This window comes from Mastigoproctus giganteus, chromosome 6 (assembly GCF_048544385.1).
Source record: "Mastigoproctus giganteus isolate SK-2022 chromosome 6, ASM4854438v1, whole genome shotgun sequence".
In the NCBI taxonomy this organism is placed as follows: Eukaryota; Metazoa; Arthropoda; class Arachnida; order Uropygi; family Thelyphonidae; genus Mastigoproctus; species Mastigoproctus giganteus.
The window spans coordinates 85342441-85486619 of record NC_143580.1 but is presented as its reverse complement, the minus strand read 5'-3'; the positions used below and the strand labels follow the sequence as shown (position 1 = coordinate 85486619).

The 144179-nt window shown below is 37.0% G+C and overlaps 1 protein-coding gene across 2 annotated transcripts; it reads left to right on the top strand.

The window, feature by feature from the left end:
• Window positions 1–25313: 25313 nt before the first annotated feature.
• LOC150084451 (14-3-3 protein zeta) lies at window positions 25314–136637 on the top strand. 2 transcript variants are annotated; one of them, XM_090376085.1, is made up of 6 exons: window positions 25314–25444; window positions 25722–26036; window positions 77201–77324; window positions 94790–94953; window positions 105909–106004; window positions 135514–136637. In XM_090376085.1, the coding sequence occupies exons 2-6, from the start codon at window positions 25743–25745 to the stop codon at window positions 135571–135573; spliced, it is 738 nt and encodes a 245-aa protein (XP_090232211.1). In that variant the 5' UTR covers window positions 25314–25444; window positions 25722–25742; the 3' UTR covers window positions 135574–136637. The 2 variants fall into 2 exon arrangements, with proteins under 2 accessions (XP_090232211.1, XP_090232210.1); XM_090376084.1 differs by lacking the exon at window positions 94790–94953 and adding an exon at window positions 94581–94744.
• Window positions 136638–144179: the final 7542 nt, after the last annotated feature.

Sequence of the window (144179 nt, the reverse complement as noted above, 5' to 3'; positions counted from 1 at the left end):
AGAAGTTTCAGTCCTGTCGTGGTCAAATATTCGGTGCAGGCTTTGGCGCGGTGAGCTGCAGCATTATCGTGATGGAGGTACCAGGTGTCCATTCTTGACTTTGGCCGCAGGTTCTTCATAGATCCAATGACTTTAGGCAGGCATTGTTCAGTATACCACTTAGCTGTGACTGTCTTCTGCGTGTCCAAAACGACACGTTCCACAATTCCACTCGATTTGAAAAATACAGCTATCATTTTCTTCTTTACAGATCGGGATTTTCTGACAATTACGGGTGTGTCGTCATCATCAAAGACTCAAACTTTGTTTTGAGCCTTGGTCGGCAGATCGTAATAGTACAGCCAAGTCTCGTCACCTGTCACGATGTTGTTCACATACCGAGATTGTCCCTTATCAAACTTTTTTTAACATCTCCCGGCACCAAGTCACACGTCGTGTCATCTGCTCTTCAGTCACTTGATGCGGCACCCAGAGAGAACAAAGTTTCTTCACGTGCAAATGATCTTGCAGAATCGAACGAATTGCTGGTGCATTTAGGCCCAAAGTATCCTCTATCTGTTGGTAGGTCACTCGCCTGTTTTCGTCAAGCATTTTCCTCACAGCAGTAACGTTTTCCTCCGTAACTGACGTTCGTGGCCTTCCCGGCCTCTCAGAATCCTCCAGAGTGAAATTTCCCCTTTGGAATTCTCTATACCACCTGAATATCGTTGTACGATGTGGACAATCATCATCTAGTGCAAGAGTCATTTCTTCTGAGCACTGGTCTATGGTTAAACCACGCACGAAATTATACCGCAAAACTGTCCTTATCTCATTTCGTGACCACGATGCCATCGCAAGCACTTTACACTCTCACTACTAATGAATAACTGAGCCCATCGACTTGGTGCGGCGGCTACTATGCACGTATGAACATGTCTCAACATGCAGCAACAAGCAGCTTCCTGTGATTCATTGTTGCGTCATATTGCAAAACTTTCCTAGTACCGTTTGTATGTATAAAGAAGCACGCATATGAAGCGATATGCAATAACATACATCCGACTCAAAATCAACGGCGATACTGAACAACACTCAAGACAATGTAACTTGTGGTCCATGTCTGTCTGCGCAGTCAGAGTGACTCATCTGCCTTCTTTGTACATATAGAAAGTAAATCTTTATATATATATATACACTGTGCTGCCACTTTATTAGGTACACCCCTGCTGTGCACACAAATGGTTTGTCCCACAACGTTGCAAGTCACATGATCACAGTTGTGGATATAAATGCAGCAGAACAACCTTTCTAGTATCAGTTAAGCGTACAAACCGTACCAAGAATGGGGAAAAGGAGTGATCTAATGGACTTCGAACGTGGCATGGTAGTAGGTGCAAGATGTGCTGGACAAAGCATCTCTGAAACGGCAGTTCTCCTGAACTTTCCACAAACCACAGTTTCAAGGGTGTATTGAGAATGGTGCAACGAACAGAAAACATCCTTTCAACGGCACTCCTGTGAAAGAAAATCGCTTGTTGATGAGAAAAAGTGTAAAGTTTAAAGTGTATTTAGTATCTAACGGCACCAAGGGTTTCCCCCATCTTCGCGTTGCTTTCATTGTGAGTGTAGCAGCTCGCTGGGAATTCCAGAGATTTAAAAGTGAGTGTATAATGGATATGTGTAGTGTTATGTTCTGTTGTTCATCTGGCCGTTTGGCCGCTGAACCCATACTGAGGCCCAACGTTGCCCACACTTTGCCCCGTGGAGGCAGACCAGATACACCAGTATTTTTAGTATTCTGGCAGGTCCTGCCACCTAATTTCCTGAGATTTCAGTGGCCAGGACCTACTTATATATATATAAAACGGGGTGGGGAGATAAACGCTAGAATCTAGTTAGGCCGAAAGAGGTTGCAAGTGTGTCCAGTTTGGCATTTTAAATTCGCTGGCGATAGAGGTAGAGCGGAAAGCTGGGGGAAAAGACAGAAATATGGGATCAATAGGGAAGGCGACTTTAGGTATATCAGTGGGGCATGCCCATGCCCACCAGAGGGAAAAGACGGGGTGGTGAAGAGGGTAGGGGCAGACAGACCATCCCCTCACCTCACCAGGAATGGGGAACGAAAGTGGGCCGGGCAAGGGAGCCCCGCCCAGTTCGCCATAGCGGCAATTTGCAGTGCCCGCCAGCAAGTGCAGTCCGATGCTGACTCATTGGTGAGGCCTAGTCCTCTTCTAGCTGCGTGTGTCCTATCTGGTGTAGGTTCATCCTGGGAGTGGCCACATCCTGGCTGGTGCCACTCCCATTGGTTCCTAGGTCGATGCTGTTTCAGTAATAGTATTGGTGCTCCATTTATTCTGCTGCATATTACGCCATTTGTCCTTAGTATTTTGCCGTCATTTCCTCTGTGTTGATGTTCATTATCAGTTTGCCTTTATTTATCATTTGTGGTTATCTATTCGTTGTGGATGGCTATTTCTGTTCGTCGTCTATTGACTTCAAATGCAAATCGGCTGAGGGCTTTGTATTCATCTTCTGAATCCAATAGATGGTGCTCTTGATTTTTCGGCAAGTATTGAATCTTAGTTATAAGTCTACTTCTGTGTTCTTCGTGGCATTCACAGTGCATAATATTCTGCCAGGTTTCAGGTTCTCCACAGGTGCATGTGGACTCTTCTATTATTCCGAGTGCGTTCAGTTTCGCTTTAAATGGGCCGTGGCTCGTCAGGACCACGGTCCATTTAATTGCAGTGTATGCCGCCAAATTCCTTTGGCGGCATACACTGCAATTAATCTACTGGCAACAACCTTCTCTAGAGAAGATTGTTGCCAGTAGATTAAGTAGATCAACAACCTTTCTCAGAACCGGGAGAAGGGTTATAGGCCTATATGATGATGGATCCTAGGCAGTTTTATGGGATTCTTAAGCAAGATTTCGAGCACAGCTCTTTTTCGCACTCTAGGGAATTCACTACTTCGTAGGCATGAATTAAACAAAATTAATATTGAAGCTGCTACAATTTCCAGACTTTTTTTGCAACATCTACTTCAATTCTATCATACCCAGGGGACTTACCTAAGCGCATGGATTTTATAGCGCACTGGACCTCTTCCAGAGAGAACGGAGGTTCTTCAATCAATCCTGTGAAATTAGAATTTAAATGTACAATGTCAATTTGTTCCGGCGACATATTAGTATCAGAGTCTTGATGCATAATTACATCTAATATTCTGTCTATAGTAGAAGATCAAGATAGGGTACTTTGATCTCCTGCAGTTGTGACAAGAGAAAATCTCCCTTGGTGGAATCTTTTTGGTCACAAGCTTGTAAACAAGTCCCCTGGGATCACTATTTCCCTGGGTGCTAATGAAACTCTCCCAAGAAGCCATTTTTTGTTTGCGAATCTCATTATGATAATTCGTTTGGCTTGTTTGTATCTACTTTGTAAAACCATCAATTCATTTACCGTACGTGATGGTTTCTCTTCGCCCTCTGAAATTTTTGTCTAGCTCTATCAGTTAATGTAGAAGACCACCATGGAACGTCTTATGGTTTGCGCTTTCTAAATTTAATTGAGACTTGCATAATAGTGTTCTGTATAAATTCAACTTGATTATCCAAAGGAAGAGATTCCATGATACCCATTTCTTCAGGAGTAAACATTTCTTTTATTACCTTGTAAAAGACCTGCCATTTTGTAGGCTTAGTGTGAAAACGAGACACATCAAAAGGATCCGATCTTCTAGAACGAGAAACGACATCTGTCATAGTAAACTTGACAACGTTATGGTCACTTGTTACGCAATCAGTTTTAACCTGACAGTCGGAGATCCTTTGGGCCAAGGTTAGTGTTGCCAAGGTGACATCTGTAAATGATTGTCCACGTGTGGTAACAAAAGTCTGTGGATGTTCATGAGTACTAAGAATTTTTAGACGATGTGACATGAATACTTCCTCCAAAAGTTACCCTTTTTCATTTGTTTGTTGAGCATTCTACAATGTGCACACATTCTACAATGTGCACACACATCACTGCACACATATGCAGTGAGTTACTGAATTATGTGCTCCTAAAAATACTCAAATACCTAAGTTAACCTGAAAGGATCATAAATGAACTGCATATTGACAGAGAGCTTATGAGAAGTGGAATCTGGATATAGTGTCTACTAATGGAATCCTGAACAGGTAATATGTCTAATCTTGATTTTAAGCATTCATACTTCGCGTAATAGTTGAAAGGAACGGTTGGTTTATAGCGATTCAGTGCAGCGGAACATAGCAATATCTGCTTAAGGCAATACGGCACTTAAGCTCTGAACAAGGTCAAGCGGTGACAAAGTTAGGGATTATCCCCTCCCCCACTCCCACCTGCATATTTCATAGGCTAGTCATCGAACGATAGAAGTGCCCTATCTTGTTGTACTCAAGACTACCTGCCTCGAAATTACTGAAATTCCAGCCCCCATTTGCATTTCAGAATGACAGATTTCAGCGCATCAGCCGTGCCGCTTACTTGCTGCATATGTCTGACCAATGATGACTTCATAATTAAATGCGTTACTTGTCACAAAAACTATTGCAATAAGCCTGATTGTACTTCTGTAGATATTAAGAAATTAAACAAAACTAGAAAACGCAAGTTTGAATGTAACGCCTGTAGGCAACAAACAGGAAAAAATAATGAAGAATTACCTAATGAAGTCATTTGTGAAGATTCTTGCACAGAACAGATTAATGACCTTGAACAAGCAACAAGAGAAATCCTCTCGCAGACTGACCTTGGAAATGGCATCTTGGGCCATCCTGAAGGATCAATTTTTGAAACCTTGGGATGCGATATTTGCCCGGAAGACTGCGAGCACTCTGAAGGGGGTTTCGCTAGACAGAGGAGCAATCATAGCCCGGATGAAAGGCAGGAAGAGAACCGTAAAGAATATGTCTCGCGTACGGAATTAAAGGATATCCTTGCAGACTGCATCAGCCCCTTTTCGATGCAGGCTGTGGAATACGCTGAAAACCTCGCGAGCAATTTCATCCCTGTACATAAAATGCTACAGGAACTGCAGGAAGAGAATTTTCTTCTCAAAGAACAAAACAGTAAAATATTGCACACCCTTAAACGACTGGAGGAAAAGCTAGGATGCTTTGAATCCGTCCTCGTTGCACAAGGTGGCTCAACGGCTCCCGTAACCGACGAAACTTGCTATGCGAGGCAGAGCTACCCAAAGAAAAGTAGAAGTGATATGCATGGATTGTACAGGAGGACAGAAAGCATTGAAAATCACAAACAGAAGACAAGAAAAGAATTGAATTCGGGGGAAAACATATCAGAAAGAATTGCAAAACTACAAGACAGCCAAATAATATGTGAATCTCAAGCCCAGCCGCGAACTGTCTGTTTGCAGCAGGACCTCGCAAGCAATAGCACCAAACCCAGTGAAACTTTAGGGGCAGCACAAGGAAATGGCTCCGCACATTCCACTAGGAAAAGTCGAAACCAAAATAAAGAAGCCTCAGAAATATTAGGACAACAGGAATCAACTGAAATGATTGGAGCATGCATGTATTCCAAGAGTACGAACTCCAGAGTTACATCTTCCCCCTCAAATCATGTTCCTGCAAACCCACTCACTTATGCGCACATCACTATGCTACCTAAAAAGCATAACACTTTTGAGGGTAGAAAAACCAGCCCATCCCAAAATTTCATGCCTACTCTCGCCGAGGACAGCCGACGACGTAATCCAGTTCACAGAGAAAGTATTAACGTGTCTTCCTGTAACACACCTGAAACAAACAAACGGTTTTCTGAAATGTACAACATTACTTCCGTTGCAACCAGAGAGCAAATTTTTGTATCAAGGCTGGGACCCACAACACAGCCCAGAAACATTAAAGCCATGTGTGAGGGCGAACATGGGATAACTGTGGAAGTCAAGCAAGTGAAAACACGACACCCAGCTTACTCCTCCTTTATAATCTCTTGTCCACCAGATAAAGCAACTCGCCTACAAGACGTAAGCGCCTGGCCAGTAGGTACCTTAGTCAAGCCCTACAGAGACAGATGGGCCAGACCACTGGTTAAAAATGATGCAAGGAATCGGGCTCAATAGCAATCAAGAAAACTACCCCCAGCTGGGAATGCAGAACATCACATCCACCTGTTTGTACAAAACGTGAGGAGCATCTCAAATAAGCTCCACACCCTACAAACGATGATGATGTACGAGGACCTGGATTTCATTTGCCTAATCGAAACCTGGTTGGGAAATGGAAAACAGTTAGATCGGCTAACTGCGGCAGCAAACTGCAAATGTGTGGGAACCGGAAGAACAGATAGGCGAGGAGGGGGAGTTATAATTTGCTATCAAAATAAATACCAGCCTATAAGAGAACGAAAAACCAATTCAAATAATTTTGAAGGGATTTGCGTTACCTTTTCAAAAGAGCACGTGAAAATACAGTTATGCATCATATACCTCCCACCTGAGCACACAACGGAGACAAGAAACGAACTCTATGCTTGGCTTGCTGCAAATCTAAAGCCATCAGTCGACACAATAATAGCGGGAGATTTTAATTTGCCTTTTCCGAAACACAGGGAGGCCAAGAAAGAGCTGGATGCGACATTGGGTGCATTGCACTTAACGCAGCTTCCGACACCAGTGACAAGGGGAATGCAGCAACTTGACCTGTTGTATCATAGTTCCTTAGACATAAGGCTAGCGCAAAACTGCATAAAATTTAAGTCGGACCACAATCCCATTGAAATAGAAGCAGCACTGAAGATACACAAATACATGCAGGGTAACCACACGAACTGGGAAAAGCAAAGTAAGTATCTTTTCTCCGTGAAGTATATTAATGCAGAGGTCATTCTCAGTCACCTGACTAGTTACAACTGGAATGACCTGCAAGAAAAGCCAGTAGACGAAGCTTTAGAAATGATCACTAAAAAGCTATACCAAACAGCATTGGAAGGAGCGGCAAAAGAAATCAAAATATCTGAGAGAACAAAAGAATGGTTCAACCCACAACTGAAAGCAAGTTTCCTCAGGAAGCAAAAACTGTATAGAAAATGGCAAAGAACGGGTCATCCTGCCGATCACATTCGTTATAAGAAAGAAAGAGCACATTTCATCAAAGCAAAACGACAGGCACACTGCAGTGTTGTTCATAATAAACTAAAAAGAGCAAAAAGAATTACTAGCAATAGAAATAGCACAGAGAATATGACCGAATGCATTTTCAAGGAATGGGCTAATAACACTTTTAGTAACCTGCATGGACGGAATCAAATTGAGAACACTGATAATGGTAACAAAATGTTTGAATTCCTGAAAGATTTAACCAAGCGAAACCATTCGGCAATAGAGGAACCAACAAGACCTCCTTTGAGTGAAATACAAATCACCAAAGAGAGCGTAATGAAAGCAATCAACGATCTGCCCAATAAGGCCACTGTTGGACCAGACAAATTTCCAATGTTCATCCTTAAAATAAGTAGCCCATTTATAATAGATCTATTACTGCACATCTATCAGGAAATCATCAGGTCAGGAGCTTTCCCGCAAGCTTGGAAAAATTACATTGTAACCCCAATACCAAAGATTAAACACCCAAAATTGGCTAAGGATTACAGACCAATTTCTGTCAGTTGCACCCTACAGAAGGTATTCGAAAAAGCACTGCTTCCCACCATCAATCAACACTGCTTCAGCCATAGACCACCGCATTTGCACTCAGTTATTTCGGGTAGATCAACAATAACAAACTTACTGGAAACCCTTTTTCGCGTGCAGAGAGCACTAAATGAGAAGGAGCAAATTGATATTATTTTTTTGGATATCTCCGCAGCCTACGACAACGTCTCAATTCCAGCGCTCATTGCGATTTTAAAGAATTATTTTAATGTAAGAGGAAATTTGTTAACTATAATAACCAGCCTGCTAGAACATAGAAAACTTATTGTTAAGCACCAAAAGCTACAATCTTGCTTTACCATCTCGCGAGGAGTGCCACAAGGGGGAGTTCTTTCGGCTACTCTCTTCGCGGCCGCCCTGGAGCCGTTTCTTGCACGGTACTACAATTTTATAACATATGCTGACGATGTAAAATTCTTCATCACTTCCAAAGACCATGAATCAGCAGAAGGTATTTGTCAGATGGCAAATAGCACAATCAGAGAATTTGAGAGCTACCTGGATTGCATCGGGCTCCGTATTAATGCGCAGAAGTCTGCCCAAATGACCATAACTTGCAAGCAGAATAAAAATGACATCTCGATCTCCGTGAACGGGTCTAATGTGGTAAAAGTGCACTCTCACCTGGACCTGGGTCTTAAGTGGGATGACAGACTCACCTTTGCTCAACACTTCGCCCATATGAAGACAAAAATATTCGCCGCTTTATGGGCTACCAGACAGGAACTGGTAGGAATTAGGGATCCTCAGCTAGCGACCAAGTACATTTTAATGTGTGTCCTGCCAATTGCAATGTATGCCTCGCAAATCTGGTCTTCAGCTCCAGATTCACATTATAAGTCCGTCCTTGGGATCGAGTACTGGTTCTTGCGATGGCTTAACAGAGTTGCTGGCCACCCTTTTACTATCTCAAGGGCCATTCTCTACTCAAACCTTAACATCACACCCTGGATGCAGCGGACAATTAACAAGAACATACACACTCTCGCACAAATGCTCACAGGCAGAGTGGATGCTCCAGTCCTGGATAATATTCTAGTCAAACCGCGTGCCACTGCTAGACGTTGCGGAGAAGTAAATAATCCACTGCGTTCAGTCCTGAACAATCTTAGTAGCCTGCAAAGATTCTTCCCATCAAATGCAGCGAAAATATTTAACTCACTACACATAGATGCCGAAAAACTGTGTGAGGATGCGACATACCAGAAAGAGATCTTCCAGGATTCGTATAGACTTACCAAAATATGAATCGGCTGCAAAGTACCAAAGAATTTAGAGTAAAAGAGAAACTTTCTGCTTTAAGAACAATAATAATTTGTTGACTGTAAAAATATACCTTCTGTAACAGTTATGTTAATATGTAATTTATAGATGGAATTATTAGTGAATTGTAAATATATCAGTTGTATAATGTATGTACAGAATCATCAATGTGTAAATACTGTATATATTAAACATAAAATGTGTATATAATATTTCGGGACGAGACTACGTGTTCAGTATATGTAACCCACTGCACGTAGTATCTTGTACCCTGATATGTACTTAGCACCCTCCTGGCACTTTGCCGTCCCGGGGTGGTTTCCTTATGGAAATAAACGGATAATAATAATAATAATAATAAACAGTTTTTTTTCGTAGCCTTATTTCCTATAGCATGTTAAACTTAGATTTTTTTATTATTATTTTTTAAGGTTACCCAAAATATGGCGGCCACAACTAGCTATTTGACTCCAGGACCAATGCAGCTAAAGGCTTGTTTTACTAAAAATATCATAATTATCCTACCACATTTAAATTATCCCACAAAAAAGTCACTGGACATTTGTTATCGACAAACAATGTAAGAGTATTTATTCAAAGTCTTTAGTCCACCCTTGGAAGTAGTGACTGCTCATAGTAGAAAGCTGGGAGTATTGTGCTCCGCTACTCTTTTAATGCATTCGTGAGCTCCACTAACGAACAGGGCCGGCTGTCTTGGCCTGGTCATAAATTGCGTTACACTTCATCCCAACGATATTGTATTCAGTTGATGCTCTGTGCTGCCACTGTTTCAATGCTATTCTCTTCAAACAACGCATTCAGAAACCTTGCTTTGACAGGGAGAGTTGTCATTTTCCAAAATGACAACTCTCCTTAACGGCAACTTCCCCATAATTGCGACACTGTGAGACATGCACAGTTGTGCATACATCAAAAAATATATATCTATATTATATTAGGGTTACCCGTAATTTAATATATAAAGCCGTATTTTTGTCTGTAAATTGCGTGTATTCTCTGGTCGATTTTCCAGGTTTGCTGAATGAAAAAACCCTAGTTTCTGGGGAAAACATCCTTGCTATCTACGCCTGAGACCGACTAACTCACCACAGAGTGAAAAAACCCGCCAAAGTTCCTCGCATCAAGTCATGTATACATCAGTATAGTATGCGCCATTCATAGGTCCATGAACTTCGACGAGTAGACTTAAGTCTATAGCATGAGAATCACCCCAGTCTAGGTCACTGCCCTTTCCCAAGTTCCCAGCTGGGATGGCACACTTACATAGTAAGCGTTTTCGAGGTAGCTTCCATACACAAACATGTTGATCAGACTACAAAAGCATGTAACGTGACTCGTCGCTTCATAGGACCGAGCGCCATTCTCAGTCTGGGTTCAGCATGCCTTACACAATGGCCACGAACAATGATTGTTATTAGTCTTGTGGGACACAACGGTTTTAATAAAAATTTATGTCACTGAAGCACTTAGAGTTACAATTAATTAAAAGTGTGCCTCTGGCCGTTCACAGCACAAAACTCAGATTCGATAGGTTCTGATCGCGACGTGGGGTAACCAGTTACATCGGCGTCTATCACTCAATATTTTACTCGTCATTTTTTGGACTCAGTGTCACTTCTTAAATAAATAAATTTTCTGATTATATTTCAAGGCGATCACATGGTCAGAAAAGTTCACAGGGTTGAGAGAGAGAGAGAGAATATAAGAAATAACATCATATTTAGCAGTTATCACGAGGGTCTTGAACCACGGTCACTCAAAGCGCGCCTACTGTATCCTTGCTCCTGCGATTCGGCTACAATGGCCGTGATTTTAATCTCTTACAACCTGATCCAATGAAGCCTGATCCAACATTCAACCACCTGCTGGCAGAAGGCAAATTTACGCACATCTATCCGTCCTTCTTCAGCTTAAATTTATGCCCCCTCATGGGTATAGTCTCAGCAAGAGGAACAATGCAGTTCACCATCAGCTTACTCAATCTATTCGAGACCTAAAACACCTCAACCCGATCACCTCACAGGTATTTGGGCTCCAGAATTTGCAATTTCAAAATTGAAGCCTTTCTAGTAGCTTTTCTAAAAGCACCCTTTAAGACTTTCTAGGAGCACCCTTTTCCACTGTTGTTGTCGAGGTAATGAGGTATTATTTTCCGATTAAGGTGGTCTGTGACTCTTCACAGGATTATATTGTGTCTCTGTCTCGGTATCACGTGGGTATTTGTGGTGTCCATTCTCTCAAATTCTGTTAGGGCCTTCTTCCACTCATCTTCTATTGTGGTTATGATGACCTGGTCTGTTTTCACTTGAGATGTTCTGGATTGCATTTCTTCTTGCTCTTCCTTCTCTGGTTCCATGTTGTCCATATTATTTGTTCTTTGTAGTTGATCGCTCACGTCCTGCGTGATTTTTTTACAAGATTGCAGGAACTATCAGGTTCTTAGTGACGATGTTCCTTCTCTGGTCCGCGCTTCGCTGTTTGGTGACTTGAATATAAAGGAATCGTTTCGACTATTTGTTTTTGTAGTCTAGACCTGAACATTGCCATATCTGTCTCAAGCTTGGTTATTTCATAGCATGTTCTCGTGATAAACGTATTCATTTCGATTTAATTTCCGATTCATGCTTTGGCGTTTTCTTCCTTCCTGGGTGAACTCGTGAGTAGCACGTGAGTGGAAAAGACCTGGGTCCGAGTCCCGTCCATGACGGAAGGAATTTTTATGAGTTTTATTCACAACGTGGCTGAGTTTGTCGGTCTCAGGCCAGGGTATCACGTTTTTTCTCTCAGAAACTCGAGTTTTTCGTTCAGCAAACAGAAAATCGATCTCATAAGACACGCTATTTACATACACGGAGCAATATGACCTTAGTCGCCGATGCTCCTAAAACTCTACTACAGCAGCAGCCATCCAGGGTAGTCTCTAGCACAGTCGTGCAGGAAGCACTTCCAGTGCTTTGGACTGCATAGTTTTTCCCTTCCCTAGTGAGAGCCATATGGGGGACAGTACTACTTGCTCCACTCTCTTCCTTGGCAGACTGCCTCCCACTTTTCGAAACGACTTGTCTATCTTCTAAGGCCTGAACGCAAGTGACTTTATTATGTGCCACACTCGATGCATCATAATTATTACTTCTCTTGATATCACGTCCCTCTATGTCTTCTCCCACTTAACCATCCTTTTATCCATTGTAGCAACTTGCCCTTAATGCCATATACTGCTCCAATTTGTACAGTAGTCTTCCATGTGGAACAGGATCAAAAGCTTTCCAGAAATCCCAGTATATGATAAAGCAAAATTATTTTTTGCATCCAGTTCTTTTGTGACCACATCACAATATCCTATCTAATTTGTCAGACAAGACTTTCCCTTAACATACCCATGCTGTGTCTGAATTATTGCTGCAGTCTTGTCTAGATGATCCTGCAATGCATCTTTAACTAGTGACTCCATTGTTTTACCCGGAACAGAAGTTAAACTAACTGGTCTATAATTACTTGTGATCCTCCTTTGTGAATTGGGGTCACATTTGCACATCTCCAGTCTATGGGTACCTCCCCTGAGTCCAAGGAAGCTCTCATAATTATGGCCTAAAGGTTTTCTTACTTCCTTTGCCACCTCCTTTAATATAACTGGATAGATCCCATCCACTCCAAGTGCTTTTCTTATGTTTAACTTCAACAGTTTCTCTACTTTTCTCTCAGTTATAACAAAATCATTTAACTCCCTGTTAGAGTTTGATAAATATCTGGCTCTCTTCTCCTTGGATAACTCCTCATGTGTGAATGTAGATGCAAAATACTCATTTAGTTTGGCAGCTATCTGCGAATGGTCATCTACAGTTAACCATTGATATCAAGTGGACCAATCTGATTCATCCTTCCTTTTAGGATTTATATAAATAAAGAAGTCTTTGCTGTTTTTCTTTGCATTCATTGCCAAAGATTTTTCATAAACTGCCTTCACTTGCCTAACCTACTTTGTGACTTGATTACAGAGTAGCTTATATATACCGTAGGCGTCTGTGTCGCCTGATAATTTATATGCATCCCATGCATTTTTCTTCTCTGCCACGATTCTCATTAGTTCATCTGACATCCATTTGGGCCTAAACCTAGAAAAGTATTTCTTAGTTGGAAAAAAAAGCCAGTAGCTTCCACGATTACTTCCTTGAATGCTTCCCATTTCGGATTTGTTGTTTGTAACATCATCAGTTGGTACTACTGTAGAGAATTTAAAAAATCTCTGAGACCACTGTAGTCACCTTGATGACAACACTGTAGTCGCAAGATAGTAATTACATCTTTAAGTAAATCCCATATCGTTACACTGTGATCGCAACCACCTAGTGATTCCTTTATCTGTAAATTCTTAATGCATGAATAAACACTTCTGATAATCAGATCAAGAGCGTTACTCCCTCTGGTTGCCTCTCTAGCATGCTGCTGTAGAAAACAATCATGCAATAAATCCACGTATGCCTTGCTAGTGTGCGAGTCACCAATCCCCCAGTTCCAGTCAATATCTGGATAGTTAAAATCCCCCATTATAAGACACTGATTTCCTGGCCCACTCTATTTCTCTGTATAATTAGTCATTGTACTGATCAGAGTCATTAGGCTTATAACAAACTCCTATCCTCAATTTTGCTTTCCCAGTGCTTATTGTGACTGGAAAATTTCCTATTTAACTGCATTTATTGTATTGTGCATTGGCTTACTTCATCCGCCCTTGCATTCCCTGTCCTTTTCTGAATATACAGGTGGACATTTTAGCAGATCCCAGGAAGGAAAGGATAAGAATCTGGGATGCTTTGGTAAAAGTCTGGCAAGCGCGTTGGAGTGTTTGTGATAAAGGGCAGATTACACAAAAATTTTCCCAGATTTAAGAAATGCAGCCTCGATAAAATACAAATGGTTTGCCCCAAACTTACAAGCTATGTTCTTATTAACAGGTCATGGTTCGATTAATGCAAAGTTGCATGATTTAGGATTTAAGGAATGATCTAGTTGCCATTTTGGCGAAAGAGAATCATGGGAACATATTATGTACAACTCCGAGGAGTACGGCGATCTACGAATTGAATTGGTATCTCGGGTTAGTAATCTCAATCTTATGGTAGAAGGCTGCGAGACAATTCTAGTTGATAAACTGGAGAACTTCTTGGCTTTCCAAGCCTTTGCAACTGCAATATTTCTTAGGCAGAAGACTCTTCTGCATCTGGAAGCCTCGGATTTGTAATGCGGTATGGTGTATGCCGAATTACCTAGAATTCAGTGAAATCGTGAAGGCTTGAGTCTGCTATATCCACTGCAACTCCAGCTCCTTGTGGTGGCATTTCTGTTCTCGGCAGCTCCTTGGGCTGCAATTTCTGCTCTCGGCAGCTCCTGGTGCTGCTGGCTTTCCAACAGACTGTGACCAGATGCAGATCTTTCCAATGAAGTTTGGACTTTGTCTGAAATTTAATTATATGTATATTTATTTTTTATGTAATATGATTATTTTTAATTTGTTCATATCAATCTTTTTTGGTCATGGCAGGTTTTATCCCTCCTCGTACTTGGGCAAACAGGAGAGGGCGTATATAAGAGTACTGCTAAATTATATGTAACTGACAGCGGGGTTGCCATTAGCTGGCTGGGACCGCTTTAAGTAATAAATATCAATCAATATCAATCCCAGTGCTAATGTCACACCAAACTGACTCAACATGGCACTATCCATGTATGTCAACTGGATGTGGATGCACTTCCTTAGATTTTATGTTTCTTAAATAACTGCATAACCACCTCCTCCCTTCCTATCCTAATTTTTTTCAGGTTGACTGTGGTGTCAGACAGTTTTAAAATTTTAAGCAGTAAAAAAAATTTAAGAAAGTAATTGTATAAGCTACTAGTTGTTTTCTACCAAATAAAAAACTGTTCAAGACAGCCCTAAATAGATATTAGATAAACTAATGAGACTTATGGCAGAGAAGAAAAATGCATGGAATGCATAAATAATCAGGTAATACTGAAGCCTAAGGTAAATATAAATTAGCCTGTAATCAAGCCACAAAGGAGGTTAGTCTAGCAAGGCAGATTACTAGACGTCTCTGGAAAAGGATGCGAAAAAACACAGCAAAGATTTCTTTAGAGAAGTTCCTCTTGACTTTACTAGTATTAACAATAGAAGGAAGGGGTTGAATAATTGATCCTCTTGATTTCGATGATTTAATCGTTGATCGTTCTGCTCAGGTTGCTGAAAGGCTGAATACTGTACGTATTTTGGATCTACATTTGTACACGAGGAACTCTTTAGAGAAGGAATGCCAGACGTTTATTAAGTTTTAACAAGGCGCTAAGCGATTTTGTGAAAACTGAGAGGAAAATGGAAGAGAAATTGAAGCTAAACATAAAAAAAGACGCTTAAGGTGGATGGTCTCAATCTAATTATATTAAAGAAAGTAGATAAATACAGTGCCCAGGGTTTCCCAATCGTGGGCCATAGCCCACTGGCCGGCCACAGCACGTTTTCCAGGTGGGCTACAGAGACTGCCCAATTCTTGTCTTTTTTTCTTGACAGGCATATGGCCAAACCATTTTCGAGTTGTACCTGACAAAGTTGGCAGTTGCTGGCAGCTTATTCACTAGTGTTTTGTGGTGCGCTTGAGTAAGACGCGCGTGTCATCACATGTTTATCACGTTCCAAGACACTGTTTTTAGGTATGTTATTTTGTTCATACATTTCATGGTAACAACTTCTATAGTGGACAACATATATAGGTTATAATACACATAAAAATGATATTTATATATATGGTGGAAAGATACATGAACGGTGTCGTCCCTCAAGTATCATCGATTCATTGCATGCTGATAAAATATGCTACTCAAACTATTCCTGGATCTGAAATCCGATATAATGTCTATAATCATATGTCGGTTTTTTTTTAGCCTTGTTTTTTTTTACATTATTTTTTATTTGCTGATTCTTAGGTATTTCAAAGTTTTACTCCACAAACCCTTCTAAAATGACAAAACGAGGATATGATGAGCAATACATGAAATTTTGATTCACATCCTTCCATGATCGTGGAGAGAATTAAAGGGATAATGCGTCCTATGCCAGGAAGTCCTTGGAAATCACTCTTTGCACCCATCGAAGTTGAAGCTACATTTAGAGAAGATGCATCCACAACATGAACATAAGGATGTGGACTACTTCAAGCGAATGGAAGAGAACGTGAAACATGAGCGGTTATATCAAAGTGGAGCATTGTTTCAGCAAGACAAGCGTCTTGCGGAGGCTTCTTATACCGTCAGCTTCCTCACTGTGCGCAACAGAAGAAACCTCACACAATCGGAGATACTCTGATCAAGCCATGTGCTCAGAAGATCGCTCGTATTCTGCTTGGAGAAGAAGCTGAAAAAAGTTCAACAAAATTTATTTATCTCATAATACGGTTCAAAGGAAGATTGCTGACTTGTCTAGCGAGATAAAAGAACAGGTGATTGCTGAAATCTAATACACTGCATTTGGACTGTTCTTAATTCAGTTGGATGAATCCACAGATGTTTCATCCTGTTCCCAGCTTCTTGTTTTCGTTCGGTATGTGAAGGGTGATTCCATCAAGGAAGAATTCTTATTCTGCCGTTCTCTCGAAAGAAATATCAGAGCTGTGGATATGATTGAAATAGAATCAGAGTTCTTTGACCATGAGGGACTGAACTGGTACAATCTATGTGGAGTATGCACCGATGACGGACCAGCTATGCTAGGAGCAAAAAGTGGCTTCCAAATGCTTGTTCGAGATCGATCTCCAGGCATCATTGGTGTTCACTGTCTGATTCATCGGCAAGCTCTTGCTTCAAAAACTCTTCCATCTCATATTCAGGATGTTATTGAACAAATAATCAAAACTGTGAACTACGTGAAAAGCAGTGCTTTGAATTCCCGACTGTTCAAGTAATTGTTCTCAGAAATTGATTCAGAGCATAAGAACCTACAGCAAAGTGCGTTGGCTATCAAATGGCAATGTTGTGGCACGAGTGCTTGAACTCTGGGAAGAGTTGCAGAGTTTCCTATGGATACAAGAAAAGCACAAGCTTGAAGCTTCCTTCCATGAAAAGCTTTGGGTATTTTGCTGCACATACCTTGTGGATATTTTTGATCAACTGAACAGACTGAATCTAAAGCTGCAAGGAAAGGGAACAACTATCATTCAGTTCACTGACACCCTCAGTGCATTTATACAGAAGCTTGAAAACTGGAAATGAACGTCTGAGGAAGAGAACTTTGCCATGTTTGAATCTCTTTCAGTAGTCACTATTAATGATCCGTTGGATTCTGGCATTGCAAAGGATGTTTTGACACCCCCCCCCCCCTCAGCTGTCTACGAGAAGAATTTCTGCAGTATTTTCCAGAAATTGGGAGAGAAGAACTGGCGCTCATGAGGAATTCCTCTATCTATGAGTTTTGGCCAAAAATTATGGGAAGCTACGACAACATTGCCAATGGAAGCTCCTGCTCTTTGCAACTACTTATCTTTGTGAATTAGGCTTCTCAACGTTGGTGCAGCTGAAGACAAAGGCTTAAGACAAAGAACCTAGGATTCGGAAGCTGGTCCAGAAAATTCAGGAGAATATCTCTCATTAAAGTAGCTTCATCTTAAACTGGTTTGAGTTTTTTTTTTCTTTCAGCAGATGCTGAAATGTCTTGTTTTCACATAGAAATTGTTCAAATGAGAAAAATTGTTCCATTAAATACTTTTAACTTGAACTAAGTTGTGGTTGTTATTGACATTTCTTTAGTTTAAAAAAATTGCTCAGCCATGATCCCCACTAGGCCATGACATGTCAGGCCAAAAGCAGTTTGGCCACATAGCGAAAAAAGTTGGGAAACGCTGACATAGCCAATTATTAGAGCACCTTCCTATTCATGGGAGGTTCTTATGGACTGGAGGCATATGTATGTATCCCCAGTTAACAAAGGGAGATCGAAAGGTGATATATGTAATTACGGAGCTGTTAGTTTAACTTTTGTTCAAGGGGAAATTATGGAATCACTGATTAAAAAAGCAATGAAGGAGCACCCAGACAGGTATGCAATTATACTGCAGTCCCAACATGTATTTGATAAGGAGCGCTTTTGTCTGTCCTATCTGATTAGATAGTATTGTGTATTAACTAACTAACTATATTAGGGTCACCTAGTAATTTCTTGCATATACCCATATATGTATATATGTATTATGTCTGTAAATTATGCGTGTTCTCTGGTCGATTTGCCTGTTTTGTTGGACGAAAAAAATCCCAGTTTCTGGGGGGTAAAACCTTGCTATCTACGCCTGAGACCGACTAAACTACGGTTCACTATCAAAGGAACTGGAAAAAAATATATAATTTTGGCATCTTATACTTGGACTTCATAAAATCTTTCAATTTTGTTACACGTAAAAATCTGCTGTACAAATTGGAGTTGTATGACATTACTGAAAGGTTACTACTGTGGATAAAGGGATGGATGAGTGGGTGAAGGCAGAGAGTGGCTATTAACGGACACTGCTCTTCATGGACTAATGTTATAAGTCGAGTCCCACAAGGCTCGGTGCTATGTAGTAGTAGTGACATGTGATGCAAGAAAGCAAGTGTATGAGCTTATGCAGCATCAGCCAAGAAAAAAAAAAAAAAAAAAAAAACACACCATTCCCTCTAAATGCCTGTCCAGTTCCTCCTTAAATATATTCAACCTATCAACTTCCACAACGACAGATGGAAATTTGTTCCAGTAATTAAACACCCGCTGGCTAAAGGCAAATTTCCGCACATCTATTCTACATCTGTCTTTTCTTAATTTGAATTTATGTCCCCTTAGGTTCGTAATCTGAACAAGTGGATGGATCCCATCAGAATTCAGTGTGCTCAACCCATTCAAGGCCTTATACACCTCAATCAAATCACGCGCAGGTGCCTAGTCTCCAGCCACTGCAATTTGCAGAACTTAAGCCTCTCTTGGTAAGAGGATCCCTTCATTCCCCTCACCAATCTTGTTGCCCTTCTCTGTACACGCTCAAGTAAATCTACATCCTTCCATCGTTGTTTTTGCATTTATTAATAATACTGATAGGAGCATGTTAGATTTAATGTTAGGTTGTTAATGAGAGTAATCACAGTATGCTACTGCAACAGGATCTAGAAAAGTTAGGCAGATGGCATGAGAAATGGCAACTGAAGTTTAACATTGACAAATGTTAAACTCCGAAAAAGCGATAATTGTTTGCCTTTTTATTTACCTAATTGTTATTTTATATTGTACATTTTAACTAAATAAATATAGCGACATAGTTTTTACGAACGTAACATCATAAATTAATATATATAAGTTGACAGGGGATAAGAAAGCCATACAATGTAACTCGGAGATAATATTCTATGTACTTTATAAGTAGTCTTATAGTTATTGTTACGCTGGTTATTTTTCTTTTTAATTTAGATAAAGAGTTTTTGTAGATTACTACTTAATATACGTAAAACCGTTACTTCGTTCGAATCTTGCTGTCATTGTTTTTGTATAGAGTAGTAGGGAATTCAAATTTTTAATTGTGGTAACTAGGCAGCTCTAACGTATAATTATATAGCGTAATACGCATCACTGCATTTAGGATTCTATTAGATAGCGAAATATTGACAATTAATTAATTAAATTTATTGATCTTATTAATTTAAAATATCATTCCCCAGATTAGAGCAGCAAAGCAACGGGCACAAAGTGGCAGGAGTGCTGTGACTCGGTGGAGAACTGAGGGAGGCAATTCTCCAACGCATCACAGCCTAAAAAAATGTGCAACTTGTGAAATGTTTGCTGAACTCTCTGGAAGAAAACATGATCTAGCCAAGGAGGATGACTTTGTGTGTGCCAGGTGCAGAGAGTGTCTAGAAATTAAGCATAAACTCAGCGTTCTACTGGGCGTCTATGAGAGCTTGAGGTGTAGGGTAGATGCCCTCGAAGAAATTAATATGAGGGCCCGTCAAGCTCTCAGCTGCCCAACTCAATGCCAGAGCTCTCTCCTGGGCATCAGGCAACACAGCGGCAATCTCCAAGGCAGAATGCGCTGGTCCCAAAGGAACTAATTATTGTTGGTGACTCTATTGTCAAGGAAACGGGGAATATATTGTGTAAAACGGATAGTTAGACCAGGACCAGGGTATGTCTGCCAGGGGAAAAAGTTGATGACGTTGTAAAGAATATATCATCTTTTAAGAGCACAAAAGGTGGTATTGTTGTACACGTTGGCACCAATGACATTAAGAGTAGGAGATCTGCAGATTTTCTTAACAAGTACAGGTCAATGTTGCAAAAAAGTCGTGAATTAGGGTTAAATTTGAAAGTGTCTGCAATTCTGGCCAGACACGATAGGAGGGAGTATATGATGAGAGCCTTGTCAATCAATTCGGCCCTAGAGGGAATGTGCCAAGCTCAAGGGGTACAATTTATTTCAGCGTGATCTGTGGTTGTTAACAGGAGAGGCTGCTTCTACAGGGATGGGACACATATAAATTGAGAGGGTGCAAGAATATTTGCTGATGCTATCGAGGCAGAATTAGGTGGTTCGGAAAACATCTGGGGGGGGGATTCACAGACTAAAAGGCTAAAAGTAGCCCTGTGGCTACTTTTAACCTTAGCAGAGGTGAAAGCGATTCTTGCACAACTTCTATTAGAATAAGTAGCGACCTGGAGCGAGGGGTGTTGAGGGTTTCAGGGACTGATGGCGGTCATCGTGAAACAGGTGGGTATATGGGATATGTTAGGATAACTAATAATAAGGATAGGTACATATATACTTGCACGGCTAAAAGACCAGATGAACAAGGGTACGAAACATTATACGCCACAATATCCACACACTTTTAAACCTCTGGCCTCTACAGTGTTCTGTATAACACCACAATGTATATTACGCGGAGATGGGGGAAACCCCGGGTGCCGTTAGACCCTAAACACACTATACACTATACTATATACTAGAAGTATAGTAAATAAATTTGAAGTGTTGGTAAAGACATCAAAGGCGGATATTGTTGGGATAGCACAGACGTAGTATCACAGAGGTATAAGGAATGCAGAACTGGAATTTGGTGAGTACAATATGTACAGAAAGGATAGACATGATAGGAAGGGAGGAGGTGTTATGCTGTTAATTAAGAAAAACATAAAATCAAAATAAGTGCATCCAGTTGATATAGATGAACGACTCAGAAGCCTCAACAGTGCACTGTTGAGTTAGTTTGGTGTGACATAAGCACTGCGAAAGCAAAAATAAGAGTAGGAGTGTGTTATAGGCCTAATGACTCGAATGAGTAAAATGAACAATCGTACAGAGAAACAGAGTGGGCTAGTAAATCAGAATGTCTTATAATGGAGGATTTTAACTTCCCAGATATTGACTGGAACTTGTGGGTTGGTCACTCACACACTAGTAATTCTTTTGTGGATTTATTGGATGATTATTTCCTGCAGCAGCATGTTCCAGAGGCAACCAGAGAGGGTAATACTCTTGATCTGGTTATCAGCAGTGATCATTCGTGTATTAAGAATTTGCAGATAAAGAAACCACTAGATGGCAGTGATCACAGTGTACTGATGTGGGATTTACTTAAAGATATAATTACCATCAGGAGTAAAGGAAAGGGTATTTGCTTCCGTAAAGGTGAGTACAGCGGTCTCAGACAGTTTTTAAATTCTGTGCAGTGGGATCAACTGACAATGTTACCAACAGTAAATTCTAAGTGGGAAGCAGTCATGGAATTAATCGTGGATGCTACTAAAAGTTTCATACCTATTAAGAAATATTGTTCAAGGTTTAGGCCTAAATGGTTATCAAATGAACTAATGAGACTCGTGACAGAGAAGAAAAATGCATGGGATGCATATAAATTATCAAGCGACTCAGAAGCCCATGGCAGATATAAGCTAGTCTGTAATCAGATCACAGAGGAGGTAAGGCAGGCGAAGGCAGATTAAGAGAATTCTTTGGCAAAAGACGCTAAGAAAAACAGCAAGGATTTCTTACTTATATAAACTCTAAAAGGAAGAGGATGAATCTGATTGGTCCACTTGATATCGATGGTTCGACTGTTGATGATCCTGCTAAGATAGCAAACAAACTGAATGAGTATTTCGCATCTACATTCACACATGAGGAGTTATTAAGGATTGAAAATGGCAGACGTTTACTTAATTGTGGCAGGGTGCTTAATGATTTTGTTATAACTGAGAGCAAAGTGGAAGAGAAATTATTTGAAGTTAAACGTAAGAAAGGCACCTGGGGTGGATAGGATCTATCCAGTTATATTAAAAGAAGCGGCAAAGCAAACCCTTAGCCATAATTATGAGAGCATCCTTGGACTCAGGGGAGGACCCCACAGACCGGAGATATACAAATGTATCCCCACTTCACAAAGGGGGGATCGAAGGGTGACAACAGTAATTACAGACCAGTTAGTTTAACTTCTCTTCCGGGTAAAATAATGGAGTCACTGGTTAAAGATGCATTGCAGGATCATCTAGACAAGACTACAGCAATAATACAGACACAGCATGGGTTTGTTAAGGGAAAGTCTTGTCTAACAAATTTGATAGTATATTATGATGTGGTTACAGAGGAACAGGATGCAAAAAATAATTTTGATATCATATATTTGGATTTCAGGAAAGCTTTTGACACTGTTGCACATGGAAGACTATTGTAGAAATTGGAGCAGAAAGGTATTAAGGGTAAGTTGCTACAATGGATAAAAGGATGGTTGTGTGGGAGAAGAAAGAGGGTGGTAATTTATGGGTGTTGCTCTTCGTGGACTAATGTTATTACTGGAGTCCCACAGGGTTCGGTGTTGGGTCCTCTGTTGTTTTGTATATTTATCAATGATATTGATGAAGGTATATCAGGCTTAGTGTCGAAGTTTGTAGATGATACAAAGGTTGGCAGGGTTGTTAATGACAGTAATGGCAGTGTGCTACTGCAACAGGATCTAGATAATCTGGGCAAATGGGCTAAGAAGTGGCAACTGAAGTTTAACCCTGACAAATGCAAATTACTGCATGTGGGTAGAAGTAACCCCAGAGAAACGTACCAACTGTGTGCTACTACACTTAAGGTGGTAGAAAATGAAAAAGATGTGGGAGTAATTGTGCAGTCAGATATGAAGTTTTCAGAGCAATGCAGCCAGGCTGCCAAGACAGGTCATGGGGTTTTGTCAATGATATACAGGAATTTTGCTAGAAGGGAAAAGGAAGTGATTGTCCCTCTGTATAAGGCAATGGTCAGGCCACGACTTTAATACTGCGTACAGGTCTGGAGGCCTCATTTTAGGAAGGATGTCGGTTTGCTTGAGCGTGTACAGTGAAGTGCAACAAGATTGGTGAGGGGAATGAAGGGGGTACTCTTACCAAGAGAGGCTTAAGTTCTGCAAATTGCAGTGGCTGGAGACTAGGCACCTGCGCGGTGATCTGATTGAGGTGTATAAGGCCTTGAATGGATTGAGTACGCTGAATTCTGATGGGTTCCTTCCCCTTGTTCAGATTACGAACCTAAGGGGGCATAAATTCAAATTAAGAAAAGGCAGATGTAGAATAGATGTGCGGAAATTTACCTTTAGCCAACGGGTGGTTAATTGCTGGAACAAACTTTCATCTGTTGTTGTGGAAGCTGATAGGTTAAATAAATTTAAGCAGGAACTGGACAAACATTTAGAGGGAATGGTTGTGTGAATTTTTTTTTTTTTTTTTTTGGCTGATGCTGCATAAGCTCATACACTTGCTTTCTTGCATCACATGCCAGTACTACTACTACTACTAAATGCAAGATACTGCATATGGGTAGGAGTAACCCCAGAGGAAGGATCCAACTGTGTGGTACTACAGTCAGGGTAGTGGAAAATGAAAAAAATAACTGGGGGAAAGTGTGCGGTCCAGAGCCGTGCCAAAGGTGAGGCGAACGAGGCTTTTGCCTCGGATTGAAAGCTGAAAGGGGCGCCAAAAGAAAGATTAAATAATTGCCAACATTGCCATGATTAACAGTAGGGCACACAATTTTTTTTTCTTGCCTCAGGTACTAAAATGACTTTGCACGGCCCTGTGGCAGTTATTGTGAAGTTCTCTGCGCAGTGAAGACAGGCTTCTTGGAGAGCTCATGGAGTTATTTCAATGATATACCCGAATTTTGCTAGCAGGGACAAGAAGTGATTATCCTTTTGTTTAAGGTAACGGTAAGGGCACACCTCGAATACTGCATATTGGTCTGGAGGCCTCATTTTAGGAAGGATGTAGAGCTACTAGAATGATTGGTGTGTGGAACAAACGCGATTGGTGAGGGGAACAAAGGGATGCTCTTACCAAGAAAGACTTCAGTACTGCAAATTGCATTGTCTAGAGATTAGGCATCTGCAAGGTGATCTGATTGAGGTGTTTAAGGTTTTGAATGGCTTGAGCAAGCTTAGTGCTGCTGTCATTCTTTCTCTTGCTCAGACTACACACATGAGGGGAATAAACTCTAACTGAAGAAGGATGGTTGCAGCATAGATGTGCAGAAGTTTGCCTTCAGCCAGCGGGTGGTCTATTGTTTTTAACAAACTCCGATCTGTTTTTATGGAAGTTGATAGCTTGAATGAATTTAATGAAGTAGATAAATTACGGGGTGGACAGGTAATGTGAGGTTTTTTTTTTTTTTTTTTTTGGCTGATGAATTTATTTTCCTGAATCACATGCTACCACGCCTACTAATGTTAAATGCGTAAATAATGCGGTGTTAAGGTGAATCATTAACTTCTAATCATCATGTTTTAGTAAAAAAAAAATCGACATTATTTAGTCGTAAGAAGGTTGTAGCTCCTTTAGCTGGGACAGTTGATTAAATTATCCCCCTCTTAACCATGGTCTAGAAAAGAATATTTTGTGTAAACGTAGACAAGCTGTGCCATAGCTTAATCGGATTTATAACCTATAAGGTTTCTAGGAATCTTATTTTTCATGAAATAATAGATGATTCTTCTCTGATTTTTTTATTTAATACAAGTCAAAAGATACTAATGTTTAAGCAGCTCTTAAATTGAAATAGTGAAGCTACGTATAAAAAGATATCAATTTCCAAATTTGTGAACGACGCCAAATACTGCGATATGATGTCAGTTTTATTAAGGCTTTGTGTATTATTTCTCAGTGTATTTGAATAAGACGTTTCAGGTGGTCACAAATCAATTCCTACTTCTGTTTAATAAGAAATATTCTGAAAAAATATCGGCATTCAGAAATATTCTGAAAAAATGTCTTTATTGGTCTGGTAATATTATGGTATAATATGTGAATATTTAAACCGCGTACTAGTGTCACTAAGCAACTAGTGACGTCATCCGCTCTCTTTCTAGTTTTGTGTCCCCGTATATAGGAAGAACTCGCTGCAACCGCATTACTTCTGCGTAGAGAAGAAACCTCCGCCCAACGGTAATTTTGTTTTTTTAATAATGGATAGTTTCATTTTAACAAAATTATAATTTTCAGCATTTTTTTATATCTTTACGTGGTCAGTTTATATTCAATCCATTACTTAATAATGAGTAAATAATAGCAGATTACATCTGTATAGTTTCTTCTTGCACTCTCATCCGCCATCTTGGTGTACATATCTAGGCATCCGGCGTTGTCTGCTAATAGGCTTAGGCTTAAAGTGACTCCTGCATCAAAATTTAATCCTAGCTGGTTTTTTTTTCTCTCTCTCTAGTTCGCACACTTTTGAACCACAATGGATAAAGACGAATTGGTGCAGCGTGCTAAATTGGCCGAACAAGCGGAACGCTATGATGATATGGCTGCTGCAATGAAACAAGTAACAGAAACGGGCGTTGAATTAAGCAATGAAGAGAGAAACTTGCTATCTGTTGCCTATAAGAATGTTGTAGGAGCGCGTCGGAGTTCCTGGAGGGTTATTTCAAGTATAGAGCAAAAAACCGAAGGTAGCGAAAGGAAGCAGCAGATGGCCAAAGAATATCGTGAAAAGGTCGAAAAAGAATTACGTGAGATCTGTTATGATGTTTTGGTAAGTTGGAGTGCATTATATTATTTTATTACTAAATGGAATTTGTTTTAGCAGCCCATCAAGTTTTGGTACAATGTATTGGAGTTTCAATAACTTGTTTATTGTTGGGCAGTATCTGTTTATATATATATTATTAACCTCCATATCACAATGATCGTGGAAATATTTATATTTAAACATTATTAATATTTTCCCTTTTTAGTTTAAAATTAATTATATCAGTGGTTATAAATATATTTGTGGATATTTAGTGTTAATTTTAGCATTTCCTTTTTATTTCATTTTGCGTATTTAAAGATAATATTAATTTTATTAAATAATAACCTTTTGATTTTGTATTATGCATTAGTTACCATCTTCATTAAATTGAGGCAAGGGTAGTAGGGTGGAATTACCAGAATACACATGGTTCACTGACCTTTTAGTAGATTGGCGACAATCAGACTGTAACTTGGTGTTTTAGTCCATTTTCTCAAAAAGCTAATGTGGTGTTTTAAAATCAGTTCTAATATTGGTTGGTAGATATGACCCTGTGCACTATTATTTTTGAATATTACATATTTTGAAAATATCTTGTAATATAAAAAAGTAACTGAAGGAATTGCAGATAGTCTTGTGTTCATAACAACTATCACTTTTCTATGAACTGATTAGTGGTGTTCTGTTGATGCTAGATAGAATGCTGCAGGGGTCGGCCATCCCAGGTGTGCCCGGGTTTGCACCCAGGTGGAAACATTCAAGGGGATGCCTGCAAACTTGAAACTTACATACACATGAAGAAAATTTTAAAGGGGGTGCCAAATTGTGATTTGCACCTGGGTGCCACATCCCATAGGAACTCCCCTGGAATGCTGTTGTTATCGTTTTACAGTAGCTGCTGTGTTTTGCTTGTCGAAACAGTGGCAGCTGTCAAAGTACGTTTTTGAGTGAGTTTTTAAAAATCAAGTCAGTTGTGGACTTTTGGGTAACATCCACAGATGTAAATACACATATTGCAAGATCGAGAATACCACTCCCCACACTATTAAAACTATTATCCATTTGAGATGAATTATTTGGAATATGATGTAATTCAAATAGTTCACCCACTGTCCCAAAGGCCAAAAAATGCCAGTCCACTACTTGCATTGAGATGTAGTATATATGATATGTTAGAGCCTATGATACATATCCTGCTAATACAACAAGCTTGGATTTGATTCATAGAAGCTTTGTGCAGACAATGCATATAGGAAACACTGGCAGAAATAATGCAAATGTTAAAATCTAGAACTGGTGTTCCTCTTTGGGCATTAGCACCTGTAGTTAACTGCCAACTCAGATGGTCTGACCTGCCTAATAGGAACTGGGTAAAGATTTAGTTTATGGTACACCCTTCAAAATGGCGCCGAGGATAAGAGGAGGAAAGCAGTGATTAACGGATTGTGACTCCGCCCACTCACTGCATTCCCGCTATTCTCCTCGGCCGACGGATGGCACATGATGCAGTAACAAATACGGTGGCTGAAAACAGGATAAATCCGATAATTTTAAAAATTCAAGTTACAAAAATAAACGTTTTTTGTGGATCACAAAATGTCACGTGACATTTGAATAAGTTGGATAGAGCCAAAAAGAAGAAAGGTGGGGGGGGAGGTAATTTTTGCGAAAGAAAAGAAACGGGAAATGAACAATTATTAAAAATAAAACAAACAAAAATGCACGTTTTTCTAAGCTATATTTTACAAGCATTAACAATGAGATTGGCTGAAAAGGGAAAAAAAACACAGTAATTTTTAAGGAAATATCACAATATAAATGGAAAAGCAAATCAATTTTTATTGTAGATCCAACAATGTGGCAAATCAAAAATAAAAATCGAATGAACGGGAAATGGCAATCTTTTAAAAAGAAAGTAACAAAAATGCACGTTATTCAGGGACTGCAATATGTCACGAGACATCACAAAAGCGGAACTGAAATGAAGAAGAAAACGAAAAACAGCAATTTTTAAAAAAAACAAGTAACAAAAATTCGCGCGACATGCAACCACTGCTTCTTCTCGCCCGTACATTATTAGACTGTTTCGCAAGCATTAACAATGAGAATTGCTGATGCGAGTGAACAAATGCCTTTTTTTTTTTTTTTTTAATTTTTGGTGGGGGCTGCCGCCCCCTAATCCCCACTTTCCCCTCCACAAAATCGGAGCTGAAATAAAGAAAAGGCTATACGGCGAACGTGCAACCCCTGATTCTTCTGGCCCGTACATTACTAGATAGGGGATCCCGATCCCCTGCTTTTCTGCCCGAACATGAAAAAAAAGTAATTAGCATATTATTTGTAACAAATTAAACACCACGTGCAACACTGAAAATTGCTGATGCCCGTCAACAGAAATGCTAAAAGGACATAGGTGCACTATAGCCATAGCAGCTAATGCACCAATAAACAACCATACCACACACACACACACTAAAAGGACAGAAATCACTCACCTTATCAATCGAATTATGTTTTCTAAACTATCCAACACTTTCGCACTAATATTTTTCAGGAATAAATCATCCAGTTGAAGAGCAAGAAGGCAAAGCAAAAAGTAAATCACAAGCAATCGAATAATTACTGATAACTACGTGATTTCACGCTGAAAATTGCCGATGTCCATCAACAGAAATGCTAAAACGACAGAAAACCCCTCACCTCATCAATCGAATTATATTTTCTAAGCAACCCAACATTTTCGAACAAATATTTCGCAGGGAAAAATCACCCAATACAACAGACACCTGTCTCAACCAAGGGAAACCAAAAAGTAAGTCGCTAACAATTGAATACGCAAATAGGGGGATTATTTTATTTTTTCTGTGGGCTCTGCCCCCACACCCCCGATATACGTATCATTCAGCCTTTTTGTTTGTAATTATGCATCGATAAAATTAAATAATTGGCTAATCAAATATTAACACCATGTAACATTTCTAACAGCGAAGTTTATAACATGAACATACGGAAACATGACAGGGGTGACATGCACGGCATGGCATTCATGCCAGATGTTTCCATATGTTCAGGAGATCACGTGACACTGGCCGGAGTCGGCACCCATCAATCAGTGCCGTGTTGGCGAGTATAGAGAGGGTGCACCATATACTAAATCTTAGCTAGGAACTGTTGTGTGATTTGGAATTAAAAGTAGTCATATTGTAATTTTCTCTTTAACTTGTGCTGTTTTGTAATAAGCCACTTGTGAGCTGTCCTCTAACCATCTGGATGTTTGTGTGAAACAATCATTGGCTAAACTGATGGTTGATCATCTGATTGGTTAAAACCAATCAGATGATCAATGCGACTTCATCATTTCCCAGTATTGAACACTGGCAGGCAAATATTTCTATTGAAATAAATACAGTACATGAAATTGCAGACAAGTTAATTTGCTTATCTGGATCTGTGTTTCATGTTTATATTTTGCTGTTGCAAAATCTTATTTTTTTTTTTTCCCTCCCCAAGTTCTCTGCCCTCAGGCAGGTCCCCGTTGACGCTATGTTTCTCTATCTTGTGATATTCTTTTAATTCCTGCATAATTTCCTCTCCAATCGATCATTCCAATTCTCCTCCTAATAGTTCTCTTCCCATTCATCTACCCCTCAATCCCTTTCCTCTACATGCTTTCTCTTCACAATACATGTCCTATAAATTTATTTTGTCTCCTCTAATTCTTTACTAATGTTCTCTCTTCTACTTTCCTCATTACTCACTCTGTCCACCCATTTTACCTTTTCTGTTCTCCTCCACACTCACATCCCGAAAGCTTCTAGCCGTGTAATCTCTTTCCCAGTGTTCATGTCTTGGAGCCATATAGTACAACAGTCCATATTAATGTTTTCACCATTTGCTTTCTTAATTCCTTCTTGAAATTTCTTCCCAATAGTTCTTTTCTATTACTAAATGCCTGTTTGCCCATTGCAATTCTTGTTTTTATTTTTTCGAGGCTTTTTCCATTTTCTGTCATTATGCTTCCCAAGTATCTGTATCTGTTGAACTGTTCCAATATTATTCCATATAATATTATATTGATTCTTCTTCCTGGCCTCTTTGAGATTAACATTACCTTGGTTTTATTGCTGTTTAGCTTCATATTGTACTCCTTTATTGTGCTGTTCAAGGTGTCCAAGGAGCTCTGTAATTCTTCATTATTGGAAAATCACAGAATATTTTAAAGAAAAGAGAACAGAGGAAGCATTCCAAAAATTTCCCAATTCCGCTACTGATATGGCTACTATCATTGGCATTGACGCTTCGTTTCCAGAAGTAAACACTGTAAGGAAAAGATTGAAAAGACGTCATTTCAATTATGAAAGTAGAGAGGAAGCTATTCAGGATCTGCAACAAAATTTCAAAATAAATTTTTTCTTTCAAATTATGGACACAATTTTCTCGTTAACCGAAAGGTTTAGAAATATGAAAGGACATGTAGAAATATTGAAAATATTTCTGAATTTAAAAAATGGTCATATGAAGATTTATTAAATCATTGCAAAGATTTATATGTTAAATTAAGTGATATTGATTGTAATGAGTCTAATACTCATGGTTTAGCCTTATTTGAAGAACCTAGAGTACTTCAAGACAATATTGCTCCATTTGAAGTGTTACAATATATTTTTAAAAACGATTTTACAGTTATTTTTCCAAATGTAGCAGTCGCATTAAGAATTTATGCAAATGAGGATAACAAAGGGGTGGTCTTATCAAGAAAGGCTTAAGTGCCGCAAATTTCAGTCTTGAGACTAGACTCCTGTGAGGTGATCTGATTGAGATGTATAAGGCCTTGAATGGGTTGAGTAGGCTCAATTCTGAGGGGATTCTTCCTCTTGCCTAGATTAATCGCCTGATTAATCTGGACATACATTCAAATTGAGGAAAGACTTGCAGAACACATGTTTGGAAGTTTGCATTTAGCTAGCGAGTTGCTGTATGCTGGAACAAACTTCCATCTGTCGTGGAAGTTGACAGCTTAAATAAATTCAAGGAAGAACTGGACAAACTTTTGGACAGGATGGGCTGATGCTGTATAACCTGGCTTTCTTGCATCATATGCCGCTGCTAATGTAATACCAATTTTTCTAACTTTATCAGTTTGTTGCCTCAGGTGAACAGTTTTACAAAATTAAAAATAATCAAATTATTGACAATGACTCTAATTTGGCAATAATTTCAATAGAACATTATCATTTCAAACAAATAAACAAAATAATTAACAAATTCGCATCACAAAGAAAGGTAATATAAATTTGTATAATTTTTTTATTGAGATAGAGTACAATTACTGTGATTTAGAATTTGAAGTTTATTTTCAGAATGATTTTGTTATTTTTATTTGTGTTTTATTACATTATATGTGAGATATATTGTAATTCTTCCCTTTTTCAATAAATTAATAATTATTTTTAGTGTTATTTTAGTTTTCAATCGAAATATTTTGGGGCAGCAAATTTGATTTTGCTTACTGTGACCCTATGTGCGCAACACATAGGGTCTCAGTGGCCCTGACATGGGTAAACGTTTTTGAGTTCAATTTTGGGTAGAATAGAAAGCTCTTATTATTAAAAGTTGCCTCCATCAAAGATGTCTTTAGAAAATAGCACCAGCATAGAATGAAATTCTAAGTTTCAGGCAAATTGAAGGCTCTAAAGACTTGCAACAGTGTTTTCCAATAAATTGTCACTGGTTGTTTGAAAATGGTATTATGAATGGATGGATCTGAATACGAAGTAGAAGAGTAAATTAAATCCAGGGCCAAAAATTTCTCATGCAGCCTCCAAACACCTTAGATACAACTTTACATTACATACAACAGCCCGATTTAAATTTTTTTTTTTTTTTTAATACTATGAATTCAACTGTTGTTCTATTTTTAAAAGTAAAGGGAGTATGCTGCAAAATGTTGAATTTCATTATCTAAACAGATTAAAATTACTGATTTGTGTGTAAATAGATGTATGTTTTAAGTAGTGATAGATATATTTGGGAGGGTCATAATTGGTTTCTGATTACTCGTGTCATTTGAATGATTTGTAGTAAGTAACTAATAATCATTTGATTATGCTCATCACTGAAATTAAAGTGATTAAGTGAAAATAAAATTCTTAAGGTACAAATATATACCTTTTTATGATTCCCCACTTTAACCATCCAACTATTAGCATTATTTGTGTCAGATAAGAGGACTTCTGCTATAATTACACGCTTCTGACCCTAGTAGTCAAGACTTAGTATAAAGAAAACTTATTTAAGTGATACTCCATTCTAGTGTATTAGTTCCGCAGTCTAATGATCTGGTTAATATTCCCAATGTGCTGAATTTGCATGTAGAATTTATTCCTTGAATTTGTTCAAACTACCAACTTCTAAAACAGATGGAAGTTTGTTAGAACAGTCAACCACATGCTGTGTGCAGGCGAACTTCTGCACGTTTGCCCTGCAACAACTCTTTTGCAATTTGTATTTATGCCTCTCAGTATATTCTAAGAATTATAATGCCATCAGCATTGAACTTGCTCGGTAGATTCAAAGCCTTAAACACCTCAGTCAGATCACCTTGCCGGTGCCTAGTCTCCAGGTGCTGCAACTTGCAGATTTGAAGCCTATCATGACCATGCTTTTGTGCCCTTTACCAATCTTGTTGCCTTTCTCTGCACCCACTCCAGTAGATCCTCATCTTTCTAAAAATGAGGCTTCCTGACCTGTGTGCAGTATTCAAGATGTTGCCTAACCATTGACTTGTACAGTGGGATAATCACATCCTTATCCCTGCTACCAAAGTTCCTGTATGTCATTGACAAACCCTGTGAGCTGTCCTGGGTCCTCTGCAATGCTCAGACAACTTCATATCTGACTACACAATTCTTCTTCCCCCCCCCATTTCTTTTCATTCCTTATTACCCTGGATGCAATGCCACACACGGTATATCAATATGGGATTACTGCTACCCATATGCAGTACCTTGAATCTGTCAGTATTAAACTCAACTGTCATTTCTGAGCTAATCTTTCTAGATCTTGTTACAGCAGTTTATCTTGATTACCATCATTATCTTTTCTGTTGTCTGCAAACTTAGTCATTAAACTTGATGTACATTCAACAGTATCATTAAAAAATATAGAAAACAATATTAGGTGCAACACAGATTACTTAGGAACTTCACTTATAACATGAATCCATGAAGAGCAGTGTCCGTTATTAACTACTCTGTCATCTGGCACTCAACCATCCCTTTATCTATAGCAATAATTACTTTTAATGTCACATTGCTCCAGTTTGTATAGCTGTCTTTTATTTTTAATATTATTAAATGCTTTCCTGAAATCCTACCATAACGTTTCAAAATTATTTTTTTGCATCTAGTTCCTTTGTAACTGCATCATACTATCCAATCACATTGGTCAGCTAAGATCATCCCTTAAAAATCAATGCTATGAATACAGTATAATTACATTGCTGTCTAGATGGTTCTGCATTACTTCGGTAACCATTGATTCCATTAACTTGCCAGGAATAGAAGTGAAGGTCTAATTACTCGTGTCACCTTTTGTGAAATGGGGATACATTTGCAATTTCCATCCCAAAGGGACCTTCCCTGATTCCAAGGATGTGTTCATAATTATGGCTAAAGGTTTGCTTACCTTCTTCGCTGTCTCCCTTAATATTACTGGATAGCCTCCATTCATCCTGGGTGCCTTTTTGGTTGTTCAGCTTCAACAATTTCACTTTCTTTTCAGGCATCACAAAATCAATTAGCTTCTGATTAGTTAGATAAACTTCTGGCATCCCCTACCCTAAAGAATTCCTCATGTGTGAATGTGCAGTAGAACCCCATTAATCTGGACTTTATGGGACTGCACCCAGTCCGGATTAGTGAAATTCCAGATTAACTGGAAGCTATCTTTTAACGTAGCAGTTTTTATTTAAAGTTACTAAATAACTAAATTGGTTTTTATATTAAATTAATAAAACAATATTTTAAAGTAAAAATTATAAAAAGTAAAATAATATGAAAAAAAAAAAAAAAAGAATAAGTAAACAAAATACTGTAGAAAGCAATAAAGTTTTTTAATGTTTAAATCTAGAGCAATCAACCGCTACATGAAAGACACTTGACAGGGGAAAACTACCTCATTGCACACATAAAAGTGACACAAATCAGGGGCTTGACAAAGAAGCGTGGATGGACCACATCAGCAGATTCTCCAGCATATATCATGAGTCAAGTCAGAGAGTTTGAGTGGGATCAAATGGTTGACAATGAGATGGAGTCTGTTCTTATCACTAAAGAAGCACTAATACAGAGTATTAGCTCCCTCAGGGCAACTAAGATAGCTGGAGTTGGTTTCCCCCATTTCATGATAAAGTGTCTCGGCCCTTACCTAATTGATCCACTCCAAGCAATTTATAGCTCTATCCTTGCTTGCCGAGTTTTCCCTGAGAACTGGAATAAGTACGCTGTAATTCCAATGCCGAAAATTACAAAGCCTAACCTTGTGGAGCACTATAGGCCAATATCTACTGCATCTACCCTGTTAAAAGTACTGGAGAAAGCTCTATTGCCAAAGTTGTAGAATCAGATACTGGCTGGGCAACCTCAACAAATTCATTATTCAATAACTGTAAGATCAACAATTACTAACCTCCTCACAGTTCAAGCTGCAATACTAAATGCTTTCCAAGCCAGAAAGGAAATTGCAATTTATGCCGATATAAAAGTAGCCTTCGCTAGTCTGGATGTATGTGCATGCCTTACTTCATCTGCTCCAACACACCTTCCAAATAAAAGGAAATTTGCTGAAGTTCCTACAGGCCCTACTTACCAGACATCATTGCCTGGAAATGATTAATAACCACAATCAAGATGACTGGCACGATATCATCACCATGCTTCTGGCAGCTTTGTGAGTGACACATCCCGTCATCTGCATTAAGAGGCACAAAATCCTTGAGAATGAAGACCAACAGACTAAAGATGGCAGACAGGTTTATACCCGCCAATGCGTTAGAATCATTAGCATTAGTAGAGGCGTATGATACAAGAAAGAAAACTTATGCAGCATCAGCCAGGGAAAAAGAAAAAAAAAAAAAAAAAAATTCCACTTCACCCCTCTGTTCATTTGAAATACCTGTCCAGCTGAGCCTTAAATTTATTTAGACTATCAACTTCCACAACAAGGGATGGAAGTCTATTCCACCAACCAACTACCTGCTGGCTAAAGACAAATTTCCGGATATCTATCCTACATCTGTCTTTCCTCAATTTGAATTTATGCCCTCTCAGGTGATTATTCTGAGCAAGGGGCAGAATCCCATCAGCATTGAGCATGCTCAAACCGTTCAAGGCTTTATACACCTCTATCAGATCACCTTGCCGGTGCCTAGTCTCCAGACACTATAATTTGCAAAACTTAAGCTCTTTCTTCGTAAAAGCAACCCTTTGTTCCATTCACTAACCTTGTTGCCCTTCTCTGTACTCGTTCCAGCAGCTCTACATCCTTCTTGAAATTAGGCCTCCAGACCTGTATACAGTACTCAAGGTGTGGCCTGACCATTGCCTTATACAAGGGAATAATCACCTCCTTATCCCTGCTAGAAAAATTCCTGTACAGTAAACCCCCGCTATTCGCGGGAGTTACGTTACGTTCCTGAGAAATGCCGCGAATACCGAAAACGCAAATACTGTTATGGCTCCCATAGTAATAAAGAGGTTCCGTTCCAAAGTATGAAATATATAAGAAAAACTAGTCTATAATTTTGTCTATGTATGTATTATATGTACCTTCATAATATGACTATGTACATGGACAGTACATAGTGAAATGTAAGCATATGGCATCGAAATGAAAATAAGAAACAATTTTTAATATTAAATGTAATATTTATTAGAAGTCTCAAACAAATCTTTCAAACCAGCGCCTTTGCTAGCTAAAAAACTTATCCCGCCAGTGTTATCACCAGTTTCGCTAAAGTGTTGATAAAGGAGTTTTGCCTTTTCACGAATGATGAGTGAACTTAATCGAATTTTATTTTGAGTTCGGTCTTCTATCCACAGATTTAAAGCTTTTTCCATTTTTTTCTAATTTAACATCACGAGTTACAGAGCAAATTTTTGAAGCAATTAGTGCTTTTTCACGGACACTACGTCGGATTTTTTCCTCCGATTTCTTGATTGATCGTGTCGTTGACTCATTGATTTTATAATGTTTTGCCACTGAGGAGACACTTTCACCATTAGAAATTTTATCTAATAACTCAATTTTATTCGCTAATGTCATCACCTTCGATCTTTTCACATTTCCTTTGTTATTCGTATCCTTGTTATTTGTTTTGTACGGGTTGGAAAGAACATGTCCACAATAAAGTCACTTTCTTCCATTAACACACTCGAAAAAGTCTGTTTTACACCGCAAAACGGTACATTTATCACTTTTGTAGCATATAAATTGATAAATTAATTCAATTTATAAGCATATGAATTAAAAACAAACGACAAAACCTTCCATGAAAAGAGCATAACACATATTGAACAAGGATAAGCAAGAAACATCCACGCTCGCGATTTTGACCCCTCTCACCCCACCCACCGAGCGATTTTTTTGACCGTTGAAGATAATTTTAGCCGTGCCCATGTTTTTTTATGGCTGAAAATGTTCATGGCACTTTAAAATTCACATTTTTTTTTTAGGTTTCATTTTATATCAAATCAGCAATCGCGAATACAAATACCACGAATAGCGGGGGTTTACTGTATATCATTGATAAGACACCGTGAACTACTCTTGCAGCCCATCTGCACTGCTCAGAGAACTTCATATCTGCCTGCACAATTACTCCCAGGTCCTTTTCATTCTCTACCACTGTCAGTGTAGTACCACAGAGTTGATACGTTGCTCTGGGGTTGCTGTTTCCCATATGTAGTACTTTACATTTGTCAATGTTAAACTTCATTTGCCACCTCTCAGCCCATCTGCTCAACCTTTCCAGATCCTGTTGCAGCAGCTTAGTGTCAGTAGTGTCCTTAACAACCCTGCCAACTTTTGTATCGTCTGCAAACTTGACCATTAAGCTTGATATACCATCATCAATATTATTTATAAATACAGAAAACAATAATGGACCCAACACTGAACCCTGAGGGGGCGGGTTCGATTCCCGCCTCGGGCTTGGATCAAAGTACTGCAAAAACCTTGGGAGGTGCATTATGGTCACAGAAGCCTATGCGCCAACAACTACCATAAAAAAAAAAAAAAAAAAAAAAAAAAACCCTGAGGGACTCCACTAATAACATTAGTGGAGTCCCTCAGGCAGTGTTCATTGATTACCACTCTGTCTTCTCCCCCTCAACCACCCATTTGCCTCCAGTGCCACACTGCTCCAATTTGTGCAGCAGTCTTCCATGTGCAACAGTATCAAAAGCCTTTCTAAGATCCAAGTATATAATATCAAAGTTATTCTCTGCATCCAGTTCTTTTGTGACTGCATCATAGTATCCAGTCAAATTGGTCAGGCAAGATTTCCCCTTAACAAAACCATGCTATGTCCGAGCTATAACTGAAGTCTTGTCTAGATGATCCTGCGGTGCTTCTTTAACCACTGCCTCCATTAATTTTCCTGAAACAGAAGTTAAACTCACAGTTCTATAATTACTTGTCAGCCTTTGATCCTGCTTTGTGAATTGGGGTCACATTTGCACATCTCCAGTCTATGGGTACCTCCCCTAAGTACAAGGAAGCTCTCATAATTATGGCTAAAGGTTTGCTTACTTCCTTTGCTGCCTCCGTTAATATAACTGGATAGATCCCATCCACCCCAGGTGCCTTTCTTGTGTTTATCTTCAACAATTTCTCCTCCACTTTACTCTCAGTTATTACAAGGTTATCTAGCTTACTTCCAGAGTTGAATACACCTCTGGCATTCCCCTCGCTGAATAACTCCTCATGTGTGAATGTCGATGCAAAATATTCATTTAGTTTGTTAGCTACCTGAGCAGGATCATCAACAGTTGAACCATCGACATCAAGTGGACCAATCTGATTCATCCCTTCCTTCTGGAGTTTACATAAGAAAAGAATTCTTTACTGGTTTTCTTTGCATCCTTTGCCAAAGATTTCTCATAATCTGCCTTCGCCTGCCTAACCTCCTTTGTAACATATCTATCATAGGCTTCTGTGTCACGTGTTAATTTATATGTATCCCAAGCATTTTTCTTCTCTGTCATATGTCTCATTAGTTCATCTGACATCCATTTAGGCCTACACCTTGAACAATATTTCTTAGTAGGTATGTAAAGTCTGGTGAGCTTCCAAGAGAAGTTCTTTGAATGCTTCCCATTTTGAATTTGCTGTTGGTAACATCATCAGTTGGTCCCACTGTATATAATTTAAATACTGTCTCAGACCATCGTAGTCACCTTTACGAAAGCAATAACCCTTCCCTTTACCCCTGATGGTAGTTACCTCTTTGAGTAAATCCCACTTCAGCACACTGATCACTGCCACCTACTGGTTCCTCTGTCTGCAGATTCTTAACGCATGAAGAATCACTACTGATAATCAAATCAAGAGTATTACTCCCTCTGGTTGCCTCCCGAACATGCTGATGTAGAAAACAATCATCCAATAAATCCACAAAAGTCTTGCTAGTGTGTGAGTGACCAACTCACAAATTCCAGTCAATATTTGGGAAATTAAAATCCCCCATTATAAGACTCTGATTTACTGGCCCACTATTTCCCTGTACAGTTTGTTGTTATACTCATCAGAGTCATTAGGCCTATAGCACACCCCTACGCTCACTTTTGATCTCCCAGTGCTTATGTCACACCAAACTGACTCGACACTGCACTGTCCAGTGATGTCGACTGGCTTCACTTCCTTGGATTTTATGTTTCTTAACTAATAGCATAACCCCTTCTCCCTTCCTATCCTGTCTATCCTTTCTGTAGACGTTGTACTCCCAAAATTCCAGTTCTGCATTCCTTATATCTGTGTGACACCACGTCTCTGATATCCCAACAATATCCGCCTTTGATGCTCTTAGCAATACCTCAAATTCATCAAATTTATTTACCAAACTCCTAGCATTGGTGTACACGCAAGTATACATGCACCTGTTCTTTTTCTTAGTTACCCTAACACAACCATGTGTCTACTTGTACCACAATGACTCCCAGCAGTCTCTGAAATATCCTGAATCTTGTTTTCCAGGCTTCTGCTCATTCCAATAGAAGCAGTGCAAGAATCACTTTCACCTCTGCCAGTGGCTACTATTAATCTATTAGTCCTTGTATCCCCCCCCCCAAGCTAGCAGTTTTCCGACCCACCTAACACTGCCTCGATAGCATCAGCAAATATTCTTGCACCCTTTCTATTTAAGTGTATCCCATCCCTGTAGAAGCAGTCCCTTCTGTTAACAAGTACAGACCAGGCTGAAGAAACTTCTACCCCTTGAGCCTTGCACTATCTTTCCAGGGCCGAATTGATCAACAAGGATCGATATGTGTTAGGAACTGAATCAATTCAGTTCCTAACACATATTGGAATTGACCTACTAAGGCTCGTAGAAAATCTAAAATATAGGAAACAAACCGCAGTGTGGTTCGCTGAGGCTACTGTTGCCTAGTAGTTGTTTGAATTTCTGTCAAGAACTCTGTGTACGCAATTGAATAGGGTATATCTCGCAAAAGTTGATTCAGTGGATGTGATGTTAAGATGAACTTTTGTATTACAGTTGCCAGGACTCTGGACAGAAATGTAGTGATGAGTAATGCAGTTTATATTTCATTTTTTTGTGTATAGTTAACCTTTCTTGTATATTTTAGGCATTCTTTTATTCACATTTTATGGTAATCTCCTGGCATTTTCTGCCGTGAAGGGAATTTGTCACTTACCAATGTACACCTATATTTTAAATTTGGTAGGACAAATAAAGATTTATTATGTAGAACATCATATTAGAGAAAATTAAGCACAAAAACATTATAACGTTAAACAAATAACTATTTTCGAGAAGTTTACTTGAAATAATCCTCAGGGTTTTTTTTTTTTTTTTTTTTTTTTTGCTCTGATTTCGAAACTTGATTTTGGGCTGCATGATCTCGCAGATGCTTCAAGGTCAGAAGCTCACCAGCTGATTTGTCATCCTGTCTCTCTCTCTCTCAAAATAAATCTGTAGCTTCTCCAGCATTAGTGTTGCTTCGGTGTGACTCGCTCTAGTTGTTTCCTCACACGCTTCATCATCAGAGTTGTCATCTTCATTAGCTTGCAACAATGATGATGAGCATTCCTGCGCGATGTCTTCCTCAGCGATTATCTAATGTCCTGGATCATTATCACACATCCGTGGGGCAATGTCTTCATTTGTTGTCTGAACAACCCCCTAAATGTTGAAATAACTGAACAAAATCATTATCATCCATGATGACCATCAGGATCCGAAGAAATATCTATTTCCTCCTCAAATCTTTCCATTGGACCATCAGGCCCAAGTTTTTTCCATTTGATAAGGGTAGTCTTGTCAGTTTTTGTTCCAAGCTGCAGCAGAACAATAAACGACTGTCTTTATGATGACATTTTTAAGAAGGTTCATAAAGCTTGGTTTTTCTTCAAGTGCCTCTTGTTGTTATAACAGTGAGATTATCAACTTCTTTCTGTACCTTTTGCTTCACAGCCCTATAACTCCTTGACCCATTGGCTGTAATAATGCAGTAATGTTGGGTGGCAAAAATTTTATAAGGATGTTGCAAGATCTCCGTTGTTCTTCTACTGAGTGGATCGGAGCATTATCAATGAATAAAACTACTTTTTCTTCCAGTCCTTGATCCCTTAAATCGCTTAAATATTTTTTTTAACTAAGGGAACAAATGATACCAATGAAAAACCAATCTTTAAAAAGATCTGAGCTCATCCAAGCTGATTTTTGTGATGTGTACATAGCTGGAAGGGCATTTAAGTCAACATTTTTAAGAGCGTGGGGCTTAGAAGATTTTCCTATGACTAACAGTGGCAACTTTAAATTCCCCTGATATGTTACTGCACAAAAGCAATGTCACTCTTTCATTACTCGATTTATGTCCTTTAGCTGAAGAGTCAGGTTTTGAGACAAGTGTTTTTTTGAGTAACATTTTGAAATATAAACCAGTCTAGTCAGCATTAAAAATTTGGGATGGAACTAAACTTTCTTCACTAATAAACTTGAGAAACTGTACTTTAAATTCTTTACTTGCAACACAATCACCAGAAAGACTTTCACCTGTAATTCCGAGCTGTCAGATTCCATGACACTCCTTCCACTTTGGTAACCACCCCAAACTAGCAGTAAAAGACGGATCACCTAACTTTTCGTTAAGGCTAAGAGCCTTTGAACCCCTTGCTCTTGTTGATAAAATCAAATGTATAAGGCCTTGTCCAAATTGATTTTTTGCCTGCTTAATAGTAGCTCTATTTCCTCAGCTGTCTTTGGCCACCATTTTCACAAGTTTTCGATTGCATTCCCATTTTTTTTTCCCGATCTGAAACAGTTTGTTTTGCCACTCCTATATCGAGAGCGATCTTTTTTTAAACTTTCCCTCTTATCAATGCAAAAAAGCACATTCAGTTTTTGTTCCATCGACACGGTAACACTCATTTTGTTGCCATCTTCTGTTAACTCAAAACCACAAAAATAAAATAAAAGCACAGTAAAAACAAAGCAATACAGTAGGTAAAGAACTGAAGTAAGGTGTATGCGTGGACAATGCTAGCGGCAGCTGTCAACTGAATACAATAGCTGAGCAACTGATTTGTGAGTCATTTCCAAGAATGCATGATTCATCACCTTATGTTATCTGCTCTTATCCAGTGCAACGGGCAGTTACTGCTTAGTATACAAGGCCTCCGTAGCCCAGTGGTCAGGAGCGGGAGTGCAGTAGCACGCGCTCTTTGAGTAGACCGGGGTTCAAGCCCCTGACTGCTGAATACGGTTGATCTGCCAACCCACACTGGACCAGCGTGGCAGATATGGTCCATTTCCCTCAGCATAAATTTTTTTTTTTTATATACTTGGACTAGTTGTCCCATTATCCCTGTTCTTCTTGTTTACAGTGACGTTAATATAAACTCACACTTGTAAATATATTGTACAATTTGCAGAAAAACCACTCATAATTCAGGTATTTTTATAATTCCTTCCATATACAGTGTTTTATTTATTTTTATTTTTCCCCCCAATAGTTAATTTTTCCCCTGGGAAAAAATCCAATCCGGATCATCGGGTTCTACTGTATATGCAAAATACCTATTCATTTGTCAGCAGTATGGGCAGGGTCATTAACAATTAACCAATTGACATCAAGTGGTCCAGTGTGATTCAATCCCTTCCTTTTACTGCTAACATAAACATAGAAGTCTTTGCTGCCAGAGACTTCTCATAATCTGCCCTAGCTTGCCTAACCTCCTTTATGACTTGATTACAGACTAATTTATGTATACCATGGGCTTCAGTATTACCTGATAATTAGGCGCCTCCGTAGCCAGGTGGGAAGGAGCAGCAGTGCGCAGCACATGCTTCTTGATTAGACCGGGGTTCGAGCCCATCACCACCAAATACAAAGAATGCGGAAAGGTCAGGGAATGAACACTGCATATTCACGGAGCAATATGGCCTTAGTTGCTAATGCTCCTAAAAACCAAATAACAAACAAACCTGATAATTTAGGTGCATCCCATGCACTTTTCTTCTCTGCCATGTCTCAATAGTTCATCTGACATCCGTTTAGGTCTAAGCCTGGAATGGTATTTCTGTTGGTATGAAAAGCCTATCATAGCTTCTATGATAACTTCCCATTTAGAATTTTTTTTTGGTAACATCATCAGTTGGTCTCACTGCATTGAATTTTAAAATCTGTCTGTCTCAGAAAGGTGTTTTTTTTTTTTTTTTTTTTTAAATTAGACTCACATCGGTACACTTTGATCACTACCACTATGGGTCTTTTACCTGCAGGATATTAATGCAAGTGTCTTGTTGCTTCTCTAACATGCTGCTGTAGAAAACCAGTCATCAAATAAATACACAAGTCTTGGTAGTGTGTGAGCGATCAACCTAAGAGTTCCAGTCAGTATCTGGAAAGTTAAAATCCAGCATTATAAGACATTCTGATTTACTGGCCTGCTCTATTTCTCTGGATAATTCATTATTCCTGCAACACTTCTATTTTCATCTTCCCAGTGCTTATTTTACTCCAAATTTACTCGGCATTGCAACAGCCACCCGTGTTAACTGGCTGCACTGCCTTAGATTTTATGCTTCTTAATTATTCTGCATCTTTTATGCTTGAGTGATATCACATCTCTGATATCCCCACAATGTCTACATTTGATGACTTTATCAGTACTTCAAATTTGTGAAATTTATTTACCATTCTCCTAGCATTATTGTACAAGCAGGTATGCTGTGGCTATTAAATGAGTGTACATGTGCAACCACTACACACCAATCACTACCTATGAAAGAAACGCACAGTAGTTCACCTTGACCCTTTTTTTAGTTGTCTACCATGTCACGTTCCAACGTGCTCATTTGCTTTGCAGTGAGACTGGTTTTTATTATCTTGTGTTCCTGCACATTTTCCTGAAAAATGCAGGCAAAAGAATTGAGTTGTTACATAAAGTTTGTGGAGAAAATGCTATGTCAATAGCTTCTGTGTTTGAATGGCATAAAAGATTTTTTAGAAGGAAGAGAGAATGTGGAAGACAGTGAATGACCAGGCCATCCAGTATCCATGAAAAGTGATGAAAATGCGGACTGGGTAAGGACATTTGATTAGAAGTGCTTGTTGTTTAAGCATTAGAATGGTTGCATCAGAATTTGGTAATGGCAAAGAAATAGACTTATTTTAACTGAAAATTTAATCATGAAAAAAGTGTGCCAAGATGATGCAAAAATTTTTTTTATGAAGATCAAAGAATGTGAAACTCCAAGTTTGTTAAATGTTTTGGAAAGAGAAACTATTGACGATCCAGACTTTCTGAGTACAGTCAGTTCTACTATAACGCAGTACATGTGTTCCTAAAAATCTCTGCGTTGGGGTATTTCGTGCATTAAAAACAACCGGGCTTTGGGAAAAATAGGGATGGGGCAGAGCACTCAATTTTTTTTTTAGTCTGGTAAGTAAAAAACTAAAAGTTAGAAACCCAATAAAATTGCTAACACAGGTTTAAACATTTTAAATTTCTAATAAATAAATATAAATATTACAAGTAAATATAGCACTTTACCTTGAAATATTGCCTTGATGAAGTTTGCTTGACTGATATTTCTGTTCACTGGCTTTTTTTTTTTTTATTGTAAAATTTAAAACAATAAAAAAAGATAAGATAAGTAATCAGTAACGACAAACACGAGATGCACAGATTGCACAAGTTTATGGAGCTTAAAAAATAGGAATGAAGAGAAGATTCTGAAAATTTATTTCTCTTTTTTATATGATTGAAGATTTTATGGAAGTGGAAACATTTCACCATAATAACATAAAAACCCACAGAATTCCAGCTTTCGGTATTATTGCAAATTCAGTAAGATTGGGTTTACTACCAGTTTATAATTAGACTGCACTAACTGAAAAAGGGCAATAAACCGGGAACTGCAAATTGTTTTTTATGGTAGTGACCTCCAGAAATCTGCTCAACCTATCACACCTCACAAAATTTCTGTTCAAACAGAAAAATGTGAGTTCCTGAAAACACGAGTCGGCCTACAATATAATGTGTTATCTTGTGAATACTGCAAATGACGACAGTGTGTCTCTGACCAATACAACTACAATAAATGGAAAATATAGCTCTCACACATTTGACGTTTGACACGTTTTAAGCATCGTAAACTTGTATGTATTGCTGCACAGATCATCACGTTCAGCTTGGTGCCAGGTGAACCTGGACATATCAAAGGATAGTCATGCTGCATAGAGATTTATAGCAAAACTCAACAATAATCCTACAATCTTGAAGCGACATGTGAACATAATGGTTAATCAAATTGCGCATGAACTTTTCATGAATGGAAAGACGAAGAAGAAAATTCGGAGCACCAGGAATGATAGAAGCCTTCCTCCTGAAACTAAGGGCGGAAACACACTACTATCACTTCACGAGACTTCACTTGTATACATGTGTAACGTCAAATGTGGAGGAGCTATATTTACCAATGAGTTTATTGCTCGGAGACACACTGTTGTCATTGGCTGTATTCACAAGATAACACATCAGGCTTCAAGGCCGAATGACATTGTCAAGAGCTCAGATTTTTCTATTCGAACAGAAATTTTGTTAGGCATCACAAGAGGAAAATGGAGGAAATGCTAATAGAAAATTAAATTAGAAGTAAATAATTGTTTTGAGTGCACAAATAAGAATATCCAAAAACAAATAACAATAACATCAAGGACGTTGCTCCTGTGCCTATTCCAAAGCACCCTCCACTTAGACCAGCTACTTGGCATACTCACTGCAAATGCACAGTCATGGTTACGCTCAAAAATGGCCACGGGAGGAAAATAGACCAGCAGAATTATAATTAACAAATTGAAAGGACGAATAAGTCAATCATTTCAATTTGCACAACTCAAATTTCTTACAAGTTCAATTTTTAGGGTTGAGAAGTAGTTTTTTGTTGTAATTAAATTTCATTAAAAATGTTTGTTTTGTATTTTGACAGAATAAATCCTTATTCAAAATTAAACTTGCAGTATTTCAACTTTCCTTAAACATACAACTAATTTTTCCTTAGTGCTGATTGAATTTCGAAATTGTGTATTTTGCCCTTGAATGTCATCCTTAATTAGATTATATAGAAAATTAAATTCTTCTTTATTCATCCATAAGTACATCTTGAAACTATATTCATCTTCTAAGTCCTGCAGTAAATGATGGAATTTGCCTTTTTCTGTTCTCTTTCAGTTTGTTGTGTATCCATTGCTTACTCTCTTTTGTTTTCTCTGCTATAAGAAAAGTGCATGCATTTTCTGAATCTTCTTCAGAATCTGAAGAGGAGGATGAACTGTGGCAATTCATTTCGCTTCAGCTTTCCTCAAAGAGAATGACCCATGTATAACGTTACAGGTTGCCAGACGACTCCTTTTGGAATTATAATAAAAATTTCAAGACACCCCTTTTTTAACATTTGAAATGGGGAATTTGAAAAAGGCAGAAATCATAAAACAACCTGTTGAGATGATTATTTAGGAAGAATTAACTGATGATAAAGTTGTTGAAATGCACCCTTAATTAAAGACTCAAAAAAACTACATTTTATCCTATTTACAAAGATGGTTATAGAATATTTATATTATGCTTACTTTGTAATGTTTTACATTCTACTTGGTTTTTTTATTTCGTTGTAATGATTTAAGGCTCAGACAACAAACTTTTTTTTTTTTTCTTTTTTTTTATTTAAAATTCCCAATATCAATATTGATTTGCTGTATGAAGAATATGTTCTGTTGAAATCATTCCATAAAAATATTGCGACAAAAGACCTCAAAAATACCACAGGTGTTTGGATAAAAATTAAATGCGTATGAAGTATGTAATACAGAAAAAAATAATTTTGTTTTTGCTTTACCTCACTCAAATGCAGTGGGTGAGAGAGTATTTAGCTCAATGTTTAATGCGTGGAAAAGGGATAGAAATAAGAACTGTTGCCGAAAACTGAAGGAGAACTGTTGCCGAAAACCAATCACAGTATATCATGCAAAGAATTTTACTCAAATGCACTAAAAAATGAAAAACTGTTAAAAGTCACTCAAATGAAAAAAAGTATTGCTAGGTAAATATTTTCTTTTTGATAAAATAAATCAGATTTATTGAATGTGTATTGTAAACAATTATGTAAAACATTTGATGTTAATATTTATAAAAAGTTTCCTTTAGTGTTTATAACGCTTGCAATAAAATTTTCCGAATTAAAGTACAGGCTATAATTCAGTTAATTTTATTAAAATTTGACTAATTTTGCATTCCACGAACTTGTCAAAATCAACAAAATATAGAAATAAAATGGTGGTCATTAAAATTTTTCGGTTTTCAGATATAATGCAAGTACCCCACCTAAACGAGGAATGAATACCCCAAACATAAGCACAAGTACCATGAGATCAAATTTTTAATCTGGTCACCCTACATTACTGTGACGCTTCTTCTCCGACCGACTTCACAGTTTACACTAAACAGCGACATGAGGAGAGTCCCGTGACATGATAAAAGTGTGTTTCTGCCTTAATGAACTTGGTGAACCCTTTACTCTCTCGGAACTTGAATCTGCCATCCGTGAGTTAAAAACGGGGAAGGCTGCAAGATTAGATGACATCTGAAATGAACAAATTACACACTTTGGAGTCAGAACCAGGAAGTGGGTTGTTGACCTATTTAACATCTGTCTCCAAAAATGTCAGAATCCCAAGATATGGCAAAATCTAAAGCTTTGGCTATATAACCAGGGAAGGACAAAAACAACCCAAAAAAATATAAATTATTGCCTTGCCCTGTCATTTTATATAAACTCTTTAACATATTCTTTTGAACTGCCTTACGCCCTTTGTGGACCCAAAACTTATCCAAGAACAGGCAGGATTTAAACCGGAATGTCCTGCACCAGCCAAATCCTTAATCTAACCCGCCATATTGAGGATGGCTTCCAACAGCAGAAAATTATGGGTATTGTTTTTGTGGGTCTTACTGCTGTGTATGATGCAGTCAGCCACAAATTACTACTGACTAAGATTCAACAAATGACAAGCACAACAACATCACTAAAGCGATTGTTACCCTATTATAAAACTGCCGTTTCTTTGTGGAGTTCCAGGGTAAACAAAGCAGATGGAAGATCCAACCTGATGGTCTACCTCAAGGTAGCATCCTGTCACCAATCCTTTTCAACATATATATACAAATGACTAACCATTAACTACACAAACTAGATCTTTCATTTATGCAGATGGCAAAGCTTTGGCTGCACAGGGAAACTCATTTGAAGAGATTGAAGGTAAACTTCGCTACACGTAACAGTCTTCCAAAAAAAAATTGACAGAATCTAAATGGGACGCACAGCCTAATACCTTTAAAACAACTGCCTTGACATTATGCTACTCAGCTGCTGAATATGCCAGCCCAGTCTGGTAACACTCCACACATGCAAAGAAGGTAAATGCACCACTAAATGTCTGTTACCGTCTAATAACAGGCTGCTTAAAGGCTACTCCAGTCGAGAGGCTGTACACCCTTGCTGGTATTGCCCCCACCGGATGTGAGAAGGGAAATACGGGCAAACACCAAACTACAAAAGGTGATGGAGAATCCATAACTTTTTGGTTGTTCGACCTTCTGTTCAAAGACTGAAATCAAAAAGAGAATTTCTTGCGACAACAGATGAACTGCTTACTACACCATCTTTGGCCTGCATTGTCAAATGGAGAGCCAGAAGTGAACAAACTCAAGATTGGATGGCCCACAAGAAAAATTACCCCCTAACATCTGTACGGATGGAAAATTTGGCAGTCACTCAACCTGTCTTAGAACTGGCGTCGGTAGATCTGGGGACAAACTGAAGAAATGGGATATCCAACCTCAAATTTCAACTCTGTATGAATGCAGAGATGAACAAAACACAGAACATCTTATCAGCTGCCCCCTTGCATCTACAACTTGCAACATGCTTGACCTCTTGGAGGTAACAGAGAATACTATTGAAGTGGCCTGTTTTGTGGCAGAAATTGTGTAAAGAACTTATTCCAGACATTTTATTTTACATGTTGCTATTGTATGTTTTTGATATTTAGCAATTTGTTCAGTGGCCTTTTTGTTTTTTAGCTTTGATTATTGAATTAGAACATTTGAATTAGTTACCTAATTCAAATGTTACCTAACATTTCAATATTTGTATTTTTGCTTTCTTGTACATTCTGATATGAAATAAATAAATAAATTGGCAAATGACAAAGCAAGTTTATAAAGCATCAGCTAAAAAAAAAAAAAAAAAAAAAAAAGCCATTTCTAGTGTGGAGAGAAAGAAATAGTAAATACTATTTGCCACAAAGGCAATTTTGTGAAGTGATTAATAATATACAGTTGAAAGGAAGGTAAAATATAGAAAAACCTTTATATTACGGGTTCATTTTTTTTTTTTTTTTTTTTTTTTTTTTTCCTAAATCATCTTTTGTGAAACTGTAGCACTAAGTATTATGCTACTGTGAATTCCCAGATTCCTTTGAGGTACAGCTTACGTGAGTTCTATGTATACTCAGTTCTTTTATTTTGCTGAGTTATCTCCATTTATTGAAAGTGAAATTAGAACTAAATATTCTGAAGCTAAGCTGCCAAATTCAGTATTAGTAGTAGCAAATGATGCGAGAAAGGAAGTATATATAGCATCAGCCAAAAAACCCCTCTCATATCACCTGTACATTTCCTCCAGCAGATTTTGTAATTTTTTCTTGAATTTATTCAAACTACTGACATTCAGAACAATAGATAGGACATTAGTTTGGACAATCAACTGGCCAAAGGCAAACTTCCACACATCTATCCTGCAACTATCATTCCTCAGTTTTCATTTATGCATCTTCATGTATTTTGAGCTTGTTCAATCCATTCAAACCCTTAAGCACCTCAATCAGTTCACCTTGTGATGCCTAGTATCCATAAGTTTCAGTTTTCAGAACCAAAGCCTTTCTTGGTATGAGCAACCTTTTTGTTCTTGTTGTCCTTCTCTGCATTCATTCCAGCAGATCTACATCCTTCCTAAAAGAGACCTCCAGACTTGTATGCAGTACTTAATATGCAGCCTAACCATTTCTTTATACAATGGATAATCACCTCTTTATACCTACTAGCAAAGTTCCTGGTTCATCATTGACAATACCCCATAAGCTGTCTTGGCAGTCTGTCTTCATTGCTCAAAAAACTTTATCTGTTTACCAATCACCCCTGGATCTTTTTCATTTTTCATCACCTGAGTATAGTACCACATAGTTGGTATGTTAATCCTGGGTTACAATTATCCGTATGCAGTACCTGGCATTTGTCAAATGCTAAACTTCAATTGCTATTTCTCAGCCATTCTAGACAGACTAGACATTGTTGTTATAGCATACCTTTATTGAACACCCTGCCAACCTTTTTATCACCTGAAAACAGACATTAAGCCTGGTATACCTTGATCAATATTATTAATAAATATAGGAAATAATCGGCCCAGTACTAAATATTGTGGGGTAGCCCACTCACTTGATAACCACTGTCTTCTCCCATTCAACATCTCTTTATCCATAGCAGTTACTCTCCCTTAATGCACATTGATCCAATTTGTAATGTAGTCTTTTGTGCAAAGGCTTTCCTGAATCCAAATGTATGATATCAGAATTGCTTTTTTGTATCCAGTTCTTTTTATTACTGCACCATAGTATAGTAGGGCCCATTCATACAGCAGGTTAGGTTCCAGACCCCCACCAAAAAGTGGAACATAGTGTTTTGTTTTTTTTTTTTTCCACTTGCAAATGCATATAAAAGCCTAATAACATGTTTACACTATCATATGCTGTAAACAGACTGATTGTCGACAATAAAATGGTGCCTAACACCCTTCTTGGACTCTGTTGCTGAGCACATTATGCCAGAAAGTAGGCCCTACTGCATTCCAGTCAGATTGTTCAGACAAGTTTGCCATTTAACAAATCAGTGCTGTGAATACAATATAATTGCATTCCTGTATAGATGGTTCTGCATTGCTTTTTTAACCAGTGACTTCATTATTTTCCCAGTAACACAAGTTAAGCTAACAACTCGAATTATTTTTTCACCTTTTGATCCCCTTCTGTGAATTGGAGATACATTTGCACATCTCCAGTCCACAGGGTACTCCCCTAAATTGAAAGATGTTCTCGTAATTATGGCTAAGAGTTTGATTACCTCATTTGCTGCCTTTCATAACATAATTCAATAAATCCCATCTACCCATGGCGCACTATGGCCATAGTTGCCGATGCGCCTAATAAATCCCTAAACCAACAACAACCCCATTCATCCAATTTTTTTTTTTTCCCCTGTTAAGCTTCAACAATTTCTCTTCCACTTTCTGTCAGTTATTCCAAAATCATTTATCTCCCTATTAGAATTTGATAAATGTCTGGCCTTCCCTAATGAATTTCTCATGTGTGAATGTAGATGCACCTGGTTCAGTTTGCTCAGCAACCTGAGCAGGATCATCAACAGTTAAACCATTAATATCAAGTGGGCCAGTGTGATTCATCCCTTTCCTTCTAGGTTGCATAAGAAGATAAACAGCAAAGAAGTCTTTGCTGTTTAACTTTGCATCCTTTGCCAAAGGCTTTCATAATCTGTCTTATCTTGCCTAACCTTCTTTAACTTGATTGCAGACTAGTTTATATCTACTGTAGCTACTAACTTCCTGACAGTTTGTGTATCCAATGCATTTTTCTTATCTGCCATGTCTGTTTAATTTATTTTTATATTCATTTAGGTGTTATATTCATTAAATGTCAGTTGGTCCAACTATATAGAATTTATAGTGAGACTAGTGTAGTCACTTTTATGAAAGCCAAATCCCATTTACATTTAATTCTACTAACTCTTCGAGTAAATCCCACCTTGTGGGATTTACTTAAAAAGAATTAATATATTGTGATCACTGCTGATAATTGGACCAAGAGTATTGCTTTCCTTTGTTGCCTCTAATATACTGATGTGGGAAGTCATCCAGTAAATGTACAAAAGTCCTGCTGCTGTGGGTGACTAATCTGCAAATTCCAGTCAATATCTGAAAAGTTTAAAATCTGCCATTGTAAGACATTCTGGTTTACTGGACCAGTCTGTATAGCTGTGTATTATATTCATTAGGATTATAATTTACTCCCCCTTTTTTTGTTTTGTGTTCCCAGTGCTTAAGTCACACCAGACTGATTTAATGTTGCACTTACCATGCATATCAACTAAGTACACTTCTTTAGGTTGTATATGATTCTTAACTATGAGAATAATCCTTCCCCTCTTCTATCCCATCTGTGTTTTCTCTACACATTGTACTCCCTGTACTGAAATTCTGCATCCTTTATAGCTATGTGACACGTTGTCTCCAGTATCCTTACTATGTTTTGCATTTGACAACTTAACTAGTATTTGTCATATTTATTCACTTATCTTCCTATCATTAGTGTATGTGCAAGTATACACGTATACCTGTTCTTGCTCTCAGTTATCCTAACACAGCCCATGTAATTCCTCATTCCATGAGGACTCCAAGCAGTGCATGAATCACTTTCCTCTGCCTGCAGCTGTATTAAATCTGTTATTCTTTGTATTCTTGCCCCCCCCCCCCCCCCCCAAAAAAAAGCCAGCAGTTCCTAACACCTATCTCAGTTCAGAGCCATCTAGCACTAACTTGGTAGCATCGGCAAATATTCTTGCAATGCTTCTATTTAATTGTATCCCATCCTTTATTTTGCGCTTCACAGACTTACCCTCATCCTATTCCACATGTACAACATATATCCTGTTTCTCCTTACAGTATTGTCACAAACAATAACTATCCCCTGTGAGACAAGTTGGTTTTTTTTTTTTTTTTTTTTTTTAGGTTGCTGCTGATGCATGAGTATAAGCTCTGTCTTTGAGGTGGGTAGGCAGCCATGTAAATGGGGGGGGGGGGGCACTTTAATTACTTCAAGGTCATCATGCAATTTCTTTAAACTTTCATTAACATCCATGAGAATGCTGAATTCATTCTTAATTTGCTCACTCTTTCCACCGAAAATACAGACATCCTCTTAGAATACATCATTTCCTCTTTCCTGATGTGCCTACAAAAAAAAAAAACAGCCTTTTGTAAGGCTGTGATTTGTAGAACTACCCACACACACATCCTTTCCTTATGAAGCTTGGTAAAGTAGTTAATGATAGGAATCTAGACTGCAGCAAGCCATAGAAAATTTGGACAGATGAGCTTAGAAGTGGTATTTGAGGTTTAACCCTGATAAATGCAAAGTACTATAAATGGGCAGCAGTAATCCCAAAATAACATGCCAGCTGGGTGGTAACACACTCGTGGTATAGGGGTAATTGTGCAGTCTGACACAAAGTACTTTGAACAGTGCAGACAGGTTACTAGGGTAGATCATAGTGTTTTTGTCAATGATTTACAAAGTTTTCACATCAAGTGTACAAGGAAGTGATTACACTGGTCAACGTGTAGTGTTACGAAAACAAAAAAATACCCAATGTTGACTAATTTTATGCTGCTGTACACGAAAATCATTAAAAATTGTCAGTTGGCTCTTGTTTTCAAATTACAGTTCGGGTCCATTATCATTGAGTTAATTCTACATTATCAACTACGGTTCTCAACAGGCGCCTCCGTAGCCAGGTGGGAAGGAGCAGCAGTGCGTAGCACATGTTTCTTGATTAGACCGGGGTTCGAGCCCGTCACCACCAAATACGGAGGATGCGGAAAGGTCAGGAAATGACCACCGCATATCCCGGAGCAATATGGTCTTAGTTGCTAATGCTCCTAAAAACCAAATAATAACAATAATAACGGTTCTCAACAAAACACGTGGCAACACTGCAGTTTTAGTACCACCACACTCTTATGTTATCACCTTGCTCTGCATCACGTGATAAGTTGTCACCTCAAGTGCGTCTTAACATTAGCAACGGCACATGATGCAAGAAAGCAAGCTTATATAGCATCAGCCAAAAACACACACACACCCTTCTCGTTTCACCCATCCACTCGATCCAAATGTTTGTCTAGTTCTGCTTTGAATCTTGTTTAAGCTATCAACTTCTACGATGACAGATGGAAGTTTGTCCCAGCAATCAACCACTCGCTGGCTAAAGGCAAACTTCCGCACATCTGTCCTACAACTGTCTTTCCTCGATTTGAATTTACTCAGGTGATTATTCTGAGCAAGAGGAAGAATCCCATCAGCATTGAGCATGCTCAAGCCATTCAAGACTTTATACATCTCAATCAGATCACCTCTGAGGTGCCTAGTCCACGTTGATTTGCGAAATTTAAGCCTTTCTTTGTAAGAGCAACCCTTTGTTCCATTCACTAATCTTGTTGCCCTTCTCTGTACTCCTTCAAACAGCTCTACATTATTTCTTAAAATAAGGCCTCCAGATCTGTATACAGTACTTAAGGTGTGACCTGACCATTGCCTTATATAAGGGGATAATCACCTCCTTATCCTTGCTAGAAAAATTCCTGTATATCATTGACAAGACACCATGAGCTACTCTTGCAGACAGTCTGCACTGCTCAGTAAACTTCATATCCGCCATCACAATTACCCCCATGTCCTTTTCATTCTCTACCACACAGTTGATACGTTACTCTGAGGTTACTGCTTCCCATATGCAGTACTTTATATTTGTCAATATTAAACTTCAGTAGCCACCTCTCAGCCCATCTGCTCAACTTTTCTAGATCCTGTTGCAACAGAGTACTGTCATTAATAACCCTGCCGACCTTCGTATCATCTGCAAACTTGGACATTACGCCTGATATACCATCATCAGTGTCATTAATGAATACAGAAAACAACAATGGACCCAACACTGAACCCTGGGGGACTCCACTAATAACATTACTCCACGAAGAGCGGTGTCCATTGATTTCTGCTCTGTTTTCTCCTACTCAACCATCCCTTTATCCATAGCAGTAATTTGCCTCCAATGCCACACTGCTCCAATTTGTGCAGCAGCCTTCCATGTGCAATGGTATCAAAAGCCTTTCTAAGATCCAAATATATGATATCAGAATTATTCTTTACATCCAGTTACTTTGACTACACCATAGAATCCAATCAGATTGGTCAGACAAGACTTCCTCTTAACAAACCCGTGCTGTGTCCAAGCTGTAACTGAAGTTATGTCTAGATGTTCCTGCAATGCTTCTTTAACCAGTGCCTCCATTAATTTCCCTGGAACAGAAATTAAACTTACAGGTCTGTAATTACCCGTGTCTCCCTTTGATCCTCCTTTGTGGATTGGGGTCACATTTGCACATCTCCAGTCCATGGGTACCTCCCCCGAGTCCAAGGAAGTTCCCATAATTGTGGCTAAGGGTTTGCTTACTTCCTTTGATGCCTCCTTTAATATAACTGGATAGATTCCATCCACCCCAGGTGTCTTTCTTATGTTTATCTTCAACAATTTCTCCTCAACTTTACTCTCAGTTATTACAAGATTATCTAGCTTACTGCCAGAGGAATGTAGATGCATAATATTCATTTAGTTTGTTAGCTACCTGAGCAGGATCATTATCAACAGTTGAACCATCGATATCAAGTGGACCAATCTGATTCATCCCCTTCCTTCTAGACTTTACATAAGTAAAGAACTCTTTGTTGTTTTTCTTTGCATCCTTTGCCGAAGATTTCTCATAATCTGCCTTTGCCTGCCTAACCTTTTTTGTGACTTGGTTACTGACCAGCTTATATCTATCATAGGCTTCTGTGTCACCTGTTAATTTATATGTATTCCATGCATTTTTCTTCTCGGTGCCTCTGTAGCCAGGTGGGCTGGTGCAACCGTGTGTAACACATGCGTCTTGATTAGACCGGGGTTCGAGCCTGTGACCTCCAAATACGGAGGATGCGGAAAGGTCAGGGAATGACGACTGCATATCCCCGGAGAAATATGGCATTAGTTGCTAATGCTCCTAAAAATCAAATAACATAGCAAAAACAGCATTTTTCTTCTTTGCCACATGTGTAATTAGTTCATCTGAAATCTATTTAAGCCTAAACCTTGAACAATATCTCTTAGTTGGTATGAAAAGCCTAGTAGCTTCCAAGATTAATTCTTTGAGTGCTTCCCATTTTGAATTTGCTGTTGGTAATGTCATCAGTTGGTCCCACCATATAGAATTTAAATACTGTCTCAGACGACCCTAGTCACCTTTACATAAGCAAAAATCCTTCCCTTTACCTTTGATGGTAGCTACCTCTTTGAGTAAATCCCACTTCAGCACACTGCGATCACTACTGATAATCAGATCAAGAGTATAACTCCCTCTAGTTGCCTCCCGAACATGCTGCTGTAGAAAACAATCATCCAATAAATCCACAAAAGCCTTGCTAGTGTGTGAGTGACCAACCCACAAATTCCAGTCAATATCTGGGAAAATAAAATCCCCCATTATAAGACACTAATTTACTGGCCCACTCTATTTCTCTGCACAATTGCTCATTATACTCATCAGATTCATTAGGCCTATAACACACACCTACTCTCATTTTCCCTTTCCCAGTGCTTATGTCACACCAGACTCAATGTTGCATTGTCCCCCAACATTAATTGGTTGCATTTCCTTAGATTTTGTTTCTTAACTAACAGCATAACCCCTCCTCCCTTCCAGTCCTGTCTATCCTTTCTGTACACATTGTACTCCCCCAAATTCCAATTCTGCACTGCTTATGTCTGTGTGACACCACGTCTCTGATATCACAACAATATCTGCCCTTGATGTCTTGACCAGCATTTCAAGCTCATCAAATTTATTAACTACATTCCTAGCATTGGCATACATGCAAGTATATGTGCACCTGTTTCTACTCTTAGTTATCCTAACACAGCCCATGTATTTACTTGTTTCACTATGACTGCCAGCAGTTTTGGAAATCCCCATTGCCTTGCTTTCCAGGCTGCTGCTCAATTGCGTTTCAATCGAAGCAGTGCAAGAGTCAGTGTATCCCCCCCCCCCAAGCTAGCAGTTTTCCCGACCCGCTTAACCCTGCCTCGATAGCATCAGCAAATATTCTTGCACCCTTTCTATTTAAGTGTATCCCATCCCTGTAGAAGCAGTCTCTCCCTACTATCGTGTCTGGGCAGAATTGCAGACACTTTCAAATTCAACCCTAACTCATGGCTTTTTTTTTTTTTTTTTGTTTTTTGCAACATTGACCTATACTTTTCAAGTAATTTCACCGGTCTCGTACTCTTAATATCATTAGTGCCAACGTGTACAACAATATCACCCTTTGTGCCCTTAAAAGATGATATCTGCTCTACAACATCATCCTTTTCCCCTGGCAGACATACCCTGGTCCTGTTTCATCTATCCTTTTTGCACAATATATTCCCCGTTTCCCTGACAATGGAGTCACCGACAACAACTAGTTCCTTTGGGACCAGTGCATTCTGCCTTGGGGGGTTGCGGCCGTGTTGCGTGATGTTCAAGTGTAAGCTCTGGCATTGATATGGGCAGCTGAGAGCTTGATGGGGCCCTCAATTTACATCCTTCAAGTGCATTAACCCTGTCCTTCAAGCTCTCATATAGGCCCATAACAACGCTGAGTTGACGCCTGATTTCGTCACACTCCTTACATCGTGCACACAGACATTCCCATTGACAATATCATATCCTGTTCCTGATTGCTCCACAAACTTCAAACAAGCAGTGCATTTTAAAAGGCTGTTATTCAGAGGACAACCATCCACCCCTGAGTCACAGCACTTCCATTAGTTTGAGCCTTTTGCTTTGCTGCTTTGGTCTGAGTCATGATTTCTATTCAATTTCAAATAAAAATTCCAATACAAAATATAACCCTAAACTTATATCCAAATGCAGTTATAACACTATATATGTGTCTTTCAATATCAAATATTATATCTGAGTTATGTTATATGACTTATCTCCTGTCAAGTTATATGTATTAATTTTATAATGTTACGTTTGTAAAAACTAGGTCGTTATATGTATTTAGTTTAAAAAAGTACAATTTAATTGACAATGAAATTTAATAAGATTAGTAAATTTTACTGATTAATTGATACTACTATATTCGCTATCTAGTTTGGGGTATGCGTTGTATCGTATAATGATGGCTGCATTTATGAAGGGTAAATCTGCGACACTGTTGCAGTAATCCTCGCATACAGCTAGGTACTGGGTGATTTGTTCTCAGTTAACGGTTCTCTGTGAGAGTCTGACTTTCTGTGCAGTATTTGTGCTGTGTAACATTAATATGCCCCATAATTGTGTGAATAGGCTGGATGACTTCTGTTATGTATGTGGAGAAGTCACTTTAGCTTCAAGAAAGCATCCCTAACTCAAGCCATAAAAAAGGCTTACTTGTAAGTGACCAGGACAAGAACTGGGCTCCACACATATGCTGCGCTACATGTTTATCAGAACTCAGTGAGTGGGCGAGTTGGAATTGACACTTTATGCCTTTCACAGTGCGCGTGATATGGATGGAGGCAACAAATCACATCACAGACTGTTACTTATGTATGGTACCTTCTCTTAGAAAAGGGATGACCCTGAAGAAAGTGGACAGTGGCATACCCAAAATATCATCTGCAATTTGTTCCTTGCTTCACAGTGAAGTACTACCTATTCTTGAACCACCCGACCCTTTTACTGTAAGCTCTGGCGAAGAAGATGAACACACTGATGAACATCAACTTGGTATACACGAAGAAGTACATCAGCCGTCTACATCAAGGGATCCATCATTTTGTCCTTCTGAACCACATAAGTTCACAGTAAGTGAGCTTAATGACCTTGCCAGGAATCTCGAACTGCTGAAGAATAAGGCAGAGCTTTTGGCCTCAAGGCTAAAACAGTGGAATCTTCTAGACCATTCTGTGAAAGTGACAACATTTTGTATTCAAAATAAAGACTGATAAATTCTATCAAGCAGAAGGTGAACTCACTCTTTACAAGTATTTTGATGGTCTAACGACAGCAATGAACATGAGGCATGTTCCTGAAGAATGGTGACTATTAATAGACTTCTAAGGTTGGCCTTGGCTGTGTTATTACACAATGGAAATATGCTGCCTTCAATACCTCTCGTGTATTCCGCCCACAAAAAAGAAACATACTAAAACACTGAGAACATCCCCTTAGGCGTACTTGGCAGATATGTGATGATTTAAAGGCAATCTCCATTTTATTAGGACTACAAAAGAGTTACACTAAGTATTGTTGCTTTCTCTGCGAGTGGGACAGTTGTGCCAAGGATACACTCTGAGAAGAGGAGTTGGCCTCAAAGAAAATCAGTAACGCCTGGAATGAAGAGCATAGTTTTTTAACCTCTGGTAGATCTAAATCAAGTTTTGCTTCCATCACTTCACGTCAAACTGGGGCTCATAAAAAAAATTTCATGAAGGCTTTGGAAGAGAACAATCCTGCATTCACAAGAGAAATTCCCAAAACTTAGTACAGAAAAGATTACAGGCATTTTCATTGGTCTCCACAAATAAGGCAACTTTTCAAAGACTAACAGTTTGAATGTGTCCTTAGTGATGATAGTGAGAAATCTGCATGGAAAGCGTTTTGACTGGTTTTCTAGGAAATTTTAAAGCCAGCAACTACACACAGCTTGTGGAAGATCTCGTTACTACTTACGAAAAACTGGGGTGCAACATGTCATTGAAGATGTATTTCTTGCACTCGCACCTGGATTTTTTACTGCCAAACTGTGGTGCTGTCAGCGATGAATATGGTGAGCACTTCCATCAAGACATCGCAGTGATGGAACAAAGATACAAAAGCAAATGGAGTGCTGCCATGCTAGGCAGTTATTGTTGGATGATGAAAAGGGATGCTCCCAAAGCTGAATACAAGTGAAAGGCAAAATGGCCCAGTGTTTGATATAGGTATGTTTGTGGCTACATCTTACTGCCATATAAATAAAAAATACATTGTATAAATATTAAAAAACTACTTTTTTGAAAACAAGCACCACTGCCATTTTACGCACTATTTCTGTGTTTAGCACCCCAAAATCTATCAAGTAAACTTATTTTCATTACTGTAACAAGGTATAACTCAAAAATTGTTGTTCAGTGTTATTTAATTGTATAAAGCAGTAGTTAGTTTACATCTTGAGTACTGCATAAAGGTTTAGAAGCCTCTCTTTGAGAATTGTGCGGCCTGTTGGAATGGATATGGAGAAGAGCAATATAATTAGTAAAGTATGCAGAAGGGGATTTCTATCATTTTAAACTTGTATCCCCTTTATGTGTGTTGCTTAAGAAAGAGTAAGGATGCCATCAACATTTAGTTTAGTTTATTTGGCCCATTCAGAGCTTTAAACACTTCAGTCAAGCACTCTTTGCAAGTGCCTAGTTCTCAAGCATTTTGCTTGAGAACTAGGCACTTGCAAATCCAGTTTGCAGAACTGAAGTCTTTCTTGTTGAGCATACTTTTTTGTGTCTTTGATAATCTTGTTGCTTATCCCTTCACAAAATCAAACACTTCCATATTTGTCTTAAATTGAGACTTCAGACCTGTATGCAGTACTCAAGACATCCTAACCATTGCTTTATATTGTAGAGTAATTGACACCTTGTTGCTGTAGGCAGAATTCCTGTATATCATTGACCAAACCTGATGAGCTATCCTAGCAGTCCATCTTCTTCCATTTTCAGAACTTTTGTCAGACCATACAGTTACCACAGTATCTATTTATTCTCCATGAAAGTGTGGTACTGTTCTTTGTCAACCTGTATGCACAATTTTCTGTTATGTCATTACTACCCTATCAACCTTTGTATCATCTGCAAATAGTTAAGGGGGCTAGCACTGAGCATTGTGGAACACCACTAATAATATTAGTCCAAAAGGAGTAGTGCCCATTTATAAACCATCCTCTGTGTTCTACCACTCAAATATTGTTTTATCCATAGCAGTAACTTGTCCCTAATGCCACACTGTCCCAATTTGCACAGCAGTCTTCCATGTGGAATGGTGTTTTTTTTTTTTTTTAAATCTAGTTCATTTTGTTATAGTATCCTAATGCTTTGTAGACTGATCAGCTACTATAATGCAGTTGATCTCCCCCAAACAGATCCATACCGTGAGTTCCCTATAACTGGCTCCATTATTTTCTGTGGTGGTGGGGGGGGGGGGGAATTGGCTTTTAGGTCTATAATTGCTCATGTCACCCTTTATCTCTCATTGTGAATAAGTGGCACTGCCCATCTCCAATCTATTCATAGTTCCTCTGAATCCAAGTATGCTGTCATAATTATTGTTGGTTGTCTCTTTTGCTCTTATTAATTGGTTAGATTCCATCAGCCCTAGCTGCCTTTACTTTTAGCTTCAACAAATTTTTTTCCACTTTCTTTTCAGTCATCACAAAATAATTTAGCTCCCATTTATAACTTGATATACTTTGTTGATTTTTTCCCATCCTTAAAAACTTTGTATGTGGACTTAGATATTTCTTCAGTTAAGAAAATGAATAGGATCAGTAGTATTAATACTATTCATATGAAGTGGGTCCATGTATTTGTCGATTTCCTTCTAGTGTTAACATAAGCAAAGAATTCTTTGCATTTTTAGCCTAAGACCTCATAGTCTGCCTTAGGTTGCCTAATCCCATTAGTGACTTGATTGCAGACTAGTTTGTACTTATTGTAGATTTGTGTATCCTCTGATAATTTATAATCATTCTTGCATTTTTGTTCTGCCACTAGTCCCATCCGACATCCATTTATGTTGTTTATACTCCAACACAAGCACCAGGTCAGAGAAGTTTACAGTAAATCATGAATTTAATCGTGTTTAACAGATATGAGCTTGAACCACGGTCCATACAAGCAGCATGTGCTGCTGCACTGTCGCTCCTTGCCACTTGGCTACCTTGAACATATCTCTTAATTGGCACAAAATGCATAGTAACTTTACTTCTCTGATTGCCTCCCATTTAGAATTGCAGTTGGTGACATCATCAGATGGCCCCACTGAAAAGAATTTAAACTGCCTAAGACCATGTAGCCATCTTTTTAATATAAGCAAAATCCCACATCAGTATATTACTACCAATAAGTGGTTAGTTTATCTTGATATTTTTAATGCATGAAATGTCACTGTTGATAATCAGATCAAGATTTCTCATTACTTTCTCTCATAGTCTCTCTTAACATGCTGGTACAAAAAGTTAATCATCCAGTAAAACTGTGCTACAGTGTGAGTGAGTGACCAACCCACAAATCAATTATTCAATATCCATAAACTTAAAATACCTTGTTATGAAACATTTTGATTTCTTGGCCATTCTTGTTATCTCAGTAGCTGTTAATAATAACAATTTTCCATATAACATACTTCTACTCTCATTTTGTTTCCCCAGTGCTTATGTAATGTCATGTCATGTCAAACTGACAACATCACACTGGCCACGCAATTTGATAAGTACAGGTGACCCCCGCTTAACGCTGATCATTCGTTCCGGAAAAACAGAGCGCTAAGTGAATCCGCACTAAGCGAGCGCCACTTTCCCATAAGGTAACATGTATTTGTGAGCTGCGGTCGGTGCCATAGGATATTTCCTAATCAACAATAAACGGTAATGAAAAGATGCACAAATGTCGGTCAAAATATTTAATATTCAAATATTTGCACATATAAAATATTCTGCATTATATACGTATAATTATGTGGTAACTACTTGCGTATCAAAAGTAAACTTAAAATTCCAGTTAAAATAATGAATTTAATTGATTTAATTTAATGGATGAATTTAATAATGGAAAATGTGTGGATTTTGAGTTGAACTTTGGCCCTCTTCCAAATAAACTAAAAGGGGTATTAATTTTAAATGGCCCGCAGCATTACCACCCAACAATAAAGTCAACTGATCCTTCGCCGCTTTGAAATTTGGCATATTTTTTGTTCTTTCAATATGAAACTTCTTTTAGGCATTCGTTTCCACAAAAGTCCCGCTTCATCTATGTTAAAAACTTGTTGAGAAATATAACACATAATACCCCTCTTCAATAATTTTAACAAGTTCTTTTTTGAAAGTTTCGGCTCCTTGATCTGCACTAGCGGCTTCTCCCTGGGTTTTAAATGTATTCTACCAGCCCTTACCAGTTTTAAATGGTTCCACATTTTTTTTTTTTTTTTTTGACGAGTTTTCTTCAGATCATCATATTGGCTAATCTCTTTCTCTCTCTCTGTTTTTTTTTTTTTTTTTTTTTTTTAAATATTTAACTTAACTGACTTCTGCGTTGGAATATTATCTTCAATAAAATTAGTCTTTCCATTTCAATCCTAATAGCTGTCCTAGTTTCTTGCAGTGGAACAGCTATCTTTGCCGCTGATAAAATTAATTTTTTATAATTGTTCTTACAGTTAAACTTGCAAGTCCTAAATTATGGCACACATCCGCTTGTCGTTGACCGGAATCGATTCGCTTCAAAACGTCTAATTTAATTTTCAAATTCAGTCTTTTTCTTACATTTATAGTCTTCGTACTGCGCCCAGACGTTGTTGCTTTTTCATTCCTGTCGGTCATTATTAGCTCTTCGAAAATATAACTGCGTTGGTTGAATTAATTATGATACAATGTTCAAGTAAACTTTCCGTTACGCACGATGTCTAATACTGTACTGAGTGATGACTAGACTTCGGATAAATGCATATAACCCAAATATTACAAGCAATATATTCGATCATTTTTTAAAATGTTGATCTCTGAACTACGTAACAAGTCACTGTACTGCAATTAAATTAGCGTGCGAGAAAATTTCACTGAGCGTGGGAAAATTCCTCAAGTCGGCGTGGGAAACGTTTTAATGCTGTTTTGCTATTCATTTTCAAGCTATCGACTCCATCAAATGAAACGATTTCGTTAAATTTGTCAAAAATGTAATCTGTAAAAGAGCGTTATAGTGATCTGTGACAGCGTTATAGTCAGATACGGGTTATAATATAAGAACAGCGTTATAGCGAATTAGCGTAAAGCAAACCGTGTTATAACGGGGGCCTGCTGTAGTGTGTTTAGTGTCAAACGGCACCAGGGGGGTCCCCATATCTGCGTAGTGTGCATTGTGGGTGTGAAACAGAACACTGTCAATGGCAGAGGTTTAAAGGTGTATGGATTTTGTATATGTGTGGCGTCATGTACAGTTCCTCTTGTCATTTAGTTGCTGGGGCCCCTAATGGGACCCAACGTTGCTCACACCCTGCCCCATGATGGCAGACCAGGTACACCATTATCTATATATTTAATGTACAAGCCGTTTTCTTTCGACAGTCAGTGTGAACGATAGGCTTAACCAGTCGGGCTGGAAGTGATCCCAAATTGAAGGTACTTCTTCCTAGGTGTGCACAACGTTGTTAAAATATAAAAATTTTGAATATATAATTTTTTTTTTTTTTTTTTTTAGTACAAACTAGAATAGTTCAACATTTTACTTCAAATATAGAACCACAGGAAGATGCTAACTGTTATACAGTTGTCTAAGTTGATAAGTCATTTTTTTCTGATTTAACAATTTTTTATTATTATTAGCTATACGGTGCAAGGAAGCCTGGTGCTTGTGCTGCACCAGCCAAAAAAAAAAAAAAAAAAAATTCCCGAGTTACCATGAGAGAGAGAGAAAAGAGTCCTAGGATGCCCACATAATTATGGTTAAGTGTTTGTGGTACTTCCTTTGCTGCTTCCTTTAATATACCTGGATAAATCTCATCCACCCAAGGTGCATTTCTTATGTTTAACTTCAACAATTTATTCTCCGCTTTGCTCTCAGTTATTACAAAATCATTTGGCTACCTGTTAAGAGTTTGGAAAGCTGCTGTCCTTCACTTCCGTACAGAATTCCTCATGTGTGAATGTAGATAAAAATACCCATTCAGTTTGTCAACAACCTGAGCAGGATCATCAGAAGTCGAACCATCTGTATCTAGGGGACTAATCTGAGTCATCCCCTTCCTTCTAGAGTTTACATAAGTAAAGAAGTCTTTGCTGTTTTTCTTTGCCTCATTTACCAAAGATTTGTCTTAATCTGCCTTTGCTTGCCTAATCTCCTTTGTGACTTGATTACAGACTAGCTTATATCTGCCATAAGCTTCTGTGTCACTTGATAATTTATATGCATCCCATGCATTTTTCTTCTCTACCACATGTTTTAGTAGTTCATCTGACATCCATTTAGGCCTTGTGTCCAAGCACTGGGAAATTTTTCCCAGTGCTTGGACACAAGCACTGGGAAAGCAAACCAAACTTACTCAACATTACATCGTCTACCCATGTCAACTGGATGCACTGCCTTAGATTTTGTTTCTTAATTAACAGCATAACCCTTCCTCCCTTCCTATCCTGTGTATCCTTTCTGTACAGTTTGTACTCTTTATATTCTGCATTCCATATATCTGTGAGGTACCATTTCTCTAATATCTCAACAATATCCACCCTTGTTGCCTTGACCAGCACTTCAGATTTATTTGCTATACTTCTAGCATTGGTGTACATCTAAGTATACATCATTGCTAGGAGTATGTTCTTCATTGTCATTGATAAATGCACTTTCCTTATTCACTGATGCAAGATTTCACTAGCAGATATACCCTATTTTGTGGTTACACCTTTATTTCTCATGTTCATAGATCATTTTCTAAATTTAATCTATGCTGAGAAACTAAACAGTTTCTACTGTAGTTAAATATAATTACCATTTGGCACACTTTTCTCAACAGGTTTGGGTAAAAATGAAAACCCATACCTCTGAAAACATTTTTTGAATAGTTCTCGGTATTTTACTTATAGTGAAGAATAGTATATCCGAACAATTATTCTTGTGGATTTGCAGATTTTAAAATTCTGACCTAATATTTCATTGATGTCCATTTGGCTCAAAATATACTAAATTGTTTCCTTCTAAAATTTTATTACATTGCTTAAATACAGTAGACTTTCGGAATAATGGCACATTCGGGGATTGATTTCAGTTTTTCCATTATCTAGAAAGTTTTTTATTTTTAATATATTTAATGTTAAAAATAATGAGACTAAATAAGAAATATAGATTAAGAATGCAACTTTATTATTTGCACATAAAAAAATATATATATATATATCCTGTAATATGTAAACAAAAAAGCATAAACATGCTTTAGTATATAAACATAAAGGGAGAAAAAAAATTTTCTGTTCTAGCTGATCCCTTTCAAATATCTCTGCTTTAGATGTAGGTGGTGCCATTTCTTCTAATGCTGCCACTGTAATAGAGGATACATTTCTTGATGGCTTTTTTTTAGCAATAGTTAACTGCTTTTTTCAAAAATTTTCTTAATATCACTTTGTTTCATTGATTTTTTTTTATTATTATTATTATTTTTTTTTTTATTTGTGTCAATGTCCTCTTCTACATCTGAACAAAGTGCAACATCTAGTTTCTCAGGAGTAACAGCACTATCAATTTCTTGATCTGCGAATGATCGTGATAATTCGACCTCATTATCAACAGCTAACCATGCATCAATGTCTCCAACTTTAAGGCTATGTAAAGGATTTTTCTGTTGTGGTGGATTGGACTGTTTGCATTATTTCTTCAATACTGCTTTGCCTTGACCTTACATTAAATCCATCAGATGACAGATGTGACACTTGGCCATAATTTCCTCTATGCTCTCACAAGAGTGATTCACAGTATTCCAAGCAATTGCTATAAATATATCACATCTTTAATGTGAAGCCTTGTTGAGAATGAAGATACATTTGCTAATCATTTGTTTCATGAAATAATTTCTGTAAGGGCATTTAAAATTTTGGATAACTCCTTGATCTATGGACTCAATGAGAGACGTGGCAATTGGATGGTAAATAACAGGAAAAAATATTTCTGCAATCAGAAACTAATTTGGATTCATGAGGATAGGGCCCTACAGTTATTAAGAAGTAAGACATTTAGAATTTGCACCCTTCCCCATATCACGTAAATTCTTTCGAACTGCTGGAATGAATTCATGAGTAAATCTTGAAAAATTTCCTTAAAGCACTTTGGGGGAGAGGGGTCTTATAAGTAACCTACAAATTTGTAATTCCCTTCAAGACTCGTGGATGATGGTATTTACCAATTACTAAAGGCTTAATTCTATGTTGACCCGATGTGTTTGCACACATAAGAACTGTTGTTCTTTCTTATTTCGCTTAAAACCACTTGCATTTTTTTCTTTGCAACCTACCAATGTTTTGTTTTTTTTGGCAAAGATTTCCAATAGAGACCAGTTTCGCAGCATTGTATATTTGGTTAGCTGTGAGATTGTCATTAACAAGCTTGTTAAATGTAATTCTTTAGCCACCTCTGTGTCAGCAGATTGTTTTCCTCCCGCAATATCTAATTTTTTAATTCAGTATTTTATCTTAAATTTAGTTAATCACCCATCAGTAAAAGCAATTGTATCAATTCCCATTTTCTCTTTAAAATCTTTTGCTTTGGCAGTAATCATTAATCCTGAGATAGTTTCTTTACCTTAACTTCAAGTCGTTTTAATAAAAACCACTTGTGCAGCACATTTTTTAAGTTTTCTAATTTTGGCTTGTGTAAATTCTTCCTATCAGGTATCTTATTATTAGGTCCTGAAAATGCAGCAAATTCTAAAGGTTTTTTGTGCTTTTTTTTTTTTTTTTTTTTTGAATGTTTAATATCATACCATACAATGTTGATGATCCAATTTTATATTCTGCCATTAATACACTCCACTCCCACTTATGCTTCGTTCCATTTTCTTTATTATATCAAGTTTGTCACTAAGCTTTAATGTTTTACTTCTTTTCTCTCTGTATGAGCTTTTTTTAATTTAAAATAATTGTGTATGATCCATGATATGAATAAGAAATTCACTTCCAGAATGGCGAAAATAAACAAATACAATAATCGTGTGACTTGCGGTTTACTTTTTCCAGCACTGCAAGCCATCTGCACTGTATGTAAACGTCCAATCTCAATGTGCCGATAGTTCAAATGTTCCATTATTTGGGATGTCGTTATTTTGACAGTTTACTGTAGTTGTCAAGTACATAGTTTTAGCATGCTTTAATGTGATACTTAAATTATGGTATGATCAAGAAAAAAAAAACTTATTCAACCAGATAAATAGGTTCAAAGCCTATTATTATTACTGTAAAATATGCCAGTCAACTAAATAGATCCTTAAAACATTTCAGAAAAAGTGTGAAATTATATCTGCTGGCAACAAACATCCTTGCTTAATATAAGTGAGATTTGCTTTTTGTGGGAGACTTGAATACCTTTCATACTGTTTACATTAGATAAGTTGTTGCTTAATAGGGTGATTGTGCTTATTTAAACTAGTGATGATCATAATATATTAAGAACAAACTTTAAAAAAAAAAAAAAAAAAAGTGGAGGGATTTGAACTGATGTTATCAAAACTAAAGCTTAAATCGTGCATTATCTTATGCAATAGCATTTATTAAAATTCGCTAAAACCAGTAGTCTATTATACAAAAACTGAAAAATGAATACTGAAAGCAATGAATGAATCAATCAATACAGTGATAAATAAAATATGTAAAGTAGCTTTTGAAGCAGTGTGCCCCTTTATCAACTTAATAAGATACACAACACCAAGTCATGTTTTGCAGAGGCAAAGCCTTACGCATGTGATAACATCAACCAGAAACTAATCATGGATGGCAAAAGAGGGAAATGGAAAAGAAAGAAAGAGGACATTTAACTGTCAGACTCTGTGGAAATGGTGCTGTGCACATTAGCCACATGTTATTAGCAAAAGATGCTCAAGGCCTTTTTTCTAATCTTATGCTCACTTGCACACATATCAAAATATGAAATACTACATTAAGTAAATTCAGCTCCCTCACAATGGAACTACATTTTTGGAAACATTTGGTTTCCATGTTCAATCATGTCATCAGAAAAGCACTAATTGCACTGGGTAGTGAAGACCATTTTAAACATTAAGTAGTTCTATTATTATATTACTTTACTTTATGTGCACTAAAATTCACTTCAACAATCACATGGTCTCTAATTCAGTGATGAGCCAAATGCAAGCCATTCACTGCCTACAATCTGATTTTGGGAACAAGAAACAAAAAAAAATTATTGGTCTACAAATAATTTTTATATTCCTCTAAAATGCTACCAAACAATTTTGATGTATTACTAATAATACAGTTAATCTTGAAATGCGAAGATGGTAATCAAATAGAAGATTCAACTCTCAGAATTAACACTATTATAGTATCTTTCTTAGGTTCTGGACGACAACAAAACAGTGACATAAATGTAAGGCACTTCCAACCAACATTTTCATAATTTTATATAAAATATAGTGACCACCATAATATAGGCATTTGCTTATTTCCATGGAATTGCTCAGTTTTTAATGATAAATAACAATCAAAAGTATAATTTCATTTATGGCTTAGACAAAACAAACATTTGGAATAGAATTTGTAGAGATTATTAATCAAATTTTATTACAAAATATCAGACTTAATTTTGAGTTACAGTGGAACCTCTATATTCGTCATTAATCCTTTCCTGAGGGACGGATGAAATAGAATCTATTTTTTTCCATAGGAATTAAATAAAATTGGAATAATCCATTCCCAGCCCCGAATCTGATACCTAAATAAATAAAAATTTAACCAGAGGTAAAGTAAAGGGACAAAAAAAAAAAAAAAAAAAATTTTTTTTTTTTTTTTTTTTTTTTTTTGTCCCTTTACTTAACAGGTTTTCCGTAGCCGAGTGGTTAGGAGTGGGAATACAGTAGCACACGCTCTTTGAGTAGACCGGGGTTCAAACCCCTGACTGCTCAATACGATCGATCTGCCAACCCACACTGGACCAGCGTGGCATATTATGGTCCATTTCCCTCAGCATGAATTGTTGAGGAGGCTTCCATCCTGCAGTGGGTTGATAATGGCTGCAATTTACTTTACTTACTTTTTACCTTTACTGAGGAGCAATGATGGCAGAAGCTGAAGAGGAGGAAAGGAATTATTGCTTAGAAGGGGAGTCACCTTCCATTAAAACATCAGGTAACTCCAATTCTTGTGATCAATGGTTTTTTTTTTTTTTTTTTTTTGTCCCTTTCCCGATGATTCACTAGCACTTAATTTAGCAAAGAACTTGTCCGATGTTGTCTGGTTTTTTTTAAAATTTTCTGAAAGTAGCTAATCACATTATCATTGAATGAATTTATATTTTAATTAACTACGGCAATGTTCGGGTGCCACTTCTCGGCCATACTCTGCGTTTTGGCCCAGTTGGACAGCATTTCCTTAATGTCAGCAGTTGGGATGCTGCCTTTACTTAACCCTTCCTCCTCTGGTGAAATTTCCTCTAATGCTTCTGCTTCCTGTTTTTTATGAAGGTCCATCAGTTCTTCTGTGCAATTTCCCTTGGACAATTGCACGAGGCTAGGATGACTTTTCGTGATGAATATAGAGGTTTCACTGTATTAATTTTCGGTTAAAAATCAGCTTTTCTTATTGAAGGTTTACTAATTAACAATCACAGACAAATGTCATATGTTTTATATTTTGTAGTTAAAAAAAAATATCCAGGATCAAATCTGTGTACTATGTCACAGTGGGTGGAGATGACTCTAATTTTTACTGTTCAAGTTCAAAGTAGGTACTTTTGTGGGTTTCTGTAACACTCTAGCAGAGTTAGTTGGTCTTGAGAAAGGATTGCACGACTTATTTTTGTGGAAGGGGTGGTTTTTCATCCCCCAAAATTGGCCATTGAATGCACGTCATTTACTCTATCAATACTATGATTTTTAGTGTTTTCCACCAACCATGGAATAAAACGAAAGACGAAAAAACCCAAATTTTTAAAAATTAATATTTACAATAAATTATTTACAAACCAAATATTACTGATAGTAATTTTAAAATAAAACAACTGTGATATACAAAATAATAATAGAATGCCGAATTTAAAATGCAATAAAATATACTGGTTAAAAGCGCTAAAATACTAACTGAAGCTTTCAAAGGCTTCTGCCTTTTTTCTCAACAGTGTAATTTCTGTTTTGCGGTGCATCATTAAATACCAGCAGGTTCACGGTGCATCTCACGTGAACGTGTACTGTTCCCGTCAGAACCGGAAGTGGCTCGGGAGCGTTTCAGGCAAAAACGTTCATCCCCTCCAAGGATTACCGCCTCAAAGAGGGGATGAATACGTGTGCCCCTATCTCTATTTATATTTTTCTCAGTAGCACTAATTCGCAAGCTCTCGAGCCACTTGCGGTCCCAAAATCTATGCGCCCGATCAGTGATGACCGCTTCATCTGGGGAGATTTGATGTTGCTTCTTCCAGAAAGCAAGTGGCTCGAGAGCTTGCGAATTAGTGCTACTGAGAAAAATATAAATAGAGATAGGGGCACACGTATTCATCCCCTCTTTGAGGCGGTAATCCTTGGAGGGGATGAACGTTTTTGCCTGAAACGCTCCCGAGCCACTTCTGGTTCTGACGGGAACAGTACACGTTCACGTGAGATGCACCGTGAACCTGCTGGTATTTAATGATGCACCGCAAAACAGAAATTACACTGTTGAGAAAGAAGGCAGAAGCCTTTGAAAGCTTCAGTTAGTATTTTAGCGCTTTTAACCAGTATATTTTATTGCATTTTAAATTCGGCATTCTATTATTATTCTGTATATCACAGTTGTTTTATTTTAAAATTACTATCAGTAATATTTGGTTTGTAAATATTAAAATTTTTAAAAATTTGGGTTTTTTCGTCTTTCGTTTTATTCCATGGTTGGTGGAAAACACTAAAAATCATAGTATGAGTATACCCAACCCCAGAGGCCTATTTGAAGTACTCTATCAATATACTGATGGCTCATGCCATCAATATACTGATAGTTGCCTCTGCATAAATTCAAGACTACCAAAGAGTAACTTGGACCTGTGAAGAGGAGGTTGGATATGGACATTGTTTGAATTCAGCTTTGGGCTCAACAAAAGCTGAATTCAAACATTTTGGATAAATAAACAGTCATGAAACCAAATAGGGAAGAAATTAAGACAATGCTTCTCCCCCTCCCCCACCTTTTTTTTTTTTTAAGGCACATTACAAATTCATAGTGTCTGTTTGCTTGTAACAACTCTTTTCCCATTAGACTGATAGTGAAATTCTGGGTCTTTCAGAAAGATTTGCTATATTTTCAATTATCTCCATTGCTAAAAAGGAAGTAAGAGGTGCAAGCCATATATATATTTGAATAATGACATAGTTAGGAAAATTATGAAAATAAAATAAGAAAATAAATATAAAGCTATCATTACAGGCAGCAAAATACACAATCCTCCACATGATGCCCAATGCATAACCGATATTAAGAATAAAATTAAAACATAATGCTAGTAGTATGGCAAAACTGTTGAGTGAAAATTTAAACATGGTTAAATTAACATTACCCCAGAGGCTTGCATCTGGTGAGTATGGGCTTGGCACACCTAGTGTCCTGAGCTGGATATCATCATTCTTCCCCCCCCCCCCTTTTTTTTTTTTTTTTTAGTATTGTCTCTCTGTCTCTCTCTCTCTCTTAGGTAACACAAATGTTTTTTTGGGCTGGTGCTGCATAAGCCTCAGGCTTCCTTGCACCATATGGCTATTAATAATAAAAGTTGAATCAACAGGGAGGGGAAAGCAAAAGTAACAAGACGAAAATTGTAGCTGAAAGTCTCTGAATAATTTAGAAATTCAGTTAAAAATAATTCCATTCAAATTTAAAATTTAGCACCCCCCCCTTCCATAAGATGCCAGTTCCAAAATACATGAAATATCACCAATAGACTAAACAAACTATGAAAATAAAAAGTAACAAAAAAAAAAAAAAAAATACTGATCATTATGCCCCATATTGACATAGGACCACGGGCCCAATAATGGTCATGGCATCGCTGCATTTCAGTCGATAGACAAATCGTTGCAAAGGTGAACCAATCGAACCACCAATGCAGAGGATTTGAATACCTGTGGTCCTTGTGCAACGAAAAATAAACTATAGAACAGACTAGCACTCCAGAGCAGAGCCACACCACTGACATATTGTAAGCTTAATCAGCTTATATGGACAGATTAATTAAAATTTTAAATGGAATTATTTTTAATTGAATTTCTAAATTATTTGGAGACTTTCGGCTACAATTTTAGTCTTGTTACTTTTGCTTTCCCCTTCCTGTTGATTTAACTTTTATGCTAATTTAACTATTATGTTTAAATTTTTGCTCAACAGTTTTGCCATGCTACTGGCATATGTTTTAATTTTATACTTAATATTGGTTATATATATAATCTAAATTAAAATAGGATATTTGCCAGAAGCATGGCAAACCAGTAGAGTGAAAAAGAACTTAGCCAAATAACATAACAATAATAACCTATTTTAATTTAGATTATTATAAGCAACATGTAGTGGATTGTGCTTTTCTGCTGCCACTGATGTTAGCTTTCCTACTATTTTTTATTATTTATATTTTAAAAAAATATATATTTTTCTATTATTTAAGATGTTAGTTATAGTGGTAGAGTCTAATGGTGTATTTATAATCAAAATTTAGCAGGTTATAGTGTATACCGAGAAACCAACCGGTACAATATAACGGCCCAAGAAACAAAGAACCTGTGGCAACCTGGAAAAAATATACAAATGCAATATAATATAAGGCAAAACCTTACATATCAAAATTATATTATGAAATAAAATTATGTTAATTATAGGTATATAGACACATTGAAAGGGACTTTTTCGAGGGCTAACCCTCTCAATGTATCAACCATAATTAACAGGCTATCCGTTTCTGTAGTCATCGTCCAGCTTAACGGTGTCCAGAATATAGCTATGTAGTATGAGATAGCAATACCAAATGAAGGTAATGTAGTATTAGATCATGAAACCAAAGTATATTATGGTTAACTAAAATTAATATATCCCAATTTAGTAGTTAGCTGGCTAGATGACTGTTAGCCCGACGGATAGCTAATTTACAAAAAGATAATAATACGTAGCTAATGTGGAAAGAGATCCATCCTTTGTTAAACATGTACATATGTGGTATATTATATATTGTATAGGTAGCATAAGCTAAAGAAGGCGAACGGAAGTAGAGTAAAGTATAGATGTAGTACCTCAATCCCCCTCGAATTACTCTAATACTCTACTACTTTTCATACCTCATGAACTATTAGAGTAATTCGAGGGGGATTGAGGTACTATATCTATACTTTATTCTGCTTCCGTTTGCCTTCTTTAGCTTATGCTACTATTGTTTCGTGTTACTTTTAGCGTATGCTACTAATACTTATGCTACCTATACGATATATAATATACTACATATGTATATGTTTAACAAAGGATGGATCTCTTTCTACATTAGCTACGTATTATTATCTTTTTGTAAATTAGCTATCCGTTGGGCTAACATTCATCTAGCCAGCTAACTACTAAATTGGGATATATTAATTTTAGTTAACCGTAATATATTTTGGTTTTGTGATCTAATACTACATTACCTTCATTTGGTATTGCTGGACGATGACTACAGAAATGGATAGCCTGTTAATTATGGTTGATACATTGAGAGGGTTAGCCCTCGAAAAAGTCCCTTTCAATGTATCTATATACCTATCAAAATTATATTATAAAATAAAATTATATGTAAGGTTTCGCCTTATTATATTGCATATATATATATATACAGTGAACCCCCGCTATTCGCGGGGGTTACGTTCCTGAGAAATGCCGTGAATACTGAGTTATGGCTCCCATAGTAATAAAGGGGTTCCGTTCCAAAGTATGAAATATATAAGAAAAACTAGTCTAAAATTTTGTCTACGTATGTATTATACGTATCTTCATAATATGACTAAGTACATAGTGAAATGCAAGCATATGGCATTGAAATGAAAATAAGAAACAATTTAATATTAAATAATATTTATTAGAAATTTCAAACAAATCTTTCAAACCAGCTTCTTTGTTAGCTAAAAAACTTATCCCACCAGTGCTATCACCAGTTTCGCTAAAGTGTTGATAAAGGAGTTTTGCCTTTTCACGAATGATGAGTGAACTTAACGGAATTTTATTTTTAGTTCGGTCTTCTATCCACAGATTTAAAGCCTTTTCCATTTTTTATAATTTAACATCACGAGTTACAGAGCAAATTTTTGAAGCAATTAGCGCGTTTCACAGACACTACAGCGGATTTTTTCTTCCGATTTTTTGATCGATCGTACCATTGACTCATTGATTTTATAATGTTTTGCCACTGAGGAGACACTTTCACCATTAGAAATTTTGTCTAATAACTCAGTTTTATTCGCTAATGTCATCACCTTCTTGGATCTTTTCACATTTCCCTTGTTATTCGTAGCCATATTTTTGTACGGGTTAGAAAGAACTTGTCCACAATAAAGTCACTTTCTTCCGTTAACACTCGAAAAAAGTCTGTTTTACACTGCAAAACGGTAGATTTATCACTTCTGTAAGCATATAAATTAAAAGAAAACGACGAAACCTCTATGCTCGCGATTTTTTCACCCCTCTCCCCCCCACCCACTGAGCGCTGTTTTGTCCGTGAAAGATAATTTTAGCCACGCCCATGTTTTTTTATGGCGGAAAATGTTCGTGGTGCTTTAAAATTCACATTTTTTTAGGTTTCATTTTATATTAAATCAGCGACCGTGAATAGCGGGGGTTCACTGTATATGTATATTTTTTCCAGGTTGCCATGGGTGCATGCATAGGTACTTGTTTCTTGGGCCGTTATATCGTACCGGTTGGTTTCTCGGTATACACTATAACCTGCTAAATTTTGATTATAAATACACCATTAGACTCTACCACTATAACTAACATCTTAAGTAATAAAATAATATACAGATGGATGTAGTGTTAAATCATATAAAATGGCATTAATCGGATTTGTGTTGGTTTATTTAGTTTATTGATTATGCATTTTACATACTTTGGAGATATGTCCGAAGCAACTCGTATGGTGAGATTGGGAAGAGGGCAACCAGGCACCTCACATATTCAACTATGCAAGTAGTTGAATAAATTTATTTAAATTTTTTCAGCTACTTGCAAAGGAAACCTGTTCCAGCAATTGTTGACTCACTGGCTAAATGAAAACTTCCTACAATCTAGGATAAGCCTCTTCCCCTGTAATTTGAATTAATGCCCCCAACTTCTGGAATTCTCTATAACAGCGAAAATTCTGCCTTCATTCATTTTACTAACCCCTCTGAGGTGCCTGGTTGCCATGCTCTGTAGTCAACATAATCTGAGTCTTTCCTCATGTGGTTGCCCTTTTGCTGCTCTCACCATGTGAGTTGCCCATCTTTGGACCCGTTCAGGTTTATTCTTTTTTCAGATGGTCCGCATACTTGGACACAGTAATCCAGGTGTGTTTTTATAATTGCCTTACACGTTGTGATTATGACCTTCGTATCTCTCTCTCTCTCTCTCTCTCTCACACACACAAACTGCTTCGAATGCATGCCGCAACCAGTCTGCATCCTTTCACTGTCCAACTTTTTATCTTCCTTTAAATAATTCTGTTTGCTGGGACAATCTCCCTTCATACATATTTCTTGAGAATTACAGTCTACAGAAATTCAAGTCTAATGTTAACAAATATATATTCTTTCACCTTCTCAACTCTTCAGTGCACAAATGGTATTGACTACTATAGGTCTCTAATGCCTTTCTTGCTTGGGGATTTCATTAAAAAAGAAAAATGAATAATGTTAGGGGTGTGAAATTTTATATTTATGGAGAACATATGCAAAATAATAAGAAAAATTTTTAAAATATTCATATACATGCATAGTTTGAATTCTGGGTCATTATTTTTAACCCATGCTTCATTTGGGTTAGAAAGAGCAACTTTTTGTTTTAGTTACTCTGCTTGAAAAAGTAATAAATTTATATTTACAGTATTAAGATGTTATCAGCCAGAATACTAATCAGAACTTCTATTAGAAGTTGCAACATCATCTAAAATTTGGATATGCAATCAGGTTTAAGAATACAGTTTATTTACAGAGAACATAAATGAAATAACAATGGGAAAAATATTTACAAAAAAAAAAAAATCTTGAATGACCATGCTTGTTGTTTTTTGTTTTTTTTTTTTCCACTTATAAAACCTTAAGTTATGAATCCTGGCATGACTGCCTGAAGGGTTAAAATGTTCTTGCCAAACATCTTGGATTAATTACAGTCACAGTTGACATTAAATGTGTGCTAAAAAAGAACTTTCTAGTATCTTAAAACTGTTGTTTTAATTATTAACTATATGGAATGAAAGTGACAGTTATTTTCCTTATTAGGGTTTATTGGACAAATACTTGATTCCCAAAGCAAGTAATGCAGAAAGCAAAGTCTTCTACTTGAAGATGAAAGGCGATTATTACAGGTATTTAGCAGAAGTTGCAACAGGAGATCAAAAAAATAGTAAGTAAACTTCTATTTTTTACAAAAAAAAAAAAAGAAAAAAAAAAGTTTCTGGAAAATAGTTAATGCTTTGCATTAATTGTCTTAGTCGCTTTTCCCCGATAGAGAGAATGAGAGAATGAATATGCTTGCCCTACCCAAGAGTGAAATAGAATGAACTGTAAATGAAAGTTAGCATTAGTAAAGACATATGCAAGAAAGCAAGCTTATATAGCAAAAGTAGGCCAAAAAAAACCCTTCCCATTTGCTTCAAAATTTTGTACAGTTCTTCCTTGAATTTATATAAGCTATCAACTTCCACAACGACTATGCTGGACTGATGGAAGTTTGTTTCAGCAATCAACCACCCTCTGGCCAAAGGCAAATTTCTGCACATCTATTCTACAACTGTCTTTCCTCATCTTCAATTTATGCCCTTTCAGGTGTACAATCTGAGCAAGAGAAAGAATTCCATCAGCATTGAGCTTGCCATCCATTCAAGGCCTTATACACCTCAGTCAGATCACCCCTAAGGTGCCTATTCTCCAGACGTTGCAATTTGCAGAATTTAAGTCATTCTTGGTAAGAGCAACCTTTGTTCCCCTCACCAATCTCTTTGTTCTTCTCTGTACTCGTTCCAGTAGCTCTACATCCCTCCTAAGATGAGGCCTCCAGACCTCTATGCAGTACTCAATGGTGTGGCCTTACCATTGCTTTATACAAGGGGATAATCACCTCCTTATCCCTGCTAGAAAAATTCCTGTATATCATTAACAAGACACCGTGAGCTGCTTTGGCAGCCTGTCTTCATTGCTCAGAAAACTTCATTTCTGACTGCACAAGGTCCTTTTCATTTCCCCCTACCCATAGTTGGTAGGTTACTCTAGGGTTTCTGCTTTCCATATGTGATACTTTGACAAATGCAATGTTAAATCTCAGTTGCCACTTCTCAGTCCATCTTTACAACTTTTCAAGATCCTGTTATAATAGCATATTGTCATTAACAAACCTGCTCACCTTTGTATCTGCAAACTTGAACATTAAGCCTGATATACCTTCATGAATATCATAGATAAATATACAAAACAGCAATGGACCCAACACCGAATCCTGGGGGACTCCACCAATAACATTAGTCCACAATGATCAGCGTCCATTGATTACCACTCTGTCTTCTCCCACTAAACCATCCCTTTATCCATAGCAGCAACTTGCCCTTAATGCCACACTGTTCCAATTTGTACAGAAGTCTTTTATCCGCAACAGTATCAAAAGCTTTTCTGAAATCCAAGCATATGGATATCAAAATTATTTTTTCCTTTCAGTTCCTTTGTAGTATCCAATCAAATTGGTCAGAAAAGACTTCCCCTTAGCAAACCAATGCTGTGTCCGAACTATAAATGCAGTCTTGTCTAGATTATCCTGCAATTGTTCTTTAACCAGTGACTCCATAATTTTTCCCGGAACAGAAGTTAAACTAACTTCTGTTCACACATGAGGAGTTATTCAGCGAGGGGAATGCCAGAGGTGTATTCAACTCTAGCAGTAAGCTAGAGAATCTTGTAATAACTGAGAGCAAAGTGGAGGAGAAATTGTTGAAGATAAACACAAGAAAGGCACCTGGGGTGGATGGGATCTATCCAGTTATATTAAAGGAGGCAGCAAAGGAGGTAAGCAAACCCTTAGCCATAATTATGAGAGCTTCCTTGGACTCAGGGGAGGTACCCATTGACTGGAGATGTGCAAATGTGACCCCAATTCACAAAGGGGGATCAAAGGCTGACACAAGTAATTATAGACCTGTGAGTTTAACTTCTGTTCCCGGAAAATTAATGGAGGCACTGGTGAAAGAAGCACTGCAGGATCATCTAGACAAGACTTCAGTTATAGCTAGGACACAGCATGGTTTTGTTAAGGGGAAGTCTTGCCTGACCAATTTGATTGGATACTATGATGCAGTCACAAAAGAACTGGATGCAGGGAATAACTTTGATATTATATACTTGGATCTTAGAAAGGCTTTTGATACTGTTGCACATGGAAGACTGCTGCACAAATTGGAGCAGTGTGGCATTGGAGGCAAGTTGCTGCTATGGATAAAGGGGTGGTTGAGGGGGAGAAGACAGAGAGTGGTAATCAATGGACACTGCTCATCGTGGACTAATGTTATTAGTGGAGTCCCTCAGGGTTCAGTATTGGGGCCTTTATTGTTTTCTGTATTTATAAATGATATTGATGATGGTATATCAGGCTTAATGTCCAAGTTTGCAGACGATACAAAGGTTGGCAGGGTTGTCAAGGACACTACTGACACTATGCTGCTGCAACAGGATTTGGAAAGGTTGAGCAGATGGGCTTCGAGGTGGCAAATGAAGTTTAACATTGACAAATGTAAAGTACTACATATGGGAAACAGCAACCCCAGAGCAACGTATCAACTCTGTGGTACTACACTGACAGTGGTAGAGAATGAAAGGGACCTGGGGGTGGTGGTGCAGGCAGATATGAAGTTCTCTGAGCAGTGCAGACGAGCTGCAAGAGTAGCTCATGGTGTATTGTCAATGATATATAGAAATTTTTCTAGCAGGGATAAGGAGGTGATTATTCCCTTGTATAAGGCAATGGTCAGGCCACACCTAGAGTACTGTATACAGGCCTGGAGGCCTCATTTCAGGAAGGATGTAGAGCTGCTGGAACGAGTACAGAGAAGGGCAACTAGATTGGTGAATGGGACAAAGGGGTTCTCTTACGAAGAAAGGCTTAAGTTTTGCAAATTACAGTGTCTGGAAACTAGGCACCAGCGGGGTGATCTGATAGAGGTGTACAAAGCCTTGAATGGTTTGAGCATGCTCAATGCTGATGGGATTCTTCCTCTAGCTCAGAAAAATCACCTGAGAGGGCATAAATTCAAATTGAGGAAAGACAGATGTAGGATAGATGTGCGGAAATTTGCCTTTAGCCAGCGGGTGGTTGGTGGGTGGAACAGACTTCCATCCCTTGTCGTGGAAGTTGATAGCCTAAATAAGTTTAAGGCTCAGCTGGACAGGTATTTCGAACGAACAGAGGGGTGAAGTGGAAGTGGTTATTTTTATTTATTTATGTTACTTTTTTTTTTTTTTTTCTTTTTTTTTGGCTGATGCTGCATAAGCTTGCTTTCTTGCATCAAATGCCTCTACTAATGCTAATGCTAACAGGTCTGTAATTACTTGTCACTCTTTATGAATTGGGGATACATTTGCACATCTCCAGTCCGTGGGGACTTTCCCTGAGTCCAAGATGCCCTTATAATTATGGCTAAGGGTTTGCTTAGTTACTCTCCTGCTTCCTTTAATATAACTGGATAGATGCCCCCCCCCCCCCCCCCCCGGTTGCCTTTTTTATGTTAACTTCAATTTCTCCTCCGATTTGCTCTCCATTATTAGAAGTTAATTTAGCTCCCTGTTAAGAGTTTAGTAAACTTCTGTCCTTACCTTCCTTATAGAATTCCTCATGTGTTAATGTGGGTGCAAAATACTCATTCAGTTTGTCAGCTATCTGAGCAGTATCATCAATAGTCGAACCACCAATATCAAGTGGACCAATCTGATTCATCCCCTTCCTTTTAGAGTTTATATAAGTTAAAAAATCTGCTCTTTTTCTTTGTATCCTTTGCCAAAGATTTCTTGTAGACTGCCTTTGCTTGGCTTAAACTAGTCTGTATAAAAAGTATTTTTACAGACTAGTTTATATCTACCATAAGTTTCTGTGTCACTTGATACTTTATATACATCCCATACATACATGTTTCTTCTCTGCCACATGTCTCATTAGTTAATCTCGCATCCATTTAGGCCTAGACTTTGAACAGTATTTCTTAGTTGGTATGAAAAGTCTAGTGGCATTCCAAGATTCCTTGAATGCTTCCCATTGAGAATTTGCTGTTTTATGAACTGAATGTCGTAAAGCCAGTGTTAACAATTAATTCTCCATGAATTCATTGTTAATTGTGGAGGAATTATCTATAACTGGTTCCAACAGACAGGCCTTGAGCCTGTCTGTTGGAATGTTGCCAATTTTAGTTTCCAGCTTAGATCTGCTGTAGAAATTTGGAATCTCTATATACCAAATGCTTTAAATAACAAAGCTGCTGTATTTTGGAAACTGTTGAATATTTGCCATTTGTACTCTGACTGGTTTTATTCTTATATATATAATTGCACCACACACACACAGTTCTGATTATTGCAGTTGTTCTGTTCTTCATCGCACTACAACTATTTTTTTAGATAATTGATTTTAATTTCATTTCAGAAATACACTGATAGTGGTTCTAGGCTAAACAAGTATAGGCAGCATCGTTCTCACTACGAAAAACTCCCTCTTGATTAGGGAAATTTTGAAATTGTAAAACCTGAATATTAACATCAAATTCAAAAATTTCAAATGATATATGACAAATACTCTAAAAATAAGTGAGATAAATAAATGTGCATGTGTGTGTGTAAAATTTTACACTTCCTGGACAGGTGGCTCAGCAATCCTTGTTATTGGTGTTCTCTTCTCATTTTATAAGTGCCAAACTTTCTTCCATGAATGGCTCTCTTCAAAGATGAAGGTATTGAGATTGTCTTATATGGTTGATGGGGAAACAGTTCAGCCATATGCATGAGCACATGTGCCTCAGAATTTGTTTTATCCATATTGTCAAGATTATACTTTTCATGTCCCAGATAATAGTGGTGATTTGTATTTTCTTTCATGGAAATCTTAAACCACTAAATATTTAATTAGTTTATTGATATGCAAAGATGAATTGATAAAAACTGGACCAGAACAGTCCTAATAATTAAACAAAATTAATTCATTTTGAATTTCTATAATGAGACCTTGATTGACAAGATTTTTGGGGTTTGGTAAATGATTATGTGATCACAAGGAGCCTAATTGCATGATATTGAGCAGTACCAGCTAAGGGAGAGTTTGTGTAGCTAGCATTCCTTGTAGACTGTTTGGGTCTAATTATATTACTTGATTCTTTCATATATACCAATATAGAATTAAATACTTCCTGTGTTAAGTGTCTTATTAACCTTTAAAATCAGTTTCATCAACTTCTTGATATGAATTCCTGATAATTTAGTATTATAAGCCAAGACAACAGTGATTGGTAGGTAATCACTTCCTCAGATTTTAAAATTGTTTTTGTGCTAATCTGTTATAAATTACATGTATAATTACATTGAAACATTTTAATTTATCTTAAATTGTGTGTGGGTGTGAACTTTTTTTTTTTTTTTTTTTTTTTTTTTTCAGTTAAAAGGCACTGGCATCTGTCTTTTATTTTTAGGTTTAGGCTGTTTGTTGTCTGGGCTTTTCTTGTTATATGTGGGTTGGAATTTTTGAGTTTGCTGTTAAAAATTGATAAGCATTACTGTTTTAGATTTTAAGATTTCTAAATTAAAATTTTGGCTAACATCCGCTTCTATCAGTGGGAAAGTTGTATCCCGTATTTAGTAAATACAGTGATGTATTTAGAACAAAGGGTGAAGAACAACTTTTTCCATTGAGAAAAAAGTGCATTGAGTAGGCTGAAATTAACATACAGGTTAGTACAAATGCAGCAACCTACTAAAGTGATTAAGAATTGACATCAATTAAGTATATCTCATATTGTGAATACCTTTACGTGTTGCCATGAAATTGTAGTGCTTCACCAATGGAGAAGACTATTGTTACTTATTCTTGGTGGATACCACCACCCAGGCGGGCACACTTTTGAAGCTTATTGGCTTCTCATCCGTGGGTGGGCAGGTACTGTGGTGTTGCAGTGATGAAAACCCACAGTACAACCACAGTTATGAAGTATAACTCCAAAATATCAGAAATGCTTGATGTTGTGTAACTAGTTATCAGACTGAAAGCATCTTAGGCCCAAAGCCTCATGTTGCATGAAAGTTTACCGGTGTACATATTGCCGAGTTATACTTCATAACTAGATTGTCATCCTGGCAACACCAGGGTACCTGCCCACCCACCAATGAGAAGCCAATAAACTTCGAAACTGTGCCGTCTGGATGGTGGTATCCGCCAAGAATAAGTAACAATTATCTTCTTCATTGGTGAAGTGTTACTTTCTTGAAGTGGTGCAATATCGTGGCAACTCATGAAGGTATTTGCAATATGAGATATTCCTAAATGATGCCAATTTTTAACCACTTTAGTAGGTTGCTGCATACTAAAATTATGCATTAGCCTTAAAATGCTTCCAGTAGGCTGAAATTTTAATTTAGAAATTAAAATCTAAATGGTAATATGTAGTCCAATTCCAACATCAAATTCAAAGTTTGTGTGTGCATCTGCATACATACTCCAGAAAAGGTTAAATATTCTTACTTCAGTTGAGAATATTTAACCCTTATCTCTGCTGTTAACCTTACTGGTAGTAAGATTAACAGCAGTAGGGGTAAACGTGCAACATTACCAGGCGTATCTGATCCACAGTGATGTTCAAATATGTTCTGGTGATCATGAGGCTTAAGTGGGATTAGAGCACTAAGTGCATGCCATAAAAACATACCTACACCACACCCAGCAACCTGTACCCTCACTACATAACAGGGTGATTCCATTTGATACTTGTGGAGTTTACTCCACATATGCAGTCTGCCTGTGGTTCTGAAAAGTTAACTGGAGCTCATTGGACCACTTCACTTGGCTTGAATCCTCCTGTGTCCATCTTTTTTGTTTCAACATGAAGTGCAGATGTTAACTGTTTTGTCATTTAGCAACAGTTACATTTTGGGCTATAGACAGCATGCCGGTGGAAGATTAGTCAGTCTGAGCTGCATTTTCATTGCTGCTTTTTTTTTTTTTTTTTTTGTTATTTGGTTTTTAGGAGCATTAGCAACTAAGGCCATATGCCCCGGGATATGCGGTGGTCATTCCCTGACCTTTCCACATCCTCCGTATTTGATGGTGACGGGCTTGAACCTCGGTCTAATCAAGAAGCGTGTGCAACGCACTGCTGCTCCTTCCCACCTGGCTACAGAGGCGCTGGTCATTTTCATTGCCTGGTTGTCTATGTCGAATGTGTCATTGATGCCATTATGTTTGTCTGTTCCAAGCCAGCATTAATATAACGTTTTTGATCACCAAGCTGCCTAAGCTTATTGGTTATTAACTGATTAAAACTGCTCTATGTTTACAGAGACCTAGGTGAGGGAACAGGGGGTCTAGTGGAAGTATGTGGTTGCAGTTTTTTTGGAGGTAGTAAGGTTGTTTTACATTCCAGTTAGCCATGAAGTTTCTCTTGCTATATTTTGATAGAATATTTATAATTTTAGAATAAATTCTCCTCTCTAATTGAGATATTGTCTTCTCGGAATTTTAATAGTATTGCCATGTTCTGAAATATGGCTAAATGGCAGTTGTGATCTTTCTAGTGTCAGTCTTTGATATACGGTTTTTGTTTTTTACCACACAATTATATTAGGAAGTGGTGTTTATCTCTTCCTCATTACTTTTTGCAAACTGTAAAAGTTGAGCGACTTGTACTAGGTGTTTTTGAAAGTTTGGCTGTTTTTACTGAACGTGTTGTTTTTTTTTTTTTTTTTTTTTGTGGTAATCACTGTTTATTTTTCACAGCTAGATTTCTGTTGACCTTTTTAAGGTTGGTTAATGATTGTTTTTAGCTAAACCCAAAAGGTTTTAATTTATTGATCTGTAGTTCATCTGAGGTAGCATCGGTATTCATCAGCAAGAGTGTTGTCGCTCTTCAACCTACTCCACTCCCCCCCCATGCAACTTGATGCAAGACTGCATAGTCTTCACTTCCTGGTAACAAACTTTGATATAAATGATTTTCAATATAGTTTGAGTCATTTACCTGTTAAGTGTTTATTAATCCTCTACCTGGCACAATAAAAATATAACATAATCAGGCACAGTTGGAATTGTTTTACTGTTATGTTTATGAAGGGCATGAAATAATTCAGAATTGATGCCGACCTTAATTTAAATCTATCAGTGAATACACAACTGAAAAATCCATTTTTATATTAAAAATGTATGTTTTTAACTTTTTAAATAATCCCATACACACAAACATTTTCTTCTTTCACTATCGCTACCTGCTTTAGACATGCACTTAAGACGTTTATATATAATAGACACACACACACACACACACACTCCCCCATTAACATAAGGGTTGTGTTCTGCGGAACTCTACCTACATAAGTCGGAATTTCCTCATGCTTGTGCATGGGGAAATGATTTGATTTCCCCATGCACTGAATTGATTGTGAATTGATTGAATCAAAAAAGAAATGCTTGACGAACATGTAAATAGAATTATTTATTGTATTTATTCAATTTTTTATCTCATGTGCAGGAAAAATTACAAAAGCATGCAATTTAAAAAAATTTTCAAAATTTATAAAAAAAAATTACAAAAAAAGAGAGATAGGCATAGCGTCAGTAGTTTTACCTCTTGAGTATCGTTGCCAGAATCGACGTCTTCAGCTGATAAGTATGCTGCGAAAGTTGAGGGCTGTGGAGATTTAGAAGGGTTCGGCCGCTCAACCTTACAAAAGAACATATTAATGGATGACTGGACTGTGGCTTTTTTCTTTTCATCGTAGATTTCTTTGTAGCAAGCAAGCATATCGTTTACCCCTCTGTTAACTTTTAAGAATTGTTCGCTGTTAGAATCCATCTCGTCATTGTCGATGCAATTTCACGATATGCCATTGCCATCTCTCTGGCGATGAAGAGTCTCGGCTCCTTATTTGGTTCATCTTGAGCTTCGTCAGCATTTACTTCTTTCACTATTGCTGCCTGCAAGTCAATAAGTTCTTTGTTAGATAATTCCTTCTCCTCCTCGATTAACTCCTCCACGTCTTTGGCAACAACTTCCAGCTGAAGTAGCTCTACAACTTTTACAATCTTATCTGTATCTTCCTCATGTGATTCGTCTTTTTCAAACCCTTCGAAACCTTTTACGTGCCATGGGCATATTTTCTTCCATGCACCATTTAAACAACTTTTAGTAATTTCTGCCAGGCCTTAATGTTTAAGATGCCATGGTAAATATTGTAAGATCTCTTAATGTAAAATTTTTCTCACCATCTACTGCAGACAATGCCTGAGAAAATGTTGTGCGTTAATGGTATGCCTTTTAAATTTGAAATAACACCCTGATCTGTAGGTTGGATGAGTGAAGTCGTGTTTGATGGTAGAAATATGATACTTGCATTCGAATCGAAATCATCTAGATTTGTAGGATGTCCTGGAGCATTATCTAATAGAAGCAAATTCTTGAAAGGAACGTATTTGCAATATTTTTCAACCTCGGGAATGAAGCAGCATTTAAACCAATCCTCAGAGATATTGTACATTAATACCACTGCTTGTGTACCACAATGGTACACAAGCAATGGTATTAATCTGCAATTTCCCGCTGAATTAGCCCCAAGGAAGAGCGTGACCCTATCTTTTGAAGACTTGAAACCTGGCATTGTCTTTTCCTCTGTGGCAATGCATGTTCAATCCAGGATTTTTTTTTTTTTTTTTTTCTTCTTCCCAATTCAGAGCAGTCTTGTCAGCATTAAAAATTCGCTTCATTGAATAGCCGCCTTCAATAATTTTTTCCCACATATCACAAAATTTCTCTGCAGCTGCAGAATCGGCACTGGCAACTTCACCGCATACTTTAATGTTTTGGAAACCAGCGCAATGCTTGAACCTATTAAACCACCCATTGCTTGCCACGAACTTGGCTTGGGGTTCGCCATATGTATTCTTAATATCTTCATAAATACTTGCCTTAGCTTGAATGGCCATTGGACTCAGGGGCACTTGCTTCTGAATCTGATTTTTCATCTACATTATTAATAGCTGTTCTATCTTCGATATAGCACCTGAACGCTGTTTGTGATCACTGTTGATCTTAAGTGTGTTGATCCTTTGACATGTTCTTTTATACGTGCACTATCCTTTAAAATAATATTTACTGTTGAAGCAGTGAGACCTAATTCCCTTGCAATAGAGATGACAAACTTTGTCCTACTTCATACTTCTTAATCATTTCATCTTCATTTCTAAACCAATTTTGTTTCGTTTCCTGGCACTGCCAGCACTTGCACTTTCCATTAGTCCCTTTCTCTTCATCATTGTAATATGTAAATAGTAATGAAGAGAAGTTTCTGAAAATTTTCAGTTATCAGGATTATTGCAGATGCAATAAGATAGTTTACTACCCATTTATAATAGATTGCGCTAACAGAAGAGCCCAATAAAAGAGAAAGTGCAGATTATTTTTTGGTCGTGACCTCCAGAAACGTGCTTTAGAAAAATATCACGAAGGCATTCAAAATTGATTCTTATACTGGAACATACGATAACAATGAAAGTGTAGTGCAATTTCCATTATAAAAATGATTCTTTTAGAGAGATAAATTGCTTATTTAGCATTAGCAAAGGCACATGATGCAAAAAAGCAAGCTTATATAGCATCAGGCAAAAAAAAAAAAAAAACCCTTATTTCACCCATCCACTCACTCCAAATGTTTGTCAAGTTCTGCCTTGAATCTGTTTAAGCTATAAACTTCTACGACAGATGGAAGTTTGTTGCAGCAATCAACCATCTGCTGGCTAAAGGCAAACTTCCGCACATCTGTCCTACAACAGTCTTTCCTCGACTTGAATTTATGCCCTCTCAGGCGATTATTTTGAGCAAGAGAAAGAATCCCGTCAGCATTGAGCATGCTCAAATAATTCAAGGCTTTATACACCTCAATTAGATCACCTGGCAGGTACCTAGTCTCCCGACACTGTAATTTTCAAAACTTAAGCCTTTCTTTGTAAGAGCAACCCTTTGTTCCATTCACTAATCTTGTTGTTCTTCTCTGTACTTGTTCGAACAGCTCTACATCCTTCTTAAAATGAGGCCTTCCGACCTGTGTAGAGTACTCATGGTGTGGCCTGACCATTGCCTTATACAAAGGGATAATCACCTCCTTATCCCTTCTAGAAAAATTCCTGTATATCATTGACAAGACACCATGGTCTACTCTTGCAGACCGTCTGCACTGCTCAGAAAACTTCATATCTGCCTGCACAATTACCCCCAGGTCCTTTTCATTCTCTGCCACTGTCAGTGTGGTACCACAGAGTTGATACGTTACTCTGGGATTACTGCTTCCCATATGTAGTACTTTACATTTGTCAATATTAAACTTCATTTGCCACCTCAGCCCATCTTCTCAACTTTTCTAGATCCTGTTGCAGCAGTGTACTGTCATTAACATCCCTGCCAACCTTCATATTGTCTGCAAACTTGGACATTAAACCTGATATACCATCATCAATATTATTTATAAATACAAAAAACAACAGTGGACCCAACACTGAACCTTGAGGGACTCCATTAATAACATTAGTCCATGAAGAGCAGTGGCCATTGATTACCACTCTGTCTTCTCCCACTCAACCATCCCTTTATCCATAGCAGCAATTTGCCTCCAGTGCCACACTGCTCCAATTTGTGCAGCAGTCTTCCATGTGCAACAGTATCAAAGACCTTTCTAAGATCCAAATATATGATATCAAAGTTATTCTTTGCATCCAGTTCCTTTGTGACTACATCATAGTATCCAATCAAATTAGTCAGACAAGACTTCTCCTTAACAAACCCATGCTGTATCCGAGCTATAACTGAAGTCTTGTCTAGATGATCCTGGAATGCTTCTTTAACCAGTGCCTCCATTAATTTCCCTGAAACAGAAGTTAAACTAACAGGTCTGTAATTACCTGTGTCTCCTTTTGATCCTCCTTTGTGGATTGGGGTCACATTTGCACAACTCCAGTCCGTAGGTACCTCCCCTGAGTCCAGGGAAGCTCTCATAATTTTGGCTAAGGGTTTCCTTACTACGTTTGCTGCCTCCTTTAATATAACTGGATAGATTCCATCCACCCCAGCTGCCTTTCTTATGTTTATCTTCAACAATTTCTCCTCCACTTTACTCTCAGATATTACAAGATTATCTAGCTTACTGCCAGAGTTGAATACACCTGGCATTCCCCTCCCTGAATAATCCTCATGTGTGAATGCAGATGCAAAATATTCATTTAGTTTGTCAGCTACGTGAGCAGGATAATCATCAGTTGAACCATCGATATCAAGTGGACCAATCTCATTCATCCCCTTCTTTCTAGAGTTTACGTAAGTAAAGAACTTTTTGCTGTTTTTCTTTGCATCCTTTGCCAAAGATTTTTCTTAATCTGCTTTCGCATGCCTAACCTCCTTTGTAACTTGGTTACAGACCAGCTTATATCTATCATAGGCTTCTGTGTCACATGTTAATTTATATGTATCCCATGCATTTTTCTTCTCTGTCACATGTCTAATTAGTTCATCTGTCATCCATTTAGACCTAAATCTTGAACAATATTTCTTTGTTGGTATGAAAAGCCCAGTAGCTTCCAAGATTAATTCTTTGAATGCTTCCCATTTTGAATTTTCTGTTGGTAACATCATCAGTTGGTCTCACCGTATAGAAATTAAATACTGTCTCAGACCACCGTAGTCACCTTTACAAAAACTCTTCCCTTTACCCTTGATGGTAATTACCTCTTTGAGTAAATCCTACTTCAGCACACTGGGATCACTGCCACCTAGTGGTTCCTTTATCTGCAGATTCTTGATGCATGAAGAATCACTACTGATAATCAGATCAAGAGTATTACTCCCTCTAGTTGTCTCCTGAATGTGCTGATGTAGAAAACAATCATCCAATAAATCCACAAAAGCCTTGTTAGTGTGTGAGTGACCAACCCACAAATTCCAGTCAATATCTGGGAAATTAAAATCCCCCATTATAAGACACTAATTTACTGGCCCACTCTATTTCTCTGCACAATTGTTCATTATACTCATCAGATTCATTAGGCCTATAACACACACCTACTCATTTTTCCTTTCCCAGTGCTTATGTCACACAAACAGACTCAACATTGCATTGTCCACTCACATCAATTGGATGCACTTCCTTAGATTTTATGTTTCTTAACTAACAGCATAACCCCTCCTCCCTTCCTGTCCTGTCTATCCTTTCTGTACACATTGTACTCCAAATTCCCGTTCTGCACTGCTTATGTCTGTGTGACACCATGTCTCTGATATCCTAAAAATATGTGCCTTTGATGTCTTGACTAGCACTTCAAGCTCATTGAATTTATTAACTGTACTCCTAGAATTGGTCTACATGCAAGTATACATGCATCTGTTTCTACTCTTAGTTACCTTAACACAGCCCATGTATTTACTTGTTCCACTATGGCTCCCAGCAGTTGTGGAAATCCCCATTGCATTGCTTTCCAAACTGCTGCTCAATTGCATTTCAATAGATGTAGTGCAAGAATCACTGTTACCTCTGCCAGCGGCTGCTGTTAATCTATTAGTCCATGCATCCCCCACATAAGCTAGCAGTTTTCCGACCCACTTAATTCTGCCTCGATAAGATCAGCAAATATTCTTGCACCCTTTCTATTTAAATGTATCCCATCCCTGTAGAAGCAGTCTCTCCTGTTGACAAGCACAGAGCAGACTGAGAAAAATTCTACCCTTTGTGCAAAGCACAATCTCTCCAGGGCCGAATTATAAACAAGGCTCTCGTCCTATACTCCCTCCTATTGTGTCTGGGCAGAATTGCAGACACTTTAAAATTCAACCCTAACTCACTTTTTTTTAGCACTGACTTGTACTTGTTAAGTAATTCTGCTGGTCTGTTACTCTTAAAGGATGATATCTGCCGTACAACGTCATCAACCTTTGCCCCTGGCAGACACCCTGGTGCTTTTCCATCTATCCTTTTTGCACAATATGTTCCCCGTTTCCCTGACAATAGTCACTTACAACAACTAGTTCCTTTGGTACCAGCGCATTCTGCCTTGGGGGTTGCCGCTGTGTTGCATGATGTTCAAGTGCAAGCTCTGGCATTGATGTGGGCAGCTGAGAGCTTGATGGCCCCCTTAATTTAAATCCTTCGAGCGTATCCACCCAGTCCTTCAAGCTCTCATATAAGCCCATAACAATGTTGAGTTGGCACCTGATTTCCTTGCACTCCTTACATCGTACGCACACACAAAGACATTCCCTTTGGCAATATTATGTCCCATTCCTGATTGCTCCACAAACATCAAACAAGCAGTGCATTTCAATAGACTGTGATTCAGAGGACAATCGCCCCCTCCCCCACCTCAGTTTTCCCCTGAGCCACAGCACTTCCACTAGTTTGAGCCTTTTGCTTTGTTGCTCTGGTTATATAGCAAAAATTTCAACCTTCAAGGTCTTGGAACTAATTACCAAAAGAAAAAAAATAATAAAAAGTGTTATCGTGTTCAAATTACGATATTTTCTCAATACATTATCTCTACAGATGCAAAATGTTTCCTTTTTTTTTTTTTTTTTTTTTTTTTTCAGTTTGCACCAGCCAGCAAAAACTTACATAGTCGAATTTATGTAAGTCGAGGAGCTTGCGTGTGATTTGTTTATTAACTGTTGCCAGGCAAAACTCGAAAAGAACTAATTGAAATGGTCGCATGCTGCTGATGCAGGTAATGCATTAGCACTTTGGAGTTGTGTACTATCTTGCTGTATTTAAAACAGTGATGCTAACATTGAGCTCCATATTTTATTTATGCATAAGCTATTTTCAGGAGTGCTCTCTAGATTTATGTCAATCATGTGTGGAGAAGGGGAATTGAAGCTGCATTGATATCTTTGCCATGGTTGCTGATTCAGTCCCAAACTACTTGCTCCAGTTTGCTTTTATATATATATATATACATATACACACACACACACACACACACACACACACATTGGCTGAATTATACCTTTTATATGATAAGGTATTGTGTTCTGGGTCTATTCAAAATCTATGGCAAGTTTTTTTAAGATGGTTCTTAAAGTCTCTCTAATTCTTTAAGTGTGAGTTTTGTCCCATTTCAATTTGTTCTGCTTTACTTGAAGATCTTGGAAAGTAAACTCTTAACTCCATTATTGAATTGGATATTTGTAAATGGAGTACAGACCATTCACTATGGAATGGGTGGATGCTTAACAATTACCTGCCTACGGTTATTGATTGTAAGGGTCCACTTGCCTGAAATGCTGCCGAGGCCCTTTGTGTTATTTTTGTTGATTCTGTATGCATACTGACCTTAATTGTTGTGTGTGCATGCATCAGAACAGTCGAAGTCTTGAAGGGCTTTTCTGAAAGGTTTCTATTCTTTTCTAATGATTTGAATGGTTAACTTTTTGACTCATCTGTTGGCATTCTACATGTTGAGCCTCTAATGGCATATTCGTGGTTTTTTTTTTTTTTTTCCTTCTAATAGCGTATTGATTGACCAGCTTGTCTTGGCAACACAATTTAACAATTGATTGATCTCTGGTCTTGCATTCTGGGTGTTAAAATGTCTGTCTGGTAAACTCAAGTGTGTGTGTGTTTTTTTTTTTTTTTTTTTTTTGTGAAAACCCCAAACATGAGCGATATTAGAACCTATGGTACTTAGTACAGTAAGCCCAGGTTACCTAAATTTGTAAAGTTACTTTCTGTATGGTTTTTAAGAGTGAAGTAGAATGAAGGAACAATAAATATATAAGTTTTTATTTTCATTCCCATAGAAATTATTTTAGATAATAACCTGTGGCATAACTAGAATCTAGGTGAATAAATTTCATTTTCTGCTTTAAAAATTGTGAAGAAATATTCGACAACGTGTGTTTGAGACAGGTGAACAACGCTTAGGCCACGTGGACTGTGTCCCATCTGCTCTTTCTTTGGAAAATTACACCATAGCCCTTTAACATCCTTGATGGAATACGCAACATTTCAAGGACCTGAATGATTTGACAACTTGTATGAGCGGAGTTTGGAAAAATCTTCTAAAATTCCGAGCTTCAACAAAGATGAGCAACATTGGTAACAGAAGACTTTCTTCTTCTGTTAGCCTCTAACAGAAGACTTTCTTCTGTTACCAAAGAAATTGTAAACTTGGCCTTGAATGAGGTGAAGATTTAAAAACAGAGGACCTAGCCCAGTTGAACATGCAAATAGTTGAGCATGGGAGAGCCGAATCTGTTAAACTGGAGCAACCCAAGAAGCATCTCAAATTAAAAGAAATAGCAGGAGCATTTCATAAAATTCAGGAAGGTGTGTATGTTTGATGGAATGAATGACAACACTGAACTATTTCTTAAATAGAAAAGTTCAAAATTACTTATCGCGAAATTTATGAAGGGGGCGAAGCATACAAAACAGATGAAGATCAAAGGTTTCATATCACATACTACCTCCCTGACCTCTACTCAGCCTACAACACCCTGTGATTAATGTGTCTTATTAATGTTTCAGGTTCATTTTTAAGTTACCTTCAGTTCATCACACCTTGAGGTTGTCACAGACATTCTCTCAGATATGCCAGCCAAGCTGTACTTGCTACCTGGGAGTCTAAAACGCTGATGGAACTGATATTTGGGTGACACTCAAGTCAAGTGGACCCAGTTTCGGCAAAGTCCGGACAGTCTGTGACAGCCAAATCCTCTGCTTGCAATTGCATTATTTCATTCATTTCAAAAGTGGCATGATTTCTCCTTCCATTACAGCTAACATAAGTGTTTCTCAAGTTTAGAATTTGGTTTTTAAAATATTTGCAGTTGTTTCAGTTACTATTACTCCAATCTGACTGGTTTTGAATGCATCATTTCTTGAAGATGTTTTTCATTTGGATATTTCAGTTTCATAGTGATGTTTGAAATTGTATTCCTTCATAGCAGAAACTGAGACAAAGATTTTTATTCCTATTTTGATGAAGAAATGATTGCTAATCCATGTTTCTTTCAAAACCCTTCATCACAAACCATTTTTGTCCTTGTATGCCAAAATTCAGAAAAATGACTTTGTATCACTTATGAGCAAAGATCAAGTAAATACAACTTTTTACCAGTTACACAATGACCTTAGGACAGAGAATTACACTGCCTAACTTTTTAATGATTAAAAATGAATTGTCTCTAGGAGGGTGAGGTTTTTTTTTTTTTTTTTTGTAAGTTTGGCTTTTCAGTTATACCTTGGATAGCTTTTAATGTGAAAAGTATGTGGTACTGAACAAGGATTTGGTTTTTCTAAGAAAGGGAGAAGTATAATTATTTTTCTTTGTTTATTCTAGACTTTTTTTTTTTATTATTATTAGGAAATGTTCATTTTGATGATATATTATTTCATCTCGTAGGTGTTGTTGAAGAGTCGCAGAAAGCTTACCAAGAAGCATTTGATATCAGTAAAAGTAAAATGCAGCCTACACACCCTATCAGATTGGGTCTGGCACTAAACTTCTCAGTGTTCTATTATGAAATACTGAATTCTCCTGACAAGGCATGTCAGTTGGCAAAACAGGTATGAAGTTTTAAAAGCTAAGTATGTTTTTTATTTTTTATATAGGTGTTATTGAGGAGTCACAGAAAGCATACCAAGAAGCATTTGATATCAGTAAGAGTAAAATGCAGCCAACTCATCCCATCCGATTGGGTCTTGCTCTCAACTTTTCTGTATTTTATTATGAAATACTCAGTGCCCCAGACAGAGCCTGCCATTTGGCAAAGCAGGTAAAACAGGAGACTTAATTTAGGCTTAAATCCCTCAGTAATAATAACACAATTAAATAGAGGGCTGATGACTAACTGTATGCAGCATGAACTAATATTGACTGCATATATTAACTAACATGGAAAACTAACTTCATTCCTGTTCAATGACTGTTCAGTTTTTGCAACTCAGTATAGTGATGAATAATTATAAATTAATGCCTTATGCATGTAAGCTAATTCTATTATCTGTTTTATTTTTTGATGTATACTGTATTTTAAGATATATTGACGCATCAAATTTATTATTATTATATTTTTTGGTTTTTTTTTTTTTTTTTTAATGATACTATTAATTTCATATATATAAAACTTGATTCACTTTTACCTGTAGTGGATTTGCACTTGGGAAATTGCTCTGGTTAAGAAACATGATATCAACACATCCTTTCCAGAATTTCAAATCTCAGAGGGTCTTTTTCATATATTAAATGTGTGATTGTGAATGTAAAATGAGAGTTCTTTATTTCAAAATTCTTTCTAGTTAACGCAAAATGGCTTTGAAATGTTGAAGATGTTACCATTCAACATTTGAATATATATAAAACTTATTCAGTGTTGACAGTTTCAAAGGCATGCACTATGAATCACTATAACTTGGTCTGTTTGCAGAGCATAATTCTTAATTTATAGGTGCCAGCAAAGATTTATATATTAATATTACGTTTAGATGTATGTATTCTTTTGTATTTTAATCTTTCTTTTGTGCACCATTAATGTCATTGTTTTTTGCCGTATTGGCCAATTGAACATTATACGTGACAGTATATACAGTCGATTCCGGTTAATTGGGACACATCGGGACAGATCACTTTGGCCCAATTAAGCGAAATTTTAATGAGCTGAAAAGCACATTCTAACGGAGGCAAAAAAAGGTATGAATAAAATAAAGGGAATGTGGTATTTAAAGAAAGCGCACTGTATTTAAGTTATATTGGTACAAACATTTATTTAAAAATAACTAAAGCTAAAAGCAAACAAAATGTACATGTGTAAAATGAAGATACAGTACAGAATAATGTTCGTGTCAGGCAAAGGTTACACATTACTTAAGGGTTCTTACTTTGAAAAAATTATGAAGTGTACCCTGACGTGTCCTCTTTATGGACTGCAATTGAACAAAGTCGGCGCAGGTATCTAATGCTGATAAAGGACTGCCTTCATTGCCTTCCTGCATGAAATAACATCTCAATTTAGCGATATATTTCCTGGCATCCTGGTTAGTCACTCGCTTAGGTATATCATCGTCATCATTTTCTTGGTCTTTTGGTGTCTCTGAGTGTTTTGCCACAATTTGTTCAATAATCGTTTCCTCATAATCTTCATTTTCATCGTGGCATTGAAGGTTATCGTCAATCGTTAAAAATTCTTCACAATTTTGGACCTGTTGCAGTTCCAAAGCCAGTTCATTTTCTGTACAGCTTATCGCGTCTGAATCACACTTAGGCGCGAAACCACATTTAGCAAAACAATTCAGAATTGTTTTACTGGTTATTACTCGCCAACTATCGGCGATAAATTGTACAGCTTTTAACATCGAAACTTTTGCACTAACCTCTATTGATTTCGAAGATGATGTCAGCAGATTTTCCTCAATTGCTTCAAGGATGTGATTAACCAGCTTTCTGCGATAATAGGTCTTCAAATTTTTTATAATTCCCGCGTCCATAGGCTGTATCAGGGATGTGGTGTTAGGGGGTAAAAATTCCAGTTCAATATTTTTTAAACCAGCTACATTAGAGTGTGCGGTGCAGTTATCCAATATCAACAGAATTTTTCTGGACTTCCGTTGCAGTTCCGCGTCCCAGTTCATTAGCCATTGCGTAAAAATATATGTGGTCATCCACGCCTTCTTATTGGCATAATACGAAACTGGCAAACTGCTTATTGTAAGCCCCTTGAAACAACGAGGTTTGGCACTTTTACCAATAACCAAAAGTTTGAGTTTATCATTTCCTGACATGTTTGAGCAGCACAACACTGTTACACGATCCATTGCTTTCTTTGAACCAGACAGTGTTGTGTTGATAGCTGAGGGAACCATCCGGCGTAGCACGATAATATAGACCTGTTTCATCGGCATTGTAAATGTCATCCCCACTAAATTTTTTAAGCAACTCTGGCAGTTTTTCACATTTCCATTGCTCAGCACTCGTAGCATCAACACTGTCCTTCTCGCCATGTGCTTTTTTGTAACTAATGTCATGTCTACACTTCCATCGAGACAACCAACCATCCGTCGCTTTGAAATTTACGTGACCTAGCTTTTTGGCCAACTCTTCTGACTTGTGTTTTAGCATAGGGCCGCTTACACGCACTCCTCGTTTAGATACAGTGGAAAACCATTGATTCAAAGCATCTTCGACGTCTGGATCTTTGCCTTCCCTCTTTCGCTTATGAGATGTTTTCTTTAAATCCACGCGCAATGTCCACTCCTCTCTAAGTTTTTCTTGTTGCTGTAGCAGTCGTGAAATCATAGATTTTGTCACCTTTATTATTTCCGCTAGCTGACGATGACTGATGTTAGGAGGTTGACTTTTTATCTTGTCAAGAATAGAGATTTTTTTTCTGAAAGTGACAAATCTTTACGTGGCATCTTGACAGGGGTCTTAAATGTACTGAAAAAAAGGGGAGGGGAAACCAAAATCAGTGCACTGTTTGGTACAATTTTTAATCTATTCTTCAGCAAAATTTCTTCAGAATCCGATTACCACAACACAGAACAAACGTAAAACAACCACTGTACAGCACGACTTCGCAATAACTGATTCCGCTGCTGCGCACATGATCTCTTTGTTACGAACCATCTAAATTAGTTTATTGTTCAATAAAAAAATTCTGTTTATACTCTGGCACGACAACCAAGTCAGTAGAGTTTACAATAAATCGCCAATTATCGTATTTAGTAGTCACGGGCTTGAACCCCGGTCCACTCAAAGAACGCGTGCGATGCACTCTCGCTCTTGACCACTGGGTTACGTCATGCCTAATAAACTATATTTAGATGTTTGTGCGCGCCATCTAAATATAGTTTATTGTTCAATCAAGATCTTCATTGCCCCAATTAAGCGGCGAGTTGGCCCAAATAAGCGGAACAAATTCAGACTAAATATTTGTTTTGTTTCTGTTCTTCATAATTTGCCCCAAATAAGCGGCTGCCCCGATTAATCGGTGGCCCAATTAACCGGAATGCACTGTATTTGTTTCTAATTGTTCGAATGCGGAATTAAGATGACCTAAATAAGGCTAGATTAATTTGATTAATAAGGCTAGATTAATTAATTCTTCATAATTTGCCCCAAATAAGCGGCTGCCCCGATTAATCGGTGGCCCAATTAACCGGAATGCACTGTATTTGTTTCTAATTGTTCGAATGCGGAATTAAGATGACCTAAATAAGGCTAGATTAATGACCAGAATTGTATGAACACTAATGCCTATATGTAAAAACCACCAATAATAAGTAACAATCAAAAATTCAAACAATTAGGTGTGTGTGTGTGTGTGTGCGCGCGTGTGTAAATATTTTAAAGGAAGTGACCTGTAAAATTATAGCCATTTCTAGATAGTCTTATTGGTTACACCTTTGGCCATTTGCTTTCTGCCCTTTCCTCGTGGCATTTTGTATGACTTTCACTTCTACCTTTGCATTAACTTTCATATTTATTATATATACATCTGCATCCTATGCTGCTGCTTTGCGTGTGCTATAGTGCATTTGTTATATTCAATTTTTATTCAATATGTATTAACTTTCATAGTTATTATATGTATACATCTGCTTCCTATGCTGCTGCTTTGCTTGCTTTGGGGAATTTGTTATATTCAATCTATATTTAATATATGTTTATCCTCAATTTAAGTCTTAGCCTTCTGCTGCTTTGCACAAAGCTAGTCTTAAAATACAACCACTTCTGCTTAATTTCTTTGTTGCTTTAGATAGTCATGTTTGTTGTACTTCCTTCCACATTTCTTCATATCTTTCTGCCCGTAATTTAGAGTAAAATGCATTATAGAGGTCGCTATTTTATTTTACAGCTCTCTCACGTTGGTTTTGTTACTATATATTTTGTACGGTCCCTGCTTGTTAATGCTTTGGTTGCAGCTATTTGATTGACTATTTGTGTTTTCACACTGTCATTTCCTGCCCATTTGGTTTTGTATTTCATGTATAGATTTTCTAAAATGTCTTATGCTTTTAAGTTTTTGACGTATCGGTATTTGTTTACTTTAATTCTTGTATTAAATTTACCGTAACTTTGGTTTTAAATTTTACTATAACGTCCTTTATACGGACTACCCTGTCCATACTGTGTAGTAGTTGTTTTAGCTCTTCTTATACGATTAGTTTTACTTTATTTTCAAATTTCTACTCTTACACAGCTTTGGACAAGTATGGAAACAGTGTTACAACGTGTCAGTTCGGTGCCTGCATTGATGTTGTGTTCTGTTCAGTGCCTGTGGTATAGAAGACTGTTTGACAGTTCTGAATATCGCTTATAAATTTGGGACAATGTCAGGGGTTATGTTAAAAAAAAAGAAAAGTAGATGCAGAGAATCGTCAATTTCAAGACAACTGGATGGAGGATTATTATTTTATCCTGAATAAAGGATTTCCTGTATGTTTGCTGTTCAAGGAATCCATATCTGTCAACAAAGAATACAACTTGAGCCGACCGGGCTAGCCAGGTGGGCAAAGTGCCTACCTGGCAACCCAAAGGTTGCGGGTTCGAATCCCGCCTCGTGCTTGGATCAAAGTACTACAAAAACCTTGGGAGGTGCATTATGGCCACAGAAGCCAATGCGCCAATAACTACCAAAAAAAAAAAAAAAATACAACTTGAAGAGACACTTTACTTCGAGACATGCGGATCACCAAAAAATTGATGGACAACTACAAAAAGGTGAAATACAGAAGTTGAAGAACAACTTGGATACCCAGCAGCAAATGTTCAACAAGCAAAGAACGCGACACCACAGCATTGTCAAAGCCAGGTTTATGGTAAGCGAAAAAAATCGCTAAGCATTCTAAGTCATTTGGTGAAGGAGAATTTATCAAAGAATTGTCTGCTGGATGTGGGCGCCTCCGTAGCCAGGTGGGAAGGAGCAGCAGTGCTTAGCACATGCTTCTTGATTAGACCAGGGTTCGAGCCCGTCACCACCAAATACGGAGGATGCGGAAAGGTCAGAAATTACCACTGCATATCCCCGGAGCAATATAGCCTTAGTTGCTAATGCTCCTAAAAAAAAAAAAAAAAAACAAATCTGCTGGATGTTGCAAGTATAATATGTCCTGAAAAGAAAAGACTTTGAGAATATTTGTTTGTCGAGATGTACTGTTGTCCGACGGATAGAAATTATGGCTGGTGATATCAAAAAAAGTTTAAAAGAGAAGATTGCTAGATTGAAAGCATTTTCAATTGCTTTTGATGACAGCACCAATGCCTCCGATACAGCACAACTAGCAATATTTCTTCGAGTAGTTGATGCGGATTTCAGCAACACAGAAGAATTATTGGCGCTTCGGCCGTTAAAAGGAACAACTACCGGTGAAGATATATTTGAAACAGTCTTCAAGAGATTTGGGCTTAAATGGAGTTCACTATCTGGCATATGCACTGATGGAGCCCCTGCAATGGTTGGTGCACGGAAGGGATTTATTGGAATAGTTCATGAAAGAGCAATAGAACTACAGATCCATCAGGAAAATTTAACAAAATTTCACTGCATTATCCACCAACAAAATCTGTGTGCAAAATCAATTAAATTCACAAATGTTATGGAAGTTGTAGTAGCCAGTATTAACTTTATTAAGTCACGTGCACTTAATCACCGCTAATTTAAGGAGTATTTGGCAGACCTATTTTCGGATTATGAAGATGTGTCTTATTATTGTGAAGTGAGGTGGTTGAATAAAGTTAAAATGATTTTATGATCTGAGACAAGACATTGCAAATTTTATGGACATAAAAGAAAACACAATTAACCAAGTAAAAAATGAGTGGATGTGTGATTTAGCATTTCTTGTAGATGTCACCGAATACCTAAACGTACTGAATCTCAAATTGCAAAAACAAGGACAATTGGTTCATGAACTGCTTGGACATGTCAAGGCTTTTTGTAATAAACTAAGATTGTTGGAAAGTCAGATAAGAGCTAAAAATTGTTATCATTTTCCTACTCTAGCAACTCATAAAAATATCCCTTATAATTGTTATGGAGAAGAACTGAAGGCAATAATAGAGCAATTTGATACAAGGTTTGCCGATTTCCAAAACAAAGACTTCACATTTGCTATATTTGCTCGTCCGGTGGATGCTGATGTGCCAGAAAACTTACAGATGGAACTTTTTGAGCTTCAGGCAGATTTAGTGCTAAAATCACAATTTAACAGCATTGCTTTGACGGATTTTAATAAATTTTATTTTGGTGGAAGAAAAATATACAAATTTACGTGCCTTTTCAAGAAAAATCATTTGTCTTTTCGGCAGCACATATATGTGTGAACAGTTTTTTTTTTTTTTTTTTTTTTCCGAGGATGAAATACAATAAATAAAAAATACGAACAAGAATAATGGACAAAAACCTCAAATTCTATGTGATTATCCTTAAGTAATATTAACGTCAATATTTGATAGTCTCATAGTTCCAGTACAAGGCCAATCTTCACATTAAATTGTTATGTCGTTCATTATATTATAAAATTTATGTAGAGCTTTATACCAAAGAATTATATTATAAATAAATGAAATATGAAGTAGCAACTTGTTTTAATTCATTTAATATTAATTTATTTTATTTAATAATTTGGTCCAGCCCTTTACTTGGAGACAGAATGATAATTTGGCCTCCGAACTAAGAAAGGTTGCCCATGCCTGATCTATAGGGTGTTCCATAAGTTCTAATAAGATGTTGCTCAGAATGCACTTGCTCCTGCAACATATTACTTCAAATCATTAACACCACTTTTAATTACAATTGTATGTGCTTTAAACTAAAAGTACATCAGTATGGTGCCCACCTTTGTCGTTGCACAAGATAATCCCGATAATCAGATAATGATGTGATAACCGATGCAGCACTGTGTTATCATTGCAAATGCATCCTGAATTTGATGTACCCCCACATGGCATTGTCACAAGTGGTTATGTCAGGACTATGCACTGGCCACAAAAGTGTTAGCGAAGACCTACTAATCCAGTCATTAGAGAAAATTTGGTTGAGGTAATTTTGAACTACAGGTGGATGACGTGCAGGTACCCCATTCTGCTGAAAATAAATTTTGTGGGCTGTTCCACATCTCAACTTCTGGTATGAAGTAATTTTCCAGCATGTTCAGATATGACTGCTGGTTGACTAGCCCATCAAACAAGTAAGGGAAAATGAGGAGGCAGCAGCAGGTGGGAAAATAATGCTGCCCAAACCATAATGTGTGGTGGATGGCCTTGTACCCTTCCACATAATGTGGATTGGTATCTCTCTAAAAGTAAACATTGTGTGGAGATGAACTGAGTTAAACAGGACACTTGTGACTGAACATAACCTTTGATATTTTAGGAATGGTATCAAAATGCTGCAGCAATCTGTCACATGCCGTCCGTCTCCTTTCATGATCTGCATCTGATAATTTTAAAATAACAGTTGATTTATACAGTTTTATTTTAAGGTCATGTGTCATTGTGTGGTATAATGATGTTTGTGAAATGCTCAACATTGCAGACTGTTTTCACAATGATGTTTTTGGATATTTGAGTGTGGATGCTTGAATATTTTGCATTTTCAGATGACAAATTTTTGGCCATTGACTGCTTGGCATCCAGTACACTTCCAGTGTCAAGTTCCCTCTTTTCCCAAAGATGATGAAAAGTCTCAGTAGAAAGTCTGCATAAGAATTTTTCTTGATCCAGCTAAGATTAACTGATGTCTAATAGAATATCCAAACAGAAATCCACTGGTAAAAAAATGTTAAGCAAGCTAATCTTTAAAAGCATATTTTACTGGAAAACAATCCTGTGGCTGCATTTTAATATAAAATGTGTATTTTGCCAGTGAAATATTAATTTCTCATGCAGTGCACTTTAATATTAAAAAAAACCTCTTTTACTTAAAATTCTGTTCTTTACCTCTTATTGCCCAATACCTCTTGTTTTCCTGCTCCTTACAAATCTCTGATCTTTGGTTTTTTTGAAAGCCAAAAGATTGCAGCTGTGCTTAGTTCTGAATATATTTGATGGCAGCGGTTGTCTGCATGTGATATACACCCATGTTACTTTCTCTGCCTCTTAACTCGTAGATCACTTGTGCTATTATTATGTTGAAATACTTACATATAAGGGCTAGTCAATAAATTCTGCATAAAGTTTATAAATGACTTTGCTCCTGAAATCTGAATGGGATAAAATTATAAACCTTCAGTATAGCCATCTTGCTTGTGTAAGCAAGCATGAGTAACAGTTTGGTATAGTTGGGAGAAATGGCAAGGGCTTCATAGTGAGTACTTTGTTATTGTACAGAACTATATTGAGTTTAGCTGGAATGGAAAACGAACATTCCTCTTTCTCCCCAAGGGCTTCGAAATCTGGATGACAGGTGGGACTAGGCAGAGTGGGGGAAAACATTCCAATAGATATATTCTTGCAAGGACAAAGAAATAAAGTTAAAAGGGCCCTTTACTATACTGTGATAAATACAGTCTAAGCTATGGTGAAAAGGAGTACCTTACTTCTGTATCCTTTTATACTTCTAAGTATGAAATATTTCTAATTTTTATACTTCTAAGTATAAAAGGATACAGAACAATGTGTGCAGCAGAATGTTGTAAACAGCCTCTTTATTTTTGCCTGACATGTTTATAGGATCAGTTCTTACGTGAAGTTGGCCCTTGTCTGATAGAATTTTTGATGTGCACCCATACCTGCAAATAACATTGTTTACCAATGTTGTACTGCTGTCTTTTATTTGCAAGTGCTATTAATTCAGCCCACTGAAGAACATGTCCATGTCCACAGACTTCTCACACACACACACATAGGGCACACATCACCTAAATAATGGTGAGAATGCTAAGAGTTACAGAAAATGCAAAAGAGTAATAATCAATACAAAAATAGCATTAAAATATATACAAAATTTAGATTAAGAAAACAGAGTAAGAAGCAAATTCTTATACATAGATGGATTAAGTGTAAAATCAGTATTGTAATTATTCAATACCTGAAGGAAACGGAACATAGGACTACTAAGTAAGCAATGAGTACAAGGAACAGGCAGTGAGAAATAACTTTTATAGCGAGAATTCAAACTGGGTATAGTGAAAGGTATTTGTTCAAGAAGAGAGGGAGAATCAGTAACAGAGTTCATGATATTGTAGACAAAAAGAGACCCATGGAGTTGTCGTCTAAAGTGAAGAAGAACAATTCTGAGGCGACCACAAAGAGCCCCATAATTTAGACGGTGAAAGGCAATGCAATTGCAATAGCATAAGAATTTAATCTGAATTCTCTCGAGTCTGTGAGAAAGATATTCCTGTTGTGGGAACCAAATAATATCACAATAATCAAAAATGGGAAGTATAAGCTGCTTGTAGAGAAGAATTATAACTTTGTCACTCTTGAAACTTTCTTAATCCAAGGAACTTAGAAGTCTGAGATATTACATGATCAACATGGGAAGTGGGATGAGGGTCAGATCAAAATAGGACACCAAAATCCTTGAACATATCAGTACTTGCAATTAGAGAGTTTCCAATATAATAATCAGTACGGACAGAGGGCTAACTACATGATTAGAGTGAAAGCAACGTAACTTACATTTTAACTGATTTAGAAAAAAGTTATTTTTATTGAGCCACTGTGAGAGGGAATCAATACAGAACTGGAGTTTGTCACTGTCAGTTGAAGACAAATAACTTTGTAAAGTTTAATATCATCTGCATAGAGTTGCCACTCAACATTAATGGACTGAAATAAGGTTGACAGATCGTTAGTATAAACAATAAAGAAGAGTGGACCCAATGGTGAGTCTTGAGGAACACCTTGTGAAACAGTATCTTGGGTTGTTAGACTATCAACAACTGTGTTAGGTTAGCTATCTCTCCTATGACTTCCTGAATGCCAATTATTATGGATAGTTTACAATTTCTAAGCAGTGAATCAAGCAAACCAAGTAAAGGGGATTGTAGACCATAAGATGAAAGCTTGAACAGCAGAAGATCAATGTGAAATAGTCCTGAACTAGGCAGTGCAGTATTGACTTTATATTCTAATGCACGAAATAAATAGCAACTAAAACTAAGAATATCATCCTCCAATGACAAGGTTTGAGCTTATTGTTGTTATTATTATTAGCCATATGGTGCAAGGAAGCCCGAGGCTTATGATGCACCAGCCAAAAAAAAAAAACAATTTCTGAACGAGAGAGAGAGAGAGACCCTTTAGAGATGGTAATGTGGTTGAATTGCATTCTAGAGTTCTTTATTTGAATTGGCTAATGTAGCTTATGCTATAATATAATTAATTCAGTGTTTAAAATGCATTTTTCTTTCAATAGAAAGAATGTTACCATTAACTGCACAGTAGCAAAACTGAAGGATTGAAATATGACTAGGGAGCTAGTAGGCAAAAAGCAGGGTTAGGAATGAGTTCTGAGAAATTCAGTGGCAAGCATGTTACAGAATGTAAACAAATAAACACCTATAACAGATTCCCTGGTTAATCCACTCCGTTGTAGCTACCAGCAATGTCAAAATTTTAAACACTCAAGAATTGTACTCTTGTGGTAACATAAACAAAGAATGCTGTGCAGTCTTCTAATAAAGTTATTGAGATTTCTGGTGTAATTCAGTTGACTCAAGCAAAAGCAAGTCTTATCAAATATAGGCAGTTTTTTTAATTGTTTTTAACATTTCTTTGTTTCAGGCATTTGATGATGCAATAGCAGAACTTGACACTTTGAACGAAGATTCCTATAAAGACAGCACACTTATAATGCAACTCCTCAGAGATAACTTAACGGTAGGTTTTCTACATCAAGATTGAAAATCATTTTGATTTTTATTTAGTTTAAAACTTTCATTATTCTCATGTTTTGATTACTAATGTTTAACATATCAATCAAAATTTGTAGTTACTTGTTTCTGCTCCTTTATATTTGTGTGTGAAGCAGAAATATACATTCCTGTTACATCTGAGATATTATGATAACAGCAGTTTTTGTTTTATTTTTATGTGTTTTAGGGAACTTTCAAAATAAGAGACCCCCTTGGTGGGAAGAGGGATTAAAATTTCTGATTATTAGATATGAAGGCTAACCAAAAACATTGGAACTAGTAATAAATGCATTGTCTTTACATTTAGTATGTGAATGTAATCAGAATTCACAATTAGTATTTTAACGTAGTAATCAATTGCCCTTTCTTCCTGTGTTACTGATATTGCAGATGTTGTGTATAGTTGTATAGGAGCCTTCTTAACTGACCTCTGCTTGACCAACAACACTCTCCCCTCCCTTTTTAAAATACAGCAGGACCTCGTTATAACACGGTTTGCTTTACGCTGATTCGCTATAATGCTGTTCTTACATTATAACCCATATCTGACTATAACGCTGTCACAAATCACTATAACGCTCTTTTACCCAGTGTACAGATTGCATTTTGGCATATTTAACAAAAACAATTCATCTGATGGAGTTGATTAGCTTGAAAATGAATAGCAAAACAGCATTAAAATGTTTCCCATGCTGACTTAAGAAATCCCATTTGAGAAAATCTGCTAATTTAATTGCAGTACAGTGACTTGTTACATAGTTCTGAGATTAACGTTTTAAAAAATGATCAAGTATATTGCTTGTAATATTTGCGTTATATGCATTTATCCGAAGTCTAGTCATCACGTCAGTAGGGTATTAGACGTTGTGCGTAGCAGACAGTTTACTCGAACATTGTATCATAATTAATGCAACCAATGCAGTTACATTTTCGAAGAGTTAATAATGGCGGATAGAAGAGTTTCGAAGAGTTAATAATGAAAAAGCAATGTCTGGGTGCAGTGCGAAGACTACAAATGTAAGGGAAAGACTGAATTGAAAATTAAATTAGTCATTTTGAAGCAAATCGATTCCGGTCAACGGTGTGTGCCATAATTTAGGACTGACAGGTTTAACTGTAAGAACAGTTATAAAGAATTATTTTTAGCAGCGGGAAAGACAGCTGTTCCTCTGCAATAGAGAGACTTTAACTAATTTTATTGAAGATAATATCCAACGCAGAATTCATTTAAGTTAAATATTATATAAAAAAAAAGAGAGAGAGATTAACTTACGTGATGATCTGAAGAAAGCTCACCTAAAAAAAAAAAAACGTGGAACCATTTAAAACTAGTAAGGGCTGGTTGAATGGATTTAAAATCCAAAGAGAAGCCACAAGTGCAGATCAAGGAGCCAAAACTTTCAAAAAAGAACTTGTTAAAATTATTGAAGAGGGGTATTATGTGTTATACTTCTCAACAAGTTTTTAACAAAGATGAAGCAGGACTTTTTTGGAAATGAATGCCTAAAATAAGTTTCATATTGAAAGAAGAAAAAACATGCCAGGTTTCAAAGCAGCAAAGGATTGGTTGACTTTATTGTTGGGTGGTAATGCTGCAGGGGATTTTTCATAATTAAATTCATTAAATCAATTTAGATGAATTAAATTTTGATACATAAGTAATTACCACATAATTATATACATATATAATGCAGAATATTTTATATGTACAAATATTTGAATATTAAATATTTTGACCATCATTTGTACATCTTTTTATTACGGTTTATTATTGATTAGGAAATATCCTATGGCACCGGCCACAACTCACAAATACATATGTTACCTTATGGGAATGTGGTGCTCGCTTAGCATGGATTTACTTACTGCTCTGTTTTTCCAGACTGAATTATCAGCATCAAGTGGGGGTTGCCTGTATACTATCTGATATGCCAAACTAGCCTACCACCTACAAACATACTGGTCCGGTATCCTTGCAGCTGGTTGGCTAGTTTAGTGCATCACCCACACTTGTTTTGTTGCTTCCCTTGTCGTTTGTTTGTTTGTTCCAAACTGTAACATAATTAAATGTTACGTAAATTAATGACATGGGTGAGGTTTTTCATTTATTTATTTTTTTCCCTCGTATTAAAGCTTAAGTTGGATGCTTCAGAAAAACTGGATAGATGTGAGATAACTATAAAAGATTGGAGAAAGAAAACTGGAAGTATTTTGTGCTCAGTTTGTTTTCACAAGGGTCTTTACTTCATAGAAATCAAAATTAGAGGTAGTAGACAGTGCATTATTGCTGTAGTTTATGCAAGGTTGACAACATAACTAATCAGCAGATTAAAAGCATCACTAAAGGAACAGCATTGGTCTTGCATGAAAAGATTGATGATGGATGAATTGGGCATTAGAAAAAAAAAGGGGGCGAGATTCTCTGCTTTTCAGCGTGCTGCTTAAAAATGAAATGTATTAATTTAAAATTTAGATCAGTTAACAATAATAAAGATACAGATTAAAGAGAAAATTTGATAGGAGAACTGAAACAGGCCTAAATTGTATTTTACCTACAATAGGAAAAGTGGGGGAAGATAAGTTTGCAGCAGAAGGATACAAAAAATTTAAAATGAGAATCACTGTAGCAACATAATTGGCACTTGTGAGTTTCTGATTTTGGTGGTTGGCTTGACTAATGCTAGAGCTTTCAAATTTACTTTTTAAAAGCTGTTGGATTTTATTACATTTCTACAGATTAGATTTTGCTTTGTTACTTTGCCAGCAACAACAACATTTTGTTGTTGATAAATCAACTAGTGTTAGAGTTTTTTTAAAAATATAAATTTTTCATCTTTACTAGTTTACTACCACTAGCAAAAAATCATGAATTTTTTCTTTCTGTAAAGAAACACTTGAAGAAAATAAACTAAGTTGACTATTCTCTTTCTTCACATCTCAGTTCTAACTTAAGATAATGTAAAGGCCAAATTGAGTTCAGTTTTAAGAAAAAAATAGAAGACATGAATGTAGGTCTTTTAGAAACAGTAAAGTCATCAACATCAATGCCTTGTTTACATTATGTTATTAGTGTGGAATGAAATTCTGAGTTGAACATTAAATTTTGGGAAAAGCTTTGGCTTTTGGTTGACAGTGCTAATGAAAGACCTGAACTGATTTTAGACAGAATGAAGATTCCAAATATTGACAGCAAAAAGGTACAAATGGATTCATTTGTTGAAAAATTAAATATGGATGATGCAGTGATGGAAACAGATAGATGGATCTAAATATGAAGAAGAGATTGAACAAATCCAACGGCCAAAAATTTCTTGTATGGCAGCAAAAAATGCTTTAGATTCAGCTATGCATTATATTGAACAAATTGATTCAATGGTGTGTGTGTGTGTGTGTGTGTGTGTGTGTGTGTGTGTGTGTGTGTGTGTGTGTGTGTGTGTTAGTCAATGAGCCAAAACATTATGACCAGCAAGTCGTTATGCAAATCAAAGCAACTGCAGGTTGGGACATGGTATAAAAAACACCTGATACTGAGCTCCTTTAATCAGTGTTACTCTTCTTCTTCAGGTGGGAAAGGCAGTGGACTTAAGTGAGTTTTACAAAGGCCAAATTGTAATGGCCAGACGACTGGGTCAGAGCATATCCAAAATGGCATGGCTGGTGGAGTGCTCACGGTCAGCCATGGTTAGTACCTACCAAAAAGTGGTCAGGGGAGGGAAAACACACAAACCGCCGGCGAGGTGTTGGATAACCACAGTTCATCGATGCTCAAGGTGAGCGAAGGCTCTCCCGGATGGTACGTGGCAACAAAAGGGCGACTGTGGCGCAACACACCAGTAATTGGAATGCTGGTGATAGGAGTAATGTATCACAGTACATTGAACCCTGCTGAAAATGGGGCTGCGTGGCTGCAGGCCGCTCAGAGTGCCCATGCTAACCACTGTTCATTGGCGGCAGCACCTACAATGGCCATGTGAGCATCAAAACTGGACCTTGAGTGATTGGTCTGGTCCGATGAATCAAGTTTCTTGTTGCACCGTGTAGACGGCTGGGTACGTGTGCGTCGTTTGACTGGAGAAGTGATGGTGCCTGGATGCACCAATGGACAAAAACAAGCCAGTGTTATGCTTTGGGTGATGTTCTGCTAGGATACCCTGTGTTCAGTCATCCATGTGCCGGGCAATCTAACGTCTACCACCTACCTCAACATTATTGCTGACCAGATACACCCTTTCATGGCAACGGTCTTCCCCTCTGGCAGTGCTGTCTTTCAGCAGGTAATGCACCATGCCACACTGTCCGGATTGTTTGAGACTGGTTCGCAGAACATGAGGAAGACATCCAGGTTTTGCCCTGGTCTCCAAATTCCACAGACATCAATCCCATCAAGCATCTGTGGTTTGTGTTGGAACTGCAACTCTGATATGCAGCATCTCAACCATGGACCTTACGGGAGTTAACGGATCTGCTGGTTATGTGTTGGTACCAGATACCACAAGACACATTTAGAAATCTTGTAGCATCCATGCCTTGCCGGGTACGGGCTGTTTTGGCTGCACATGGAGGACCAACATCATATTAGGTAGGTGGTCATAATGTTTTTTTCTCTCTCTCTCTCTCTCTCTCTCTCTCTCTCACTCACACACACACACACACACACACACACACACACACACACACACACACACACACACACACACACACACACACAAATAAAATCTTTAATTATAAAACTAAAGAAAGAGATCACCGTGAATGTAAATAAGCAATATTCAACATGTCACATAATATATACAGGGTCTCAAAAATATTATATTGGTACAAACGTTTATGGGAAGTAGGTAACATCTAAACAAATGTGAATCGCATAGGAACCCATAACCGGAAACGTCACCATAAGTTGGTACAGTCAGTCCTCATATAGCACGATAGTTGTGTTCCTAGAAACCCCCGTGCAATGCAAAATCGTGCAATATAAACAACAGGCCCTATGGGAAAAATAGGATTAGGTGCCGACCACCCAAGATTGAACACACATTTGTAACCAACACATTACCAAACACAATAAATAATCGTAATAAAATAGTTATGTATTTTATAACGATTAAAATACGTAATAAAAATAATATAATTTTTTATATTTTTTATTATTATTATATTATATTTTATTATAATATAACAAATAATAAAAAATACGTAAGTATTTTTTACAAATAAAATACTTACGTATTTTATTACGTAATAAAATGTTGCTAATGCTTTTGCTTTTATCGTAAGGAAACTTGTTTTTTGTTTGATTTTCTATCCAAACAGATGACAGCGGTTCCATCTCTTCCAATTCTTTGTGTCTTAATCTAATGGATTTTAATTACACTTTGAGTTGTTCCTTCCCGCTATGAAAGCTGTTTTTATATTCTCTGCATTCTTTGTAATTCTCGGGGTTGCCTCATTTAGGTCTGTTGCACGTGCAATATCACACAGTCTTTCATTTCGCTCAAAGCATTTCACAATTTCATATTTTTTCTCTATCGACAGAGGCGAACTGGCCATAAGCCTTACCGGGGAAACCCCGGTGGGCCAGAGGGCGGTGTGCTTTTGGCCATAAACCATAGTATGAGGCCGATTATATAAATTTTCCCGGGTAAAAATTTTTGACCCAGTCCGCCTCTGTTTATCGCTATTGCTTTTCTTTTTCTCTCTGAATCTGCAGTGTCTTCACCAGGACGCTTCCTTTTCACACCTTTTAAGTATTTTACTCATTTTTAGGGAATAATGCACAATTACAAAATGAGGAGGGACGCTTGATACACGTAAACAAAGCTGCGTGCGTGTAGCGACTGAATAAACAACACTGTAAAGGCAGAGACACACTATTAACACCTCACTGGCTCATATTTTACTAAAGCACATTTCTGGCGGTTACTACCATAAAACAATTGCCATTTGCGTTTCTGCTAGTGGAATCTGTTATAAACTGGTAGTAAACTCAATCTAATTGCATTTGCACTTATACCGATAGCTGGAATTGTGTTGATTTTTACGTTATTATGGTGAAATGTGTTTCCCCTTCGCTGATATAAAAAACATAAATACATTTTCAGAATCTTCTCTTCATTCCTATCGTGTTGTGTTCAGTTGGGGTGATTCTGCGTTCGACTGCCATTTCTTGTAAACACAAAGGCGAATCGTGCATAAGCGAATTCGGTTTGTGTTATATAAGATCGTTCCCCTATTTATAAATCGTGTATGATCGAATTCGTGTAGTGTAAACACGTGTTATACGAGGACTGACTGTACTTGGCGCTGTTCATCAGTTCGCGAGAGGAGAAATTTCTGGTTTACTCATTCAAGCAGTAGTCGTCGCACGAAGGCGTTTTGTTATTTGGTTTTTAGGAGCATTAGCAACTAAGGCCATATTGCTCCAGGATATGCGATGGTCATTCCCTGACCTTTCTGCATCCTCCGTATTTGGTGGTGACTGGCTCAAACCCCGGTCTAATCAAGAAGCATGTACTACGCACTGCTGCTCCTTCCCACCTGGCTACAGAGGCACTGGCAGACATGCACCCAGTGTATGGATTAGCAGAGGGCAATGGACAAGCCGCTCAACGAATTTATGGAGAACGCTTTCCAGACAGACATGTACCGGACCACCATTTGTTTGAGCGTGTGCATCAAAATTTGTGCGATTACGTGTCATTTAGAGGTAACAGGAGTAGTGTGGGCAGACCACACTACTCCTGTTACGCACGTTTGACGCAAACTCCTGCCATGGAAGAAAGTGTGTTGAATGCCGTCCAGAATAATCCTTACTACCAGCACACGTACCATTGCCTCTGCCTTAGGAGTGTCTCGTTGCAAGTGTACAGCGTGTAAAGTTTTGCAAATTTACAAAGACTTTACAAATCCTTCATGGCACTAGGCCAGGGCTTAGTTATCTCTCTAAAAGGTCATTTTTATAATGGAGCACCACTCTTTCATCGTTATCATATGTTCCGTTATAAGAATCAATTTTGAATGGTTTGTTGATATTTTTCTGACACACACTTCTGGAGGTCACGACCATAAAACAAAAATAATTTGCACTTTCCAGTTTATTAGACTTTTCTGTTAGTGAATCTAATTATAAAATGGTAGTAAACTCAACTTATTGCATTTGCGATAATCCCGATAACAGGAAAAATTTGAGTTTTTACGTTATTATGGTGAAATGTGTTCCCTTTCACTGAAATCTTCAATCATATAAGAAAAAAATAAAATTTCAGGATTTTTTTTCATTCCTATTTACTTATTACAATGATGAAGGGAAAGGGACCAATTGAAAGTGCAAGTGCTGGCAGTGCTAGGAAATGAAACAAAATTGATTTGGAAATGAAGATGATTAATTGAGAAGTATGAAGCAGGACAAAGGTCTCGCTGCTTCAACAGCAAATACTATTTCAAAGGACAGTGTGCATATAAAAGAACATGTTAAAGGATCAATGCATTTAAAATCAAAAGTGATCACAAATCAGCATTCAGGTAGGTGCTATATTGAAGATGGAAAAGCTATTAATAATATGGATGGAAAATCAGATTCAGAAGCGAGTGCTCCCGAGTCTAATGGCCATTCAAGTAAAAGCATGAAGTATTTATGAAGGTATTATTATAAGTTTGGAAATCCCAAGCCAAGTTCGTTGCAAGCAACAGGTGGTTTAATAGGTTCAAGCTTTGCGCTGGTTTCTACAACATTAAAGTATGCAGTGAAGTAGCCAGTGCCAATTCTGCAGCAGCAGAGAAATTTTGTGATGCGTTCGAAAAACCCCCTTCTAAATTTCCTCAACCTCTGCAGCGGCATATTTGTTTGCTGGAGACGTTGATTCTGGCAACGAAAGGTAAAATTTGCTGATGTTTATGCATGTCCCCTCCCTTTTTTGTAATTTTATAATTTTGAAATTTTTGCAATTGCACACTTTTTTTTAATTTTTCCTACGTGTGAGATAAAAAAAAAACAAATTGAATAAATAATTCTATTTACATGTTCGTCGAAGATTTCTTTTTTGCTCCAATCAAATTCAGCAAGCATAATTGAGAGTGTTGCATACCTTTAGGAAAATTCCGACTTACGTAAAGATTGAAATAGAAAGAATGAAGCTATAAAGGAAAAATTATTTTAAAAAAATGATTGCAAAGAAATAGCAAGCATCAAATAAAGAGGTGAAAAAAGTTATTTATGTAATCTAAATATATGGGAAAGAAAGGGCACATTGAAATAAAGTATTAAAAGATTTATACATAATGCAGGTATTTCTTTGGGAACTACACCTGATTATGTATCAGCAAATTGCATTTCTATGCCTGTGTATAGCTATGGAAGCAAAATATTAAAAGGCAACTCTAATAGAGTAAAAACAATAGTGTTAAAAAAAAAAAACATATATATTTTATAAGGAGGGTAAAAGCAGTAAATTTTTTCCATAAAAAGGATTTTATAAAATTGAAATAAATCAATGTGTGCCGAAGTAGTCTGAAGGAAGGGCAGGTTGGTGAATTAGAAATTATTGTATGTAAAGAATTGGTTATCTAAGGAGAAACAGAAGTGGGTTAAAGTTATGGTATTGGGAAAGGAAAATAAAGTGTGGTAAAGGAGGTGTAAAGAAATGAATAAAAGTGAGGCAAAGTAGCATAGAGAGAAGGAAAGTAATATCATCCACATTGCCCTCATGTTACACTAAGAGCTCAGTGGATGGAAGAAGCAAAGTGTAGAAAGCAAAACAGATATAAAAGGATAGAAAAGTATTTTGAAATACTTGGGCAAGCTAGGAGCATAACACCCCAACCTCTTAGAGAGGGCCCTGGCTAAGTAAGTGTTAATAGAAAAGACAATAATACCATGTGCCTATAATATAGAAAATAGTGTAAGGTTGTTTTGATTTAAAAAAAGTACATATTGCACCAAGGGTATAAATATTAAATGTTGAAATGCTAATGGAAATAACTGAAAGATGCAATTAAATATGCAAAAATTATAATTAAAAGTATTAAGATAAGAAGAAACATTAGGAAACGGAAAAATATCCGATTGTGAAAAAGAAAGCAAAGTAAAAAAGATACTTTAGATTCTGTGAATTGAAGTACATTTCACTGAAAGCCAGGAAAAACATTTTAGAAGAGTTTTATATAATAATGGTAGACAAAATTAGACATAAAGCAGCAGCAATGAAGTTAGCAAACATGACTAGCTGCTAGATGTTGGAAATAATATATGAAGTGAAATGTGGCCGTGAAAGAGAACTAGACAAATAGAAGGAATAGTGAGTGACCTCTATAGTAGTTTTTAGTGTATTACGTATATAATGTTCGACAAGTAGAGCTAACGAAAGAAAAATGGAAAGTTAAGTTCTGAACCATTCAAAAATGGTTCAGAAAATTCCAGAAGGTAAATTTTGAGAAAATCCAAGAGACAAAGTATGAAAAATATTGTCCTAGTGATATGAAACTGTAACAGAACTATAAAAGTTATAGAATATATGAAGTGATAAAAATTTCAAAATAACTATAATTTCTTGATGTGAATTCAATAAGTGGAGCTTACCATAAGGAAAACTGAAAGGATAGCTATTTTTTTATTGCATTGGGGAGGGAAAAAATTGTTAAACCATCAGATAAGTAAGACCATTAGAAATTAATAAAAATTGTTGCAGAAAATTCCAGTTGGTAAATCCTGAGAAAATCTGAAAGATAAAGTGAGAAAGGTACAGTACTGGAAAAATCAAAAGATAACAGAACCTTATGGTTCCGTTACCTTGTGATATTTCTAGGACAATGTCTTTCATACTTTGTCTCTTGGATTTTCGTAGAATTCTTTGATTTTTCCAGTTTACTGTTTGAAAATGGCTGCAAAAATGTGAGTGACATCTATAGTAGATTTTGCCCTATTAAGTATGTATTGCTCAAACAAGTGGAGCTTTCCAAAAGGAAAATGGAAAGAGTAGTGCGGTTTAAAGTGCCGAGGGAGAAAATTAGTGTTTAATTGACAGAAAGTAAAACGATTAAGAAGGTTAGAGACTGCTTGAAGATGTAAGTCCCCTTTATTTTCAAAATAATAAGGAAGATATTAACAAAGGAACAGTTTCTACATAAACAGATAGAAAAATGCCTATAAGAATGAAAATATGAAACTTGGGCAGTAAAGAAATAATCTAGATCAGGGTTGGCCAACGAGTCGATCGCGGATTTAATTTCGGTCGATCACAACGAATTTTAAATATATAGTCATCCCTCGATTTGTGCAGCGAAATTTTTGAGATGGTAGATCACGGCAAATTTTGAAGGAAAAAAGTAGATCGCATCACAAATTAAGTTGGCCACTCCTGATCTAGATCATTCAAATGGAAGTCAGATGATGTTTTTACACTCAAAATAGTGGCATTGCCACCATAAAATATTACAACTGTACAGATACCAAGTTATAACTAACCAAATTGAAATGTGTTGTTGTGTTAGCCTGTGGAATTCCACTGCTGGGCAAGGGCTTTCCCCAGCTTTCTTCATTCATCTCTGCTGTTCAATGCCAGTCTTGTCCAAGTGGGGCCCATGAAGGATGTTAACTTGTCTCTCCACCTGGTTTTCTGTCTTCCTCTATTTCTTTTTCCTTCTCTTGGTAGCCAAACAGTTGAGCTTATCCCTCCTGTTTTCTGGCAAGGTGTCCTACCCACTTCCATTTTAAGGACTTGGATGTCTCTGTGGCATCATTGATTTTTAGTTTTGTCTGATGGAAGTAGATTTTATTTTGTCTTTTTTTGGTTATACCCAGTATGCTTCTTTCCATTGCTTGTTGGCATGTTCTAAGTTTATTTACTTGTTTTACTGTCAAAGACCATGTTTGGGCTGCTTATGTTAGTGGGTAATATGATTTTGTTGTATAACTTTTTTTTTTTTAGGTTGATAGCAAATCTCCTTTCAATCTTTCTTTCATACTCTAATAATTTCTCCAAGAGTTGTTGATTCTGGATTCTATTGGTGAAGGATATTATTTGGCCTAGATATTTTAACTGCTCTTTGTAGTTTGGTGTTTTGAATCCGATATTGATGGGTGAGGCTACATGGTTGGTCATTATTTTTGTTTTGTTGTTGTTAATGTTTAGGCCAATTTCTTTGCTTTTGAGGTTTAGATCTTGGATCATTCGTTCCAATTGTGAATCTCTTTCAGAGAAAGAGGGCCATGTAGTCTGCAAAATGGAGGTTGGTTAGTTGCCTGCCTAAGATGTTTATGCCGGTATCACTGGTCTTGTTTTCTTAATACCATCTCTAGTACTGAAGTGAAGAATTTTGGTGCTATTGGTTCACCTTGTTTTACTCCTCCTTTCTATTTTCTAAATTGATATATTGAGAATATATTTGTCTTAATCGACTTGCTCTCCTATTGATTAAACGCTGTTTTCTTCACTTGTCAAGTGTTATATGCAGTAATAGACTAAAAACTGCTATAGGTATCACTCACTATTCCTTCTATTTGTCTAGTTCTCTTTCACGGCCACTTTCACTTTGTATATTATTTCCAACTTCTAACAGCTAGTCATATTTATTAGTTTCATATATAATATTTATACAAAATATTCAAGGCTTTATTTTTTCTTGTTGTAGGTAGGCGGGTGTACAGCAGCACCTCTGTATGTGCCAGGTGTGGGGAGTGAGGAAGTTTTGTTGTTTTGATGGATCGATTTTAGTCCTTGAAGAAGAGATTGTTTGTCTTCGGAGGAATTAAATCAGGGCTAAAGTACTTGGCTGGATGACTACATTAGCAGTGACTGTCATGCTTCTAGCCACACAGTGGAATTGCCGTGAGCACTAAGCTCTGGTCAAACAGGAGGTAGTTACTCTTTGAGACTGCTGTCAGGAAAATGGGGAATACCTTTATGGAATAAAGATGTGGAATAGGATCAAGATATATTTGTCAGATACAAAAGTTAGTGATGTTGTAAAAAAGCTATCTTTTTACGATGCAGAAGGTAATGTTGTATATGACATTAAGCATAGGCAGTCTGAAGCTTTATTTAATTGGATGTGAAGTGATGTTGAGAAAAAAGCCAAGTGCTGTGGCTGAATTTCAATGTCTGGAATTTTCCTTAAGCACATTAGAAGGGAGTTAGTGATGAGAGCCTTGTCAATCAATTTGACACTTCAGAGATTGCCTGGCTTTTGGGGTAGATTTTTTTTTTTCTCCCTTGGCATTGCCTGTGCTTGCTAACAGAAAATGTGCAATCAAGGCAATATGGGGTGGTTCAGTAAACTGCTATTTTAGGGGTACACACATGATGATAGCCTAATGGTAGTTATAATTAGAGGTAGAATTTATTCTTGCATTGTTTCTCTTGGGACATCTAGGACCTAAGGAACAGATCAAAGCCCAATTGTGATTCACCATAGGATAAGCAATTATGTGGGCTGTTTTCCAGTTACTAAAATTGCAAAGGCACACATTTATTTCCATTGTACACTTAAGAGCATAGTAAATGAATTTCAACTATTGGTAAGTCACGGAAGCTGATATTATAAGAATATTAAAAACAGTGCCACTTATTGGAATGTGGAATTTGAATACAGCCATGTACAATATGCACAGAATGGATGAGCATGATGGAGGGTATGCTTTTGGTTCAGAAGCATAGATTTGAAAACAGTAACCAATATACACAAGTCATAGTGTAATATTTGTTCAGTTTTGGTGTAGTGTTAAACACTTGGAAAACAAAAATGAGTGGAGTGTGATATGGGCAAAATGACTGACAACTATACTTAGCAGCTAGACAAATGATCAACCAACAAATTAGGGTGTCTTATCACAAAATATTTTTATTTTTCATCTGTTGATCTACCAATCCCCCAGTTCCATCTGATGGAACTGGGGGATTGGTAGATCATAAGGTTAGAACAATGCTGGACTTGTTACGCGGCATGTTTTCTATATCGACATGTTAGAGAGGCTGCAAGAAAAAGCATTATCCTTATCTGATTACTAGCATTGTTTGCCTGTTAATAATCTTCAAGTAAAGGAACTGCAAGGTGGCATTTATTGTAGTATATTGTGGGATTTATTCAAAGAAATAACTGCTGTTGTGAGAGTGAAGGAAAAGTGTTGTCCTCGCAGATGTAATTGTATTGGTTCGGACATTATTTTAAACTCTTTTCAGTGGAACGAGCTAACTTAAAAAAAAACATTAGGTCGATCTAAAGTGTTTATTGAGCTAATGTGAGAGAGTGATAACTTTATATGCTGACCATGAGATGTTCAAGCTTTAGACCAAAATGGATGTTGGATGAACTGAAAGTTTTCGTGATATAGGTAGGGTTGCCAGACGTCCTTTATTGAAACGAGAAAGGGCACAATTTGTCCTTTATTTTCATTTTTCAATGCCTGTTCCTCGTAATGCAATGGTAGCTTTTCACACAGGTGTAGTAGGCGTACACTTCGGACCCCACATGCGCAGGGGGATATATTAAAAACCCCTCAAATGCAAAATCTGCCACTGAAAAATGAATCGTAAAGAAATAACCTATTGTAGCCTCTCCAGCTCATATATGTAGTTTCATAAACACCATGCATTTAACTTCATACTTCTCGATCAAATTATATTTTGTCGCAAAGCATAAAAACTTGTGCTTGTGTGACCTTTAACTAATTTTCGCAAAAATCGTGCAACTGGTAGATGATTAATAAAATCATAGGTATCAGAAAAATCACTTTTTATAATAAAACATCATGATCCACTTTTTTTTTTTTTTTTTTTTTGCCAAAGGGTAACCTAGTTTCAGTGCAGACAATGCAAATTGTAATTTTGGGAGTAATAAATCCTTATTCCAAAATATTAAGAAATTAAATGAAGACTTAATTAAAGCAAACTTCCATGCTCACATTATTCATAATTTAGCTAAATATGCTTTTGGTAATTTAGATATTGATAAAGAAAATACAGTAAACCGCCGCTATTTGCGGGGGTTACGTTCCTGAGAAATGCCGCGAATACTGAAAACGTGAATACTGAGTTATGGCTCCCATAGTAATAAAACGGTTCCGTTCCAAAGTATGAAATATATAAGAAAAACTAGTCTAAAATTTTGTCTATGTATGTATGTATATGTACCTTCATAATATGACTATGTACATAGACAGTACATAGTGAAATGCAAGCATGAGGTATCGAAATGAAAATAAGAAACAATTTAATATTAAATGTAATATTTATTAGAAATTTCAAACAAATCTTTCAATCCAGTGCCTTTGCTATAGCTAAAAAACTTATCCCGCCAGTGCTATCACCAGTTTCGCTAAAGTGTTGATAAAGGTGTTTTGCATTTTCACGAATGATGAGTGAACTTGAGGGAATTTTATTTTGAGTTCGGTCTTCTATCCACAGATTTAAAGCCTTTTCCATTTTTTCTAATTTAACATCACGAGTTACAGAGCAAATTTTTGAAGCAATTAGCGCGTTTTCACGGACACTACAGCGGATTTTTTCTTCCGATTTCTTGATTGATCGTACTATTGACTTATTGATTTTATGTTTTGCCACTGACGAGACACTTTCACCATTAGAACTTTTGTCTAATAACTGAATTTTATTCGCTAATGTCATCACCTTTGATCTTTTCACAATTCCCTTGTTATTCGTAGCCATATTTTTGTAGGGGTTAGAAAAGAACTTGTCCACAATAAAGTCACTTTCTAACGTTAATACTCTCGAAAAAGTCTGTTTACACTAATACACTGCAAAACCGTAGATTTTTCACTTTTGTAAGCATATAAATTGATAAATTTATTCAATTTATAAGCATATAAATTAAAAGCAAACCACGAAACCTTCCATGACAAGCGCATAACACATACTGAACAAGGATTAGCGAGAAACATCCACACTCGCGATTTTGTCACCCCCCACCCACCCACCCACTGAGCGCTGTTTTGACCAGGAAAGGTGATTTTAGCCACGCCAATGTTTTTTTATGGCAGAAAATGTTCAATGCAACTTAAAATTTGCATTTTTTTTTTTTTTTTTTTTTTTAGGTTTCATTTTATGTTAAATCAGCCACTGCGAATAGCAGGGGGTTTACTGTATTGTCTTAAAAATGCATGGTCATTTTTCTGTTTCAGCTAAAAGCAGGGATAACCTTAAACAATTTCATGAGACCATTTATAGCTACGCACATGGTCTGAAATTCCTATTTATTAATGTTTTCAATTTTGTTGATACTTGATAAAAATAACTCGTGAAGCGAGTACTACCTCTATTTGGTTTTGTTTCTTATGTCTACAGGTGGTTTTTTTTTTTTTTTGGACAACAAAACTCTAGGTGTAAGGCACTTCAAACATTTTTTAAATATTTTATATACAGTAGAGCATCAGTTATCCGGAATAATTTCAAAGGCTGGTTTTCTTTTTGTTTGTGCTTTTTTTTTTTTTTTTTTTTTTTAATTAATGGTAGTATTTTGAGACAAATGTTTGTTATGAAAGTGAGAGTATTTCTGTCTGGTGGGTGTTTTTTTTTTTTTTTTTACATCTAGTATCTGATTGATGAAGTGTTGGATTAGGACTAATGGGTTTTCTCGGAAACCACGAGTGGTAGTTGAGTCATTCGCTTCCAAGACATATTTTGTTCTGTTCATTTCATATTATGTTTAGTTTAGCTTCACATTTGGTAAAAATAACATTAGCCTGAAACTGTGCGATTTATATTGCCCAGTAATTAACAGTCAGTTTTGTTAGTAGTGTTAACGTTCCATAACATGATTCTGCAATGGATCAGGGGACTAATATCTGATTTTGCTTTAAACTGGGAAAATCTGCAAAAGAAATGCAGATTTTTTTTTTTTTTTTTTTTTTTGGTAGTTGTTGGCGCATCGGCTTCTGTGGCCATAATGCACCTCCCAAGGTTTTTGCAGTACTTTGATTCAAACCCGCGACCTTTGGGTTGCCAGGCAGGCACTTTACCCACCCGGTCGGCCATGCAGATTGTTAAAATACTGTTTGTGGTGATGAAACATTAAGTCACACCAGTGTGTTTGAATGGTATAAGCAGTTCAGAGACTTACTTGAGGATGTTTGTGATGACCCAATAAGTGGTTGCCTGTCAAATCCTTGAAATGAGGACAGTTGCAAGGGTTAGAAAAGAAGCAGGGAAGAGTGTCATCATGCAAAGGCTTCATTCAAACTTGTCAATACAGTTCTAATATCCACAACTGTATTATCACTGGAGATGAGTCTTGGGTGTTTCAGTATGATCCAGAGACGAAGCATTGGAGCATGCAGTGGACTTCAAAATCATCGTGAACGCCAAAGAAGTTTCGTTTACAGGAGTCTGGGATCAGGATGATGCCAATCATGTTTTATGACAAACAAGGTCCGTTTCGCAAGAAATTTGTACGAGAGAGAGAGAGAGAGAGTCAATGCTTTGTTTTATGTACAGTTGAAGATACAATTTCGAGAGAAAGGCAGTTGGTTCTTGTTGCATCACAGTGTGTCTGCCCATTCCACACTTCTTGTGAAGACATTTCTGATAAAACATGGAATTGTACAGATCAACCAACTACTTTACTGATCTATCACCAGCAGACTTCTTTCTCTTTCCCAAGGTGGAAACTGCTTTTGAAAGAGATTTCACGATGTTGAGGACATAAAAGAAAAACATAACTGCTGAACTGAACATCTTTATTTGCACCTTTGCTGACTATTTTCAGAAACTTTTATAACAGTCTGAATGCATCCAGTCGGGTAGTAATCACTTTGAATAAAGATAAAACCATTTATGAATGCCTTTGCTTTGTGTTCTTTTTATTGCAATGGTCCGGGAACTTATCCTTCATATAGGTCTTGGGGTTGGGAAAGTTTTGACTTATAATAGCTGCAATGGAATACACCAGCCATAATGACAAACTTTATTAACATAAATTATTAATTATATATTATTATTATATAATAATAAAATAAAAATTTAAAATAAGACAGGATAAATTTTAATGTAAAAATAAAATATATACTGACAACTGTAGAGTTAAAAGTGATAAAATGATACAACTGAAATATAAACTAAAATATACAAAATATTACAAATTAAAAGGAATAAAACAACTCCTTATCTTTCAATGGTGACTGCCTCTTTTATCAACAGTGAAACTTGACTGTCGTGACACATCCTTAAAAAACATCACAGCTCACAGCAAGTGTTACTGTAGGATCATGGAATTATCCTTCATGCGTGCATGAAGATCGGAAATGGGTCCGGAGTGGGCCCAGGCAGAACTGTCCCTCTTGTCCAAGAAAAGAGGGGATGAATAGACTCCTCTGTCTCTGTTGATGGATATTATGTTCTGAAGAACAAATTCACAAGCTGTCAAGCCATTTCTGGTTCTAGTACCTATGCAAACGATCGGTGATGATGGCATCGCCTAGAGAAATTTAATGGTTCCCCTCCCAGAAGTGTTCAGACACATCAGATTTCCCATAGTCTGTCTTTATTGCACTAATATCTTTCCTCATACTATCTTTAAACCATAGGAATCTCTTGGTAGGATTAGAATGACACATCAGCAAAATCCTGCTGGAATGGCTGAATGCCAGAAAATCTCCAAGGACACCTATTGGACACTGCATGATGCGGGATACTGCTTAGACCAATTGTATCATTTGTAGGCAGCCTTGCGCATGCAATCTAGGTTTCTGACCAAACTGATATCTCCTATTGTAGGGCATACAAACTTTACCATTAAAGACAATAGAGACTGCAATTTATATATTCTCAAGTAATTGAAGACTGAGGCTAAGGTGTAATTTGATGTAGTGTCGCTATTCACATGCATTCCCATTGAGCATAGTGTGATGTGGGTACGTATGTATGGTGAGAGAGAGTGATGCCTTAAAAGGACTTCCTTGAATATGGAAAATACTTGTACTGGTGTCGTATTATGCCTTTCTAGTGCTTCCAATTTATATCAAGATACTGTGTATAAGCAGGTTCACAGCATGGCTATGAGCTCTACAATTATTGCTATTATTGCCGACTTAGCTATGGAAGAACTGGAGTCCAGAACTTTTGGTGGGTCTGTTCTGCCTCCCCCATGCATGCATGGAAATGCTATGTCGGAGGAATAGGACAATGTTCTCAACTTCCTCAGTGGTTTCTCCTCTTTTATTCAGTTTACGTCAGAAGTGTAAATAGATGGTACCCCTCTCTTTCTTTGATGTGTTGGTTTGTAGGGATGGCCCAGAGTAAAAACAAGAGTGTACAGGAAACCTGTGTGCTGGGGACAATACATTCATTACAATTGAGGTGTATAAGGCCTTGAATGGTTATAGCAGGGTCAATGCTGATGTGATGCTTCCGCTTGCTCAGATTAAGAACCTGAGTGGGCATAGACTCAAATTGAGGAAAGACAGTTGTAGAATAGATGTGCTGAAGTTTGCCTTTAGCTAGTGGGTGGTTGATTGTTGGAACAGACTTCCATCTGTTGTTGTGGAAGTTGATAGCTTAAATAAATTTAAGGCTGAACTAGACAAATATTTGGAGTGACCGGATGGGTGAAATGTGGAGGTTTTTTTTTTTTTTTTTGGCTGATGCTGTATAAGCTTGCTTTCTTGCATCATATGTCTCTGCTAATACTAACACACACCAGAAACCAGCAATCATAAGAATAGCGTAATTAGGGCCCTACTGGATAGTGCTGGGTCCCACTGCAGCATCTCCGAGAATAGAACAGAGGAGATTAAACATATTGCAGTGGATCTCTCAAATTTTGGCTCCCTCTGAAGACCTTGAACAAACATATTCGAGAAGCTGAACACGTACAAAGGTAGACTTTCTCACCCACTACTGCATACGTTCCTTTCCTACTATCTGGGCTTAACAGAGCAGATTTATTTCTTTTAACAATGCAGATGTCAGTTTTTTTTTTTTTTTTTTTAATGTTAAAAAAAAAAAAAAAAAATATCCTGTCTTGTTTTATTACTTTATATTTTTATTAAATTGTGTTAATAACGTGTGAGTTATATACAGTTGGGTATCCATTGCAGTTATTATGGGACTGAGAACTTTGTCACACCTGATATGTGCAAGATTTTTCATGTATTGTTTAAAAAATAAAAAAGTAACATGCTTGTCTTTCTGTACCATATGCAGCTGTGATTTTTCAGTCTTAAGCAGCAGCAGGAAACATTGTCTAACCAGAAATTTGCAAACAGGCTGTATGTTTGCAAAAAATACACGCTGAATGTTTATTTTCATCTTTTGTCATAAAATATGCAAATAAACATTCCACAAAAAGGTTTCCCAATAGCATAATAAAAACTTAACTAAGAATAAGTTGTGGAAGAGCAGAAACAGCCATTATTAGTTCAATTGCATGGATATTGAAGGAAGAGGCAGTGATAACTCTGAAAAATGGGCCTTTTTAGATTTCTACAGATGAAATAATCAAAGCGATTCCAAGCTATATCCCGTTGCGGTGACTTTTTGTAATTGAAATTTGCGGGTGGGGGCGGCAATCAAAACAGTTTGCTCTCGGTGTCAGCACTAGGAGGCAACTCTACAGCATTAGACATGTTCTTCTGAAATCTTGTGGGATTCCTTCAAAAGGCTGTCTGGCACTTAGCATTGATAATATGCCTGTTATGGTATGTCCAAAAACTGGGATAGTGAGGGTATTACGAGAAGAAATTTGGCATTTGGTGTTAATAGTCTGACCCTGTCATCTTATTAATTGTGGGCTGGAAAGAGATCTGCAAACCTTACTTACTTTGGACATGCCCGGCTCCCACTCTTGATGAGTGGGAGCCGGGAATATCCAAAGCTGCTAAGTGGACTTTTATTTATTTGTTGATTTAAATTTATTGTTTTTGTATAACTCGATTTAAATTTAGTAGGATAGTATTTTTTGATTAAATTGGTGCATTTATTCTTTACTTGGCCTTGTAATTGCATGGAAACCACAATTTATTTCTGCCTCCATTGTTATCAATACAGCAGGTACTGGTAGTACCTGCTGTGTGAAATCAGTATCAGCAGAGAATTATAAATTGTAGCACTACTTATGTAATTTTATTTGTCACGTAGAATGTAGCGTACGACAGCTATATTCGTAGAGCTTTTAGAATCTGTGATTTGGCATAGATAGCTACCACGAGAGTTCAAACCATGTGAGTGGCAATAGATAGTTACATTTATTATCTATTATAACTGCTTAGATTTTACGAACATAATTTTTTTTTAACTCAATACATATAACGACTTAGATTTTACAGATGTAACGTCACAACTTAATACATATAACTTGATAGGAGATACGAAATTCATATAATGTAACTTGGTTGGAGATAACTCGATACTGAAATATATATATAGTGTTATAACTGCATTGGGATATAAGTTTGGTGTTATTTTTAATTGTATTGAATTAGAAATTTTAATTGAAATTGAATCGAAATCTTGTCTCAGACCAGAGCAGCAAAGCAAAGCAAAAGGCTCAAGCTAGTGGGAGGGCTCTGACTCAGGAGAGAGCTGAGAGGGGTTGTTATCCTCTGAATCGCAGTCTTTGGAAATGTACTGCTTGTTTGGTGTTTGTGGAGCTTTCAGAAATGACATGATATTGCCAAGGTGAATATCTTTGTCTGTGTGTCTGATGTAAAGAGTGTGAGGAAATCGGGCAGCAACTGAGCGTTGTTATGGGCCTATATGAGAGCTTGAAGAACAGGGTAGATGCCCTTGAGGGATTTAAATTGAGGAGCCCATCAAGCTCTCAGATGCCCACATCAATGCTAGAGCTTGCACTTAAACATCAGGCAACACAGCAACAATCCCCAAGGCAGATTGTGCACTGGTCTCTCAGGAACTAGTTGTTATCGGTGACTATTGTAAGGAAAATGGGGAATATATTGTGCAATAAAGATGTGTGGAACAGGAACAAGGTATGTCTGCTAGGGGAAAAGGTAGATGACGCTTTAGAGCAGATATCATCTTTTAAGGGCACAAAAGATGATATTGTTGTACACTTTGGCACTAATGATATGAAGAGTAAGAAACCGGCGGAATTACTTAACAAGTACAGGTCAATGCTGAAAAAAAGTTGAGTTAGGGTTAAATTTCAAAGTGTCTGCAATTCTGCCCAGACACAATAGGAGGGAATATATGACGAGAGCCTTATTAATCAGTTTGGCCCTGGTGATATTGTGCAAGGCTTGAGGGGTAGAATTTTTTGCAGCCTGGTCTGATGCTTGTTAACAGGAGAGACTGCTTCTACTGAGATGAGATACACTTAAATAGAAAAGGTGCAAGAATATTTGCTGATGCTATTGAGGCAGTGTTGGGTGGGTCTAAAAACTGCTAGCTTTGGGGGATACATGGACTAATAGACTAACAGTAGCTGCTGCAGAGGTGAAAGTGTTTCTTGCACTGCTTCTATTGGAATGAGCAGCAGCCTGGAAAACAAGGTGCGGGAGTATTCAGAGACTGCTGGGAGTCATCGCGGAACAAGTAATTACATGTTGGGGTAGCTAAGATAAGAACAGGTGTTGTGTGTATTCTTGCGTGTACACCAGTTAGTGCTAGGAATTTCTTAAAGAAATTTGAGGTGTTGGTCAGAACATCAAAGGCAGGTATTGTTGGAATATCAGAGACATGGTGCACACAGATATAAGGGATGCGGAATTGGAATTTGGGGGGTACAATGTGTATAGGAAGGGAGGAGGGGTTATGCTGTTAAGACACAAAATATAAGGAAGTGCAGCCAGTTGACATAGGTAGAGTGCAGTGTCACATTACGAGAAATATTTGGCAAAGGAAAACAGCACAGAGTTCTTTACTTATGTAAACTCTAGAAGGAAAGGGATGAATCAGATTGGTCCACTGATGGTTCAACTGTTGATGATCGTGCTCAGGTAGCTAACAAACTGAATGAGTATTTTGCATCTGCATTCACACATGACAAGCTATTCAGGGAGTGGAATGCCTGAGGTGAATTAAACTCTGGCAGTGAGCTGGATGATTTTGTAATAACTTGAGTGCAAAGTAGAGGAGAAATTGTTTCAGATAAACATAAGAAAGGCAGCAAAGGAAGTAAGTAAACCCTTAGCCATAATCATGAGAGCTTCCTTAGACTTGGGAGAAGTACCCATGGACTGGAGATGTGCAAATGTGACCCCAATTCATAAAAGAGGATCAAAGGTTGACACAAGTAACTACAGACCTGTAAATTTAACTTCTGTTCCGGGGAAATTAATGGAGGCTGGTTAAAGACGCACTGCAGGATCATCTAGGCAAGACTTAAGTTGTAGTTCAGACACAGCAAGGGTTTGTTAAGAGGAAGTCTTGTCTGACCAATTTGATTGGATACTATGATGTGGTCAGAAAGTAACTGGATGCAAAGAATAATTTTGATATCATATATTTGGATCCGAGGAAGGCTTTTGATTCTGTTGTACATGGAAGGCTGATGCACAGATTGGAGCAGTGTGGCGTTGGGAGGCAAATTGCTGCTATGGATAAAGGGATGTTTGAGTGGTAGAAGACAGTGGTAATCAAGGGTCACCACTCTTCATGGACTAATGTTATTAGTGGAGTTCTCCTGGGGTTCAGTGTTGGGTCCATAGACTTGGGAGAAGAATTGCTGTTTTCTGTATTTATTAATGATACTGATGATGGAATATCTGGCTTAATTTCTAAGTTTGCAGATAATACTAAGGTTGGCAGGGTTATTAATGATGATACTGCAACAGGATCTAGAAAAGTTGAGCAGATGGGCTGAGAGGCGGCAACTGAAGTTTAACATTTGACAAATGTAAAGCACTGCATATAGGTAGCAGTAACCCCAGAGTAACATCAATTGTGTGGTACCACACAGGGTGGTAGAAAATGAAAAGGACCTGTGGAGTCAGATTTGAAGTTTCTGAGCAGTGTAGACGGTCTGCAAGGATAGCTCTTGGTGTCTTGTCAGTTATATACAGGAATTTTTCTAGCAGGGAAAAGGGTGTGATTATCCTCTTGTATAAGGCATTGGTCAGGCAACACCTTGAGTGCTGTATACAGATCTGGAGGCCACATTTTAAGAAGGATGTAGAGCTCTGGAATGAGTACAGAGAAGGGCAGCAAGATTAGTGAATGGAACAAAAGGTTGCTCTTACAAAGAAAGGCTTAAGTTCTGCAAATTATGGCATCTGGAGACTAGGCACCTGTGAGGTGATCTGATTGAAGTGTATAAGGCCTTGAATGGTTTGAGCATGCTCTGTGCTGATGGGATTCTTCCTCTTGCCCAGATTACACACACTGAGGGTGCATATTTTCAAAATGAGAAAAGACAGTTGTAAAGAATAGATGTGCAGAAATTTGCCTTTAGCCAGCTGGTGGTTGATTGCTGGAACAAACTTCCATCTGTCGTGGAAGTTGACAGCTTGAATATTTTTTACCAGTGCTGAGTAAGAGAATATTCAGCCTAGATAGAAAAACAAAAATTGAGTTCAGATCTTGCTGGTAAAGGCTGGGCAATGTTCTTGACAATCAAGTCTAGACATCTGGGCCATTGTTATAAACAAAATTTCCCTCAACATTTCTGAAAAGGGCCATCAGTCAGCGTCTAATAGAATATCCAAATGGAAATCCACAGGCCGAAAAATGTTAGATAAGCTAATTATTTATAAGCGTGCTCACTGGTTAGACCAGAGGTTCCCAAACTTTTTTGGTTCGTGGCACCCTTAGTGTCCATAGTAATATTTTCAGTGCCCCTAAGCCAAAAGAAATACCTAACATAGTGGTTTTCGACCTTTTAATAATCCGATTTTTTTTTTCTCTCTCTCTCTCTCTCTCTCTGTAATATTAAAAGAATATTATATATATAATATTAAAAAATATGTTATGATAGTTATTATAATAATATAATTATAAACAAAATTCATAAACATATTATACATACTTATATAATAATTTTATTCTTTATGTAGAGGTATTAAATAAACATCAATTATAGATCACAAAATTAAAGATACAGTACAATGGATGCTGTATGCCTTTTTATAATGAAATAAATAGATAATATTTTTTTAAAAAATAAATAAATAAGTAACTTAAACCAAAATTACGTGGCACCCCTGGAATGTTGTTGCTGCACCCGGTTGAAAACCACTGAGGTATACCATATTTAGGTCATATTTTAATATAAAATGTGTATTTTGCCAGTAAATTTTAAATACTAGTATAATGTGGACTCCTGCTTACGAATCCCTGATCTCCAGCCTTTTGAAAGTTAAAAGTTGGCAGCTATGTAGGCATAATTGTGTGACAAGATGTTAGTATAGCTCATAAGGTAATGAGTAATTAGTTCTCATACGTGTGGGAGTTCACATGAATTCCTACAATTTAAAAAGGACCTTATGTATTCCACACCATTAGAAGTATAGTTCATGAATTGGTTAAATAAATAAATTAAATGAAAATTTAAAAATCATAGGGAATATTGGAAACATGTCATTATTATATACTGGGGGTCCTCGTTATTTGATGTTAATTGGTTCCAGAAAATTCCACATAAAACAGGGACCAAATATTCGTAATATGCATTATATATTTGTACATAATAAAAAATGGATTGAAGGAACTGAAAAATGAAGCAATTATTTTATTAGATATTTTATATGTTGAACAATTTAAGGTTAAGTAAAAGTTAATTGAAGTTGCACTATTTTTTAAGTTTTTCGAATAAAGAATGAATCCAGAGGTGTGGAGTTTTTTTTTTTTTTTTTTTTCCCTCTCAGATAAAATTGTCGTAGAATTAGTCTTTTCACAAAATTTTGCACAAAAATATTCAGTGCTTGTTAATTTTCAAATCCTCGTAACTGCAAGACTCAGATACCAGGGACCTCATGTACTTAATCCAGAATTTGAATGTGGCAAATACAAGGGGAGAAGTTGTCATTCTTTTAATTACCATGCATATCCAATAATAGATAACTTATTGAATCAGTGTGTTATATACTAGATGACTGTGCATGTTATGAATGTCTTATTACGGGAGACTTCAGTTTTCCAGGGACTGGCTGGAGCATGTGAGCAGGTTACTCAGTGAGTAATCGTGGGCATTTCTGGATTCGATAGATGACTGCATCAGTATGTTAAATGCTGTGGTGGAAAGAAATATTCTCTATGTAGTTATCAGTAAAGATCCATCATATACAATGGCTTCCAGTTATTTGAGCCACTGGTTAATCGAGGCAGCCGTTTATTTGGGGCAAATCTTAAAGAACAAAACCCAGTCGAGAAAAATAGCCAAGGCTTACTTCGCTTAATTGGGACAACATGCTGTTTATTGGGCTTTTCTGTTAGTGCAATCTATCATAAACGGATAGTAAAGTCAGTCTTATTGAATTTGTGATAATAGTGACAGCTGGAATTCTGTGGGTTATTATGGTGAAATGTGTTCACACTTCCATGGAATCTTCTATTCATTCCTATTTTTAAAGCTTGGTAACTCATTACCCTGTTTTCACTTGCACGTATCGTGTTATTTGCAATTTGTGTGTGCCATGTTCTTTGTTATTGATTGCTTATCTTTTTACTGTTTTTTAAATTTTAATCCCTCCCCACAAATGTCAGTGAACAGAAATATCAACTAGTTGGTGGTATGTACGTATTACAGTATGTATTAATTATTCCGATTATCACATATTTAATTTTTTAATTGGTACGGTAATAAAAGGTAAATTTGTGCTTAATATATCTTTATTTTTATGGAATGTGGATAAATTTCCTCCTGTTTTTGCTAATTAGAATCGCCATTTAAGAGAATTAAAATTCAATTCACAAACGTGATCACAATGATGGTGCTTACTACACATCGTATAGTACTTTACTGTGGTGAGTCCGTCGTAATGTGATTTGATTGTACAGTGAATCAAATGTAAAGTGGGAATCCATTGTATTTTTAACTATTTACATGAAACTTCGGATAATTGGGGCAGCCGATTAATCGGGCCAAAATGCACTAGTCCCGATGTGTCCCAAATAACCGGAATCGACGGTATTAAGGATCTTCAAATAATCACTTGCCTGTAGTGTGTTAATGTGGGATCTATTAAAGAAATAACTGCTCTCAGAGAAAAGGGGAATTATAATGGTCTTAGGCATCATTTAAGTTCTTTTCATTGGGTCCAAATGATAACATTTAAAAAATGTGAATGCCAAAGTTTAAGAAAGTTATTCTATTAAGCATTTTATACCAACAAAAAGGTAATGTTCGAGGTCTAGTCCTAAATGGATGGTGGGGGGGGGTGATTATCTTAGTGAAGAGAAGCAAAATTCATGGGATAAATTATCAGTAAACCCTGAATACTACAGAAATGTAAATTAGTCTGTAATAAGTTACTTTGGGATTAGGCATACTGAGGCAGATTATGAGAAGAGTGCAAAGGACAGTTGCAGTGAAAAGGAACAACGAATATTGGTCCACCTGATCTTGGAAGGTGTATTGATGATCCTTCATGTAGCAGTTGTGACCACCGAGGACTAAAGCAAAAACTTAACATTTTCACATAGTGCAGATTTGACATATATTTGTCAAGTCCCTAGGTTTACAATGGAGAATTTATCTTTTTGACCCCTTATGAGTTTTTGTCATTGTTTTTCTCTATCGTTTTTTCAAAAAAAATTTTTTTTAAGGACTTAAAATTTTAAAGATAATTTTTTAATTATAATTAATTGTGCCCTTTCATGTGGTGCAGAGCTAATTAACAGTATATAGGTAAAGGTATTATGAAAATACAGAAAATATTTTCTGGTATACAGAAAATATTTCTGTATATATTTTCTGTATTCCAGATGTCTGGAAAAGCTAACACTTTTGTTTTGTGTACTGTATGTAGATGTGACTTTTCATTTTCAAGTGGCAGGAAATGTAATGCAATCTACATTTTTAAACAAATAAGGATAACATGCACTGCTTGGTCCTTGGCAAGAAATGCAGAAATAACTAGGATTTCACCGTGGAACCCAAGTTTTGTCCTGATTAGTACTAAACAATATGCAAAGAATATGCATGTTTAGTTATACTGTAGATTTTCTTCCTTTGGGTTTTTGTTGTAAACTACACACACACACACACACTGCAGAAATTATCAGAGTGATTCAGACATTTCCTTTGCTTATGCAGTATATGTACATGTACTTACACTGCTTTCCATTGCAAACATTATTTGCAGGTAATACAACAAATCAATGTCATATCTACTTCCCTACATTGTAGTAAGATGTACAAGTTATGGGTAAAATAGAAAAACCTGTAAATTGTGATGTAATGAAACATTGATGTGAAATTATGAATTCTTTCCAAAATCTAGACATGAAAATTGACTGAAAACAGCTGATGAATTAGTGGAGTAAAAATCATGCTAGCCAGTGTTGTTATTAGATCACACATCACTTGAATAATAAATACTAAGGGACCCACAAGTTTTATCTTAAATATGCTTTTCTCGTGATAGTGCTCAGATGAATGAATTCTAAAAAAATTTCTCTACTCTATCCTGAAACTGACACAAGCGATTTAGAGAGAAAAAGAAAAATGAAAACGTTATAATGAAAAAACAAGCAGTTTTTAATTTATTGTTGTTTTAATTGTCATTTAATTTGGAATTCCGTGTCGGTTTTGAGGATGCTAGTGTTATTTTTGATAATTTTGTAGGATGTGAAATAAATTGAATATTTAAGTAATTTAGTTCAACCACATGATGCAAGTTTGATTCACACAGAAAGGGCATTATTTGATGAGCTCGTGGCAGCAGTCATTTCAAAAGGTTGGGGGGGGGGGCAACAATGTAAGCATAGATCTAGTTAGGAGAATATGGCTACTTGGAATTTTAAAAATGGCCATGGAGGGTAATTTTTTTTTTTTTTTTTTATGGTTAAAAAGTTATGAATAAATACATACTTAGTTAAGTATTCATTCATTCTTGATAATGTCTTCTAAGAAAGTTTTTGCATAAAAATTATGCCATCTTCCAAAATTACAGTAGAATCCCAGTTATCAAGTGTAGATTGAAAATAAATTTGTCTGAATAAACAAAAACTCATATGACAAAACATGGCTTTATTTACAAATATATTGTATTCATATTTATAGAAGTATAGTACGTGATGGGTGTTTTTTTTTTTTTTTTTCTCTCTCTCGAAAGCATAAACTATGCTTTTCCAGTGGTTTGCCTTCCTGTAGATGGTTGTATGTAAACTTAAAAGAATTGTTTTGTCAACAAGAGTAGCATTGCCTTGTTTCGTATAGTCAAGTGGAGATCCATGATAGCTGAAACCCTGGCACCCCCCCCCCCTTATATATACACACACACAGTGGATTCCGGCTATTTGAGGTTAATCAGGGCAGCCGTTTATTTGGGGCAAATCATAAAAAACAGAAACCAATTGAGAAAATAGCCAGGGTTTACTTCGTTTAATCGGGGCAGGAGACTGCAGCACTGGGGATTACCCTACAATTGTCTCCGACGGTGCCACGTGGTTCAGTCGAAATTCTGGAGGTCACAACCATAAAACAATTAGCAGTCACCTGTGTATTGGGCTTTTCTGTTAGTGAAATCTATCATAAACGGACAGTAAACTCGATCTTACTGAATTTTCGATAATACTGACAGCTGGAATTCTGTTGGTTATTATGGTGAAATGTGTTTACACTTCCACAAAATCTTCAATCATATAAAAAAATTAATTTTTCAGATCTTCTCTTCATTCCTATTTTTAAAGCTTTGTAACTCGTTACTCCGTTCTCACTTGCACATTTTGTGTTACTTGCAATTTGTGTGTGCTGTGTTCTTTATTATTGATTGCTTATCTTTTTACTGTTTTAAATTAAACCCCACCTACAAATGTCAGTGAACAGAAATGTCAACTAGTTAGTATTAATTATTCCAATTATCACAGAATCCAATCCAATTATTCCGATTTTTTAATTGGTAAGGTAATAAAGGGTAAATTTGTGTTTAATATATCTTTGCTTTTGTAGCCCGTGGATAATATTCCTCCTATTTTCGCTAATTTGAATCTCTGTTCAAATTAAAATTCAATTCACAAACGTGATCACAATGACCGGCATCTATTGCACATCGTGTAGTGAACAGTACTTTACTATGCTGAGTTAGTCGTAATGTGATTTGATTGTACAGTAAACCAGTTGTAAAGGGGGGGGGTACATTGTATTTTTAACTATTTACATGAAACTTTGGATAATTGGGGTAGCCGCTTAATTGGGCCAAAATGCACTAGTCCCAATGTGTGCCAAATAACCAGAATGGACTATGTATATCCATGTTTAGTTAAAAAGAGGAAAAAATCATTTTCTATTTTGATTGATGCATAGGGGTGCAAATTTAAAAATATCTGGGTAAAGTGTTAAATTAACTGTATATAGTAAAAAACAATAAAAAAAAATGATTTTTTTTAAAAAAATTATTTTTCTTTTTGTTGCAGTTGTGGACCTCTGACACGCAAGGAGATGGAGATGAGCAGCAAGAAGGTGGTGACAACTGATATCCTTGTGCATTCCCCAGTCTTTAATACATCCTCAGCCTCAAAACAAAAGCCTTTCATTGTTATCAATTGCACCACCATCTCTGAGCATAGCCTGAAACAGTCTTGAAGATCACTAGGTGTTTAAACTGTTTATAAACATAACAAGAAAGTGTTATCTTGAGTGGCTAAAACTGAGTCCAGAATTGTGGCGAGCGTGAACAGCCAGTAAGCCACACATTTAAACCAGCAGGCGTGCCAGAAATTTCCACAAACATTGTTGGTGGTTTTTCTTTCTTTCTTTCTTTTTTTTTTTCTTTTTTTTTTTTTTTTTCTCCCCTCTTGTACTTTGTAAATCTGTATGCTGACAAGACTTTGCAAGTGAGCATGTATTTGCACATAAGCTTGATAATCTTGCCTTTTTTTGTGAGCAAAACTTGCAGAGTCAGGCAGCACAAATATCAAGTTAGTCTGGACAGCAGTGGAATTCCATTAGACGAGTGAACTTTTAGTCATGCATTTTTCAGATGTATTGTAATGCCAAAAATTTCTTCTACTGCTTGTCCGTTGATTTATTTTATTTTATTTTTTTTTCCCTCCGTAAAATGTACATGGTGGTAGCTAAGTTATTCACTCACTAAGCAGTTTACAAATACAGTGGTAGATTGTACTTTCCAACACAGTTTGACCTCAGAATTCTAGTGTTCAATTTTAAAAAAGCAAATGGCAAAAAAAAAAAAAAGTGTACCACGGTGTGATGCTTTTTGAGGGGAGGGCATTTCTTAAAATCTTTGTTAAGGTTATCAAAGTTCAATCTACTTTATTTTCTAGTTTTCTTGTTTTTCACTATGTCCAGATCAGTGTTTTAAAATTGGGTCTGTGGCAGTGCCAGCTAAAAATGCATTGAATTTTTTCAAGCAAAAGTCGTTTGTCTTTGGCTGGCATATTTGCTGTCCTATAGTAGACATCAGTCATAAAACATTGTGAACAATGTCACATCTCCCATACATTGTGCATGCCTGTTTTATAATTTCTGACATTTAACAAAGCTGTGTAGAAAATAAAACAGATTGTCATCTATGCTATTTGTTAGTCTTGGAATAATTTCTCTGCTTGGAACCAAAGGATTTCAGTTGACAATATATTAATGTTTTAAAAAAAAGTTTTGCATAAACGTTTGATGCCATGTTTATTGTCTTCAGTTTTATTAAATAGAAAACACCCTAAAAGGAATGCACTCTTCATTTTAATTTGTTACAGATGTATGTCATTTTAAAAAAATGACACAAACTAAAAATAATTTAACTTGAGAGTGGTCACACTGGACTCTACAGGTGTAGTGCAAAAAATTTTTACAAGAGAAATGTTGATTCAAGGTTAATGACTGAAGACTTCTGTCATCCTAAAAATAGAACACAGTTTTTTTTTTTTTTTTTTTTACCAGAGTACTTTATATCATTATTTGTATACTTAAATAGAAAGCAGAAATGTGCATGCGTAAATTTAAGATTCCATGCTCTTCATTAGTATTGGTAGCAGCAAATGATACAAGAGATCAAACTTAAACAATTGGCAAAAAAAAAAAAAAAAAACCATCCCCATCATTCCCTCCAACAGCTTTTCCTTTTATTTCCTTGAATTTATTCAAACTACCTACTTCCACAAAAGATGGAAGCTTATTCCAGCAGTCAACTGCCCACTAAGTGAAAGCAAACTTCTCCACATCTATCTTGCAACCATTCTTCCTCAATTTGAATTTATGTCCCCTTGTGTGGGGTCCAAGAAAGAGAAAGATGCCATTAGCATTGAGTTTGCTCAATCCATTCAAGTGTTAAACACAGTCAAATCATCTTGCACATGTGCGGTCTCCGGGCACTGCAGTTTGTAGAACTGAAGCCAGTCTTGTTTCCCCTTCTCTGCACGTGTATGCAGTAATGAAGATGTTCCTGACCATTGCCTTATCCCTGCTAGCAGTGGTATTATAAACTGATAAATGTAAGGGATTAATAGGTTTATATTTATGCGTATAATGGTTCTTTTGTTTATTGTTTTAAGCAGAATTACTGTGCCCTTCATGGAAATGACATGGGAGGGGGAGAGCAATTTTCAGTTTCGTCGAAAATTAAAAAAATGCATATGATAATGCAATTTGTTAGTGAAGGGTTCAGTATTGGTGCATTCCAAGCAGGAATTTTTTTTTAAAAAAAAGGTCCCTCTACATGTCAAGTGCCAGTGCAAACCCTTTTGTTGTGATTGGAGTAACCACTGCCAGGTTAAAACGCTAACAGGATATGCACCTTTGTTATGTCACATTTTTAAAATGCAGTTATTTTGATTCTTTGATACAAAACCTAATTTTATGGTGATGTCCCATTCTAAACTCTAACTGCACAGATAATTACTGGTTTCATAATGAAGGCAAATTACTGCACATCTGTTTTTCAACCACTCTATTCATTTTAAGTTTGTCCCCTTTTTGTGGTATGAAGATGCTATCACCATTTAGTTTGCTTGACTTGTTTTAAGCCGTAAACATTAATTGGGTCAAACTGTCCTAGTTTCCAGGTGTTGCAACAATTTATAGAAACTGTTACCTCATTGAAGTGCAGTTTTATCTAAAGTATAAAAGTAAACAAAAAAAAATTGAAAGAAAATTACTGTAATTTTCATTTATTTACACATCTGTTGATACAGACTTATACAACTTTAAAATAGTTGTATTAAATATTTGCTATAATGTCCTTGTTGTTTTTAATTTCTGCAATTCAGATTAGTACTTAATGCTGAAGTTTCCTCACTGTCATAAAGTAGTAATCTTTGTTATCTTCATATTTATTCACTTAGTTTTGGAAATCCTGAAATTTTCTCATCCAGGCCTAAGTTGTGCAGTTAGGTGAGAAAATATTTAATTGTGACCATGCTGAGAACAAAACAAAAGAATCACAGTGCTTGTGCTACTTATCTTTTTTTTTTTTATGCTGATTTCTTTATTGCTGAAATCAGCAGTTGGAATATCATTTTCCTGTAGAATTTCATAATTTGATTGTTTATTCCCTGGTCCATTGGCTAAATTAAAGAATTGATACTGGAAGGTAAAACATTCCCCCCCCCCTCCCTCCAGTGAAAAAATTTTTGCAATTAAATGTGTTAATTCCTTTGAGTGAATTAAGAGAAAAATGAAAACAAATTTCAGAGGATGGGGAATCGATAATAGTAATGTCAGGAAACTGGAATTATTATGTATCTATATCAACATCGTTAATAAATATTAAAAACGGTAAGGATCCAATTTTATTTTATTGCATTTTATTTTTCTGAATTGGCCATGCATCTTGATTTTGTCTAACTGACGTTTCACTCTTCACTTTAAAGCATTCAGGGGGATTTCTGGCAATAAGGCATGCATGCATTTATCTATTGGTTAGTCTAACCTAACTTGTTGAAAACAAAATTTATGCATGTCATGAATTAAGTTTCTGCCTTTTGGTGTTGAGCCTTTTGGTTTTAAACATTCCATGTTTCAGCTCCAGGTTTTGTGCTTTATCCAGACCATAGATTAGTAGAGGAAAAATAAAATTTTTCCATTCCATTTTGAGGCAAATGCAATATTATGTGATTGCATGCTTTTTAGACTAACTTCTGGAACTAATTCACACTTGCATTATGTGCCACGTTTTAATTCAGGGACTTGCCAGACTTTCCATATTATGAACTATGTGAAAAATGAAAAATAAACAAGATCAAGATATTGACTTAAGGTGCATCACTATTTTAAATAAAATATGCTTGTAGAATTTATATTTTTTATTAAAAAAGAAAACTAATTCCAGAAAGTAAAAAAAAGTCTGCACGGTTCCTGAAAATTATAGGTTTTCATTTCTAGGTATTATAGTCAACCATTTGCTAACTCCTAAACTCACAGTTCTGCTAAATTAGAAATCTATACAAATAAATAGTTGTCAATAAAGTTCTTTTTCGTAATAGCCCAGTAATTTTGTTGGAAAATAATCTTAAATATGTGTTGTGTGAAAACTTAAGTATTAGTTTTCTCCAGTGCAACCCACCCCAGTTATCACCAGGTCAAGTTTTGAGAAGATAGAAATTTGAGTCATGAATGCTGGCAATTGCACTTCTAAAGTAACATTTAGAATTAGTGTGAGTACCTCATGCACAGTTGTGTACTAATGTCTTTTGTGCTTGAAATATACTCTGTAATGATGGAGGTGCTGGTCCCACCAGAATACCCCAAATATTCATTCACTAAACATTTTATACCCCTTTATAAATATAATTTCTGCCAACCCCTGGTTTGTGAGCGTGCTGAGCTAAATTTTATTAGTCCTTCAGAAGGCACTTTCAGCTTCATTACTGTACATAATTTATTTCACTGGCAAGAAATGCAGTGTAATTAGTTATTTTTCTTATGTACCGAATGTTTATCATATCTTTTCTTGCTGTACTAAGCATGCCAGGTGTGTTGCTGAAAATGTTTTCTGATATTGAAATTACAAAAGCATAGCAATGTGGAAGAACAAACAGCAAGTACTGTCAGTGAAATTGAACAGAAAATATATGCTAATGATTTTAAAAAGCGTCATTTTCATTTGCTACTGATGGCAGTAATCAAAGTGATTCTGTGCTGTATTCTATTCTAGTGATTTTTTTTTTTTTTTTTTTTTGCCCCCTCACGTAAAACTAAAAACAGAGTGGATCTTTCTGGTCAGTCTGAAAATATGTGAAATTACTTTAGAAAACTAAAGGAATTTCACATGCAATACCCTCATATGGTAGGCCTAAAAACTGGTGTGTCAGGACTGTTGATAGTGTGGATTGAGCATTTGGTGGTAATAGGATCCTTATCATCTAGTTCATTTGTATGTTGTGAAGGGGGGGGGGGCTATCTCTGAAAATGGATCAATAACACTGTCAGCATCATCAATTTCCTTCTTGAAATCATTTTGACAGATTCTCTTAAGAAATATGTTCAAAAATTCTGGTATGTTCTTTAAAGTCCTTATCGCCCTCGGTTTTCAAATATTGTAGGTTGATGAGTGAAAACCAAGACCTGTTAAGTCTTCATTTCCATTTAGTCTTTTTTTTTTCTTGAAAATTTGGGAGCAGTCTCTGGTGAAAATTTTCACAAAGATATTTCTAAAATGAAAAAAAAATAATAATAAAATAAAATACCGGGGAAAATGGAGTCTGAATATGTTGGCAGACTACTGTTGGAATCTTGTATGGGCGATTATAAAAGGCAAAATAAGATAAATTGTTTTATTATCCCAAACATTTTTAAAAATAGAATACGGTTAATGGATTATCTTAAAATATGAAATCTTTTTTTACTAGAAACTGACTTTAATCCCTTTTCCCTTGAAATTGGTGGGTGTTATGGCAATATGATTCCATATTTGAATTCAGCAACATTAAATTGACAACAATTGCCCTAAATTTTAACAGAGCAGGATTTTTTTTTTTTTTTTCTGACCAGTGTAATTTGTGGACAATGACACTTGAGGAAAATGTTTTGAAGCATGTGTCTGTGCATAAATGTCTAGAACAGTGGCATCCAATGACAAATATATTTAAATAAGGGGTTGCAAGTGGTGAGAAAAAGCCATATGAGCTCTTTCAAAGTTAGGAAACAACAAACTTGTGTCCCAATTCACTACCTAATATAAAAAAGTTTATAAGATCAATTAATGAACTCAGTAGAATTTCTGAAGGCTGCATCTTAAGCAGTAAAGGCAAAACAGAAAAATAATGCAGTAGATTATCTTCACGTGCAGAAGGCTTTTTCTTTCCTCTCTTCTGGCTTGAACAAATAATGATCTTATTGCTCTGTGACTACATGATGCATAGATTTCAATTAGCAGTATACCATTTTGATATTTTGTGAAGTTTTTAGTGCACCTGAGTATCACTGGAGATAGTGAGCAAGCAGTAGATGTTTTGCAGTATCCATTCCGTTATTTCAGTGTGAGGACCTACCAGCAGCTTCTATGGAAAAATCTATACAGTTATGTGCTGTGGGTAGTGACGTTTGAAATGAGTGGACAACTGAAGCAATTAGCTTAGCTGTAAAAGAATACTGTCTTAATTGTGGCTACAGTAATGTCACGACTGTTGTCAATGAATAAATGAATTCGAACTCTCGATTGGGACTTATTGCCAACAGAAAATTTATGCCACCTGGGAATTGATAAATTTCACTATGGTATGTATTCAGGAAGGGTGGGGAAGATAGTGTTGGGATCATGCATCCTATCAAAAGCAGCCAGAGAAATTTTTACTGAGAGAAGTTACGTGTCAGCATAGAATCTGGTGTGAGTTGGTGATTTCAGTTTACCCCTAGTTGATCAGGATAAGTGAGAGGAAAATGCCATGTGTAATGAGATTTTTAAATAAACCATTATTACTTAGTACCAGTAATATTAGTAGATACCTAGGAGAAAGAATATTCTAGACCTGATCATTACTCTGGATCGTAGGGTTTGCAGGTTGGGAAGCATTGGGAGGTAGTGATTACCCAGCCGTCGGATAAAACGTTGCAGTAGTAAAGGTAAAAAGCACTGGTTTTAATTTCAGAAAAGGAGACTGACAGTTTGACGCTACAATGCATCTTATAAATTGGGCAGAGGAAGGGTGATTGTGAAATATCTTTAAAGCATAGAAGCCATGAACCAAGTACCATTGGGGAAAATAAAGCACAAAGATGCCAAGATAGATAATACAAAGATGGCCACTAATAGAGCAGAAAGCATGAGAAAATTACCGAAGTCTATAGCAGCTGTAAGGTGATCTGTTATTTGGGGAGCTGAAGTTCAACATAAGAAAGCAGAGTTCGAAAAGAATTATTCATGCACGTGAATAAAAAAGAAAAGTCAGTTTTGAATTGTGTAATAAGTCCGGATCCAAGGAATCACATCGTGATATAAGCGGCATAGCGTTAGAAAATTCTAGCCATTTTTCGACATTCAAACTGAATATGTACTATCAGTTTTTCCCCCCTTTTTTTTTTTTTTTATTTAGCGCGACAATAGCAATACAGGCAATCCCCGTATAACACGGTTAGAGAATTTCGGAAGTCTGCTATTACTGTATGTTCGATGTAATTTTTCAAAATTTCCACTCTTTGAATCCCTGCTGTTTACTCAGTCAAGAAATATGGTCGAACTGGCAGAAAACGGAATCGGTACGATAGTAGAACTTGCTACGTCGATAGGATGGGGAGGTTTTTATGATATGACTAATGAAGCTCTCGTGGGTTGCATAGTTGATGATAGAATCGCCCTCCTTCCCACACCGGGTGGAAAAGACCCGAATTCGAGTCCTGTCGACGATGGTGGGGAATTTTTTATAGGTATTCTTCACGTGGCTGAGTCAGTCGGGCAAGGGTATAAAAACAGAAAATCGACCTCGGGACACACGCTATATGCAGAGCACTGGCCTTAGTCGCCAATGCTCCTAAAAAAGATATGATTACCGAAGACGTTCAAGAACTACTGTAGAAAATGAGGCTGGCGAAGCAGTTTTGGTAGAAATTGCGTTGGAGGGAACACCAAATCAATTCAGAAGATGATGGTGGAAATAAATTCTAAACTTCCAAATTTTGCACTAAAAATAATAGAAGGCATATTAAGTTAGCCGAGCAGAAGATAACGAAATCTAAAATGTAGTTAGTATATTCGGTGTAAATACATAGTTTAGCCATAAATTCAAGTAGTGTAACGGCATCGTTTGATTTTATCTCGTATTGTGGCTACCTTCACAACGAGATACCAGGTATTTCTCTACTTCGAATAACGCTTGTCTAGTAGAGGAGACTACTGTTGTTTATTCTCAGCGGGCACCACCACCACCCAGGCGCTGTTCGGAGCTTGTTGGCCTACTCATCGGTGGGCGGGCAGGTACCCTGATAATGCAGACATGCCACCACGGTTGCGAAGTTAATTCCACAATATGAGATGCAAGTGGTGAAGATAATATTTTGAAGACTAAATGCACAAGGCATATGTTATGGGTTGAAATTTACTATATAATATCGGTGTAAATACACCATAGTTTACCCATAAATTGAAAAAAAAAATTTTTTTTTAATTTTATTTTAGTCTCTTCTACTAGACAAGCGTTATTTATTCGAAGTAGAGCAATACCTGGTATCTCGTGAAAGTATGATATGAGATGAAATCAAACGATGCCGTTACACTAAAGTAGTTCAAAAATTTGTGGGTAAACTACGGTGTGTTTACACCTATATACAGGGTGTTTCAGTTAAACGTTTCAGAACTTCTAAGAGGGGTAGAGTACATCCTGACAACTCGAAATCATATAGCAATGTGGGGTCGGAAATGCTTTCCTGAAGCGGTGTTGTACACAGAAGCACCATAAAAGAGACCGTAAATGAGAAATCGTTTTAATAATACATGAAAAGAAGCAAAAGGTACATGGATTAAAGTAAGTGTTCGAAGTTTCTTCCACGGGCTACAATGCACGCCTCACATCTCCGACGCATGGACATCCGAACTTCTGGAATACTCCAGGCGAATTTCGAATTTCTTCGGCAGCTACTGCGATTCTTGCAACCAGCTCCTCAGCATTGTCAACAGGGGTGTCATAAACTAGCG

What these genes read in the sequence shown, in the direction of transcription:
- LOC150084451 (XM_090376085.1), top strand. Translation starts at nt 25,743, where the DNA reads ATGGATAAAGACGAATTGGTGCAGCGTGCTAAATTGGCCGAACAAGCG. An exon ending in AGATCTGTTATGATGTTTTG is followed by an intron (nt 26,037 to 77,200) that starts GTAAGTTGGAGT and finishes TTTCCTTATTAG; the next exon opens with GGTTTATTGGACAAATACTT. An exon ending in CCTGCCATTTGGCAAAGCAG is followed by an intron (nt 94,954 to 105,908) that starts GTAAAACAGGAG and finishes TCTTTGTTTCAG; the next exon opens with GCATTTGATGATGCAATAGC.